The sequence below is a fragment of the Orussus abietinus genome, unplaced genomic scaffold (assembly GCF_000612105.2).
Source record: "Orussus abietinus isolate OABI.00-Male unplaced genomic scaffold, Oabi_2.0 scaffold65, whole genome shotgun sequence".
NCBI classification, from domain to species: Eukaryota; Metazoa; Arthropoda; class Insecta; order Hymenoptera; family Orussidae; genus Orussus; species Orussus abietinus.
The window spans coordinates 718-122,905 of record NW_019394317.1 but is presented as its reverse complement, the minus strand read 5'-3'; the positions used below and the strand labels follow the sequence as shown (position 1 = coordinate 122,905).

The 122,188-nt window shown below is 50.6% G+C and overlaps 10 protein-coding genes across 39 annotated transcripts in view; 5 read left to right on the top strand and 5 right to left on the bottom strand.

Moving 5' to 3' along the window:
- Window positions 1-23,366: 23,366 nt before the first annotated feature.
- On the bottom strand, window positions 23,367-25,418 carry LOC105703077 (mitochondrial fission 1 protein). Its single transcript, XM_012431169.2, has 5 exons — window positions 25,278-25,418; window positions 25,146-25,212; window positions 24,706-24,915; window positions 24,432-24,537; window positions 23,367-24,370 (listed from the first exon to the last, which is right to left on the bottom strand). Exons 2-5 carry the CDS (start codon window positions 25,188-25,190, stop codon window positions 24,276-24,278), a joined length of 456 nt encoding a protein of 151 aa, XP_012286592.1. The 5' UTR covers window positions 25,191-25,212; window positions 25,278-25,418; the 3' UTR covers window positions 23,367-24,275.
- Window positions 25,419-25,876: 458 nt separating this feature from the next.
- LOC105703033 (40S ribosomal protein S15) lies at window positions 25,877-26,835 on the bottom strand. The gene is made up of 3 exons (XM_012431089.1): window positions 26,710-26,835; window positions 26,420-26,505; window positions 25,877-26,260 (listed from the first exon to the last, which is right to left on the bottom strand). The coding sequence occupies exons 1-3, from the start codon at window positions 26,716-26,718 to the stop codon at window positions 25,912-25,914; spliced, it is 444 nt and encodes a 147-aa protein (XP_012286512.1). The 5' UTR covers window positions 26,719-26,835; the 3' UTR covers window positions 25,877-25,911.
- Window positions 26,836-27,071: 236 nt separating this feature from the next.
- On the bottom strand, window positions 27,072-31,358 carry LOC105703040 (peroxisomal multifunctional enzyme type 2). Of its 2 annotated transcripts, XM_012431115.2 has the most exons (17): window positions 31,255-31,358; window positions 30,976-31,165; window positions 30,751-30,888; window positions 30,507-30,659; window positions 30,161-30,433; window positions 29,976-30,092; window positions 29,593-29,723; window positions 29,455-29,514; window positions 29,305-29,362; window positions 29,075-29,238; window positions 28,870-28,993; window positions 28,628-28,803; window positions 28,354-28,530; window positions 28,026-28,143; window positions 27,719-27,913; window positions 27,525-27,622; window positions 27,072-27,428 (listed from the first exon to the last, which is right to left on the bottom strand). In XM_012431115.2, exons 2-17 carry the CDS (start codon window positions 31,031-31,033, stop codon window positions 27,309-27,311), a joined length of 2,160 nt encoding a protein of 719 aa, XP_012286538.1. In that variant the 5' UTR covers window positions 31,034-31,165; window positions 31,255-31,358; the 3' UTR covers window positions 27,072-27,308. The 2 variants fall into 2 exon arrangements, with proteins under 2 accessions (XP_012286538.1, XP_023287535.1); XM_023431767.1 differs by lacking the exon at window positions 31,255-31,358 and having other exon boundaries at window positions 30,976-31,226.
- Window positions 31,359-31,456: 98 nt separating this feature from the next.
- LOC105703041 (BUB3-interacting and GLEBS motif-containing protein ZNF207) lies at window positions 31,457-40,299 on the top strand. Its single transcript, XM_012431116.2, has 6 exons — window positions 31,457-31,757; window positions 32,193-32,319; window positions 32,409-32,773; window positions 32,897-33,233; window positions 33,352-33,769; window positions 34,997-40,299. The coding sequence occupies exons 1-6, from the start codon at window positions 31,717-31,719 to the stop codon at window positions 35,104-35,106; spliced, it is 1,398 nt and encodes a 465-aa protein (XP_012286539.1). The 5' UTR covers window positions 31,457-31,716; the 3' UTR covers window positions 35,107-40,299.
- Window positions 40,300-41,440: 1,141 nt separating this feature from the next.
- LOC105703043 (protein yellow) lies at window positions 41,441-44,461 on the top strand. Its single transcript, XM_012431118.1, has 6 exons — window positions 41,441-41,789; window positions 42,231-42,570; window positions 42,786-43,198; window positions 43,298-43,475; window positions 43,555-43,766; window positions 43,842-44,461. The coding sequence occupies exons 2-6, from the start codon at window positions 42,270-42,272 to the stop codon at window positions 44,130-44,132; spliced, it is 1,395 nt and encodes a 464-aa protein (XP_012286541.1). The 5' UTR covers window positions 41,441-41,789; window positions 42,231-42,269; the 3' UTR covers window positions 44,133-44,461.
- Window positions 44,462-44,955: 494 nt separating this feature from the next.
- Window positions 44,956-47,607, top strand: LOC105703042 (cytochrome b5-related protein). Its single transcript, XM_012431117.2, has 7 exons — window positions 44,956-45,000; window positions 45,088-45,266; window positions 45,362-45,522; window positions 45,617-45,884; window positions 45,955-46,246; window positions 46,333-46,548; window positions 46,604-47,607. Exons 2-7 carry the CDS (start codon window positions 45,182-45,184, stop codon window positions 46,878-46,880), a joined length of 1,299 nt encoding a protein of 432 aa, XP_012286540.1. The 5' UTR covers window positions 44,956-45,000; window positions 45,088-45,181; the 3' UTR covers window positions 46,881-47,607.
- LOC105703038 (myosin heavy chain, muscle) lies at window positions 47,283-79,381 on the bottom strand. Of its 23 annotated transcripts, XM_012431113.2 has the most exons (27): window positions 79,186-79,319; window positions 77,034-77,402; window positions 74,383-74,526; window positions 73,303-73,459; window positions 72,969-73,198; window positions 72,817-72,880; window positions 72,611-72,709; window positions 72,118-72,221; window positions 68,219-68,356; window positions 67,868-68,137; window positions 64,400-64,570; window positions 62,181-62,360; window positions 61,661-62,079; window positions 60,358-60,478; window positions 58,671-58,934; window positions 56,626-56,835; window positions 53,640-54,013; window positions 53,310-53,538; window positions 52,824-53,107; window positions 52,012-52,090; window positions 50,916-51,645; window positions 50,469-50,830; window positions 49,985-50,380; window positions 49,520-49,864; window positions 49,190-49,438; window positions 48,780-48,834; window positions 47,283-48,255 (listed from the first exon to the last, which is right to left on the bottom strand). In XM_012431113.2, the coding sequence occupies exons 2-26, from the start codon at window positions 77,238-77,240 to the stop codon at window positions 48,799-48,801; spliced, it is 5,862 nt and encodes a 1,953-aa protein (XP_012286536.1). In that variant the 5' UTR covers window positions 77,241-77,402; window positions 79,186-79,319; the 3' UTR covers window positions 47,283-48,255; window positions 48,780-48,798. The 23 variants fall into 23 exon arrangements, with proteins under 23 accessions (XP_012286536.1, XP_012286520.1, XP_012286522.1 ...); XM_012431097.2 differs by lacking the exons at window positions 48,780-48,834; window positions 64,400-64,570; window positions 79,186-79,319 and adding exons at window positions 65,064-65,234; window positions 79,328-79,381; XM_012431099.2 differs by lacking the exons at window positions 48,780-48,834; window positions 64,400-64,570 and adding an exon at window positions 67,249-67,419.
- A 1,917-nt stretch (window positions 79,382-81,298) lies between these two features.
- LOC105703045 (ribosome biogenesis protein WDR12 homolog) lies at window positions 81,299-86,383 on the top strand. 2 transcript variants are annotated; one of them, XM_012431122.2, is made up of 10 exons: window positions 81,299-81,445; window positions 82,117-83,817; window positions 84,126-84,396; window positions 84,504-84,589; window positions 84,656-84,866; window positions 84,930-85,070; window positions 85,152-85,327; window positions 85,388-85,458; window positions 85,538-85,784; window positions 85,855-86,383. In XM_012431122.2, the coding sequence occupies exons 3-10, from the start codon at window positions 84,329-84,331 to the stop codon at window positions 86,124-86,126; spliced, it is 1,272 nt and encodes a 423-aa protein (XP_012286545.1). In that variant the 5' UTR covers window positions 81,299-81,445; window positions 82,117-83,817; window positions 84,126-84,328; the 3' UTR covers window positions 86,127-86,383. The 2 variants fall into 2 exon arrangements, with proteins under 2 accessions (XP_012286545.1, XP_012286544.1); XM_012431121.2 differs by lacking the exons at window positions 81,299-81,445; window positions 82,117-83,817 and having other exon boundaries at window positions 84,131-84,396; window positions 85,855-85,987; window positions 86,070-86,383.
- A 925-nt stretch (window positions 86,384-87,308) lies between these two features.
- LOC105703044 (protein alan shepard) lies at window positions 87,309-114,036 on the bottom strand. 5 transcript variants are annotated; one of them, XM_023431752.1, is made up of 11 exons: window positions 113,656-114,036; window positions 103,076-103,513; window positions 102,777-102,991; window positions 102,630-102,688; window positions 102,311-102,435; window positions 97,807-97,964; window positions 97,566-97,719; window positions 97,027-97,242; window positions 96,670-96,759; window positions 96,447-96,592; window positions 87,309-95,917 (listed from the first exon to the last, which is right to left on the bottom strand). In XM_023431752.1, the coding sequence occupies exons 1-11, from the start codon at window positions 113,710-113,712 to the stop codon at window positions 95,884-95,886; spliced, it is 1,692 nt and encodes a 563-aa protein (XP_023287520.1). In that variant the 5' UTR covers window positions 113,713-114,036; the 3' UTR covers window positions 87,309-95,883. The 5 variants fall into 5 exon arrangements, with proteins under 5 accessions (XP_023287520.1, XP_023287519.1, XP_023287521.1 ...); XM_023431751.1 differs by having other exon boundaries at window positions 97,021-97,242; window positions 113,656-114,032; XM_023431753.1 differs by having other exon boundaries at window positions 97,021-97,215; window positions 113,656-114,032.
- A 6,615-nt stretch (window positions 114,037-120,651) lies between these two features.
- LOC105703031 (methyltransferase-like protein) overlaps window positions 120,652-122,188 on the top strand; it is a 1,864-nt gene continuing 327 nt past the window's right edge. The window contains exons 1-5 of one of the 2 annotated variants that reach the window (XM_012431086.2): window positions 120,652-120,935; window positions 121,216-121,368; window positions 121,459-121,764; window positions 121,843-121,956; window positions 122,024-122,188. The exon at window positions 122,024-122,188 is cut by the window's right edge and continues 8 nt beyond it. In XM_012431086.2, coding sequence (XP_012286509.1) covers window positions 120,778-120,935; window positions 121,216-121,368; window positions 121,459-121,764; window positions 121,843-121,956; window positions 122,024-122,188 — 896 coding nt within the window. In that variant the 5' untranslated portion in view covers window positions 120,652-120,777. Of the gene's footprint in view, window positions 121,090-121,215; window positions 121,369-121,458; window positions 121,765-121,842; window positions 121,957-122,023 lie in introns of both variants that reach the window. The other variant, XM_012431085.1, reaches the window with a different exon arrangement.

Genomic DNA, 122,188 nt, shown 5'->3' with positions numbered 1-122,188 from the left:
AAGAGGGAGCGTTATCGCTTCTTAGTCGGAGTGTACGCGTAGGAATTTCTGCGCCATCTTGGCCCCGAAGAGAGAGGTGACTGCACCTTCGATTCAGGGAGAGGAGTTTGCGTCGGGCGCAACGCACGAGTAACGAGTATCGAGTCGAGTCGGGCTTAACGTTTAAATTGGACGCCGTCTTCGAGGTCAGGATCGCCCGCCAATCGAGCCAGAGTCGATCCGAGGAGATGACGGACCCGGGTCGGCCGAACTTTTAACGCGCTACTCGAATAACCGGGCCGGAATGGCCGCGATTCATCAATTACGAATCGCTCGCCCATCGACAGAAGTGCCCGATCGTAATTGAAGGATCGAGGTCCGGATCGATTCCTCGATTCGAGCGGCAGGACCTTGTAGAGCGCCGAGACGCAACCGGCGCCCTGAAAAGTCGGAAAATAAGGCCGAAGAAAATTTCCTAATCTCTTAATTAAGGGGATGTGAAAGTGACATCCGAAGAGTCTATCGTTCATGAGACTTTTCTCCGGACCGAGCGTAACGAATCGTTTCAAGCTTTACAACGTGATCGCGGAGACTATAAGGAAGGTCCTGACCCTCGTGAAATTTCATTTTTTTGTAAGAAATTTCTACAAACTTCTATGAAGAAATTTTTAGAAAATTAGAATCTCATGAGTTTCGGGACCTCCCTTGTACCTTCATTATCCACCAAGGGGTATGAATATTTCGAGTCGAATTTCCGACGTCTGGTTAGAGCGTTTCGAACTCCGCGGGGCGTCATGAATTTTTCAACTCACGCCGGGAAAATCGCGAGGCCGTGTTTTCCAAGAGCCGGAAAATCTCGATACGCCATCGGACACCGATCTTGGGACAGGGAGCCAGGCAAAGGGGAATAGGAAGCGAAGGTGCCGATCTGAATAAACCGAGTCCTTTCTAAGCGAATGTATTCCGGGAAAGTGGCGAAGGACGTCCGGGATTGCGGCGAGGCATTTTCCATCGAGACGCTTCCGGGAGGGAAATCTCCCTTTCGGCGACTCCTGAAAAAGTCGAAACCGCTTCCTCGACGGCCCTCGACCTGGGGAAATCGGCTCGAATGTTTGCACGTCCAGGATAAAAGTTGGGGAAGGTCATGCGCGACCACGATCGGCCTCGAACCGCGGACAGACCCTGTGTTCACCGAAAATCTACGCTTCTTGTACAGCTTACGCCTTTGTTTCCTGTATACTAATATAAGCCTAATTTTAAGGAGCTCGCTGTCAATTTTTTCAGCTTCGGGCGTAATTTGAAGCCGGGAGGCGATTTTTTAAAACCGCTCCTGTACAAATCCGAGGATTCGCTTTTATTTAAGACCAGGACGTCGCGCTTGTAAATATAATTTAGGGCTTGTCCTGCGCCGAGGAAAGTGTTTCCCCGAAATGACAGAAAATGCGTTAAACTTGAAAAATCCATTTCTTCTCAACCACCGAAGGACTTTGCTCGGCGTGGGGACGCGATTTAGCAATAATAGCACGTAATGCGCCGGCGATTACAGAACGTTGTCATTTTTCGAGAGAAGAGTCCGTCGTAAATTCTAACGTTCACCAAGATAAGCCACGATTAGTCGGAAATATTTTTCTCGTATCTGCGAAGCCGTGTCGACGAATTTGCGACGAGCTTTTCGGCTCTTTCCTCAAGCGGATCGATCGTGGTCGGCGAAATAAGTTCTCTCGAAAATATATATAAAAAAAGAGGAGAAAATGCGAGTAGGTGTTCCGGTGGAGGGTCGAACAAAAAAATAGGGGAGGAGGGAAAACTGGAAAAGTATAATCGTATCGTATCATAGCGTATCGTAATGCTAGTCAACCGGAGCCGAAAGGCAGGAAAGGGGTAAATTAATAATTCCGACAACCGAGCGAAAAAAGCGCGAGACACGTTACCGAGGCTTACCCCCGAAATTCGCCATCGTGGAAAAATGAAACGGCATCGGGGAGAAACCGTAATTAGCCATAATTATTTTCTCCCCTACCGTAAACATTGGAATAAATCGGGAAATCAGGATAGCAGCGCCGTGGATGCCCCAGTGCCTGAAATAGGGATTTTCGTTTCGGTCGTTACGTGCCGTCGTAATTTTGATGAAAACGAGACTCTTGAGAAGGAGGAAAGGAATCGCCTAAGTCGCAGTACCTTCGTCTATCTATCGTGCACGATCTAATCTTCTCACTGCCCTCCGGCTCATCGTTCGACGACAAACTCGGCTTCCGGGCCGAGTCTCGTCCAGTCGTCGCAAGCCGGCCTCCATTTCGACTTATCCAATGATAAGCTGGAGCCGTTAATTTTTTACGCTCTCGATTTCCATCTCTCGTGGAAACTCAGACCGAGCTCGTAGAAGACTCGATATCAGTGAACGGAGAAGCTCAGGGGCGATATCGGACTCGTCCCTCTCGACTTTCTCGCGGGGGCCGAGGAGCACTGTAAATTCCTGTAAAGCATAGCAGAGCCTTATCGTGAAAAGCAATATGTACGTCACTAAAAAGCAGCTTGTACTATTTTGAGGGGCGTTAACTTATCCCGCGGGATAATTCGCGATTCGCGCTGTCAAGTAATTCGGCCTTTCGTTGACATTGAACGAGGCGCGCCATCCAAGATGGCCGCCGAAGAGGCCGCTTCGCAGGCCGCGGTAATGTCATCGTTATTAAATCATCGTCAAATCGTCGTTATTAACGTCATCCCGTGTTGCGGTTACTCCCCCAAAATTCCGAGGAAACGAAAGGTCGTCTTCGCCCTCTATGGGGGAGCTTTCCCCCATAGCCGCCGGCCGGGGAGGCGAGGCCTTAATTCGACAAATTCCCCGAAGCGAAGAAGCGACCAAGATGAATCGCCCGTCCCCGCAACTATCCGCGAGCTTCGTCACGGCGGATCCGAAACGAAGTTTCTGGCTCCGGTGCGGCAGCCTTTTTGCGCGAGTCCTCCGGCCGCGACGCCGTCCCTCGAGCCAGGACAAACGATCCTGGAATCGTCCAAGGATCGCTCCTTCTTCTCCCCGGGGACGAGTCCCCCTTCTCGGCGCGCACCTTATTAACACGTAAGAACGAACGGCCGGCGAGACAGCCTTAATAAAATTAATGGCCGGGATATACACCGGCGGTATTTCATCCGTGGACCCCCCTCGCCCGCTTAACTCTCCGGTAACTTTAGAACCCCTTGGACTCTTCCTTTTACCCGGAGATACCGACGCGGAACGGCCGTACGTGCGGCGCCTCGAGGTGGACGAATCGCTCCTACCCCGACTATCGTTCAAGCGGGAATTAACAATTTTCTTTTACCACGGGCATTATTTATGCATCTTTGTTTCCGATCCCTTCATCGGGATTTTCCCGAAAAACGCGACTCCGAAATGATTTTCCATCGCAGTTATGAAAATCATATTTCAGAGAGCATTAACCGAATTTCGGGAAAGTTAACGCCGGGGGATGATTCGCTCTGCATCCCGAAATCTCGTCCGCGAGAGCCGCGAGCGGAGAATATTTTGCAAAAAAAAAAAGAAAGAGGATAAATAAATTATTTCCCATGGCCCGATACTTGGCCGGGAATTAGAGTTCATTTACAGGCGACAGTCATCGGGTATCTTTAATTCCCGACGCGATATTAATAACATTCCCAGCAAATCGCGTAATTGCATTTCCATTAATTTAGCTTTGAAATTACCGCCCGGGACTCTGCAAATAAATTATCCCGCGTTGATTTTGTGCCTCGAGGCCGCGGTACGAATTTGCAAAACGTACTTTTATTGCACTCGTCTATTTTGCCACCGTCCCTGTGTTACGTCCACTTCATGGACGTACATTCTCGATAAATTATATTCCCCATGATAAATTAATACCGCGTTGAACTTGACGTCCTTTTTATCATTATTTCTTTTTAATCTATAGTTATTTCCCCGTTTATTTAATCCCAGAAAATCGTCGTTCGCAAAGCGACCCGTTTTACTTCATGGTACCTTCCCTTCGAGGGAAATAAAACTTAGAGTATTATTTTGTAATAATAAGACGAAAGAGAAATTGCGGCACGCGCGATGACATTACTTTCCGCAGTTGCGGCCCGCGAACGGAGCTGCGTCTCCGCTGTACATACATATTATACATAAGTATATATTAAGTACGAGCTAAACAAAAAGAATCATTCGTCGTCTGTACTCGATTTCTTCTTAACTAATCTATGGACACTGTCGCGTTTCAAAGCGATCGCTATATAAATAGCGGCTTCGATCTCCCGTTAATTTCCAACGGAAATCGATAGCCGGCCCTCTTCGAGGAAACTTCGATGAATCTCAATGTATATATAGGAGCGAGATGGAAGAGGATCTAACTCGTCAAAGTTTCGATCTTGACACACGACGGCTCTGTATTTTGGCGTAAATCTATACGTGACGTCCCTGTCAAACGATCGCGATCAATCAATCGCTCGCGATCGTCTGGTAGAGTCCCCGCGCCTAATGTAGAATACTGAATCTAATAATATTATAGGTATATTTCGGCATTATTTTGTACATAAACAACTTTATCAACGGATATTCAGAAATAATTAATAAATCTATATATAAAAGGTAACGACTCATACGTCTCTTCCTCTTCGTGTACCCCCCGAGTATTTTACTGCGCTAACATTACATGTTCATATTTTGTTCATATTTTAGGAAAATTCGTTTGGGTGAATTTTTAAAATATTTCAAAGTGGAGTTACAAGTAACGAGGAACGGCAAGTACATCGCTCGTACCGAATAAGTTCGAATGCGAGGCTGCGATAAAAAGGGAAAAATAAAAAACAGAATGCCGGCGCGAAGTCGGATCTCCTTTGAGGGGAGAGAGGATAGGGGAAGGGAGGCTAACTTTAGAAGAAAATTTCCCCCGGATGAAATCCGCGTTCCATCGGCACGTCCTAGCGCTTAATTGCATTGGACGTCCAATAAAAATCGATAGATGATCAAAGATCCCGCGTTAATTGGGTACTCGGCGAAAGCGGGATGAAAGATTTAACGCGAATTGACGGCAAATTCGATGCTATCGGATATCCTCGGTCAATGGACCCCTGCTGGAAGAGGTCGTCGGATTCTGACGCAGAGGAAACGTGGCGGGCTTTAAAAGGACTTGCAACATTAATACCGACACCGCGGAGGGTGGGCGAAAAAAAAAATTGTCGACTCGAAATGGAAGCCCCTCAATTTTGCAAACGCCTATCTCGCGAATCCGTCGATCATTTTCGCGAGTTCCTCGGAACGCGAGCGGGGTATCCGAAACCTTCCGAAAATCCTGCAATTAAATTCCCTGACACCTCGGAATTTTCAGCAGCAAAAATTCAGGAGGAATCTTGGATTCGCCGATTAAGGGCCCCTTCAACGGCAAATCCGATAAGGTTCGCTAGAAAAGTGAGAAAAAAATTAAACTAAGCGAAATTCACGGCGTCGACGGAACGATCAGCTATTTCTTCGGATCATTCGAGGCTTTTCAGGTAACCCGCGATACGCGGCGCAGCGGACGGTACGTATAATCGGGGTTAAAAAGGGGGGGGAAAAAATCGGAAAAAATCGGAAAAAGCGTCCTCGCTTCCTGGAAGCGGAGAGGTTTTGGAACGGGATATAACGCGGCATCGGCCCGTAAACCGCGCAATAGCGAGCACTCCGGCGCTACCGAACAAGGACGCCGTTGGCGACAAATATCCCGTCGCGACATCGCGCTGTGTGAAATCACATTTTTGTTTCCCCTCTCTCTCTGTACGCGGGGCCGCAATTTCTCATCCGCAGTCATATTTACCGTAATCCCGGGACGACATGTTTTTATTGCGGCGTTTCTGCGCCCGCGGTGCCGGAAGTTTCGTGCGGGCGAAACGGCGCGGAAGGAAACCCGCGAAAGGGGGAGCGGTCGGAAAAGCGGGCTTTAAGCGCGCAGATTCACAGTTATAGATACGCGGCCGCGTAATGTAGGTTACTCTATAAATCAACGCTTAAGCCGCGGCCGCTCCGCGCCGCTCTTATTCTCCGGCACTCCACTCCGTTATAACGCGTCGAGAGCCTCCTTGGCCCTCCGATCCCTCGGGTCGGACCTCGGGAAAATCGAGAACCTCCCAAAATTCCCTCTCGTTATCCTCCCGACTGCCATCTCGTTGAAGTTGCTAACATAGAAAGTATCAATCGTTTACGGCTTATCACGGGGGGTTACTCCTCATCGATGGAGAGCGCGTATCTTGGGGTTGAGGAATTTAAGGGAGGCTCGAGTCGCATTTATACCTAAATGGAGTGGGGCGTCGGGGTAATTAATGACCGGTCCGCAAAGGTAGCTCGGTTCCCGTGGGCACGCGCGTCCCGAGCCTTATGACGCTCCCGCTCTTTGACTCGGCCCGAGAAATTAATAGCGCGGCTCGGAGCCGGCACTTTACCCTAATTCGCCGCCGCCGGCTCCACCGACGCATCGAGAGGGTGGAAAGGATTTTTTGGGCGCACCCCGAGCCGAAGTTCCCGCCCTGGGTTTACCCTCGGGGCACCCTCGGGCCGGAACTACCCTAAGCGAGCCGCGTTTCAGGGCGAGAAAAAGGACCCGGGTTTCCTGCCCCCGTGGCCAGAGTTAACGATGACCGAAGAAAAGGGTTGGCCGGCGTTTAATCAAAACCCGCGTTTCGGCCGAAAACCGTCGGTACGGCAGGAGCGCGCAGGAGCGCGCAATACCTCGGAAAAGCCCGCAAAGCGCGAGAACTCGACCTCTCCATTCCGACAATTGAAGAGTCCCAGCCGGGGCGTAAGTGCCAAAATTAGAAGAGAAAAATCCTGGAGCCTCAACCGGGCCGTCGGCTCCGTTGAAACGTAACTCGCCGGTGGAGTGTTTTGAGAGCCTCAACCCCCGCGACAATGCGCCCGTCCAGGGTGGCGGCAACAATAATCGCGAAACGCCCCGAAGTGCTCTAGAAAACGCGCGAACGCGCTAACTCTCTCCCATTTCCCCCGATTTCTAAGTGCAGAAAATTCCCCTCGGCCTGCGAGAAAACTCCCGCGGATCTTTCGCCCGCCACGGAGAGGAAAGTCGTGCCTCGCCGATAATCGATCCCTCGTCTAAAGGTTGGCCAAAAAATATTTCTATTAATTTCTAGTCGAGCACGTGGATTTTTCCCGTTCCAGGACAACGCGCCGTTTCATCCCCCTTGGTTTTTGTCATTTAACTACGAAACCTCGAGCATCACGGATGGGTGAGAAGGGGTGAATCGCCCCCCTCGGGGACGTCGTCGCCTCGGCGGCGTAATTCGCCTGCACCGACTGCACCGACCGAAAGAATCTCGAGCCCGAGGACGCGCTCGGGTGGAAAAGATTTTTCAAATGCATCCTCGAGCCGAGCCACCCCTCCACCTTATGCACCACCGTGTTGTCGGGTGCATTCTGCACGGGGAACCCACCCGCCGGGAGTATTTCGCGAGGGAGACGCGTTGCATCCCTCGCTCCTAAGATGGGGTGACAATTGCGCACCCCTTCCGCACCCCTAAGGACGCTCAAAAGGAAAAGGGGTTTTAATTACTAACGCGACGCGTTTTTAAACCGCTTTAACGGGCAGTTTGTCGACTGGCAGAGCTGACTCTTAACGCCGGAAGAACTTTGTCCGAGAGACCAAATTTAAGGATTACCAAAATTCCCGGAGTTTTCAACAATTCCCAGAGGACTTTGAAAATCCTGGGAGGGCACGACTTGATAACGATAGGGGTGTGAAAAATTGAAAAGCCGAGAGGGTCGTTCTCCCCGTCATCGGAGAGCAAACTCCGGGTCTTTGAAACGGGCAGGATAGAATTTTTTTTATAATGGAAGGAGTCCCTTTACAGGGATACCACCCTGGAATTAAGCCTTTGAAAGAGCCCCATAGAGAGATCGGCACCCCACGGGAATCCTTCGCGGGGTGATAATTATCGCAGAAAGCCAAAGGGACGTATCGATCTTCCCATCGATCGATCGGGGGTGAACGGAAATTCTGGAGCCCGTCGTGACATTTTTATCTCGCAATTAAATTCGACGTTTCCCGGGCCGAGTGAAATTGACGCGTCCGCGTTTATTTCCGTCCCTTTTATTTTCGGGGCGGCCGCGGAAGAAACAGCGCAAACGGCGTTTCCGCGGCTTTCGTTTTCGCGGTAATTAGCGGCGCGCCGAAGAGACACGGGGACGAGATTAATAAAAAAGGAGGCGGGAAAGAGGAGGCAGCACTCTAAATTCACGAGGTTTAATTCGTTCACTGTCAGGTGTAATTAATTGAGCTGCCGGGAGTCTCGGTGGCGCTTTACCATTCGTGACACCGCGAGGAGCCATTAAAAGATAGGGCCGAGGTAGCCATATTTCAGGACGAGGGGCGACATTAAAAACGTATTTTTACGTCACGTGCGTATTACGATTCCCGGCAAAAATATTTCCCTCCCCCGAGGAGAGGGGCGAGGCGATCGAGGCCGCAGTCTATGCTCGGTGGCTCCAAAAATGTCGACCGCATTTTCCCGAAATTGTCCCGGCTTTGCGTCATCTAACGTCAATATCACGTGTCGAGCACTGTGTCTCATAGCTGCCTCAAAAATCGGGCAATATTGCGCCCGGCTGCGGAGGGCGCACAAATCGCCCCACACGTCGCTCTCTTTCGACTGAATAGGTACTTTACGTCAAACCGAAGCGCGGATCCGCGGCTCGTTTCGAAAAATCGACAAGAATTTTTTACAAGAGCCCGGCAATATCAAACCAAAGCCACTTTGACTCCGACTTCGCTCTCGTATCTCTACACCAAAAGCTGGGCAGATTTTGGCCACCCGCGAAGGGACGTTTTGAGTTCCCAAAAATCGGAATAAAATAGTAACGATGGAGAGGTCGCGTAGAAACGGAGAAACGTCAACGAGAATGTACTTTTCGATTCCGATAACGATTATTTCCCGACATTTCATGAATAAAATCGCGTCGCTTCTCCATCGGAGATGGGTAAGGGGGCGAGCCAATTCGGGAAACGACGGAAATTAGAGGATCCTTACGCCGGGTAGCCGCACGCCCTCGTAATCTTATTCCCCGGCGCTGGGCGTTACAATTTCCCGGAGTGTTCAGTGAATTTCGACGTAAAAATTCATATCAGGTAACAGGATTCAGGAAACACCGCAATTCTCCCTCTTCCTCCTGGCGGTAATCCTCCGGCCCGGGGAGGCCGGAACAATGTAAATGAGATCGCAAATGATGCGGACTAAAACCGGGCCACAGGTAACTCCGGTCGAATTTCGAAGCAGAGTAAAATGGAGGATAAATAAGCCACTCGCCGTGAAAAAAAAAGAAATCTCCAATTACAGTCGCCTTGTCGAGAGCGCCGGGACGTAATTGCTCGATGCGCAACATTTCTCGCCGCGTTAAAACGTCGATAATCGAATTGACACCCTCGATTCGCGAGGCTCGAGAGAAAAGCGCTAATATGCGGCCGGTCGGATTTCGACACGAAGACCCCCAAGTCTCTAAAGCGGCGTTTAATCGCTTTGGAAAGTTCATTCGGACACTGGGAATATTCCCGGTTTATCCTATCGGCCCGGCCAAACACCGAGGGTAGTGGATAAAAGTAATTGTAAAATCGCGGAGCGCGCCGGGCGCGCTGTCGCGAATCAATGAAAATATTGAAAAATCCATGAGCGGTAACGCCCGCGCGTCGCGGCGCTCAATATTGAACGGCGCGGATTCAATTTGAGGGCATATTTCCGTAAAATACTGGCGGTGCGCCGGCCAATTACGGAATTGCATTAATGAACGAGGCGCGGGCTCTGAAAGGCTCTAAGCTCCGAAAATATATCCGACGAGCACCCCTCCCTCGGAATTCCCCCTCGAGATAGCGCTTACGACGTAACCCGGAAGAATACCCGGACCTCCGAAATTGCCCGCGCAAATTCGAAATCCATATTTCGCCAGTTTGAAGCCCGCCGCGAGGGGGATCGATTTCCGGGGAATTTCGATGGGAATTCCCCGAAGGCCTCGAGAGACGGCCCACGTCCGAGGCGTGTTTGAGATATGAATTCTTTAAGTAAACCCCGGGAATGAATCTTCGCCGGCGTGCCGAGGTCTCGGTCTTCTTCCCGGGTGTTCCTGGGATCGGGAATTCCCGGTGGCAGCCTCCGAGGCGAGTCCGAGGACCGACCTCGAAGAGGCGTGACCCGAACGCGAACGACCGATCGCTTCGAGAACGAAGAACCCGAAGAACTCCGTCCTCTTCGAGATCGTTCGTGCCGTACTCGCGCGAGTAATGTCGTCGACATGCCACCGGACGGCACGTTCGGTATGAGAAATCCCTTTTCTGGTTGTATACGTCGGGTGTATCGTCGGATCCACTCGGGACTTCCGACGTGTCCAGCCGTTGTCACTCTTCGTGGAGTCCCGCAAGGTCGCCGCGCCATGTCGAGGTTCAAAGAGTCGAAGAGTCAGCTACTTTCGAGGCGATGGACTCGAGTCATGTCTTCGATTCAACCCTGGTTCCTCTTCACGGTGGTCCACCAGGTTCCGGGTTGCTCCCAACTCCAGATTTTCTTTTGTCCCTCTTCGTGGAGTCCCCGGGATTCCTGCAGCACCCAGCGATTTAATGACGTCCTGCCCCCGTCACCGAGGCTGCCGCGAGCAGGATTTTTCCGCACGCGGTACAGGATTTTTTTTCGTCGGATTTCTCATCGAGCCTGAGAGAGGTATATCCCGGGCGTACGCGCAGATTGATTTTCACTTTGCGTGACCTAATTCGGACCAACTTCGGCTTTTTCGGTGGGGAAAAAAAAAAAAAAAGGTAGAAATCGCGCGGAAGCGTCGTTGCGCATTTTACTCCTAGCGTCAATTTTCGGGACCGTTCCGGGATTACTTAAACAGCTGAATTACCGAGGTGTCGCCCGTAAACGCGCGTGCGATGCCTCGTGGAAAATACTCTCAGCCTCGGGGTCGTGGACTTCGATGCGAGTAGACCTCGCCGGAGAGTCGAATTTATTCACGGGATTTATTCGGCCGGATGAAATTGAACTTGTCGGACACCGTGTTCTCGCATTGCAGGCAGGTGCATACGCGATGCAACCGGCGCGCCCATTTTGTATAAAGTTCCACCGTACGGGAGCATATTTCCCCGCCAAAGATGGGCAATAAAATTAAATCGAATCGATTCCAGGCGAGAAATCTATGGATTTTCGCGCACCGCGGATCCGAATCGACGACCCTCCTCGAAAAAATATAGAAAGGCCCAAAAATGAACTTCCTTCTCCCTCATACAATAGAGAATCTTTTAAATATTCCCGATTCCTCCCACCGAATTATTTAATCCAAATGCGAATTTGCGATCTTCTCTCTTCCACGAATTATCTAGGCAACGCCAAGGCGGCCCGTAAACTGCAAATCGCGTAGAAACACCGTGAAATTGGAAATGCGCATTTTTCCTTCCGAAAGAACGCTGACATACCTCCGCGTGTAGGTACATTTAATGTCTCGGGCATAACGTTTACTTCCAATAAATCTTTAATGGCGCCATACTAGTAAACCCTCAGAAGGAATACTTATACGAGCCGATAAAGCAACCTTAAATCGAGCCATTCGAGAAACCACGGCTGTGTCGCACAAACCAATAAAGCCCGGCGGGAAAGAAAGGTAGGTACTACGTCGTAGGGAATAAATCTCGAATGGAGTCGAATAAAAATGTTTCATGGGAAATCGCTTCGCCGATTCGGATAAATTACCCCGGGAGGGGAAATAAGATCGAACATTATAACACCTCACAGGTGGCGCATCCGCGAGCCCGGGGGATGTCGCATCTGTTACAGTTTTATTAGCCCCTTACCCCTTTGTTGCCGAGGGGAAGAGGAAGTGCAAAGTTAGGCCAGCCAATATTTCAATGTTTCAAGCGACCTCGGGTTGGAAGATACTTTCGCGTTTTCGAGCACGTAAAGAAAAGTCGCCTCCTGTTAAAAAAAAAAAAAAATCAATTCTTCTGGTGGACCGAAGTTGGACCTATAGAAAAAATCAAATCGATTATTACATAAATTCCACCGTGAGATGCATCTCGTCGACTAATTGCAAGGAAACGTCGTTCTTCCCGTGAAAGAGGGAGAACTGGGAAATAAAGTCCCGCGTAATACTTTTCTTCTCGTCGATAGCGATAAGGGGAATGGGAACAGGAGGCGAGGGGACAAGGAGAAATAATTGTACGCCATGTTACATTCGGAGTCGCACGCGGGAGAGGAAGTGCACGGGGAGCCATTGAATATTTCAAGCGTGGAACTTGGTTCGTAACCAGGAAATGAGTAGAGTCCATAGACTGCGCGTTGATATAGGGAGAGAATCCCCTTGTGTGAAATGCTGCACATTATTCATCCAGTTTTACGAGTTGTGGTGAACTAAGAGGGTCCAAAGAGTGAGAGAGAGGGAGAAACAGGGGGCGAAATAGGGGAGTCGGGAGAGAGAAGCTCCCCAATAATTCCCGGCAAATTATCAGCGATAATCAAAATGATTATTTACGTCGACGTCTATGTGCCAGACCGAGTTTCGTGGGGGGCTGATTGTTGCATCGAAGTAAGTGGCAATAATTCCAGCGTAATCCTCCAAGGATGTATCCAAATTGCCTCGACATTCGCGCGTAATGGCTTCCGGTAAACTTCCCCTGGAACGAATTGGGCTTGGTCGCAAAAGTCTCTCGGTACTCCCATCCGCGAGAGCCTCGTCGGCGGATGAAATTAATGCAACCAGGGTGAGTGGCTCGGATGACGATCGGCGTTCTCCGTAAAAGAGGGGGAAAGTAAAGGTTAGTAAAATAGGGGCGAGCAATAGCCCCGGAATAATCAAATTATCGATGATAGTCCGAATCGCCGGTTATACCCGCGGCTCGGTTTACGAGACAGATAGGAGAGTCCCTCGCGAGAGACGGGCATTTTATCGAGCTCGGTAACTTCCACGTAATCCTTTACGTCCTGCCTTGAGTAGCCGCTATATTCCCCGGTAATGGCGGCAAACCCGCCGATAAAGTTTTTTAAGAGGTCCGAAAGAGGCCGGGAGTAAATAGGAGTAAAGCAAAAATGGAGAAGGGAAGAAAAAACGGCAGAGAGAGGAGCTTGGCGATATAGCCGGGATCGATTAAATTATTATCATCGGTACGTGATACCGTGCAAGTACCGTCGACCTCGAGTTACTCTTATTTTCGTCCCCGGCCTCGTCCCTCAAAAAGCCGATATGCATCTCAATTTGCCGGGCGATAAATCCTCCCGATTTGCATCCGCGCCAGCGGCCACCTTACGCAACTATTAATGGTCCTCGGTCAAATGCCCGTTATTATTAACAATCCCGGTATTAATAAGCAGGCTCGATGATTTACCGCCGCGGTGAAGTATTTACCATCCGACAATTAATCCTCGTAATCTCAATCCGCGCTCCGGTTTATCCACCCTTCCGGAGCGATGCATATGCATCGACTCGTTGCGCGGGTATCGATTGCACCCAGCTGCAAGTGTTCCATCTCGAGCTAAGACCTCTCGAAAAGCCTTTCATCGAATTTTCCCACTTTTCAAGGGACGACAATCGGCTCTAAACGGCCGCAATATTGACCAAGAAAATCCACTCGAGAAGAATCACCTCCTTCGCCTCTACGCCTCTCCGCCACTTTCCCCGGTCGAATTTTCGGAGAATAAAGACCACAAAAAAAAAATTGGAAAAATCGCAAGAATTGTTAAACATTCCGTTGCACCCGTGCTCGGCGAACCGAAGGAAACCCAAACGGATGCCAGCATGCCCCCATGGTCCCGAGCATGTCCACAAATCCGTGTACCGGAACTGCCGACATTCGCTTTCCACCTTTTGAAACCTCTTTCCGATCGAATCCTGCGAGTAAAAAAATAAAATAAAATAAAAGCACAAACAACGATCGGAAGCATTTCATTCCCCCGCGGGTGTTAACAATCGCTCTAGGGAAATTCATTGCGTGCAGAAAAAAAATTTGAGTGGACCCGAGGTCCCCTCAAAATGGCCATTTCCATCCCTGCCTCCTCGAACTCGGCGTTTCCGCGCTCTCGTTATTCTTTCCGGGAGTCTTTCGACGCTTAGTTTTAGACGTCTTGCGGGGGAATACAGGAGGCGGTGCATCCTGGGGAAGTTCCTCGAAGAGTGCACCGCCGGTAGAAACTGATTACCGGAGGACTCTTTCTTCTTGGACGCGTTCCTTCATATTAAGCGAAGATGAGAATCCCGCCTTTCCGTCTCGACTCGCCATTAGCAATTGAGATACCGCCTGTTCCGCCCCTTGCCAAAAAGTACTTTCCGCGCGTTTCCGAGGGAGCACTTCGTCCATCCCCTGCCCGAGGGATGGACGGATATACATACATATCCCCGCGCACCTATATACCTACAGATCCCTACATACAGCAGTACACATCTACACCGCGTCTTCTAAGCGAGGCCGAGAACAAGTCTATTGAATGAACCGTTTGCCCCGAATTCACGGAATACGATAGCCGGGCTCTCGTCGAGCAAGGGAGACAGCCTGCTTCTTTGAGATACACTTTTTACGGCTAAGTGCAAAAGTGCATCGAGCGCATCCCGAGTCTATCTCCGTCGAGGAAGAGCCCGGTGACGGGATTTTATTTCCCGCGAGCTTCGTCGAGAGCTCTAGATAATTCGACCTTAAATGCCTAATCGATTCTCGATACCCTTGGGTGACTCGACGTACATTTTTCGGCCCTCTTCCTCCGATCTCCAGGACTCATCCGCGAGGAGTCGCGAGGTCGCGGTTAGGACGGCCGATAAAAAATGCAACACCAGGAGGGAAGGGGAACGGCGCCTTGTATCGGGCCAAAGCGGATCGGATATACGGCTGGGACAAACAGGGTCGGAAAGATCAAACATCCGGGGCTCCGGGAAATTGGGTCGGACCACAATGGACCCACGCAGAAAATCGGATAAAGTGGCCGAGATTTATCAGACGGGGAGTACTCGGCGAGTCGTCCGCTCGGTACACCGCGTGTACCAGACTGTGATCGAAGCCGTCGCGACGGCGAGCCGACGACGTAAAGCCTCTTAAGTGTTTAACACCGCCATTTTGCAAATACCCGAGCGGTATTTTCCTGCTCTCGGAGCTTCGACCAGCGGAGGCGCCACCGACGAATCGCCGAGGGATCCCTGGCCGGATTTAAATTAATCGTAACTCGGCGATCCGAGGTAGCGCCGGCGAAGGGCTTAATGAGCTTCGAATTAGCCGGGTGGAATTGACAATTGCCGACATCCTGCCCGTTTAAGTAGCCGTTAAAACGCAACGCGCCTACGCTCCTCGCCGCTCTCGGGATCAATCCTCGTTATTGCACCCTCTTAGCGAGCCGACAACGCGCGTCGATGAGTACACCCAACGAGTCTTTAAAGTACCGAGCACTTGATTCTTCCCCGACTTGTACATTAAAAATATACCGGGACGCAAGCGCGTGCGAGAAATCACGGCTGGAATGCAGTTTCACGTGCATCTTCGAGAGGTGCACTTCCGGGCCGTAGATGCGAGTACGGGGTTACAGGGAAGTTAAGAGAAGTTAGGGCTCTATTTAAGAGTTTCCCGAAGATGGGGGCCAAGTTTCCGCGGAGTCGACATTTATGGGCTCGAGAGGGACGCGGCGGCTCATGTTTCGCGATAAAGTCGATATCAATCGTCCCTCTGATTCGGAATCTATATGTATGCAAAATCACGCCCCCGGTCGGCGTAAGAGTCGGGCAAGGGTGGATACCTTATATGAAACGTGCCGCTCCTCCACTACGTCAGCGCGTGACTTCGAGGATCCCCGCAAATCGGGAAACCGCCGAGGGAATCGATCCGCTGGTTCGCGTGAATTAAAAGTCTTATCGGAGGGGTAAACGCGCGAGTTTTCCCCGTTCTACCTTGCCGCGACGGAAACGGTAGAAAGCATCTACGCGACCAATCGCCGAGCGATAAGTCAATTGCTCCGCCATCCTTGTCGCTCGATTAAAATTTATCCAACGACGGAATTGCCGGCTCTAACTACTAAAGAGCTGCACCTCGCGTGTCCACGTGATCGGTGCGCAAGTTTCGCCGTGGTACACGCGATTACGCGACACGACAGAAAACGTCGTCCTATGAAGGTAAATAAAAAAAGGGTACACGGCAGTTATTGTCACGGACCCTTTCCTCGAGGAAAATGTCTTAAGGTGGTTACACACGGAGCGATAAATCGTTGCGATAAAGCTGCGCAAACCGATCCGTGAGGGTTTAACCGCACCGATTAGAAACCTTGAAGATTTATCGTTACACGTGTAGCCCCCTTCGCCGACGAAAACTGGCCAACGCAAACGCGATTCGTCCCTTGGACGATGATCCTAACGAACTCAGGAGCGTTCACGGACTCCGCAAAATAATTTCATAATAAATTAGCCTCTTAGTTTTACTTTAATTTAAGGTGCCCCGGTATATCTCCCAGAATGGGGGTAAAAAGCGGTCGTAGAAAGAGCGGTAAAGTAGACTTGGGGGAAATTCGGGGAGGGAAGGCGATCTCGGTCCCGGGGAGGAGAATTCGCGGTGTACGTCCATCGCGTATCTACCCTTGATACGGCGCGGCAGTTAATTTCATTACATATATACATGCGTATATATACGTATACATGTACGAGCGAGAGAGACCCGGGGTACATTTAAAGTTTTTGTTCTTGGACGTAACTCCGGGTCGGGATGAACAATCTACATAATGAAACATGTACGGGACGTCCCGGGCAACTGGGTCAGCGAATTCGAGGAGTATATATCACTCCGATACATCGGGTCTGGAAGAAGCCCCGAGAGGGGAGAAAAGGCAGCGCCCGAGGGCGTACAAACGATAGCGAGGGTGTCGTAACGCCCGATTAGCAAACTTTCCACCCCCTGTAAAAGGGGTGGCCCTAAAAAGGGAGGCCCTGCGAGCGGCGTTTCCGGCGTTTCCGTAGAACGTCGTAAAGCCGAAGAGTGGCCTCGCGAGCAGGAGGAAGAGAGGCGGAAGAGAGGCGGAAGAGAGGCGGCAGATAGCGCGACAGGCTGGCCGAAATATACGGCCGAAAGACGTCTAACGTGGCCAGCCCCCGTTATCCTGGCTCGCGTATCAGGCCGCGTTTTCTCTCCCCCGGAGATGGGGAGAAACTGCGTGCACGCGTGCGCGAGCGGCACTAAAGTCGCGCGGAACGACCGCGCCGCAACGACGGGCGATATTTCGAAGCCCCGCGGAACAGCTGACACGGGTTTACGACCCGGCGGAGCAAAATGATGAGAGAGAGAGAGGCTACTTGTGACCCCTTCTTCGAGTTCCAACATATTTTGCCCCTGCCGTCCGGTGACCACTCGAGCGACTCTCGACTCTCCGATTCCAAGGGGATCCAGGAAAATTCAGCGGGATGCAGGAAAACCTCCCTGAAAACGGGAATAATTATATTAAAGTGGGTTTCGTCGAGGTAAAAGTGGAGGTGAGAGTGGAAGAGAGCACAGAGGGAGAAAGGGGAGGGCATCTCCTGCAGGGGAGTGGAGGTACCGGATGGAACCGCGAGGGGAACCGCACGGGGACCGGAAGTAAGGTAGATCCATCGCCTCGATAAAGGTAGCGCTACTCTTTGCGGCCGCCCTGCGGAATAGATACGCGGCCGATTAGATTAACTTTTCATTTCGCGTTCGGCCCGGCCGAGCGTAAATGCATCGGGCTCTCTCTCCCCCCGAGGGCCGGGGAAAAGGAAGCAATGATAAATTGAAACCCGCGGCCCTGACTTTGCGGAACGGGCGCGTGCTCCTCCCCGCCCGGGTGGCCGGAAATCCTTGATAATTCGACCGGCCGCCGGACAGGCCGGAAGCCGTCGAGAAGATCTATCCTCGATCGAAAATTACCCCCGCGGATTAACGTGGTTTATGGCTCGGCCGGGGCCGGCTTTTAAGGAGAGTGCACCGATTCGTTAAGCTTTTTACGCCTCTGGCCGTACCCCATGGTAGCGTTCCGCGGCGGATACATCACCCCGTGGTGAACTCCCTCGAGTCTTGAGGAGAAACGAAAGCGGGAACGATATTTTAAGAGGCCTTTTCGTTATCGAATATTTATAACACCGGGTATCTTTTCATTCCGGACTGTCTAAAAATTCCCCAGGGGTGAAGAGATCCCGCAGATCGCGCGGTGCGATCGGTGCCAACTTCGGGAGCTCGACTTTATCCTCGGGGAGGGCCGAGAAGAACGGGCGGAAATAAATTAGCATGTCCCGGTTAGGATCTCCCTTACGTATGTCAAAGTTAATTCCCCACCTTAGGGCCCCTGCCTTCCGGACTTTTGCAGCCCGGGCCATTCAGCGCCCCGGCTGATGGAGCAAAGTTCGCGGGGCCTTAAATCATCCGCAGCTACTACGGCCGAACTGGCGCGGAATACGTGATCGAAGAGAGGGAACAAATCGTAAACGTATGGCCGGGAGAGAGGCCGTCGCCCCGGAGGAGGGTAACTCGACACTCGGGCCGTCTTAACTTTTTAACACACACCCCCGGAATCGACCGGCCCCGAGTGGAACTTAATTCCGCGTACCGGGCGAATCGCAACAGCCCTCCCTGGTTCGTACTTCCAGGGCGAAACTCGTCATTTTATCGTCGAATTTTATCCTTGAGACGCGAAGCCGTCTCGCGGAAAACTCGATGCCTGGCGCAAGCCTAGTGACGGTATCTGCATAACGCTAAAGAAAAGGAACGCAGAAAAAGAAAATGACACCGCGGAAGTGCGCAAGGATCTCGGCCTTTAGAACTCGGGCTCCCCGACAATGGAGGTTTCTCTCGCAGTGTACAAAAGTTGCCGGCTGGAAGTTGCCGGTGGATAATCCGCCGCTTCAATTATTCGGACAATGAGCCGGCCGTCATTGTGCGGCCTTAATCGCGAAGATGGCTCGAAGGCTTCCGCGCAATCTAATCCTCGGTGTTAATAATCTCTCGGGGGGCCAAACGCCGGCCCAGGGCGACACCTCCGAGGTGCGAGGAAGGCAGGGAGAGACGGAGAGAGGCAACGAAGCGCGGGGCAAACTAAGTCAACGTAGAAAACTGAAGGCATACAGTCCCTGTCCGAAGTCGAAACGAGGCACTGAATAGTAAGCAAGGCGAAACAATTAAGAAACTATCCCCCGGGAGTCGAGACTCGGGAGCCGCGTGTTGAAAGTTAGGGATTCGTGTGAACAATACTTCGTATTAAGCTGCATCCGCTTTAAAGTTATGACAATGTCCCAGACATCGATAGAGCCCCCTCTCCCTCTTCTTCCAGGGCGAACGGGACAAAGGTATACAACGTGAAGTCGGTATTCGCCGCCAAACTAGTTCGCGGCTTCATTTGCGAATACGGGACGAATAACGATAACGTGAATTATTTTTAAGCTCGAGCAGAGTGCGAATACGTTTTTAAAAAATATGCCCCGCTAATTACGTGTCCGGTTTTGCAAAAATTCCGTGACTGGGAGGACGGATACAAATCGGGCGGGCTGTGTCTCCATTACCGTGGCACTTGGAAGGGCTGTCAACTATTTTCCACGTGGGGTCAGCCGTGCTCTCCGCGTGTCACCGTAATCAAGACAAAAATCCGGTGATTTCGACCAGAATTTATTCCAAAAATAACGCGTCGTCTCGCCCCCGGATGAATGGGTGTACACCACAAGAGCGAGCCCCTTGAAAGTAATCTATTACACCCTCCCTCTCGATGTCCGTTTAACCACTCGGTAAAAATATTTCTTGGTTTCTGCCTAATTAACCTATCGGCGAGATGGGCAGATTTTTAGATTCTAGATTCCCCCAAGTAAGAGTCGCAAGACTCCGCATTATAAAGCGATTTAACCTCGTACACGGCACGCGCGCACCCAGTGGGTAATTTTAAATCTCCGCTAACGAAGCCTTGATTAAATGAAAATGCTTCCCCAGTAGCGGAGCTTTAAAGGAGGGTATTTGCTTCCCGGGGGCATCGACCCCTTCCCGTTGTACTTTTCGCTTACCCCAGCTTTCCCACACTTTGTCCGCCCTCTGGTATTGGCTTCCCGCCCTTATTTCAAGGATCGAAAGGCGCCTTGTACGTAGTTTTGTTAGCTCGTAAGTCAAACCCGACACATCCTCCGTAGGGTCAGTGGGCTTCGCCCCTCCGAGATTACCTTTCGCTTACTTCCCGAAGTATGGAGTTTCACTTTTCGCCCTCGATGTGTCGAATGTCGGGAGTTAACTAACCCTGTTTCGAACTCTCACCCCTGGCGTTCTCCCCGAGGGGTAGTCGCCGTTCAAATTCCAGCAAAGTGCCTCCGACGAGGAATTTTACCTCGGCGAGGGTTCTCGAAGGAGGTGCGAAAGCGGCACCTCGACCCCCCACGTTCCGAACTTAATCCCCCGAAGACGAATCGATTCCTCCCCTCTCCGAGATCGGGCTCGTTCTCCCAGGTAATTCCTCCAGGTTCTTCCCAGGGTGTGGCCCGACTTCCTAAGGGGTACGAAGGTCGCCGAGTATTACGGCCTGTAATTAACGTATATATTAGGGCTTTTTGCCGAGCGCCAAAACCTCGGTAATCCGACGGCCTCCGTTCCTCGACCGCTCCGTTCCCGGAGTTCCGGGCTTCCGGGCTTCCGGGCTGCGGCTGGCCGAATACGTGTTCGGCTTCTCGCGCCCGCCCCGGCCAGATGCGAGTTTAATAACCCGCGAAGGAGACGCGCCGCCATCGTTTCGGCATTATCTGTTTTGCGGCCCGCCTTCGCCGAGCTTCGTGCTTTAATGGCCCCTTGATGCAGCCGTTTCTTTCCGCTGGTACGATTACGATGCACCGGTGCACCAGGGTCGGCCGTCGATGAGCCCGTCGATGAGCCCGTCGAGGAGCGGGATTCATTCGGCATAAATAAATAAAAAAGTGAGAACTCTAAATTCTTGCCTCGAGGTAGAAGATGCAGGCCATTTTTCTTCCTTCATTGAATGCATCCACGTGTACGTACTCGAATCCTTATACATTCTAGATATAGATATACCGAGTGTCGGTCGAAGGTGGCGCCAGGGCCTAAGGGGTTAATAAAACGAGGAAATTAAGTCTGAACCGGCGGAGGCATTTCCGCGAAAACGGGAGGAAGTATTTCCATCTAATCGCGGCCTCGTTAGCGTCGATCGACCCCCGACCCGCTCGTCGCGACGGTAGGCGAGGCGCGAGCGACTCGATCAACGAAATCGTTATGGAGTCGGCGGGATTCCAGCCGAGCACTGGTTTCGCCCGACGCATATCCGGCGTGGCCCGACACCGCGGCCGCCTAGAGACGCGCTAATATATATGCAAATGAAGCGTTTGATAAATAATTCAGTTTTCAGTCGAGCGTCGAGCTACGAGAGGTTAGGATCCGCAGCTCTAATTTACCCGAATTAACTTTCCCGCCCACCGGCGGGCCAACCGCTCCGCCGGCTCGTCGCGTCTCTCTCTCGCGCGCTCCGCGCGCCTCTAGCCGTCTCGCTCTAATAGCCCCGACGCCGTGGCGCTCACCCTTTTCGCTGCTTCTCCGCGGGTTCCCTCCTTGACCGATGCCAGGACGACTTCGACCCCGATGCGATTTATGGCTGGCACATATTGCCGCGCGGTGCTTCGCTGACCGATCCCACCTTAAACGCCTTCCCGCGACTCGTTCAAAGGTCGCCGAGCGCGCGGTGGCTCACGGGAACGGCGGAGGTGGCGCCCTCTCGCAGCACTCTGCGGAACCTGCGATCGGAAACAAGGATCGACGACGCGACACCGAGGAGATTTTTTATAAAATCGCGTGTCACGATCCGCCGAGAGAGAAACGATTCTGCATGTCGTATCGATACCGATTCCCAATCATCGAAACGTTGAATGACGCGTTTACTCCCTAAACATTTCCCGGAATTTTATAAAGCGCCGAACTTTTCCGTACGCGAGCGAAATGCAACCCGACTAACTTCATTCCGTGCGCGCTTGGTGCCACCCGTGGAGGGGAAATTTGCATTGACCGTGGTTTCGGCATTGTTGGGATATCTCGTTTGAGATGACGAGAAACGTCGGGGAAGTTTCGTCCCTTGGGGCTTTCGCAACCCTTTCGTGCCCTCCCTCCCCGCATTAGCCCGCGACTCTTTCATTTTCCTTTCCGCCCCCCCCCCCCCTCCCTGCCGCACGCGGATGCGTCTCCGGCCCTCTTTCTCCGGGCGCTCCTAATGGTGCATCGTCCCGCATTTCGTTACGTGCTGCATTCACGTGGAGGGTGCACCGAGGACGCCCTCGAGGACGCGCGAGAGTCCTCTCACCCCTCGTTCTTTTCACGGCGAGAAATCGGGATTTCCATCGCCGTGAAAATGCGACTTTTCTTAAGGGCCGGATTTAATTAATCCGCGACGCGTTTCCACGGCGTCGTTAATTCCACTGATATGTTTCTTTTCTATTACAGCTCTCGGGCAAGGAATTCCGGCCGTGCCGCGAAGCTCGATAAGTATGTATCAACAATGATGTACTTCGCCTGCAGCAGAAATCAGCTGAGCTCGGCAAAGAGAACGACGGTACGACTTCCTCTTTGAGGGATGTGATGAAAGAAGCTCTTTGAAAAGTACTTCCGATTTCATCCGTTTATCCGACCACACAGTTTTGTAATCCGCGAATGGCGAAGTAACGAGACAAAAGAAAATCGACCGAGATACTCCGCGCAGTCTCGCGTTTGAGGGCATAATGCTTTGATCTCTTTAAAATTCAAATCAACCCGCGAGGAGAAATTCGCCATCGCGATACTCGAGATTGCATCGCCCCGCTAGACAGGCTGCGAAAGAGAAGTCCACCCGTTCAAGAATGACCGTTACACGAATGGCCGAACTTCGGTAAACACCCTCGTCTTCCCTTGAGATTTTTAAGGGAACTTTCGAGTGACTTCTCCGTGAGAAAAATTCCTATCCGCTCTTACGAGGTGGCCGGGATTTGTTAAAACGGCTTCCGAGTAGTTATCCGGTTCGTGCGGCCCGAGGAATTGCATTTAAGCGCTTCCACTCGAATTCCAACTACCTTCCCAATTTAAAAAAATGACTCTAACCTAGTGCTCGCCCCTGCGTAAACCCGTGAAACGAAATTCCGTTATAATGCTGCACACCGGAAATGTGATTTCGCCCCAACTTTTATGCGAATCTATTTGGCAACTTGCCGGAAATCTCAAGATACATTTTTCTGCTTTCATTAAGTTTCGCTTATTTCACGGAGATTTTCCAAGATTTCGAGATTCCAAGACGGCCTTCGCGTTACTCGTCGCTTAAAAGAATTTCAGAACTACTAAAACTCGACTCTGCATAAAATTGAAGCCATCACTTTATTAAGTGATCCAATTCGTTATCATAATCGTTATTAATTAGTAGAAGGTAGGTTCTCACGGGAGCTGGTAAAGAAGTGAATTAGATCTTCAACATTTTCACCATTCATTATTAGCTGTTAGACGATACAAAATAGAAACGCGTTTCTAAATATAAGACATACATGCTATGTAATCCTGTATTACCCCTTTTAATTTTATACCAAATTCTGTACTTGAACGATAGAAATACACGAATGTTTACAAAAGACAAAGCAGATTCCCATCATCCATAATATGTAATTAATAAGTCCTACAACTAAGATAAATAATAATATATTCCCTACATTACATCGATCATAAATTTATAATTTAACATCCAAAATGTTGACGTCGTATTCAAAAACTTGAATTATAATCGTGTGGATAATTAATTTTCGGTATTCTATCTTTGGACAAAATGTCTTAGGCTTACCGAAACCTTGAATTCATGCACTCGAATAAGAAATTGTAGATAGAGGGCAAATTATGAATGTTTATTGCTTGGCAATCGTAATAACGCGGGGCTAATTATTTTACATAATATCTGCACTCTGTACAAACCTTAATTAACGTATCATTATAGCTTTGGTCTGAAAGGAGTCGTATAAGAAACATTTCTTGGAATGTTCCAAAATAAGTTATCAAATTTATGGAGAACAATTAAAATTTTATGAGTTCTCTCTTGTATAAAATCAAACCACGTAGAATGCAAAACTAATGTCTGAAAACTATCATCTTTGATACTAAGGTAGTCTAAAAAGGTATGCAATAACAAGAAAGGCATTATCTGGTGTTATTACTATTCTTGGATGGAACAAAACCCATTTGGTGCCTTTAACGTATGATCTTCGCTTTTAAAGTCCTGCTCGAATGCTTTTATTTTTCTGTATAGTGTGATAGCGTTTCTCATTTTTTTTAAATATTCAATTTTTGGTAAATCTACGATATCAGAAGAATCCCACGGTTCATACAAAGTTACCCCTTACGCTTAGCCATTGCAATACCAAGTCCAAGAACGGTAGCTACTCCAACTATACCCATGCCAGCAACTGCCATTGCTTTGAAACCCTCTATAAAAAACATAATTTATCGGTTAATAGTCTTTTCAAACATTAAGTTTTTCATTATTACCTTTTTCCATTTTCTTTTTTATTAATGTCTCCAAGTGCTGTACTTGCTGATTAGATGGTTCAACTTGCAAGAACATTCTCACATACCCCAAAGCTTTCTGATACTCCTAAAATTAAATGTACAATCATACTTGAAAGTCATCAAACTACATAGAAACGTGCAACAAAGACGTGCTGTCGGCAAGTGACATTTGCAAGTCATTATGACACATTACAAATCTATAACACATTTTACTTATAATTCCATTCTTTGGACAAAAGAAATCATATATTACCCTTATCCTAGCATTTCCAATTGCTAAATAATATAGACAGTCTCGCCGTTCACTGTCGCAATGATTATTGAAAAGATCCTCCAACAGGATAATTCCTTTTCTGATATCCGCAGGATACTTGCTCCTGACCAAGCACCACGCATACTCGAATTGCACTTTTGGCGTAACATCCCCTGTGCGAAGGTGGTCGTGATATTTACACTCAAATTTCTGGAAAATATATCATTCATATCGCAATCGCTACCAAACTTACATACATACGTTTGTAGATTTCTTATTCTGATGGATAGCTCCCTACATTTTAGGTTATTTTATCCCATTGAGCAATCAACCCGAAAATATGATCTCAATCATTGATCTAACATAACACTATTGCAAGAGGATATTGTGGATAGAAAAATGTTAGCAAAAACGTTACATCAAACTGACTGTTATCTCACCTTTAAATCCTCTGAAGAAACGACCTCGTCCAAAACGTCATCCATGATCGAACGACTAAAAATCCAACTACGAAATACGGTTTTTGGTGGCAAGAATTGTATGAGAATGTTACCTCAAATTAGAAAATTTACCAGAAATGTGATGGTCACTCCATTCAACTGGAATCGAACGCGTTTGTGACTTAATCGTGTGAGGTCATCTCTTTAAATCTTTCAGGAACAGTTTACTTGAGAATCTGCGGGTGAAGTACAGACGAAAGAATTCGATTTCTGATTGGTGCAGCTATTTGCAATCCGGTCGGCTATTTCCGTCAGAGTTCGGCCGTTGGTCGATGGAAGAACCAATCACGGTCACTTTTCTGCAGGTGGATCGAGCAGAGCCAGAGATGAGAGATTAATATAATTCAACAATAATTCTCAATCGACGGCATTCAGAGATCGTAACGAGGTGCAAGGGAGGCTTCGTAGATGACGAGGCGGTATCAAGGAGGATTCCTGAGTTAGCTGCCACTGGGAGTATTAGGTGGCAAGTGCACGAGCCGCTCGCATTCTCTACCGAGGACAGCATAGAACGCAATTGCGTGACCGAGCCCGCGAGCACTTCTAACTGATTTCTGAATGTATGACAAACTTACTGTGAAAATATTTAAAAAATATTGACTTATAAATTAAAAATCATAGTAGTAGTAGTAGGTAGCAGAAATAAAACACCAGTCGCTTTGAAAAGAAAATACAATTCATTCGTTTAATTTGACTTTATTATCAATTACTTCAGAGGAATGAACCGTGATGAATGAGTGGCACCAATACCCGGTCTTCCATGCTTTACAGGCTTGTAAGTGACAGAGAATTCTCCCAGATAATGGCCAATCATTTCAGGTTTAATTTCAACCTGATTGAAAGACTTTCCATTGTATACTCCGACGATAGATCCTACCATCTCTGGAACAATGATCATATTACGCAGCTGTGTCTTGACAATTTCAGGTTTTTCATTGAGCGGCGCTTCCTTCTTCGCCTTTCTGAGCTTCTTAACCAGTGCCATTGGTTTACGCTTTAATCCATGAGAGAATCGTCGCCGAGCCCGAGCATGCATAAGTTCCATTAACTGCTCACTGGAATAAAAATCACGGATCAGATTAATTCTTGTCAACATAAGTAGACTTCTCTTTGTATCGAAGCAATATGGTAAATAACACAGGTACAAAATTGAGACTGCATTTTACGAAAATTAATTAATCACTCTAGATTATGTTGGCAAAGGATATACATACTTCGGCATGTCTAGAAGTTGATCTAGATCCACACCCCGGAAAGTAAATTTCCTGAAGGCCCTCTTCTTTTTCATAGTCTCCTCTGCCTAAAAATTAATTAAAGAACTTTGTTTTGGTAGCATATTAATATTCAAAGCTGTCAAAGGAAAGTAATTCGACCGAGCCTGTAAATAACCTCTCATTCATGCTTTGCGAGGTTGATACATTAACCTTAAAAATCTCATTTTCGCTTTCTAACAGAGATTACTGTAATATTTGCGGATTACAATTTGTCAATGAAAATATTATACCTCGGCCATGTTTGAGCGTGCTTTGGATCAGAGCGAAAGAGCCACAAAAGAACCGGATGGAATCCGCTGGATGCTAAATGACCGAGTTCAACTAACTTATATAGTTGGGCAACTCATCTACCAGATCCTACAATGTAGTTAGAAAATTGGGTGCAGATACCGCCACTTTGTGATTCAGTATGTCAAACTCGTGACGTAAAATACCTAGTAATTGACTGTAAAAGAATACGCAAATTCCCTAGGGTATTTTACTTACCTACCCTTGATTAATGAGTTAAAATATATAACGTAGAAGGATAGATTTTCTAAATTTCTCAAATTCGGTAAAATTATGATTCGAAGGTCATACAAGAAATTGACACTTAATAGAAATAGTTATATTTATTTTCCAATATAAAAACCCATATAAGTATATAACAATCATGAGTAGAAAAAATGTGTCATACTATTAAACTAAATAGAGGAAGAGCGCTGTAACCAGTGTGTATAAAAGGATGACTGCTATAGATTCAGTTCATATTGCACATCTTCCACTTCCATATAAAATTGGAAATCAGCCTAATACAATGAGAACCCTTGAACCATTTTGTTTCGAAGTCTTATAATTTTGATTTATTGGCATCAATAAGTGTTTTCAGTTTCTGCGTCAGCATAATGTTCCCTTTAATTTTTAACTTGCCTTGCATAAATGCCACCTGTGGGTTCAGTTTGCCCAAAGCCTATAAACAAAATTAAAATTATAAATATCTCAATATAATTTTCGCATATAGCTCTTTTTAAGTATTCCCAAATTTATAAATAATTAAAGTACGTACGATTTCAACCATGTGTTTATCATCCACTGTGAGTGTTGTATCGGGTGTCCCAGACTTCGGTTTTCCTTCATAGATCTCTGCTTTTTTCAAATCCAAGGCTAGAGAATACAGAATATTAAAAAAAAATAATTACATGTACGTACGTAATTTCGTGCATTCCAATGCGATTAATCAAGGACTAAAAAAGAACTCACTCCAAGACTTGGGTTCTCCATTACTGGTGATTATATAATGGAAGACTCCATTAATTTTTTTCACCTCATCTTGATTAGACTTAACGTAATCACTCATTACAGCAAATACTGCATCGCTTTCTAAACTTACTTTTGCTGATTGAGGATTTGGCACAATGTGTTGAATTTCTATTGCCTTTAAATCAGCATAACCCCCTAGTAGCAATAATTACATGTGACGATTGTAAGATGTTTAACATTTATAGTAAATATTTTGAAAATAGTTTCAACCTGCTATTTATCACAGGAGCTGAAACATCAATATTACCTGTTATAACAGCACTGTTGTTTTCTGTAACAATTGTTTGGAAATGAATTCTATTTTCATTACGCCACATGTCAGTGCGCAGTGTTTGTCCTGGATATACTGGCTTTGAAAATCTGACCTAAAAATATTCTCAACATGTGCAAAACAGTTTGAACTCAAATTTATATATGGTATAAGTATACCAGATGTCTTTATGCTAATTTATGGTAATTACTCATTGTCATTCTAAATACATTCTTAATATGTTCTTTTGAACATATGGACGTGATTACTTAACATATTTTTATTTCGTTGGCTGCGTACCTTCTGTACCTACTGATAAACGTACCTTGATTGATTTGAATAAATTCGGATTACCATTGGCATATGCTTGGAGTATGTGTCGAACCGCGAAACCAAGTGAACTTAACCCATGTAAAATGGGTTTTTTGAACCCACTTAAGTGAGCAATAATTGGATCTATGTGTAATGGATTAATGTCACCATTCAATCTGAACCATGCTGCCTGAGAAATTAAAACATTAAAAATATTTGCTTCTACAATACAGTACTATGTAAATATATTAATATGTACACCATTTTTTTTATTTTTATTTCAATACCTGATTAACAGACGTTTTTTGAGTAACTGATTTTTCGGGTTTGCTTTTTGGCGGATCGATAGGTGGAATAACATATTTGGACGTTCTTGGGCCTCCAAATCCACCAGCACCATTTACATAAATAGACATCTGGCCAGTAGTAAGCTTATTTCCACTTTTCAGATCATAGGTTTCACCTCAAAAAATAATAAGCATTGATTAGGATTTGTACTAAAGTAGAAAAAGGAGTGACAGTTACATACAGTGTAATAAAATGATGGCGCCTTTTCCTTTATCCATGACATCTTGTACTGTAAAACGAGTTTCCACAGTGGCATCTGTCGGTATTTGATTGTGAACCTCCAAATATTGTTCTCCGTGCACCGCCTGAAATATTAATTATAAATGACCATGATGCTCTACCAAGGGAATTATAATCATATTAATAATTTTTAATCATTAATTTACCATTGTAGGGTCCAATTCAATTTTTGGAATGACATTGTGTAACATATTTGTTGCCATAGCACCTACAGGACCATCAGTTGTATAGAACATTGGATGGACAGCAAAATTTTCATGATTTTCATATAAATAACAAATATCTGATGGTTCATCGAGTGTTGCACCAACTAAAAAATATATTATGTGATATGTTAGTATTAGAAAAAAATTCTACTGTATGATAAACATTATACCTCCAAGTGCATACAGTATGGTATCTCTGAAGGTGTACGAGTGCCGATAGATGTGTTCCTTTTTGCATAAAGTAGAAATAGTATATTAATGTAACATGAATGTTATTATTGTATTTAAACGAACATATCAGCTAATAACCGCATACATACGGGTGTTTGTTGACCATTTCTTAGCCTTTCAGCGACATTAAACAATTCAGCTGTTACTTCCTGAAATACAGGATGTATCGAACTATATCTTATTAACTGTTAATATAATTATATTATCATCTCAGTATAAAGACTTACTTGAATTGAATTATAATGCTTAGCATCAGTCATATCAGTAACAGTTGTCCAATTATTTCTTACATCTTCTGGTGTAACTGAATCTGTTATATTTTGACGGAGAACACACCCTGATGCACGGACCAAATGATCTAATAAAAGTTATATGATTAATTACTATTATATTTTATGGAAGTTCATTCTAATTTTACAGTTCTCTTATCCCCAATCAATTTTTAAGATCTATTTAAGGAAACCTGTACTTGTTCTGCTGACTGTTATCAGAATTGACCTTGAACATTGTAACTGAATACCACTTAGATTAGATAATATTAAAATGCTGGTATGACAATGCAAACTGCATTCATTGTTCACTGTGCTTGAAAGATTTTTGGACAACTTACACTTTCCAGCCCAACCCATAGCTGCTTCGATAATGGAACCACTTTCTTTACAATCATCATGACAAAGCCATAAAACTATAGGAGCAATTAATTCAGGTTTTAACAGAGTATGAAAATCTGAAAAGGACATTTTCTTGATTAATTGATCGTACCAGTTAAATAGAAATGAATTAAAAAAAACTAACCAGGAGGTAAAACATCTTCAGTAAGACGAGATCCTGCAGTAGGCACGATTACATTAGTATTAATATTATATTTTCCGCCTTCAATTGCCAAGGTATTTGCCAAACCAATCAAAGCCATTTTTGCAGCACTATAATTTGCTTGGCCAAAATTACCATATAGACCGCTCAAGCTGGCAGTAACTATTACACGGCCATAATTTTGTTTACGAAAATATGGCCATGCTGCCCTTGTTGTTTTAAATGCTCCTTTTACATGGACATCATGAATAATATCTACAATAAAACATCACATAATCAATATCTGTTATCATGACATTTACAGCTTCGTTAGGATTATAACACACACCCCAATCATCATCGGACATATTAGCAATGGATTTATCTCTTAAAATTCCAGCATTATTAACAATGATATCAATACGTCCAAATGCATCAATAGCTGTCTTTACAATCTTATCACCGTTAAGGACAGAATCATAGTTTGCTACCGCCTTTCCACCTGAAACATTTTATATACAGATAAACACTGAGTCAGATTTACACTTTGATACCATATTTGCAACATTTTTGTATGGAGGAAAAAATCTAACCAGACTGGCGGATCTCGGCAACGACAGTGTCAGCAACATTAGAGCTTGCTCCACCTCCATGACGATTGCTACCAAGATCGTTCACAACAACCTTCGCACCTCTGCTACCAAAGAGAAGTGCATAAGCTCGGCCCAACCCTACGATCAAAGGTCGAATTTAATCATTCCGTTCAAAGTTACGTTACCAATTTAAATAAAATTCATATAAACATGAAAAATAATCACCTGCGCCAGCTCCGGTTACTATGACGACTCGGTCATCAAATCGCAATTTCTCCGGCATTTTAATTTGCTATTAATCTCAAATATGTTTTTTTGTTAGCTTGTCAGTACTACCACTGAACGTGTTAACGCAACCACTTCACATTCAAACTGATTCGACTGACAGGCAAAAGTGCAAATTACACCGGTTTATCTGAGCGGAAAACAAATATACATATTCAATGTCTTTCCCGTCTCTCTCTTGACATGACCTGGACCCCTGGACACACTTTCATGACTTACCTGTGCATGCATGCATACATGCATGTGAATTTAAATACCCATTATCAGTTCATCCGTATCAACGTCGTTCTGCTTTATAGATTGTTGTTCTCATCTATAAAAACGTTCCATCGAAACTAGTTCTTAAGTAGTGGTGCTGCTATTTACCTATCCATTTGACATTCAACAGTTAATATACTTATTTTTATGTTTCGAAAAGCAGATGTCACCTCACTCTGCCATTAGTAGTAGACTTCTAGTGGTTACCTACTTCGTGCTTATGTCGTCATTGCCGCATAAGAGACGTCGAGACCTGCGACGCCATTTTCGACAGTCGGGAGAAGTGTCGGGGCCATTTTGTATACTCGATTTGTACTCGAATGTATGTGCAAGCGCTGTGCGTCGTTAAAAGTGGATTAATCTCTATCGCGTCGCGATAAATCGGTATTTGTGAGGTTTACGTTAATCGAGAAACTAGAAAACATGGGGCGGAAAAAGAAGAAGCAGTCCAGGCCATGGTGCTGGTATCCTTTCCTAACGAATACCCAGAAAAGGACATTTTTACGTAACTGATTCCCCCGACTTTTCCAGTGGTTTCTTCGAGCTTTTCTGTCGCTTTAGGCGAGCCCAGTCAGCTGGGCATAAATCGTCAACGGGTTCTTTTATTGCAGCATAACTTATATCATTAATTGCGTTGCTCTCAAGTAGTAGAGGACGCTCGTTGGGTAAGCGGATTGACCGGATACACGGAGTAATCGATAGTTGATGCGGTCAACTGCGCTTAACGGTGGTAGAATTTAAAATAACCAAGTTGTTTGTGTTGTTCATATTTGTCAGAGGATATGGCTGTGGCACGATTTTTTTTATTCGGTGTTTCATAATCGAGGAAGACCAAGAAGTGTTCTAGAATGTATAGTATATGCAATAGGGATATAGTATTCCTTAACCAAGTTTTAAAGGTATTGTAATCGAGAGTTTGACGACGAAAAGATTTTAATTCAGCACCAGAAGGCAAAGCACTTCAAGTGCCATATTTGTCATAAGAAATTATACACGGGGCCGGGACTTAGTATACACTGTATGCAGGTAAAGCCATTACAATTTTTAAAACGATTCAATCGTCTTAAAGTATTTTTAAGATGGATCCATTGTTTAATCGTACGATATCGTTACAGGTACATAAGGAAGCGATAGACAAAGTACCTAATTCGTTGCCAAATCGTAGCAATATCGAAATAGAAATTTATGGTATGGAAGGTATCCCGCCGAACGATGCCAAAGAGCACGAGAGGCAAAGGAATGGCGGTAGGCCAGGAACACCCAGCTCAGGAGAGGATGAACCTACTCCGAAAAAATCTAAACCGGAAGGTCTTCTGGGTTCTGCACCAGGTGCCATGTCGGGTTCGTCGAACATGCTGCCTGGAGTAATGTCTGGAATGCAGGGGCATCCAGGCATGCCACCGATGGGTCAATATCCTCCACCCATGCATCCGATGATGGGACCGATGAGTCACGTGGGACCGCCTTTCATGGGACCTGGGTAAGATATTTCCAAATCGACAAATGTCTCGTTATAAGATGCTTGACGTATAGATAATAACCTCTGCGTACTTTTGCAGTGGTAATGCTCATACTAAACAGTCGACCTAATTTTATTTCATAGCATGATGTCTGGCATGCCAGGTATGCCCCCTGGAATGCAGCCACCGGTGAGCGCGGCCAATATGCCACCATCTAGGCCGCTATTCCCTAGTGCTGCTGCTGTTTCAACGGCAGCAACTTCAACTTCTGTATCGACACCTCTCGGAGCTGACTTCAAACCTATCACGTCGGTAGCAGGTGGTTCGATCGGTCCTATCAAGCCCACTTTTCCAGCATATGGAGGCGGGGAAGGTAATTCCGGGTCAAACAACGAACCATCCTCTGACCAAAAAATCAACTTCATCGCGACCACGGGTGCTGCCAGTAAAATCATTCACCCACCCGAAGATCTCAGTCTGGTAAGTTTCGAACCACCTTTTCAGCATTTGGACAGCTCGTGGATCACCCGAGACAGGGTCCTAGAGGCTGATATAGAAAAGACCGAAACTATAATTAGCTCCATTCCGTCGTTTGCAGGAAGAGATTCGGGCGAGATTACCGAAATACCAGCGTAGACAAAACGAGGACTCGCGGTCGAGTCAGCAGGAGGCTGCCCAGCAAGCGGCGGCCCTGCAGCAGCACCAGCACCAGCAGCAGCAGCAACAACAGCAGCAGCAGCAGCAACAACAGCAGCAACAGCAGGCTGCCGCGGCAACAGTGGCCGCGTTCCAAGATCAGCAGCAGCGACAGCAGGCCGCGTTGAGCGCTCTTCAGCAGCAACAGCAGCGATTTCAAAGGCCCCCTCAAGCAATGATGGTGCCGGCTTCGGCAGCGATACCAGTCAGTTCCGTAGCGCTTATGGCACCGCTTATGCGGCCAACTATGACCCTGGCTACACCTGCGCTCATTCACGGAGGTAACATGATGCGACCGCCCCCCATGGGCCTGCCACCAGGTAAGTTTCCGCCATGAGTACCGCCCTCCTGCCCTTCCGTCACGTTGAGTCCGTCCTTCCCTCGTTTCCCATCGTGGTCGTCCTCGTCCTCGTCCTCGTGATCCACACGTTTGTTGGAAACATTTTTCACGCCACTCGTGATTACTCTGCGGCCAAACCCCTGCCATCCAAACGAATAAATTCTATATCTGGCGGACAGTGATACGATTTAACGTAGTCGTTCAAAACGTTACTTGTCTCCGATAATTCGGAGCATTGTCCTATGCGGAGAGGATCGATTCGTTCGGTTTAAAAGGACCCGATTCCGACATAATCCGCTTTAATTCTCTCCCGTCCCACCACTCTCGTATCCTGTGCGTTCCGTAAGTTCCTGTTAACGCGTAGCACGCGTATACCTCGGACACATAAGGTACATGTAACCGTCCCAATTTCTGCACGATCTTAACGTTAGGTCGCAACTACGATAACCGCACGTTAAGTGGCTTTGGTTAATCCTCGTTTCGGCGTAATCTAGCGGAAAGATAAATCTGGTTATCGCGGTCGGGGTGTACCGACCCCCGTATTCGTTGAAGCATTGAGCGCGTAGGCGTTAATTATTGTAAACGAACGCATTCCCATCAGGTAAGTACGTGTACATCTTGATTGTGTTAACTCGGTTGACTCCGTGGGTCCCACGTGGAGAAGGTAATTTTGCAAAAAGGTAATTCTTTAGTAATATCTATCCGCGCGCAAGGCGAACGCTCTCGAGTTTTGCTCCTTCACCGGGCGAGTTACTTTCCCATCCGGAAACTTCACGATAATTGAGTACCGTGTATTCAGTCGAAGAGAATCCGGCGTTCCTCGTTAATGCAGAACACCTACGTTTTTTTGAACCCAGAGAAAGAGTTATTTAATCCGGGGCCCCGTCGAACATACGAGCATGGTGTGGCTGTAGAACGTCAGCATGTAACTCTACTTAGATAAGTGTATAGTACGTGGTACGTAACACTCTCGATATGTATTCTCACTCTCTCCGTTTCTCTAGAGCCACCAAAAGTCACAGCGTGCTCGTACGGGAGCCGACGACGCGGTCTCCGCTCGGCGTTGCAGGGTCCCGGTTGCACCTGCACCACGACCGAGCGGAGGATCCTTGCTCGTAGCCCGGAGGGTATCCCCTAAGACCACCCCCACCCGACCCCGAAGAAGGCGCGAACTCCATTGACCTACCCGTGGTTTCGTATTTTCCAGGGATGATAGGAGCTCTGCCGCCGGGCGCGATGCACCCGGCCTTCGCCACTCCCATGGGGTTCCCGGGCGCCCCGATGCTGGCACCCATGATGCACCCTCGCTTCAGATGATCGCCTCCGACGGACGGGCCCGAACCGCCGTTGCACTTCGTGCTTTGGGCCCGCCCTTAACCAGGTGTACTCAGGGAGTCCCCAGGGTGGCCCCGGGGTATGACCCGGGGGGTCCTCGGGGTGTCCTAAGGGTGTCCTCGGGGTTGCCCGCAGCCGCAGCCGCCGCCGCGACGAGACAACGCCGGCCACGCCCGAAGATCCTCTCCCACGTTAAGACGAAGTTAGCAAAATCTTTATGTTTTTCTTATTAAAATACGAGCAAAGACACGCCAGTTCTACGGGTAGAGGCGCCGCGGCCAAGGGAGCCCTAGGGGCCTCGTGGCGCTTGCCTCCTGGAGAGGGGCAAGATCGCGGATGGGTGGCGAACCCGCGCTGCCGGCACCCCGAAGGGGACGACCCTCCCTCCCTTCTGCCGGCAGCGTCGTGGCCTGCCGCCCCAGGTTAGTTTCTGCCACATTTTATTTAGTATCACACCCCTCGGGTCGAGGCGATCCCTACGCTGCCTGCCGTCTTCGGCGAGCGACCGACCCGCGTTGACGATTTTATTCGACGGAACGTCCCCAGGAGTTTGGGTACACTCCGAGGACGGGACCTCGCGCCTCGCCTCCTGCGGTTTTAGTATGTGAAAGTCTCCTTTCGCGTTTCGGTTTTCCCAGGTCGATGGGGATTGAGGCTCTGCCCTAGGAGGCGGACTCCTAGATTCCAATGCCGGTGGTACTTAATAGACTCGTGAGAAAGGACGGAGGCGAGGCGCCGGGTTCGTTCTGCATTTGAGAGTCTTCAGAAATTTCTGCCCATTTCTTTTTCTCTTTTTTTTTTTTTTTTTATTACGGGGTATCGCGAATTTTAGTCACGCGGTTGGTCGCTCGCGTGGCTTCCGATCAAGAGTCTTATGGGAGGAAACTTCGGAAGCCGGACTCGAGATGGCGGCGACGACGACCTGGAAAACGGAAGTGGGATCGACTCGACCCGAATGTACTGCCTTTCCTCGGAAGAAACGTGTTGGCGACGCATGAGTGAGTGGTAAGTACGGAGAAGGGTGCTCGCAAGATGGGTCACCGACTCTCTAAGCTCGACTCGACTCACGCCGTTCACCCACCGCCTCTCTCGCCTCGGTTTATTATTATTTTTTTCTCTCTCTCTCTTCCTTTGTTTCTCTCTTTCTCTCTTCTGTCTCGTCATCTCTTCTCATCTCTTCTTTTCTACAGCTTCCCTCTGCTTGTACCGTCAGGCCTCCCCGCCCTGGCTGGACCACGCCTAGTGACTCCTCTATCCCTCGTCGTCGGAGAGTGTCTCGTATGAACATTACGTGGACTCAAGGGGCACCCGGCGAGGAGGCACGAAGACGAGAATCGGTCGATTACTAGACCGGCTAGAAATGGACACATCCGTTTTTGGGTTTCTCCGGAAGCTGAGGAGAAGCGAGAGCTCCCTCCCCTTGAAGCGACGCAATGCTCATCCGAGACATCGTCCGCTCCTCGTGGACGATGAGATGGGGTCACTGGTATACGCGGCTCGTCCTCCTTCGTACCCTGAGCTCATACCTAGTATCCGTCCCGCCCTCTCCAGTGCTGCTCTCAGAATGCTCATGATATTACGCAGACGTAACCGCGCGCTACTGTAAATGGGTCGTAAAAGGTAGTTGCAAGTTTCGGAGGATCAACGATGGGCTGCATCCGTTGACGCGATTTTAGGGGAAATTTGAGAGACCGCCGAGGCGACTCGTAGGGGGTTCACGGGATTGCCCGGATCTCGCGATCAGTGGTGGCCGGAAATCGGCGAGTTTTACGATCCATTTCTCATATTGCGTCGAGTCCATTTACTCTCCTCCATTTTCCGCCAGAGATGGGCGAACGACTGCGACGAGTTATCGGGTTGTCCTCTTCGACCGCTTCGGTCCTGGTCCCGATCTCGGAATTTTATCGTTGTCGCGAAACCTCTTCCGGTCTTCTCCAAGGTGGAGAACGGCTTCGTTCGATCCGTTCTCCGGGTCGAGTCTCTTATCCAGACAACCTGCCTAGAGTAGAACTGGCCGACAAGGACGAAATTGATTCTCGAAGTGCTGATAAAGAGACGGTAGATTCGCGTTCGGCTGCGCCCGTCCCTGGTCAACTAACCTCACCTGCAGATATCCGCCTGTTCGCTTTACTTTTGACTGTCTACCGGACTGCCTTTCGGTCCGTCTGTCTGTTAGTCCGTGCATCTAACTGTCCAACTCTGTCCGGTAACGGTCCTCCTATTTCCCCCTTGGAAACGCCCTAAACGCCTCCGAAATCGACACTCTCCGATAACACCGAACGCCGCGTAACACGCGTACGTATTTGCCTACGCATCGTTGTTATAAAGTTTTCTTTGCAACGGTTGTCTTTCCGAATCGCCGCTATTGACGAAGGAACGACGGATCGATCGTTTCGTAGCTTCCGGGTTATTCTAGCCCTCGGCGAGCCGGAAGCGACGCTCGTCCTCCCCGCGACCTCCTTCCGGAATTATTACATAAATTGATGCACCCGTCCCTTGACAAGATGGTCGTCAATAGTGTTCGCGAGATCGATGAATTAGCTGGATAAAAATCCTTACTCATATATATATTTTTTTTTTTTTCCAATGAAACGTGCCCATATAATCCAGGAAACCGTTGAGCTAAAAATTCAGGATCCCCGTTCGGATTTTTGGGAGAAATTTGAAAAACTAGGGGAAAAAAGTTAAAGAAATAAAGGGGGAGGACACGGAGAGAGGAGGTCGACCGAGCGCGCAGATTCGGCAGGACAATCCCACGACAGAATTGGTCATGTAGAGATTCTGTTATTTATTATTGAGTGTCACACTATCGACTGTTCCGAATAAAGACGTTCTGTGGAAAGCTCGAACGATTGGGCATAGCCTGCCGTCCTGGGAAGCGGCGCGGAAATTTCTTTTCCTCTCCTCGCTCGGGAATTCCGCTCCGAAACGTCCGCTCGACGGATAGGACTTATCCGAGCCGACTTTGGGAACGATTTGTGCGCGCAGGGATCCGCGGCACCGATGTCGAGTTTTCCCAAGACGGCGGGCGACAGCCACATATTGTTTCAACCAATCACAGCTGTCACCGCTGTTGGACCTCACCGGTCCCTTGCCTCGAGGCAGGCGATTGTTTGGACCTACCGTCGTGGAGTTGAGACGGCTCGTTTCCTCCTAGGATGGGCCCAGGGATGGCAACTACCCCGCCGAGAAGGGACGCAAAACGGCGCTCGTCCCTCGCTTTCCGCAAACCCCGGGCGCGCGACGGAAACTCCCAGTGGCGGAGCGACTCCGCTAGCGAGGCCGCTTCCGATGCGCGATGCGCATCCCTAGCGCGGAGGCGGTTACATTATTCTTTCGCTTTCACTCTCTACCTCCTCCGCGTGCACATTTCCTATGTAACGCGTAACGACGATTTTGCATACGTAAAGTGGATCCGCACGTGCGAGGTATCGCGCGCAGGTTGCCATGCGTAGGTGCCATCCCTGGTTGCTCCCTTTTGCGAGCGTTTATGGCCGAGAGAAGACCCGGCCACGACTCCGGACTGTTTGGGATGACATCGAGGATGCCGATCTCGGCTCGACGTACGCGTGGCTGGACCGAGAAACAATATTAATGGAAGTAGCGAGTCGCGTCCTCGGCGACCGGATTGCCGGCTCCGCCCGAGCGCCTCGGCCGACTCGAGCCCTCCGAGGGTGGTCGGCTCGAGAGCACCAAAAGCGGCCTCGAGAGGTCCTAGATTTTTCTCGGCGCTTCCCTTGCATCCCCCGGACTCCGGGGTCGATGATCCTCCGCAGTCCTTCCCGCGGAAGGGCCGGGGAAAAATATTAAATATGGACATCCCGGTGCGACGCTTCTTCGTGCCCCGCGGAGACGCCGCAATTTTCTATCCGAAATAGCGAGGTTACGATTGCGATATCGTACGCACATAGGTGCAACGTCTCCGCGTAGCATGGAACGAAAATCAAGCTTTCCGGATTCCTGGTCAGATCCGAGAAGGTACAGAGCCCAAGATCGGCCTTTTCCCAGGCGGGAGATCCGTGCCCCGATCGATGGTGATCCTCGCCGATCTTAGCCGATCCCCCCGACGATCCTTGCCGATCCCTGATCCGATACATCGGGGACGAGAAGATCCGCCTCGAGCGTTCGTCGAGACTCCGTGAATTCCTCCTGTCGCCGACGTAAAAAGGTAATCGGGTGGAGCGGCGAAGCCTCGCCTTGGCTTCGCCTTGCATCAGGTACGTACCGGCTAAGACTACCATTTCCTATCTTTGTTTGGTCCCCAGACCTCGGTGCCTACTCCCAATGGGCTTACGCGAAACCTGCGGTTTATTTTCAATCGGCAGGTATTCCGGTCGGCGATTGGTTAAAAATGCCCGATCAAGCCAGCTGGGAAATTAAATTTCATCTCGGCGAGAGGGACACCTCGAGCGAACTCGGATTAATTAATCGGCTCGTGGAAGTGAAGGCGAATCGGAAATATTTCTTCTGGGGAATTTATGCCGCGTAAAGCCATTTCGAGTAGACCTCTTGGTTTGCCCTTGTCGATCCTAACCGGCGATCGCCTTTGACGGAAAGGCAAAGGCCATTTGACCGGCTGCTTGAGACTTGACTTAACGCTTCGGCCTTGCGGAATGCACTTGTCGCCGAATTGCGCAACGGATCCCTCGGAAAAGTCCTCGTAAAAAGTCTTCAAAGTGAATTTACGATTTCACCGCGGATAATATTTATTTCACGCGACGCCCGAGTGATTTATATGTATTTTTTTTCTTCGAGTTGCGTAAACTCCGCCACGCGATAACGCGCGCATCCTCTACTCTTTCCGACTGCACTCGGCGTGGATAATTGATAAGAAGATACGATTCGCTTCCTATCGGCGTTTTACGCGACTCGCATTCGCGAAAACTATCGCAAAAGTTCGATAAGCTCCCATTAAAGGTCTCCGATTAGACCGTCGGTCGGCTTGCGCATGGAGTACACCTCTGTTACGTCTTTTTCCTCTGTTTCTATCTATAATTCTCTGTCCTAGACTTTTGTGGCTTTTTATTTTCTGCCGAGTCTTGACTCGTCTCCTTTAAGTGTTCGTTAACGCAACGGGAGGTCTAGACCACTCGGCGGTTGCTTAATTAATTTGCAGGATGCTAGATCGGCGGGCGACTGATCACGCCCACAAGAATAAACGCATTTAACTGGAAATACCGAGAGACTGTTATTTCTCCCAGCCATTCTTGCTTAGATGCGTTACACTTCCGCCTTGAGCATCGACGGCCTTCGGCGATGGGAACGATCGCCACTTTCGATTTTACCGGGGGACTCCGAAAGGCCGTCGAAACGAGAAATCTGACAAAAATAAGGAACACGAGAATACTGCGGGGAAAAAAACTTGGGGACATTGTTTATTTTTATTTTTATTTTTACTCGTGGAGAATATGCCATTCACGTCTCAAGTTGCGGTTTGTGCGTTTCTACGTATGTCGCCGTTTGCACTTCCGAGAGGCCAGAATTAGAAACTCTTATGCGTCTCGGCGACACCCAAGGTGAACCAGAAACCGTGTATGTGTTCTCGTTAAATGTATACGAGTCGATTACGTCAACCCGAACGGGTAATGGATCAATTGCCGGAGACGTTTTTCAAACGTCGGAGGTACCGTTACCGCGAAGTAAATGCAGTTTACCTGGGAGGAGGTCTCGGGGGGTCTCGGAATGAATCCCCACGTCTGTGCGGTAAAGGTATAATGTCCCTTGGGTTGAAAGCAGAGGAGAAGCGCTCGGTATTCCACGCACCGCATTCCTGGAGTACCGAGTAAAGGTGCAGATAGGTGCAGTACAATGTAATGTCAAAGGTGTGCCTCGTCCGATAATCTACCGTACCCTGCGCAGCGAGAAACAAATAACCATCCGCGGTAAATGGAAATTAAATGAAGTGTCGCGAGACGGGAAAATGCGGGAAAAAATGGTATACGAGGATAAGGCGACAGTTTCACAGGTAACACCCGTGCCCTTCTCCGAGCGGCCTCCAGGTGAGTCCCGCGGCGCATGTATCCAGGAATGTATCGATACGCGGGCATGCTCGCGATATTTTTCCAAGGGGAAAAATCGACGGGGAGAAAAATAAGCGGAGCCGAGTAAACGCTTGTCACGGGCGCGATCTACGCCGGCCGCTCGCTCGATAGTCCCCGGGAGAGCGAGTCGAAGGCGGCACCTTCCACCTTCCACCTTCCACCTTCGAGCGGTATACCTGTCGGCACTGGGCACGGAACCTCGGGCAAACCCGTGCCAGCCGGCCAGCCAACTTTCTACCGTCCGACTTGCTCGTTGTCAGTCAGTGAACCGCCGATCGAGCGCGAGCCGACTCTTTCGCCCCCGGCTCCCGAGATAAGGACCCGCGATATTTCGAGCCCTTTTGCGCCGGAAGGTGCGAAAAGCGGAGAAAAGACGGACCAGGAGTCGCCGCAGGGGGCCTCGTCCTTTGCAGGAGTCCCGGACGCGGCCGACGAAGGGAACGCCGCTGGGTTGGGCTCGGCCCGCCAAGGCCGCTGCGAGTGCGAGAGAGACTCCTTGCGCCCGCGGTACGCGAGCGCGAGAGAGAGGCAGAGGCTCGGCTAACGGAGGTTCTCGCCGGTCCGCGCCGAACGGCGCACCCGACTGCGACAGTCAACCAAATATCTTCGAGAGCGATAATAAGGGTACGTTATAGAATCCTAGAGAAAATTCAATTATGCCCGAGAATGAGACTCGAACCTGGGACCTTGCAGAATTTCTTTAAGAAATGGACGGGTTGGCACCGGGAAGGCGCGAGAGATCGCGCGAAGAACGTAATAAAGAACTTTGACGGGGTCCTTTGATCGTCGACGGGATTTATGTCGAGGGGAAAAAATTCAATGGGAGAGTCTCGCTGAAATGACTGGAAATATCGGCGAATGGAGGGATATTGCGTATTCGCCGAGCGTCGCGACGCCCGTTGAATAGGGAACTTTCGATGCAGGTCGACGTGCCGGCTTTCCGGGTGCACGAGATGTATATTCAGGGGACGTTCAACTCGAAAGGTCGCAGGTTCCGCTGAAATACTACGCGCTTTATTTATGCTCTTGTTTCATTTCGATACATTGGTCTCTTCCGGTATAGAGGTGAAGGAGAACGAGGAAGGCGTTCCTCGCCAGCCGAAGATGGCTACCCCGAGGAGGTCGGGGCCATCGGGGAATTTTTTCCTGCCCCTGGTTTGGCTCCTCCTGGTCGGGGTCGCTAATCGGCGCACCCTCGCCATCGACAATCTGAGGGTCGCCTTCCAGTGGAAGGAGCTCGACTTCGAGGACCCCCCTTCGGGGAAGATCCTCGATCTTGTCCCTGGCTACAAGAGGGAGGAGAACCTGCCTCTCGGCATCGAAGTCACCGAGGACAGACTCTTCGTCACGGTGCCGAGATTCAAGCGCGGCGTCGCCGCCAGTCTCAATTACTTCAGACTGAACGGTGAGAGTCGCTGACGAAATCCTCGACAATGGACAGAAACGCCGGGATCGTTCCTCGAGAGATCGGTTACGGTCCTATCGAGGTCAATTTCTGCTAGCCAATCTAGAAGCGGCGCGATAACGGCGTCTACGGGGCGAATCGAATATTAGAGCGTCCAGGATGCTGCTGTCAATGCTCCGTCATTTTTATCAAAGCCGGTGCGTTTTTCTTTTTAGACTCCAGGACGTCACCGCCCATGATTCCCTATCCCTCCTGGGAGGCTCACAAGCAGACCTCGGGGTCGGTACCGGAAGTCGTATCCACCTTCCGCGTCCGAGCCGATCGCTGCTCCAGACTGTGGGTCCTGGATACCGGTCTCTCGGATATCCTGGGTAGTCCCGAACAGGTGGTTCCTCCGGCTGTTCTGATCTACGACCTGAAGACCGACCGACTGCTCCGGAAATACGCCATTCCGGCCGACCAGCGAACCCAGGACTCCTTTTTCGCGAATATCGCCGTCGAGGATCAGTCCTGTGAGGATGCCTATGCCTATCTAGGCGATCTGGGAGGTCCTGGGCTGGTGGTGTATTCCTGGAAGAGTAACAGCTCCTGGCTGGTTCGACATCACTTCTTCCATCCGGACCCCCAGGTTTCCGTTTCCTTTTTAACTGAATTCGATGGTCCATCGGTTGATGGAAGTAGAACAGGCTTGGAACTTGCAGGTCACTTTGAGAATTTTATTCCTCAGGGTGGAGAATTCAACGTATCCGGCGTCACCTTCCAATGGACGGACGGGATCTTTGGCCTGGCTCTTGCTCCTGCGAAAGATGGCTTCAGCACCCTTTACTTCCACCCCCTCTCCAGCACGATGGAATTCTCCGTCGACACGAAATTGCTGCGAAATTCTGAGCTGGTTAATTCCCCAGGTTGGTGCACCAGAAGCATTCGACTTCCCGTTCCTACCTATCGGTAGACCGGATAAAAATTCCTTGTTGCCGTTTGCAGAGAGCTTTCACGAGTTCCGGATTCTGGGCTCGAGAGGACCCAACGGCCAAAGCGGAGTCAGCTTCCTCGACCCTGAAACTGGGATTCTGTTTTACTCCCTCGCTAATTTGAACGCCATCGCCTGCTGGAAAAGCGGGACGAAGTACGAGATAAGACAGCAAGGCCGGGTGTACATGGACAACGTCACCATGGTCTTCCCCAACGACCTCAAGGTATCCTTAACTTGCACACCAGGATTTCTCTCGAGGAACACTTTTAACCCTTTTTTTATTCCTCGCGATTTTCAGGTCGATCGGAAAGGAAACGTCTGGGTGTTGTCCGACCGCCTGCCGATCTTCATGTATGGACAGTTGGACCCGGAAGACTACAACTTCCGAATCCTGACGGGATCTGCCTTGGAAGCCGTTCGAGGCACCGTTTGCTTCTCGGAAAGCTTAGCTATCACCACCGACAGGTCGCTGATGACTTCCACTAGAAGAAACCCATCTGTAAAAATTGGTTCCGGGGGAAACGAGCCGAAGACCTCCACCCTCAGCTTGCTGATGACCCTCTTTGCTGCGTCCTTACTTTATTCCTAGTTGTCGCATGCTAGCCGGTTGAAAAGTGCAAAAACTCTCTTCTTGCGGCTCCTTTGCTCCTCCAGAGACGACGGAGCTCGAGTTCTTGGTGCTTTCTGTGGCCGGCGCGGTAATGACTAAGGGTTCAATTGTAAATTGTGCATACAGTCTTGTAAATGTTTATTCCGTCTTATTTATGTTCCTTCTTCTCTGTGCTGTAATTATGCCTCGCCGTTCTCAAATTAACCGTTCCGAAGCCTACTTATCGAAGTGCACCTACGTAAGTAGCGGCCAGTCGTGAAAGGTAATTGTAACTAGTGTGAAATAAATGCGGTATTATAATTACCAGAGATATTTGGTTACCGATTAAATTCGCTTGGTCGGGTCACAGAAGGCACGGATTTCTTCTTCGAGCTTAACCCCGAAAAATTCATGTAGGAAATATTCAGCATTCCGTGGTCATTTTTTTTTTTTCACGCTGATGATACTTCGTGAATTTATTCCATTCGCAGCGGGATATTGCCAGGAATTGCCTAAGAGTTCGAAGGGCAGCGATTGCAGTATTTCCTTGTTGTGGTGACCGAGACGATTAGGCAAACCACGTTGACCTGCATCTCAATTGTAATTTCGTGAAGGTGCATTTTCGCAATAATCGCCCTTATTATTTATTACGCTGCGCTTTACGTCTGTTAATTACGAGATGACTCGTAAGTGCAGCGGGTAAATGTGCGAGTTCATTATTTGTGACCGATACGGATGCCCCTCCTTCATGTTGCGTCGAGCTTGAACTCGATATCACTTCCCGAGGTTATCAAAAAAGAGTTACATACACGTGAAGAACTCCTACTGTGAATCACGCAGTGTGATTCGTGCTCGCATTCGGTGAACGGTGACAAAATATCCGCAAAGCCTCCACTCAATGTTGAGATTTCTCGTTTGACGATAATTTATTTAAAACTTGTTTTTTTTTTTCTAGTTCCTGCATAAATAGCGACGAGAGGGGGAAGTACATAAATGCTGCGCAAGTGATAGAAGAGTATACGCGCGGTTAATCCAGTTTCCAGCGAAATATGGTGTATTCAAAATTCGAAAAGTCATTAATTAGAGTACCGGGCCTCGCTTATCTGCCGGCTCGCGATGATGGGTTTGCAACAGGCGAGTGAAAATTTTCAAAAATACCAATTTTTGTTTATCCCTACAAAAAGTGCTCGAGTCCTTGAATAGTTATATTTGCTCATCGCACTTTTCAGGGGCAGGATTTATGAAGAGCAGAAGAGAAACCGACGGGGCGGAGGACCTTTGGCGAGTTCAAGACAAATTGTACGATTTAAACGGATTCGCCAGTTTTCATCCAGGAGGTGCCGAATGGATTCGCCTCACCAAAGGGACGGACATAACCGAAGCCTTCGAGGTGACTCGTCAACGTCTCCGGGAACGTTTCGATACCGGAATATCCCGATTTTTTAATTATCGGTCGATGCCTCTATTGATATTTTTAATTAAAGGTACACCACCTGACGGACAAGGCCGAGAGGATGCTGCCGAAATTTTACATTCGCGACGCCAAGACCCCCAGATCCGTTCCCTTGACATTCGAGACGAACGGATTCTACAAAAGTTTCAAAAGGCGAGCGGTGGAAGCGTTAAAAGACGTGAACATCCACCGTCCATCGACGAGGTCTAACGTCGTCACCGATAGTATCGTCGCATCGACGGTGACATTCTGCGTCATGGCAGCATTTTTCCAGTCGTGGATCCTGGCTGCCATTGCCGGTGAGTCCTTGTCGACATAAAAGTCTGTAGGATTTAAAAAATACCCTGACGTTGAGCCTCCTCTTCTCAGGACTCTTCCTCGCGTGGACGGCATCAGCAGGACACAATTATATGCACATGAGGGACAACTTCAGGATGTACTACATGGACCTCTGCTTGCTATCCTCCAAGCTGTGGAGAATTACCCATGTGTTGAGCCACCATATGTATCCAAACACTCATTGGGACTATGAGATATACGCCTACGAGCCCTTCATTCAATGGCTGCCCGCCAAAGACAAGTCTTTGATTGCGAAGTTCCTCCCCAAGTTGGGCAGTCCCTTGATTTGGTCGATGACGTTCTTCCAGCAAGGAGTCCAGAGGTATAAAACCATTTAATTAAATTTAAGCGATTAATCTCTTCATCAAGGAGGCTCGTTCACGTATGAACTGCTTCCCCGTTCTCCAGGATCGTCTGCGCGATTTTCGCATACGGGGTGGTGGAGTTTCGCGACGTCGTCCCTTTGATCCTTCCCTTATCCATGTACCTGGTGACGTCGAGTCTGCTGATAACGCTCAAAACCTGGTTCCTGGTGATCCTCTTCGGCGGCTTCTTCTTTGGCTTCATCGGAGTGAACGCGGCCCACCATCACCCCGACATCTTCCACGAGGGAGATATCTTCAGGTACGTCCTTCGAGATAAAAAAAGTATATGACTAGTTCCTAAGTCCTATCTTCAGGTCCGACTTCGACTGGGGCCTCTTCGAGATGGACGCCGTGAGAGACCGAAACGTGATCGACGACTCGCTCGTCCTGACCCTGATGAGCTTCGGCTCCCACGGGCTGCATCATCTTCTGCCCACGGTCGACCACGACTATCTCCCGCTCTGCTACCCGGCCTTCCAGGAGACGTGCAAGGAGTTCGGAATCGACTGTACCAAGTGGAACTACTGGACCCTGGTCGGGGGGCAATTCGAGCAGCTCGGCAGGGTGGAGCCGAAGAAGAACTGGCGGTAGATCCGGGGGCCTAAAACCGAACAAAGTCCAGGAATAGCGTCTTCTCGGGTCACTTCCAAAAGCCCAAAGGCATCGGAACCTACGTACGTTCATTGACTCCCTTTTCCGGAATTCCGACCAGAGGGTCGAGGGGTCGAATCCAAGCAACGTCCAAGTGTGTGTCTACTCTCAAAATGCATTTATTCAACACCTTCGGGATGCTCAATGGACATCCAAGAGTATCGAGTGCACGCCCCGTCGTCCGGAGAGCGTTCGCCGGACGTCCACGGGGGATCGAACGTTTCCTAGAGGCTCTCAATCCGCAGATCGATGTTTCCAGCCGTGGGAGTTCCCGGTGGGACCATCCCCCGCGTACCTAACACCCTCCGGTTTTCGCGCTTCATACGTTACCAGCAGGATGAAAACGGGTGCACGCACGTTTATTGGGTTTTACAGTCGCTTGCGAGGGTACATGTAAACATACAGAACATTGCCACGGCATCTCGATACTACATATGTACATACACGTCGGTGGGCGACCGAGGGATCCCCTGGGAAGGGTCCCCGGGACCCCTGGGGTCCTCGGGGACTCTTCCGGGCCCTCGCGGGACCGACCGGGACACTTTCGGTTCTATTCCGCGTCCAGCTTGCACCGCGCACCTTCCGTACATATTACGGGATTGAGTTCTTACCTTTACCTTTTTATTGCTTAGTTACTTTAATAAATACATATTGCGTAGTTTATAAATTAAATTACTTCATATAGGATAGGACAGTGTATCCGCGCGGTGACGACAATAGCGTTCGCTCGTGCCTGTTTTCAATAGTGGATTCGCGTTTCCGTGCGTGTCCCGCCTGTTTATAAGTATATATGTCTCCCTCTTCGTTCGACTTCCTGTAACTCCTCTTCCGACGTGTCCCTCTTCTCTCATTCTCGTTCTCTCTCATTCTCTCTCTCTCTCTTTCTTTCTCTCTTTCTGACGCTGTCCATGTCCTCGTCCTTCCGGGGAGCTGCTCGCCGTCCGTCCGTTTCGTCGCCCTCGTTCGGCGAGTCCTTCGTCGTCGTTTCGTCGTTCTCTAACGACCTTTGTCTCGATTTAGGTAGGTCGAGGTCCGATCCGGCCGCTGTTTCTCCTCGAGGTCCTCTTCAAGGATCCTCGAGGTCGGCGGCGCTGCTTCCAGAACGAAACGGACGCACGTGCTTCGGCTCCTCCTTCATTTCTCCCTTTGTTTTGTCGGTCAATCGGTGATCGCTCGGGCGCGGTGGAAGAAGGACGAGGCTTCTCGATGAGGATGTCGATCTGTCGCCGGCTTAGAAATCACCATCGGGCTGTAGGTCGAAGCGTGGCGGGAATGCGGAACCGTCGAGCTGGGGTTTGAACGCAGGTCGGTGTGGCTGTAAAGAGGAAGAGAAATTCATTTAGACCACCTCGTGACAATCTTTTTTTTTTTTTCTAGGAACTTCCAACTCGGCTGGACCGCTCGAGTGCAAGACGGTTAGACGTCTCTCCCTGGAAACTGCACACAGAGACAGGGCAAAGGGGGTCTTCGACACGCTCGCTGTGTCTTTTCCCGTCGCCTCCGCCGTTCGGGGCAAGGGAGGGGGGAGAAAAATTGACAAAAATCCGCAAAAGTTGAGAAATCTCCCCGAGGACCTCTATCGCGACCCACGGGCTAGTGATGGTTCGGACGGTGTGAGAACGATCGCTCGATTTCCCCAGAAAATCGATGGAACGATGGACCAGGGAGATGCGAGCTCTATCGTGCGCAGTGTGCGTATGTGCGTGTGTGCGTACTTGCGTCGACGGGGATATACATGTATATGCATGTATAGGGGGAGGTGCAATGTACGCCAGCGATGAGACACGATGAGACACACAACCACACACGCACGCACCCCGTCTACGTAAACGCACTTACATGGACCGGCGTTAGCGGGCTACTCCAGGGTGGGCGCCTTGCGACCCTTCTGGTTCTACATGGGACATACAAGGAAATCATTCGTCAGTCCCGCGTTACTTAGCCTGCAGCTAATCGTAACAGGTGTCTCTTTTCCATTTTCCCCGGTTTCCTTCATCCCTGCGCTACTATTGGGGCAATTAATGTTAACCCGACCTAACCGGGACCAGGCGAGTTTCGGTTCTCCAAGGTACCCCTCGAAACGAGGTCGTTATGGGCAGAGCGATAAACCGAAAATGTGAGCGTCGTGCTCAAGATACCGTTTGTCGCTTTGCACGTAACAGGGTGTCTTTGGAGAACGTGGGGCGTCGCATGAGAACGGTGCCTTAGGTCGCCTTAGGTTCTACCTCTTCAGGGGTAAACCTGCTTACCGCTGGGCTGAGGCCACGGGTTGCGCTTCCTCCGCGCCCTTTGGTGCGGAACTTGGTGATCGCCTGTTCCGCGAGGTCCGCCCTCTCTTCGGCTTCTTCCAGCTCCTGTTGCGCCTTGCGGAATTTCGCAAGGTTCAGCGCGGCGATTTCCTCCGCCTCCTCGATCTGCCTCTTGTACGTCTTGATCTTCTGCTGCAGCTTGTCAACCAGGTCTTGCATGCGCTCGTGGTTCTTGCGGTCCTCGTCAGCCTGAAACGTGAGAGGTGACGGTGACTTTCTTCAAGGTATACCCCGGATGGGCCATGTTATAGTCGACGTCGATCTCCGTACCTGGAAGCTGAGCTCCTTGATGCGGCGCTCCGATTTGCGGAGGTTCTTCTGGGCGTCGGCATGCCTCCTCTGTTCTCCGTCGAGTTCGTTCTCCAGCTCGCGGACGCGCTGTTCGAGTTTCTGGATGGCCTTCTTGCCTCCCTTCAGGGCGTTGGCCTCGGCCTCGTCGAGGCGGACCTGGAGCTCCTTGATTTGCGTCTCGAGGGCCTTGCGCAGCTTCTCCTGGGTCTGTGCGTGATCTTGTTCCGCCCGGAGTTCGTCGGCCAATCGGGCTGCGTCCACCATGGCCTTCTTCGCCTTCTCCTCGGAGTTCTTCGCCTCGTTAAGCAGCTCGTCGAGATCGGACTGCGAAAAGATACCGATTAAACTCATCTCCCTCTTCCCCGGGTACCAAAAATCGCTCCGTAAGTTTGCTTAAAAATTTTCTTTTCAAACTTACGGAACGAGACGTGAGAGTCGACTTACGTGCAGCGTCTGGAGTTCGGCCTCCAATTTCCTCTTGGCTGCCGAGATGGACGCGTTTTGGGCGCTCAGCTCGTTGAGTTGCTCGTGGGCGTCGCCGAGTTCCTGTTCGGCCTGTCGGCGACCGCGGTCAGCCTGTTCCAGAAGAGTGCGGCTCTCCTCGAGTTCGTTCTGCAGGGCGTTGGCGCGACGCTCGGAGATGCCGAGGAGTTCGCGAGCCTCGTCCCTTGCGCGTTGCTCCTCTTCCAGGGCGGTCTGCACGTCCTTCAGCTGCTGTTGGTACCGCTTGATGTTCTTCTGCGCCTCGGCGTTAGCCTTGTTGGCGTGGTCCAGGGCGATCTCCAGCTCGTTGATGTCGGCCTCGAGCTTCTTCTTCATGCGCAGAGCCTCTGCCTTGCCCTGAAGAGATGGTTCACGGACGACCGTTAAGTGATTTCGAAGAAGGTCGAGATCTCGACGACGAAAGCCCAATTTGAGAGTTCCTTACCTTAGCCTCCGCCTCGAGGGAAGCTTGCATCGAGTCGAGAGCTCGTTGGTGGTTCTTCCTCGTGTTCTCGAACTCCTCCTCCTTCTCCTGAATGCGTCGATCGATCTCTTGTCTGACCTGGCTGAGCTCGAGCTGACTGCGGAGGACCTTGTTCTCCTCCTGCTCGAGAGCGGCCTCGGCCTCCTCGAGAGCCGCCTGGAGCTCGTCCTTCTCAGCCTCCAGGCGCTTCCTGGCCTTCTCGATCTCGTGGATGTTGCGTCCACCCTCTCCGATCTGGTCCAGCAGGTCCTTGACCTCGTCGGCGAGGTTCTTGTTCTCCCGGCGAACGGCTTCCAGCTGTTCCTGGCTCTCCTCGTAGGCACCTGAAAAGGGCAAATGTCTCGTCATGGACCTCCCACCTCGACTAAGTATCTCAATAAAAAAAAATATATATAAAGAGGAACCTACCCTTGAGCCTGAAGAGCTCCGTGCTGTAGTTGCGGCACTCCTTCTGGCTGGCGTCGAGCTCGGCGGCGAGGTCGTCGACCTTGAGCTTCCATTCGCCGATGATCTTGTCGAAGGCCTTCTGCTTCTTCTCGGCGGCGTTGGCGATCGCCGTGGCGCGGTCGACCTCGAGTTGAAGATCCTCGACCTCGGTGGCGAGGCGCTGCTTCGTTTTCTCGAGGGCGATCACCTTCTGGTTGAGCGACTCGATGGTCTCCTCGGCCTCGGCCAGGCGAGCCTGGAGTTTGCGCTTGGCTTCTTCGAGTTCCTCGGCGCGTGCCACACCCTCGGACTCGTACTTCGTTCTCCAGAGCTGGGCCTCGGCGTTTGCCTTGCTCAGCTGCCTCTGGAGGTCGGCCTTGCCCTCGGCCTCCTCCTCCAGCTGCTCGCGGATGTTGTCCAAGTCGTGCTCGAGGTTGCGGAACTTGCCGAGGAGAGTGGCGCGTTCGCGACCCTCTTCGTCGGCCAGTCTCTTCGTGTCCTCGAGCTGGGTGGTCAGCGAGATCTTGATCTTCGAGAGCTGGCTCACCTGGGACTCGGCCTCCTCCAGCTGGCGGAGCAAGTCGCTGTTCTCGATCGACAGCTTCTTCTTGGCCGCGTCGAAGTCGTTCACCGTGCGGTTCACCTCCTCGAGCTTGACCTGGGCCTCGTTCAGCTGGTGCTGCATCTGCTTGGCGATCTTCTCCTGGGCGGCCTGGGAAAACATTTTCGTTAGTTCCCTTTGTCGACTTCGAAGGGAGATTCTCTTCGGAATCTGCGAGAAAGGATTAATTCTGCACGCTGCAAGCTTCGGGGTTACTCGAAATATTTTTGGACTGCACAAGGGAGGGTGGAAGGACTCTTCGGGGTTCCGGCTACGTGCGACAGGGGGTAGGGGTTAGACTCTCGCCCAGGGTCGAAGATTCTTCGGCTAAGCGACGTTAATTGCGGCTTTGATTTTTTTTTTCTGGAGCTTGTAGCCTTCCGTGGCTCTCTCTTCAGCTTCCGAAAGCTCTGCGAAGCCTTTTGCTAAGCTCTTCGGCGCACTTCCGGTGCCAACCGGGATTTACTTCGGCTTTACCTTCTCGTTGGTGAGATGGTCGACGGTCGCACGGAGGTCGTTCAACTCGCTGAAGTACTGAACCTTCTCCTTCTCGACCCTGTATCGAACATGGAAAGATACGAGACGAGGGGTTGATTAGACGCATTCTCGGTTTTTAGTCTTCAAGGTCTTCCCCCCGGAGAGTTCGTCTCGGTGCTTGAATGGGATGCACTATTAATGAGGTACTGGGGTGAAAAAAAAAAAATACACCGAACAATGTCAGGTGGGGCCACGAGGGCAAACTGATGCAACGTGTCGAACGAATACGAACAAGTGGAGTAACGCGTTCCAGAAAATATGAACGTTCACGGATCAGCCTTGTCGAGCCGAGATCTCTCGGTCCCGAATTTTGGGAAGCCGGAAGACCATCGGTTCGACATGGCGATCCTTCCGCTCGAGGTACATCGAACAAATCGGACGATCAAGGTAAATAAGAAACGGTGCAAGGGAACATCGTAAACGTTGCAAGAAAATCTCTGGGTCGTCGTTCTCTACCTTCTCCCTCGCGATCTGGTCGACTGCTGCGCGAGCATTGTTCAGCTCGTTGTGCATTTCGGCGCGGTTCTTTTCAGCCCTATTGAAAAGACGCGATTTTTTAAGAAAATTCGAATTCCCGCGAGGGTGGGTCAGCCCGACCAATGTCCCAGCTGATGCACATGCGTGATAGATCTCTTCATGAAATCGTGAAATCATGAAATGGCCTAATGCACGAGGCATGGCATAGCGTCCAGTCTTCCCGCGATTTGTCCTTTCGTCCGCCACCCCAAAGACCCCCTCGAAGAGATACTTGCCTAGCCTTGAGCTTGTTGAGCTGATCGATCTGCTCTCCCATCTCGGCGACGGCATCGTTGTGCTTCTTGCGGAGGTTGGCGAGCGAGGCTTCGTGCTGGATGTTGGCCTCTTCGAGGTCCCTGCGGAGCTTGCTGAGCTCGGCCTCCCTCTTCTTGTTGAGCTCGATCTGGGCAGAGGTGGCACCTCCGGCCTCCTCGAGTCTCTCACCCAGCTCCTCGAGTTCGCGGGCGAGCTCGCTGCGCTGCTTCTCCGCCTTGGAGCGAGCCTGGCGCTCGGCCTCGACCTTGAAGAAGCGATCAATCCGTCAGGATAAATCGCGCCAGGTGCCAGAGGTGTCGGCTTACGTCCGCGTTAATATCGGAAGATTATGCAACGATTTAAGACGCCAGGTTTCGGCTGGACGGGGCCGGTGCCAGCGCGGGCCGATTTAAATGGCCGATGTTTCACGGATAATATTAATAACCGCGGGTGACTAATCCTCTCACCTCTTCCTCGAGCTCCTCGATGCGCGACTGGAGTTCCTTGATCTGCTTCTGGCCCTTGCCCACGACCGACTGCTCGTCCTCGAGCTTGGCGGTCAAGGAGGCGAGCTCCTTGTCCTTGCGCTGGATGGTCTGCTCCAGCTCCTTCTTGTTCCTCTCGAGGTCGGCCACGGCCTCCTGGGTCAGCTTCAGGTCACCCTCGACCTTTCTCTTGGTCTTCTCTACGTCGCCGCTGGAAATTGAGGTCTCGTCAGGTTAGCAAGATCTTTTTCCACCGAGATATCGTTTGATTGTACTTTTAATACGTTTGTAATTAATTCTATTGCTCCTTACCGAAGTTTCTTCTCGCGCTCGAGGGAGTCTTCGAGCTCGTCAAGGGTGTGCTCCAGCTTGGTCTTGACTTTGTTGAGGTGGTTGATCTTGTCCTCGGCCGCCTGGAGCTCCTCGGCGGTCTTCTGGTTGACCTCGCCCTGGTTCTTCTTCTCCTTGTTCAGCTTGTTGATCAGCTCGTCCTGGTGGGCGATCTCGTCGTTCAGGTTACGGATCTGGTGGTCCTTCGTGGCCTTGTCCTGCTCGGACTTTTGGATGTTGAGCTCGAGGTCCTCGACGTCCTTCTTCAGTCCGGCGACCTCTTGCTCCAGCTTCTTCTTAGCCTGGAACAGCTGGTTCCTGGCGTCCTCTTCCTGCTGGAGTCTGTCTTGGGCATCCTGAAAAGGCGTACAAAAAATTCTTAAACATCCTTAAAACCCCTTCCGAGTCGGTCCCCGACCTCCGTGGACCGTTGCGACACCCCGGGAAGACCCTAACCTCCCATTCGCATTCCCTCGAAATTCATCGAACTCGACTGCCATTAGAGCTTCCGAAGTCATCCTGACTCTCTCATCTGGAAGATCCGATCCGGTACCAAAAAATGTAGGCGTTCCATCCCTCACCGATGGTCCGAAACTTGGAACGACCCAAGAAGATGCGTACACAGTTGCTTGCCGATTACCCTCGGCTAATTAATTCCCAAAGTATGCGACGAGTGCCAAGTGCTCCGAGGGAATCATCGTCGAGGAAGACTCGAGCCAAGAGGTCGCCGGGGACCTACTCGAGCGGATGACGCAGAGGGTCATCCCTCATCGGTACCTCCCCCGTCCTGGATCTGGTCACAGCCTATCGGGTTCATCTGGCCCCTTCCGAGTATCTTAACTCTCGAACTCTCCTTCCTGTCAGTATAAATACGCGCTACACCTGTTCCCTCTTTCGTTCTCGCCTCCTCCAGGGCCACGCCTACTTTTAATAACCTGGAATCCGCCGGCCGCCCGATATATTTAGCCCCGCCGTGCGGTCATATCCCCTTCTTCAGCTATACGCGAGCCGTCGAGCTCTCCGTAAATGGAGACCTTTAGTAGCCGATACCTCGAGTCGGCCCTAGATCCGACTTTAACGACTCGGGAGAAATCCGCCACCAGGGGTTGCAACTTCCGGAAATGGCGAGGTCGATTGAACGCTGCCAGGAAATTGAGGATACCCTGCACCGAGGTTCCAAAACCGGTACCGTTTCCTGGTGCGCGACGATCCAGGGACTCTGGAGAACCTGGTCGACCTGGTCCGAGAAGAGCAACAGCTGACGGAACGAGTAGATGGAACGATCGTCCAACGAGCGCTCGAATTTCAATTCTCGGCTACTGAGGACTTTCCTCGGGTTCTCGATATCCTTCCTTCGAGGAATTCCAAACAGCCGGTGATACGTGACTAAAGTCAGGAACGTGCAACAAATCCGGAAGCCGTAAATCCGTCTATGGGTCGTTTAAAAATGGACCCTCCCCCTCCGCCGAGCGTCGCGGGGGCGGACATTCAATGAATCTTCTTTCGGAGAGAGAGAAAAATATAATCCTCCCTTTCCAGCGGGCAGAAAAAAAAATCCCGCTGACAAAGATACGGCGCAGTCGGCGAAAAGCTATTTCCATGACGGTTCGCCGACGGAGGGGGTCCGGAATCCGCGACTCCAGACCGTCGACGGCGTGCCCCTTGATCTCGCTCTGGAATTCCTGGCGAATACACCCGCGCCGATGATATCTTTACTCGAGGTGGTCCCTCCGTGGATCTTTCGCACTTAGAGCGAGAAAGACCTGCCGAGAGAGAGAGGGGTCCCGCTCCAGCGTGAAACTCGACTCGGGTAATTTTAGACGGCGTTACGAGTCGCAGCAAAAATAACCGAATAAATTCCAAAATAACCGCGGATGATTCGCCCGAAAGAAATAGCCGGCATCCGAGACGTAACCTCGCTCCCACGGGAATCGCGACTCTGGAGAAATCCCTATTCGGTCCGCCCGGTCGTTCCTCGTGCCACTTGGAGAGCGCCCGCCCTGTCGTCGACCGTAACCACTTCTCCAGCCAATCGCTCTCGGATTTCAACCACCTCGACCTGAAATCCCTCTCGAATTTCTACCACCTCGACCTGACTGCGAAATAACTTTAACAATGTCTACCTCTACATGGCGAATCGTACAAAACTTGAGGAAAACTTGAAAATCGATGCCGCAATTTGGCGGAAAGGGAGGAACACTATTTTGACTACTTTGGCGGATCAGAAAATTCTTGCTCTACTTGCGAACAGCCGAACTTCGCGGTGGCTGTTTCTACTTCTACTATGAGTTGTTCGTGAATTTTTGGAATTTCACAATGCGCTCGATTTTTTTTTTTTTTTACTAGTCCAGACCTAACCCGGGATAGCGAATTAGCGCTCGACTATGAAGCAATGTCTTAGAGCGAGTCGCTAAAGATTCGGTCGTTGCTCTTGAATTTTATACCCGACGAAATCTCCAGCACGTGCCAAAAATCTTTGGAATTTAATGACTCCTCTCCGGATTTAACTACTCTTACCGTTCCTGCCATTTCCTCGACTATTATTACCGAGATCGCCACTATTGCGAGCTAAAAAGAAACGTCCAGCTCATTCAAGAAAGCCTGTACTCCGCGACCGAAATACCCATTCTTAAGTTTGCGACCCCCGATGGTCCACTCAAGAAAAGAATCCCACGTCGAAAAAAAAAGAATTCATTGAACCAAAGAAATATTTCGTCGACTCGAAGAACAATTATTTCACTCGAATAACCTCAAACAAATCGTCGTAATTCCAAAGAAACGTTGCATTTAATTTATTAGAGTCAAATAATTATTCCTTGAATTAACAAATTTTTTCTCTTGCCCAGTGACATTTTTTTTCTCGGTGCGAGAACGGAGTCGAGCGATCACTCATCGATTCACGCTATTGGCAGGACGTCGATAATTCCAGGATATCGATCGCGAAGGGGAAACTCGAAAATCTACTCACCATGACTTGGGACTCCAGGTCGGACTTCTGAGCAGCCAGTTTGGAGGCCTTCTCCTGGAACTCGGAGAGAGAGCCCTTCTCGCCATCGAGCTGCTTGAGGAGGTCGGTCTTCTCGGCGAGGAGCTTGGTGTTGAGGGCCTCGAGTTCTTTGCGGGCCTTTTCCTCCCTCTCGAAGGCTTCCTGGGCGACGCGGGCCTTTTCCTCCCATTTCTGCAAAGAGGCATCGTCGGTACCGTTGGTCAGTCGTTCGGCCGAGTTTTCCGTGGGGACCGGATCGTCCATTTTGCCGACTGGCTCGGCGGTCTCGGGTTTCTCCTCGACCGATTCCACGGTGGCGGTTGACCGGTCCTCCGGAGGTGAAATCCGGGGGTCCCGACGCGGAAAACTGCTCGTCGAGGTCGATTCGACCTGCCCGAATTTCTGTTGCGGTCAAGCAAGGGGGAGGACCCCCTTGGGGCAAGGGATGGGATCGCGAGTCGTCTCTTCGGTAGCGATCGATTTCGCAGGGGGGTTTTATTTATTTTTTTTTTCTTCGAGGCGTCTCGAGATTCGCAGCGATTCGTGTTGCTTCCCCGATAGTCGATGTCGGAGGTGATGTCGGAGGTGACGGAGGAGGTGGTGTCGGAGGTGCGCGTTCGGTCGGCGGACTGGCCTATGCTTTCCACTCAACTCAACTTTTCTACCCAAAACCGAGCGGCGAGGCGCGTGGGTCGTGAACCAACCCCGACTGCACATCCCCACCCGGGGTGGGGCAGAAGCCTCCAAGCCGCCTTCGTAAAAATATTTATAACCGGTGTCGCTCTAGAGGTGGCGGCTCGCGGTTCGCGGCCCGCGACTCTTCCCTCCTCCGCTTTGGCGAAGGAGCCGGGCTAAAAATACGATTGCTCCTTCCAGAACGAAGGAGCTCGCTAAGAAAGGCATCGGCGCCTCGGCTTGGGTTCCAGGCCATCTTCCGCCTCCGATCTAGACCGGGACGCCCCGGTCCCGATTCCGTCCAGGTCTCCGACACCGCAATTGCCGCTTTATCTGATTACGGGGCCGCGTTTTAGGAGACAAGGAACCCGGTGTTCGCTCCTCGGGTCCGCCACGATGGCCGATGCGCGGCCACCGTCGCGCTCGCGATCCACGCGACGTCCCCGATATAAATCCGATTTCCCGGCTCGGAATCGCGAAATATCGAAAAGTGCCCCCTACGAAATTTGCGGAGGACGAGAAGAGGAGTGGAAAGTAATTCGACGAGATTTCGATATTCCGCCCCGATGAGGGGGGAAATCCGGGTGGAAGCGCGGGGGCCGCGGCGATCCCTTTGAAGTAACGAAAGAGGGGCCAGCCTCGATGGCCGCGGAAGATCGGCGGGTTAATATCGATAAGTCTTGCCGAGGCTTTAACAGGATCCGCCGGGGCTATTTGCGGTGGATATACGTCTTGCTCGAGATATTAGCAAGACCTGCAGCTGCTCGCGGCAGCCACGCGTCTTGGATGAAATAACACCCCTTCCACGCCTAGCGAAAGTAACCGAGTTTTCCGTTAATAATTTAACGAGGCTTCCCGCTAGAGGCGGCTTACTTTCGGAAGTCGCGGATAAACCGTCGAAGAAGCGACCCGTTTGCGTAACGCGGATCCGCAGACCGAAGCCTATACGTCTTACTCGAGATATCGTGCGGACCTGCCGGAGATATTAGTAAAATCTGCTACAGCTGTCCGAGTTCGGATGGCTTTTGGCAAGGCGAGGATTTCTGCGGAACGCGAGATTTGGACCGCCCTCCCGCGGAAGAAAAATCCCCTCGCCTTTACGTAACTTCCCGACGTCGGTTCCGTGGCGTTCCTCGAGCCGAATCCGAATTCCGATTTCGTTTATTTATCCGGCTCCGACTTTCGGCATCTGGCCCGAAGTACTTTGATTTTATTCCGGCCTTGTCGAGCTTGAAAGTGAATTTTAGGCGCCTCCGGTGACGCGTCGAGGCCTTCCGATCGGTCGACGCCGGAGTTCCTCGCTTTGCCAGAAATCCGGGCAAAAGTCTCGGCCCTTTTTCGGCCATACTTACGGCGAGCTCGTCTTCGATGCGAGTGACGTTGAGCAGAGGCTTGACCTTCTGCCAGAGCTTCCACCAGGGCCAAGTGCGGAGTTGGAGGTACTTGCGGAGGTTCCGCTGTACCACCTGGAGGGCAAGGCGCTGTTCCTGGAGCTTCTTGTACTCCTTGCGGGACAGGTAACCCCTGACGAAGGCTTGCATCCAGGAGACGATCTTGCTGAGTCGCTCGTCTCGCAACTCCTCCATCTGACCCAGGACTCCGGCACGGAAGAACACCTAGAGGAGTCGCGCGAAAGAGGGAAACGGTCGTTAGAGTCCTGGACGAGTCCATCCCGGGGTCCTTCGGTACCAAAATGGCACCCCATAGCGCGGGCCAACCCCCCTAGCCTCATGCAAAGGCGTTGCCCGGCAAAGCCTCCGACGAGTGCTCTTTGGCCAGCTTCTGGTAGGCTTATTAAAAGGTGTCGCGTTACCAACAGCTTTTGACGCTGTACGGAGACTCGACACACTTCGGACGGCATACCGAAGCCTCGCCAAAAAATTCCTGCGGCGCAACGACGACCGTCGACGGAGCTCTCGATGTCGGTCAAGACCGGTCTGTTGACCGCTCTTTTTGCGGGTCACTCGGTGACAATAGTCTCGAATGACGAGCCGTCGTCTATATCGAACGGCTCGCAATCGATCACGCGTAAACCCTTTAGTCAAGGCTTAATTTTAGTGGGTCATTTTTAATACGAGTGACTCGGCGAGGCGTCATCCCTTTAATTGGACCGAAGACCTCTTAAAAATAAGAATCGATCGATTTCGATCGTCCCGACTAGCCGATCGAGCCCTCCGTCGACGAGACCGTCTTTGAAGCCGATAAACAAGAATTGAAAATCCAAAGTTTCGAATAATTCGTCGATTCGCTCGGATTTTCTCGGAATTATTAATCGCTGTTAATCTCGGGTTAAGACGGTAACAGGCGTTAATGGCTGCTGTGAGAGGCCCGATTCGATTCGCGATCGTCGGTGGTCTTTTCTCGCCCTGGTCGATTGGGCCGGATCGAATCGAGGCCTCTGGTTAGGACATTAGATCGTTACTGTACATGTTAGGTGAACCAAAGGTACTGGATACCTTGGTGCGACCCAAACGGTATTGGTCGGGTTCCAAGTTGATGGCTTCGAGGACCTTCTCCGTTGCCTTTTGTGGATCGCACGGGTCTTTGATAAGATGTGCGCACAGAATTTTGTATCTGCGTTCGTTCGACAAAACAAAATAAAGCACAGGCCGTTACGAGGGCTGGGTGACAAAAACGGGGTGGCGGGTCTGTCGGAGAGTCGTTAACACGTTGGGGGAATTTCCTTAAACGATAAAACCGCGCCGACGTCCACGATCGTCCGGACGCGATCTATTCTTAAAAATCGTCCCGAAATTGTATCATTCGCAGCTTTCGGGGGCTGCTCGAAACCCGACTCAGGGAAAAAAATGTCACTTTAGATCCTTTCGACGTGGACGTCGTTCGACGGGCTGCCTCGGTTCTCTAGAGTCCGAGGTGAGGACTTCCAAGCACATGTACTCGATCCGGCGCCATGGCCGCTCCGGATATTCGGTTTCATTCTAAGGGCTGGTTAAGTTACGACACATGGGCAAACTGATCCAGACGATAAATCGCCTGGCGCGATCGGCGCATCCTCTCGATCGGCATAAAAAGACGTGCCTTGGTGTGTCCTAGACGGTACTGATCCGGCTCTAGCCCTCCGGCAACCAGAACGGCTTCGGCAGCTTTCTTCGGGTCGCTCGCTAATTTGTCGACCGCTTGAGGCGCCAGGATCTTGTATCTAAATGTCGGGTTCACGCGCAAAAAGGTAGTACGTGCATTAGTCGGGCAAACTATCCGCTAATCGGGGTGCTCATGAGTAGGCTACTACACGGGCGGACGACTCTACGTGGTCGGCGTCGAAGGTCCAAAACCGCTGCTGACGCTGCTTCCGATCGTTTGACCTGGCCGATACTTCCGGGGGCTCTGTACTTCCAATAATTACGGGGCGACATGTCCGGGTCAAGGAGTCACAGCAAAGAGGTAAACGAATCTACGGGGGCTACTTGGGGCTACTCTCGATTACCGGCCACTTAAAAATCAGGGTTCAAATGACTACTTTGGGCTCCTTGCATCGTGTGTGAGGGCGAAATTTGACGGCAATGACGTACAAACCCCAGTCTTATCCTGAATAATTAGAGAATGAACTAGGAAAAATTCCTCGTAATTTTTGGAGGGTTCTTTTCTCTCTGTAAGGGTTACACCGGGGAAGCGTACGCTCGGTCCGTCAAATTTCTAGTGTGGGGCAACGTTAAGGGGTCGTTTCATTCAGGTTCCAAATTGGGGGGCTCCAAATCAACGGGGGGTTCGAGACACTGGGGCACGGGGGCTAACATCTATGTACTTCAAGACTCCAGTAAAACCATTCCCCGAGGGCAGTATCTCATTGAAAGGTTCAACTAGCCTTCGTGTGACCGATCCTGTAGCTTTCCGGGTCGAGATTTACGGATTCGAGACATTTAGCCGCCGCTATCTTGGGTTCCTTTTCTGCCGTCATTATAGCCGGGGCTAAGATCATGTAACTGTTCGCCAAGAAATATCACCGTTAAAAGGATCGATAAAGTGCGCCTGCCTCTGTATATTGATTAGACGCGAAAAAGATACCGAAATCAGGCGAAATGATCATCTCCTGGGCAATGATCTTCGAACTTTCCAATTCCCTATAATATTCTAATTCAAAACGTGTTTCATACGACCCGATTGAGAATGGCGACTTCATACAAGTCGCCATTCTCCTCTTCGGGTCGCACTTCAGGGACTCTCTCGAAATCTGCATCGGTGGCAAGGTACTTGGTTACTTCCAAAATGAATGAACGATTTTTCTACAAGTTCTACTCCTTGATGTAAATTTCGAGAGTGGATTCGTGTCGCGTCTTCAGGGTCTGGGTAAAGTGTCCATGGTAAAAACGGGTCGATTCCTCACCGGAGCTTGAAGTCAGGGTAGACCATCCTGTTGGGGAACCCTTTACGGCAGATACGGATGCCTTCAAGTACACCGTTACAGGTGAGCTGGTGCATCACCAGGTGGGAATCGATCACGCCCGGTTGCTTCAACTCGTTGGGGATGATACAACGGACGAAGTGAGGCTGGGTCGCCCTCAGGGTGGTCATCAGGTTGTTCAGCTGTTCCTTGTAGGACGAGGACACCGTGGAGAAGCCACCTCCCTTCTTTCCACGACCTCCCTTTCCGCCGCCGCCACCGCCGGTGTCACCGGACTGTCCAGGATGATCAGCGAAGATCTCAACCAGCAACTTGTTGGTGGATTTCTTGAACTGGTCGACTACCGTGTCGTTCAACGGGTCCTTGTTCTTCTCCAGCCAGCCGGTGATGTTGTATGGTACCTGTAGTCAGCCAAGTAATTATTTTTCACCGTCCCTCGTCAAAGGACCTCAGGTCCCTCTTCAGGGTCTTCAAGGTTCATTTTTCAATTTCTCCAACTTACGTTGCCGGCATAATGGCCGATGGCGAAGTGAGCCGCCTGTTGACCGGGCTTCGGCGGTTTCGGCTTCAAGAAGTTAGGACTCTTGCCCAGATGGTTGTTGTTCAACTTCTCCTCGAAGGTCTTGTCGGTGGCTTTCGGGAACATAGACTCTTCTTCAAGGATCGACAGGATACCCATGGGCTAGTTCGAAGGAGAAAAAAAATCCCAGGATGAGTCTGGGTCCTGATATCACCAATTTGGACTTTGCAGCTCTGGAGCTAACGTCGGCGGCAATATTTTGCCTTCTTTTTTCTTTTTTATAAAGATCCAAAAAATTTAATTCTTCCAACATGACATCAAAATTGAATTTTTGCCCTCGTTTGCTCTCATCGCGGACGTAATCGCGACGAGCGGCAAAAGAGAAAAGATCCTAATACAAATCGTCCAGATTTTATCGTAATTTTGTTAATCGAGGAGTGAACAACTGGGAAATTGGACGGATTAAATTTTCCTTGAAGACCTTTGATTAATCGACAAGTCTAAAATTGGTCTCCTCCAAAATGGCAGTTGTCCACTCCCAAGTTAGTCGAGTAAACGTACCACGAAGCAAGCTTTCGACACAAACGACACAGACGAGCGTTTGCAAGCAAACGGAGAAGATTCGTGCTGATCGGCCACTAGCTGCAACGTGGAATTAGTCCTAGGCTTATTTTTAAACAAGCGTTTACCTTCTCGATGGGATCGACGTTCCGTCTCAATTCTACAAAATTCAAAGCGATACCCTCCCCATCGCGCTCCTCTGCTCTTTTTACGCTGCTGCATCTTCTCGTCCATAAAGTTGAGACAGGATCGCTCAAAATCGTTGAACCAAAGTTCGCCACAGTGATCGAGGAGAGAGATGCAACGCACACAAAAAGCCTCAAGGATGAGAAAGGAAGTTGACGAGCTCGTGTCTCGTAACGCGTTTTGCTGGATCAGGTGTAGGGCCGGAAGTCGGTTCCTCTCGACCGATGATGACCCGATGATCTTCCACGTCTCTCAAGTTGTCCGTCTGCCGTGTTTTCAGAGTCCTGGTCCAGTCCACCCCTGAGAACCTTCCTCGACCCTCGCCAGAATTTTTTCCAATATTTTTTCTTAAGGAAGAAAATTCTAAAATATGAATAAAAATTCGAAATGGGTTAGGATTCTAAGTCGAGAGTCGGAGGAAGGTTTCAGAATCTGGATATTCCAGGAATCATCACACGAGGAGGGATGACCAAGGTTCCCTCCAGGGAGGGGACGAAAGCGTTAGGTTTGACGATGTCCGGAGCAATCCTCGAGACTCCGGGCACCAAAGACGTTACCTGGGGTTAGTCGTGCACTGTAATGTCATAACAATCGCATGTTCAGTTACGATGAAAAAAAAAAAAAAGAGTCATGCTCGAGCAGGATGCGGTACGCGGAGCGACCGGGCCGCTGTAAATGGTCTTTTCCGGCGGTCGGCTCCCTTCGGAGTACCTTCTCGATAAGGTCAATGGTTTGTTGGAGGTCCATGCCGAAGTCAATGAAGGTCCACTCAATGCCCTCGCGCTTGTACTCTTCTTGCTCGAGGATGAACATGTGATGGTTGAAGAACTGCTGCAACTTCTCGTTGGTGAAGTTGATGCAGAGCTGCTCAAAGCTGTTGAACTGTTCGTGCGGGACAGAGAAATGGGCAAGACAGTGGTCAAAAAACTGCTTGTGCCGTTTCCTGGAGGGGTGAGTCGGCTCTGGAGCCGATTGGGGGTCCGAGGGCCGAGGAACTTCCTCGGCCTCCACCCTGTGCGTTTTGGGGCACTTTGGGTCGTCCTCGGTGCGAGGTCAGGGTTGGCGGGGAGGCGTCAGGGTGCTCGATCTCGAGGTCGGCTCGATTCGACGGTCACGACAGGTGCCGTTTTGCTGGTCAGGGGACTGGCGGGACTGACAAGACGAAGCCAAAAACCAGGGCGGGGGTCCTCTCCGAGGGGGGTCCTGTCCAGGGATCGGGGACGACGAGACAACAGGGGGCACGAGAGAAGATCTTGCGACGAGGCGGGTGGTCCACGATCAGGGATTTGCGCAACAAACAACCAGGGTACTCGTATCTGTACCTTTGACCCCACCTAGGGCAACAAACCGCACATTCCCTCCACTTTTGCAACAACTCTCCACCCTCTAACGTTCTTCGGTAGATCCTTGACCGAGGGCTTTCGCGTTCGGCTCTCTCCGCTGATCTTATATACCTTTTCGATAAGTTCGATACAAGCGGCCAAGTCCATGCCGAAGTCAATGAACTCCCAATCAATGCCCTCCTTTTTGTACTCCTCTTGTTCGAGTACGAACATGTGGTGATTGAAGAACTGCTGCAACTTCTCGTTGGTGAAGTTGATGCAGAGCTGCTCAAAGCCGTTGTACTGTTCGAGCAAAGGCAAACCGGGTTTTAGGGACTCGGGGAATTCGCATGCCAGCAGCGAGGCTATGTGCTAGGGTTGTTCACGAAAGACGAATCGGAGGTGTGTTGAATGTTCCGGGGTGAAGAGGAGATTGAAAAAAATTCGTCGCGAGCGTGAACGAGGTGTCGCGGGTTTCGAGGTGGAAGAGACGTGTGGGATGAATGTTCATTTTGTGTCGAGATATCGATGAACCTAGGGAGGAACTGAAATCGGGGGAAGTAGAGAAAAATGCGGAATTACGTAACGATGCGTGCGCAAGGAATACCAGTGGCTCGGCTGCTTCGGAGAGCGCAAGAAGTCAGGACAAAGACGTTACAGAGAACGTAGAAAAACAGTGGACGATCACTATATAGAGTGCGATAGATAGGGTTTAGAAGCGTTATCAGTGGCTTATCGAGAGGCTCCCGATGGGCGCTTCCGGTCTCTCGGGAGACCAGAAGTAGGCCTGCTGTACCTTCTCGATGAGTTCGATACATGCTAGCAGGTCCATGCCAAAGTCTATGAACGCCCATTCAATGCCCTCTTTCGTGTACTCTTCCTGTTCGAGGACGAACATGTGGTGGTTGAAGAACTGTTGAAGCTTCTCATTGGTGAAGTTGATGCAGAGCTGCTCGAAGCTGTTGAACTGTCCGAGCAAAGGCAAGACAGCGGTCAAAATGACTGTTTCGTCGCCGCTCAAGGTTCATCCTTAATCTCCTTAACGTCTCCTTTCTTTCGTTCTGTCTCGCGGAAACGTTTACGGGGATGCTCCTCGACGTGCCAACGTCCCATACAATATTTCCTTTTCCATTCTCCTCTATTTCTTTGGGGGGGCGGGAAATTTGAACCGCACAGAAACGAGGAACAAATATGATGACCTCGTCAATTTCTGCTTTGATTTTTGCTTTTAACCCGGCAACAAATTTTTTTTTTTTTTATCAATTGGGATTTCGATCGAACTGGAAATTCATTCCGTTTTGTTGGCACTCGAGGACGCATATTTAGAAAACTGATCCATGCACGTGTCGGGACGTGGCTGTTCATGGAGGTTTCTTTCCGTTTCGTCGACACACCATTTTAGAAGGTGTTCGATTGCTGGTACCACCCATATCAGCTGGTATCACTGACATAAATGACAATCTCCCTCGGGGTCATGAACTTTTTGGTAACCCTTGACCGTATTTGGTGGAGAGGCAACAAACGTGAACATTCCAAGAGGGTTCAAAACGGGGGACATGACCCACACAGCGTTTAACGATCCAAACTCTGGATGGAATTGCTGATAATTTATCTTTAACGTTATATTATTTAATTATAAAAACACTTCGTATCATCCGTGACTACAAAGCAAAGGTGAAAAATAGCTTTAAACGTTTCTTGCTGTGTGGGTCTGCGCTGGTCAGCAGCCTCGCATGTTCAAAAAGAATTGGCAGAATTTCGTCCAGGGTGGAAGAAACGCGTTCTCTTGGATCGAGCGATCACTCCTTTGGGTTTCTCCTATGAACTGGACGAAATGTGAAAAGCGGATTTCATGCCAATCCTGGGTTGGGAGACACAAAGTTCTACTCTAACGATAATACCATTCATCACTTTTGGGGACAATACGCCGAAATCGAGCCAATCAGAAGCCGATTTGTGGGGAGTAACTATGATTTCATATACGGCGATGAGTCCACTGTTTTACCATTTTCCGACATTTTTTTTTGGTTGGGCAGAAGAGGTGAAAAAAAAATGCCAACTCTGACATTCGATGGGCGTTGCTGGAAATAACTCGACAAGGGGTATGACACTCCTACTCGGAGTACGAAAATCGCCGATAATTGGGAAATTCTCACTGGGGAAAATTCTTCGGAGACATCGTCATCCGTAATTAAAATTCGCTGTAAAAAAATTGGTCTGGGCAGAGGGTACAACAGCGAGGGGGTAATGCGCCGAAAAACTCACCGAGTGGTTCTTGGACCCTGTTGCTACCTTAGCGAGTTCCGAGACTTGTCTTGAATGAAATTATGAAATAAACCGAAACGTTGGAAAACTCATTAACGAGGGAATTACACCTAAAATTAGGTAAGTACAGCTAGTGGGGGAAAGTCGTACGGGGGCCAACCCAATCCGTGCGGAATTACTTTAGGGAATGTACGGGTAAAACCAGAATTCCAACTCCAATTTGTTTTTTTTTTTTTCTACGGGGGAAATTCAATAATCTCAAAGAAAACGAAACGGGGAAACGAGGGGAAAAAACGAACAACTCTTTAGAAGTCACCCTAAGACCTTGCAAATTGCTGGAATACCTTTATGAAAGCGCATTCATGTATGTTGCATTCATAAAGGTATTTCGTCGGGTCATCGTTGCAAAAATATTGCGGCAATATTTTTTTAGACGATGCAATATACCGCCAGAATATTTCTGCAACATTTCCGTACATGGCCAGGTGACATTCGAAGCTTTGAGTTTTCCTGAGTGCAGGGGTAGAAATTTTCATTCCTTGGGGGAGATGCAGGGGGCATCGTTAATCCATTATCCGGGAAGGGTCAGATGTGAATGTAGAACCAAGGGGTCGTGCAACTAGAAGGGGGTGCTATCTTCGGAGCGATAAAACGTTGTCAATTGACAAATGTTGCACAGTTCCTTGGAGGAATCCTGGATGCCGAGCTTGCGCTACCTTTTCGATAAGCTCGATACAAGCTAACAAGTCCATCCCGAAATCAATGAACTGCCAAACGATGCCCTCTTTCTTGTACTCCTCTTGCTCGAGGACAAACATGTGATGGTTGAAGAATTGTTGGAGTTTCTCATTGGTGAAGTTGATACAGAGTTGCTCGAACCCGTTATACTGTCAGGCAATGGAACATTGTGTCAACCGTTAAAGGGTAATGAGAGATTCTGTGTCAATATTCGATGTCTCGGTGACTCCTTGCCGCTGCGAGTTTTCTATCCTTCCGGGTGTCTGCTTCCTGTGTTTTGTGCTGTCAAGTGGTTGCAAACCGACAGATAAACCGAGACTCGTCTACGTGTCGTCCCAGAGGGTGCCGCATTTTTTTTTTTTAAATTTCCTGCAGTACTCATTTTTCAAAATCTAGCTCGACGACTCTCGGTTTATCTTCCGGTGCATTTCCAATGTTAACTTTGATGTCCTCGAAGTTGAAAATTCCCGAAGCACCGTTACTATTTTTTTACACGTAATCTCGTAAGGACCATCCTTTGACAGGCATCGATCGGTGATTTCAGCCTTCGAGAACACATAGTCCGTGTGAAACGAAAAGAACTGTCGGCATGCTTACGTCGAAGATTTCGAAACCAGCGATATCCAGGACACCGATGAAATGTTGGCGCTTCTGTTTGGTGTCTAGGGTCTCGTTACACTTCTTCACCAGCCACTTGAAGACCCTGTCGAACATGGCCTTCGACATGGCACCGACGGAGTAGGCGACCTGGTCCTTGTTACGACCCTGGGTGACGAACTCGTTACCGACTTTGATCCTGGGCTTCAACAAGTTCTTGTACAAGTCCTGGCAGTCGCAGCCCAATAGCTTGGCGACGCGTTCACCTTCCTACGAGGTAAAATCGAGATGGATTAAAAAAGAGAAATATCAAGAAAAAAAAAATCTCGAAAGAAAAAACAGGAAACGTACCTCGGTACCGTCGGCTTCGGCTTGTTCTTCGCGACCTCTCTGCTTGAACTTCATGCCACCCATGTGCATGACGGCAGCGGTGATCTTGTAAATGTTGTCCTTCTCCTCTTGAGTGAAACCAAGTACGTCGAAGGCTTGCTGTAGGGCAGTAATCGAATTCGATTAGCGAGGAATTTCTGATTCTCGAGTCCGTGGGTTTCGATTCCGTCGCTTCGACGGAGCGAAACCGTCGGAGGTCGACGGGCACTCGGGCTTGCAGCTGGATGTTACGTTAGTCCAGTCGTGAATAATAGATGATCGGGTTAGTGAAGCACACTTAGGTCACAGTTGACACAGAGAGACGTTAACGAGAGCGTGAGTACAGGCAGAGAGAGCTGCGGCTAAAGCAGACTTTGCGTAGAGTTGGAGTCCCTCGATTTTCCGGGACTTCCATAAAATGAGCCGATTGAGAAATGTTAAAAAAGAAAAAAAAAAGAAAAAAAAGAGACTCAGAGCGAAGCGAAGCGCAGCTTAGCGTAAGTAAGTAGCCGCTTCGTTTCTTAGCTTCTCGCGGACTCCGTCCTTGTAAATTGACGCTTCACTCGAGGATCTCATCCGATAAGGACACTCTCTCTGATCAGCGATCGGCGCTCAAGGGGCAATTCCGGTCGTGGACGATCGACGATCGATAGTCGGGGCTAATCGAACGCAATGCGGCGGTCGATCGACGATCGAACGGTGCAAGGGTCAAACAGTGATCGGGGGGGGGGGACAAAGATCGATCGATGCGTCTATCCGCGATCTCGTGCCCTCCCTCTCGATCCCTCGAAAACCCGGGCAAACCAATTTTCGGGAGATCGAGAGCGATCGAGGCGATCGGAAGGCATCGACGATCGACCGGGAGAAATCGACTCCAGGCTAGCGGTCGATCGACGATTGGACGATTCACAGGTCAAACGTGTCGGGGTCAGGGTTCGGCGATCCATGATCGATCTCCTTCGATCAACGGTCCGGGGGGCATTGCTGTATCGTGCAAGGGTTGACATCTCTCATTTAACCCTGTAAAATCGGGCATACGTTTTCTCAGGGGGGTCAAAGGGTAACAGGGCAATCCCGACATCCGGGGTCTAGGGACTTACGTCCGTGAGTAGACACTCCTCGCCATCGTCCACGTTGGGGATAGTGATTTTCCCCTGGGACACGTTGTAATAGTCGTATATGTTGTTCGACAAGAAACACAAGTCTGCGAATCATTGGTATTATCAGTTGGGGCATTCCGTCGTGCACATCCGATAAAAGGGGATCGTCAATTCGAAACGCGGTTCGCTCGTCAAATGTCAAATCTCTATACGATCACCGCTCGAATAAAATAAAGAGTCTCGTTTCGTGACGTCTCGCGCAAGTCGAAATTATACGTATCGGGATCCGAGCTCGGTCTAAAGGGTTTCAACCGAACCGCTGAGCGCTCGTCGGACAGCGAAGGGACGAACGGAGGGAAATCGTCGACACGGACACGTGCTCGGGGAGCGGGCTAAAATTGGGGGGACGCCTTGGATTTTCGTGAAAATTCCCCTTTTTGCCCCCAACTAGCCCAGCCCCCCGACAATGGCGGCCGGAAGCTGCGCAGCGCTGGGGGGCAGGGTCTGCTACGCAAGTCGGACTTTCCTCGCCGATTTCCGTCGATTTCTTCCCCGGTTCTTCTTTTTTTTTTCCGGCCATTTCGCCGACCGTCCGAGCTCTCCCCCGGGGAGGAAATCCCCGGAAAACTCGCGGCGAGAAGTCCTTCGGCGTTAGTTGGGGACTTACGTCCGTCTCTTCCATGCTGGCGGTGTCGTTGACTCCCGGAATTCTGGTCTTACCCTGACTAATGTACCAGTAGTCGCCGATCCTGTTGCTCAGCAGGCAGATCTCTGCTTTGGCATAGCACTCAATCGGATATGCGAAAGGGGACCGAGGCCCGAAAAAAGAATAGAAAAAAATCCTTCCCCTCGATCCGTTCCCGGAGAACATCTTCGATCCCGGTTTCACGAGGGTCGCAAAGTGCACTTTTGTCAACATCGATATGCACACCTCGGTGCATCCTGCAAACCTCGAGGAACGTGGGCTCTATTTCTGGAGTCGCAACGGAGAGAATATTTATTCGGATAAAAATATCCGGACAAGATATTCCCTCCTTGGTTTAAATAGAGGAAATTCCCCTTCGACCTAACGAGAGTCTCTTAAGAATAGAGCTGAAAATTGCGAGAGCCGGAGCGGCTACCGGCGCGATTATTAAAAGCTATGCTAATACGAGATGAATGATCCAAACGAATTATTCACAATCGAAGGGGCGTCAACCATTAGAACTACGTGTTGCTAGACTTGCAGAGAGAAATTACAGAGAAAGAGAAGAAGAATAAGAAGAGTAAGAAGAAGTGGAAGAGTAAGAATGTGAAGAGACAGAAGTGAGAAAAAAAAAAAGTAGAGAGTAGAAGAGATAGACGGAACATTCCTATTAAGAGTATCAGAAAAAGAGAGACGGAAAGAGACGCAGAGGCAAGAAAGATCCAACTCTACGAGAGAACTACAAGAATGAAAAACGAGATGTACGAGCGCGGTTAGAAGATGATGTCAAAAGAGAGCTGCTCTAGGCCGAGGTCCACACGGTCGCGCAAAGCTGTAGTTTAGACTCATACTTTGCGAATGCTGCGATTGTTGAGACAGGACGAAAACACAGCGAAACAAAGGAAAGAACGAAGGGCTTCAACAAAACGTCACGACAGCGACCTTAGCGAGATCGTTGGAGGTAGAAATTGGTACGGTCACCTCGCGGTAATGCTCGAATATCCAGAACCGGCGAAATAAAATGGCAATTGCGCTCCGATGAATAATTCTCACGTTAAATAATAAGGATAAAAAGAAATTCGTCAGAGACCAGATTTGGATGTTCGAGTACCGGACATAGGATGATCTCACAGGAGATACAGTCTCGTTCTCCAAGGCATGCACTTACGTCTGTAACAAGCAGTTCCTCGCCGTCATCGAGGCCTGGGATTGTGGTCTTGCCTTGCGACACAAAGTAGTAGTCGTTGATGTTGTTGGACAGCAGCAACATGTCTGCAGGGGACACCAAACATGCGGGATGAACCAGGAACGAAAGCTCACCATATTTCCTCATGGTTTTCGGCGGGGTTCAAGGGGGGGTTCGGCTCTAGAGATGTCTAGAGTGGGCGTGGGACGCTGGTCGAGATAGAGACAAATTGCGACAGGCACAGGGTGAGGGTCTACTTCACAAAAACGTCGAAAAGGGGTAAAACCGGAGAACCAGCACCAGGAGGTCCGGAAGCGTCAGACGTATCTCGTCTGACCGGTGCTGCTCCAGAAAGGTGGATCGATGGATCCGTTCTCAGGATCGTTCGTTCCAAAGCGATGTCTCTTCTCTCCTTCGATAGACTCGACCAAAGCTACCGGAAGGTGAAGCGAGAGGTGGCGGTCGATGCCGAAGAAACGAATTTAAATCCCGAATTTAAAATCAACGTAATTCGAAGTTGAGAACAATCCCATAATTTTGAGGGGTTTAAACGGCATCGGCACCCCTCTCTCCACCGTATCCGCTGGCACCGTGTCCGGTCCCGAGGGTCCGTCCAGTCCTCGGGGACCCGGCGAACCGAAAAAGTGACCAGAAGACGAGTTTCACACTGGGGGTCACACGAGGGCATCACACGTACACGTGCACCTGGCCTACGAGCCCAGGAAACCCGTCCGTCACGACGGAGGTCCCAGGGTACGGGTTTCCCTTGAGTCCTCTCATACTTCTAGGCGGCGACGTCGCTCCCGAACCGGTCAAAGAGGTGGAGGGGACGTATCGACGGATGCGCGTTTCAAGATACGCTAATTGGAAATAGCTGGCGAGACAACCGAGTACGCGTTGTAATCCTTACGTCGGTCAAAGTGCATTCCTCGCCGTCATCGACGTTGGGAATCGTCGTCTTTCCCTGAGAGACGAAGTAGTAGTCGGTGATGTTGTCCGAGAGACAGCACATCTCTACGGGAGGAGGACGTCAAGAGTAAAGTGAGGAGTCTTTCCCAAGACCTAGACATTTTGAGGGGTCCTGCCCCGTAACGTGCACCTGCTGCCTACTTAATGCCTATTGCCTGCTCTGTACCTGTCCTCTATCTACCCTACACCTTGTACCCGGGAGACATCGCCAGACCCCTGGCACGATCGAGGTCCCACCGTGTTCGACGTTCCCCCTCCTGATCTCACAGTTGGGGAGAACGGGCCGACCACCTGGATTCGGGCTAATTCGGGCAGTTTCGGGCTACTTTGGACTATCTCGAGGGGAGTTCCGATAAATGGGGAAGACGCGACGCGATTCCAGACCCGTGGGGTCCGAATCGCGGGATCTGTACTTGGACACGGCAAGACCTTACCCTTCAAACCCTTAACGGAACCCGACATCATCTGGTAGAAAATATGGTACGACCGCTCCAGAGATTGTTGGGAGATGACACGAGCTTTCTCCAACAGGTCTGCAAACGAAGAAGAGTTCTCGGGTTAATGGACGTTTCCGGTGTAAGTGGAAACCTGACGAAGATAGGTAGCGGTGAGATATAATTATAGGAAGAGTAGTACTTACAGGTCTCGATGTCAGCACCGGCCAGTTTTCCGGAAGGACCGAAGTGAATACGGATGAATTTACCCTGGGGGGGACAAACGATGAGATCGGTATTATCGATAGGAGAATAACCACCTTTTTTTTCGAGTACAGGACCAAGTGAGGACACTTACGAAACGAGAAGAGTTGTCGTTACGGACGGTCTTGGCATTACCGAACGCCTCAAGTACGGGATTAGTTTGGACGACCTGGTCTTCTAGGGAGCCCTTCTTGGTGTCGCTGGCCTCCTCCGACTTCTTGGTGGAGGCACCAACGGTGGCGAAGTACGCGATTACCTTCTTCGTGTTCTCAGTCTTACCGGCACCAGACTCACCGGTGATCAACATACTCTGGTTTTCGCTGTCTGGAAGGCAAAAAGAGATCAACGTCGACGCGAGTCCCATGAATTCCATCACCACGAGGAAATTGTCCCCAGTAATAATTTCCACATTACGGGGAGATACTCACTGGTCAGCATGTTGACGTAAGCTCCGTCGGAGATGGCGAAGATATGAGGTGGGACTTCGCTACGTCTCTTACCACGGTACAGCTTGGCGCACCTCGAGGTGTACACGGGGTACCTCTTGTAAGGGTTGATGGCCACGCAGAAAAGGCCAGAGTAGGTCTGGAAAATGGTAAGCCGTGATAAAAGCGGGAAAGAGACTCAGGTCGGGCACATCTACGAGAAAACATGGTGAAGGCGAGTAAAACAAGATAAAACGTAACAAAGAGGCGGGTGGGACAGCTTTCTCGTCTCGTAGATCAGCTGTAAAAAAAAGGATCGACCAGTATTGGGAAGATCGCGACGGAACGACCTCCCAGATTCGACCTGGCGGTAATCGCTTTTCGGAGTCGAGCCTCGAAGAGTCGTCCGCCGCGTGCGCAAACGGAACACGTAAAACCCGGCAAAAAAATCATACAACCGATGAGACCAAAATTGTAGGAGAAGAAAAAATTAAACAATCGGGACAAATGGAAAACGCTCGGTACGGGCACCCGTGCTCTTTGGTGCTTTCGACCTCATGCTGACGTTTCTCCCAAAGTGGTCTTCCGAATACCATAATTAAAAAGGGGCTCATGCTGGATTCGACGCGGTGGAACCCTCCAGTCCTGCTCGGAGGTTTCGTCGCTCATGATGATTTTTTTTTCCCCTTCTCCAAAAACATGGCTAAAGACACGATATAAAAAAGCACGGCCATGGTCAGTCTGTCCACCATCGGCCAGCTCTTCCAGGTCGTGGAAAGGCAGCGGGGTGGTCGTCCTGTGCACTTTTCTGCCGTCTCCAGGTAGCCGGGCAAAGTTTCCAAGGTGTAGACCCAAAGTGCCCACCAAGATGTATCGATTTAGGATCGAATTCGAGCCAACTCTCTTTGCCTTCCACTTTGCCCGACCTGGTGGAGATTCCACGACCCTCTGCGACACTCGACATCGGGGATGCAGCGGACATGAATGTGTACAGTGGATATTTCTTTTTTATGCGCATAGTTGGAGGTGAACACGAACAACACTCCTCGATAGCAGCCTCTGTTGTCTTCTCGTCTATCTTACATAAATCAGCTTGTGGTAGTAACGCTGCTTCAAGTTGTGAAGAACGGAAGCGTCGTTCAGGTAGGTCAAGTTGGACATGTCCTCGCATTTCTCGTACTTGGGCGGGTTCACCTGCTGCAGCTGGTCCTTCTTGAAGTCTTTGGTCTAGGTGAAGAAACGGCAAGGTTAGTGGAATCTCGGAAGTGACACTTACGTAGATAAGCTTCGAGTAGTAACGCTGCTTCAGGTTGTGCAAAACGGAGGCTTCGTTGAGGAACGTCAAGTCGGCCATGTTCTCGGTCTTCTCGAATTTCGGCGGATTCACTTGGGACAGCTGGTCCTTGCGGAACTGTTTAGTCTGCGTATTTTGCAACAGGACAATTTTACATCTCGTCTAAACTCGGCATCGAGACTTTACCTCTCCTCGAGAAATTCCGTAACGACCGATTATCCACGAGGAGCGATTCCCCGTTCCAAACTCAACTCGAATTTAATTCGTAACTAAACGTAAACATCGTAACGAATTAATTGGCTTTAGAACCCGCTCGAAAATCAAAAGTAGCGATGCCATTTTCCGAAAAGGACCTTACAAATTTCGGAAAGGAAAAAAAAAATAATCCGAAGACGATTTCTCACGATAGCCATTTTCGCGGATCCGTCGATAATTCCATGAACGTCAACCGGCTTGCGAGGAAGGTGGTAATTAAGACATAAACTGAAAGTCAACCTTCGGGCATCCATTCCGGATGTCAACGTACGTTTTATCACGATGGGCACGGGCGTTTTGCTTCCCACGATTCAAGAGATCCGACCCGGTGCACATTTCCGGACGTACGCGAGAGCAAGCCGTTGCCCAAGGCTCGTGTCCACGTAAATCACGTCTGGCTTGGCATAAATCACCGGATGAACAAGACGGATGTTCAACGTGTTCATTCGCATTAACGAAAGACAAGCCGCGAGAGGAACTCGGATGCAAAATGAAGTGGAAGAAGACTAAGAAAGTCCATTGCGTAACGACGCGTCTTGCCGTATTCTTGGCAGAGCCTTCATCCGGTTCCCGAAACCAAAGGGACGAAAATATAATAAATATAAAAAAAAGGTACAATAAAAACATTAAATACTATAATCACCGAGATGCATGAGCCTTGCAAAAGTTCAGAATTAAAAGTTCCGGAATTTCAATCACCCCCCTTAAATTTAAATCCCCCTCGAAAAGAGCGAAAACCGAGACGACGCCTCGTCATGGCCGAGGAGCAGAAAAGAAGGAGAAAAGTCGAAGAGAAACGCCTCTTCGGGAGGTTATCATCGGGAAGCATGAATGCGGAGAGAAAGCTCGTTGCGTAAGCCCTACGGCGAGACGACATCGGCGCTCTGGCCAGGGTGGTATCCGGTGTCTCTCGGGCTACCGGCGAGATGGCTAAAAATACGATGACCCGCGTTTCGAGAAGTGGCGTTTCGATTTATTATTACACCCGATGGTGGAACGGGCTGGCTAACTGTCCCGTCCTATCGCCGGCCCGGCTAACAATAGAGTTTAGGCACAAGCCTAAGCGGCACCAGAGTTTGCCGAACCATTACGTAACCCCGGGGTCCCGGGCTCGCGTGCTGGCGAACGGGAAAGTGGGTGCCACCCCGGCCGCCATTTTGGTCCCGCGGGTCCCGCTCCGGGAAGCCTGGATCCGGTACCATTTTGACCTCACGAACCGACGAAATGTCACCGGGATCGATTTTTCGAAAAATGCCGATTTCACCGGAAGAATATTTTTCATGCCTTTCCATGGTTTTTCATGATTTTTCATGAGTTTTCATGGTATCTCATGGTTTTCAGAATTTATAACAACGCAATGGGAAAAAATCTTTTTCTTTATATTTACGGAGGAATTTTAAAATCCCACTAATTAGCGATCAAAGAAATCATGAAAAAAATTGTCAATATTTCGAATTGGGCGAAAAATAAAATGTCGGTATCCAGGCCTCGCGGTGGTCTCCCGGCGGTCCCTCGATGGTCCCCAATGGTCCCCGATGGTCCCCGATGGTCCCGGGTTCCCAGCGCGCCCCGACAGCTTCGCGCGCTCGGCTTTGAGCGGGCCGAAAGCTCCGAAACGTTATTCCGTTCTCGAAATAGAGTCGGGGACGCCCGATACGGTGACGTCGATGCCGACGCCGCGACGCCCTGCCCTGTGCTTTTTCTACACCTATATATAGCGTCTAGTCATAACCCGCGGGCGTGTGTGCCCCGTACGCGCCCAGCCATGTAGAGTTACGCGTAACCAACCACTCGGCCTTACATCGCGGAATATTTCCGCCGAGCGGGAACGCTGCATTCCACCGCAGGATTATACAAGCCGACATTACGCCCCGATTTAGCCCGCCAGCGGGAAAACTGCTGGCGGCGAACGCCCGGCAAAATAACAACCCCCTGTGCCTCTTAAATTTCCCGAAAGAAATATATAAAATAATTTTCCCCTAAACATGAATTTTCGCGTCAACTGGAAAAACAAGTCGGACTCTCCATAGATACGCGAGACTTGATTTTCCGGACTTTATCCCGGAAAAACCCTATAAGTGAAGCACACAGGCAGGTCGTCCCTACTTCCCTGTCGATGGATACAGGGGATAAACAAATGTCGCGTTAAGGAGACCGGAAGTCAGTTTCTTCCAGGTTGACGTACCTCGCCGCCAGGCAGGCCAACGGAGACGACGTCCCCCTTGGTCGCCTTGATCTCCCCAAGGAGGTATCCATCCTTCTCGTCGGGTACCCAGCAAGCCTTTTTCGCATCGTAGGGCTTCGACTGGTCGATTCTCTTCTGCTCGAGGGAGACGAAGAGGTACGGGGTTGGGTCGGGATCCTCCCCCTCCTGAGGCTTCGGCTTCGGCATCCTGGATCACCGGATCTGGGTCGTCCGGAGGTGTCCCTGGTGATGACTCTCGGGGCTCGAGAGTTTGCTAGAGCAGGGTCGTCGTCGGTTTTTCGTGGGTTCTCGGTGGCAACCAAAGTCGGCGGCGGACGGACTACTTCTGGCGGCACGATCTGGGCGGCCCTGTCCACCAACACACAAGACCAATCCTTAGCCGTCTTTTTATACGTGTACCTGCTTAAATATATAACTCATTATGTGTACGGCGCACACCCGCCGGCGCCTTCTCTCGGCGTCCACAAATACCCGCACACGGACACGCGGATCCACGCACACCCGCACCCGGGGGAGGAGCGTTATTTATAAGCGTCCGATCCTCCCGCGCCTTCCCCGACCGAGAGAATTGTTCCCCGAGTTCCGGCCTTCGAGCTCCGAATTCGATCCGGGCCTTGCATGGTATCGTCGCCCGATCGCCAGGAATCTCGACCGGAAGCCGATGACGAGCCGCTCCGAGACCGAAGACCAGATCTCCCCCGTTAAACGACTCCAAGGGAGGAAGAACGAAACCTCTTCCGAAATGTCAAGCATTTTGTGAAAAAAATAATTAAACGAGATAAATCAATCCTAAGCTCGAGGATAATTTCGGATCTCTAAAGACGAAATTTCTAAAATTATTATTCTTTATCAAATAGAGGGTCGCGCAAAGCCTATATCGTATGGGATGTCGAAGACGAATATTAATTTTGTGATGGGGTGTAAAGCTACGTTACACTCGAGAACTTGGAATTGATTTCGGAAAAGGGACGGTAAAGTCACTTTCGACGTACAAGTGAATAATTTGGATTTTATGGAGAATGTCCAAGTGGGGAAGCGATGTGGCATCGGACGCGGCTCGACCCCTGGTCGGCTCCGATTCGACATTTCGGGAGCGATACGTTCCGGTTGGAAAATAATTTAAGCCCGTAACATGAACCGGATCGGGTTTCCGAGAGATAAAAAAAGACCCGGGAACTCGCCGGACGACTCGGCGGGGTTGTTACGACGTTTAACCCTTTCGAGCGCCGCGTCTCTCGTGGCGATTCGCTCTTCTCGTGGGACAGGGAATTTTCTCAATAACCAGAGCGACGTAACGAACGAAAAATGAGTTTCCGACCTTTCGAACGAGTTTTAACGGAACACCCGCTCATATTTTCGCAGGACTTTCCAAACTTAAAATTTAAGTATCTAGGTAAATAGGTAAAAAAAAATGTACTTTATATGCAACTATTTCGACGGAGGAAAAAATCGAATGAGCATTTTTGGTATTATCTGACAGACAAGTTAACATAACAAAAACTTAACCCCGTCCTTTACCTCTAATTTCATAACATTGAGAATATTAGCACGCGCGCGAGATCTCGGGACTTATTCGTTGGAAAAAATGAGCGAGCGATCCGACCACAGGAAAGAATGATTCACCGCCCGGAGGAATCGCGCGGCGTCCCGCGGCCATTTCGTGGCGGTCTACTTGGCCGTTCTCGCAGGTCTCTAGAGCGTCCTGGTCTATCAACTGATTCACTGTCACTGTCGACATCGAGAGAAATACGGAAACCACGTTCTACGGGGGTCCAGGGTCCTGGGCAGGTCCTCCACGTGGCGGCTCCCGTCTCCCGCAAGAGAACCGCGAAAGCGTCACTCGGTCACGAAGCAAAATGGCGGCGGTCGGCTCGGTCCACCCGCTTAGCGATACGATAAGGGGTGGCGGGAGCGTAGATCCTCTGGAGAGCACTCCCGGGACCGAGGGATCGCGAAAACTCGCACTTGGGTCGGCGCACTTACGCGGCGGAGGCTCCCTATCTCGCCGGGGAGATTCAAAGGTGGAGACCCGAGTTACCCTCGGGTCAAGGCCAAAGGGGCCGATCGCTCACCGCCCAGCTCCTCTCTTTCTCTCTCTCTTTCGCCCTTGCAATCGCTCGCTCGCACTCACGCTCTCTCCCGAGTTCCCGGTCCCTTCGCTCCCTAGAGGGTGGTCGGAATGCCCGGGTGCAAGATGGCGCCGACTCGCGTCGACGGGGTCGCTCGGCGAGGTGCGCAGGGTACCGAGAATACGACCGACGTGGTGCACTTACGTTAGAGAGCCGTTCTGTCAGGGAAGGAACCCGAGGCTCCCAATATAAGCGCGTGCAACGTGATCCTGGGCTGTGGCGCGCGCCCCCATTGGCCGGGCTCTCGGCCAATCGGCGCCTACGTTAGTTCCTGGCCCAATCTACCTTTTTAGGTGGAGATGATACCAAAAGTGTGACAGGGGTGGCCGCGGAAACCTCCGAGCGCCGCGCCTTTGAAGTGAGATGAAAATAGAAGGCAGAGAGAGACGGACCCATCGACCGAGCCGGGCCGAGCGGCGAGGTAGCGCGATAGCTGCCGCTAGCGGGATAGCGGTTAAAACGAGCGGGACGCAGCTCGCGCCGACGATGACGCTGGACCGGGAACCGCCACGCTGGACGAATTCTGCCGCTCCTTGCGCGTGGGTTAGGTTAGGTCCCGCGCCATCTTTCTTCGCCGGGGACGCCGGCGGCCCGAGCCGCTCTCGTCGTTTTCAAAAATCCTTCCGGAAAGACGTACGAACCCCGATCGTTATTTCCATATTTTGAAGGGGAGATCTTCGGAACTTTGGGAATGGGCTGGAGACCCGGATATCAGGAAACGGGGTATCTGCAAAAGGCAAGATTTTCGCTGCAAAGATATTGTCCCGCTTATTTTAATTGAATTTCTTTTCGGGACGCGTCGTTAATTCTGGTTCTTATAGGAGCTGCTAGAAGGACCCGATCTCTCGCGCGGTAACGAGGAGGACGAAGTAGTAAGAGACGCGTCGTGGCAGCCGCAGCGTTTGTCATATGTCAGCTGTTCCGCTTGAGCCACGTGGCAAGTGCACGTGGTCCTCTTATGCGAACGAGACGGAGTTGCGTTCTCATCTCTCCTCTCTGACCCTCTCTGTCTCGTTTTCCCGAAATTGATGTCGGCTCCCCTTGCATCTCTATCGTTTTAAAATCTAATTCTCACCAGAATTCGCGTCGCGCCACCGCGTGCTTACCTCGCCGTCCCAGAAATCATTTCTCGAGAGAGTCAGGTGACACCGGAACACCTCGCGGTATCTTTCGAGTAGTATTGACCGATAAATTGGCACAGCTGGCAGATCGCTGCATTCCACATTCGTTACCGGTGAGTTCGGCACCGATTCAATTGTTCCCGAATATTCGTGAATGACAACAGGTATCGGGTTCGCTCGAGAACTCGGACGTTGCACCGACGATGACACCTGAAATTAAAATAGGCAAGTAATTTTACCCAAACGAGTGGAATTAATTATTTAAACTTCAATGTATGAAAAAAAAAAATTCTGGCGCGTCACGCGAAGGTAAGGATCGCCTCTGTGAAACATTGCAGTGAAACATCGCTGAGAGATTTCTATCGGATTCGTCATCCAGATAATCATCCGCGGACTTGGTCCACGGAAGGACGAATTCTAAAACCTTCCTATAAATATTCGAACGCGTGTGCAGCCGTAGATGCAACTCGCAGCCCGTGTGGAGGTGAGTGCGTAGGAGAACCCGGGAAAGAAGTGGGGAGCCGACGAATATACCGAACGGAGGTGCATACCCAGCGCGAGTGGCGAATAGATGAGCGATTGGTAAGAGTGCTGCACGGATTAGCAGCCTTGGCCATTCAAACGAAGCCTCTAAACCGCTAATAATATTTACCTAGACCTTCAATTTTGCCGGGATGTCCATGCCTTTCGATCGGCCGAAATCGTGATCGCGGTAATATCGAATCGCAAAGAGAACTGGCAGGCAAGTGGACCTCCTTTGTCCGATCCAGCAGGGAATGCGATACTGGAGCAAGGAATATTTCTGAAAAATCGTGTACTCTTTACAGGAGGAAAAGTCGGATCATGAGATGGAACCGCATATCGAGTGTCCGTTCCTCGGGTAGTCCCCTTAAAATCGGAGAGCGGAGAGCATAAACAAGCTTTAGCTTCTGGCAACGGCGAACCGTCGAGACAACCGAGCGGAGGTTCTCGCTCGCTCCTCGTAGGAAGGAACAGAGGTGGCGACTCTTCTTTTAGTCCTCGCCGTCGATCGGACCTGAGGCACGCTAAGTATTCGCGTCATCGAGGGACGTGATACGCCGGTGCCTGAGCCTCGGCGAGATCGAAATGCACGGAAATAGATCGGTTGCGCAATATACCGGTAAATTAAGATTCCTAAGTACGCAAGCGCGTACACCGCTATGTACCGATGTTCATTGCTAGGCCGATTAAAATGGCATAGCCCCGCCGACTCCGGCCGTCCACCCGGCCCTCTTCTTGCCGCTTCCTTCCGCAAACCATTAATCTCCGATCCATCAAACGACTCGAATTAGAGCCAACTCGGTCCTCGATCTAATTCCCGCTCTGCGGAAGTCGACCGATATAAACCGATAAGTGCTCCAAAATACCCCGATTTCTGACCGACGAGGTCTCGAGCGAGATGAGAAAATTGGCACATGGAGCGACTCGAAGAAAAGTCATGAGAAATTAATTTGCTAGGACTCGTCGATACAGAATTACTGGGAAATCGGTTTAAAGAGCGATCAAGAGCGAGTCGGCGGGGCCTTTTAGCGCGGCGACGGCGACGATTTGCGCATTCGGACGCACGGATACAGCTCTTACTCATGCTAGAACTAAACGAGCCTTTGACCCGAATACCGATCGTCTCTGTCTTCTCGTCCCGGGCGGCCAGTTGTTCCGTCTTAAGGTGCGTTCACCGTCGTCTTGCAAAAACCGAATCGAAACCGTCCTGTTTTGTCGCTCCTCCCGTACTTTCTTCTGATTTTTTTCCCTTGGGCATTCTATGTGAAAAACGATATTCGTTTGTTTTAGGTATCTCTCGATGAGCAACATCTTGTAGCGTCCTGCGACGCCATCTTGAAATGTTACCTCGTGCGAACACCCTCGTGGTTTTTCGTAACGTTCCTCGGGAATGTTAATTGAGCGAGCATTTCGACAGAAAGCACTTTTGTCTTGGTAACTCGGAATTGGCATAATCAAAGTTGGCAGGGTCAGGCCGACTCTCCAAATCCGACCAGCCGTTTCAAAATCGACTCCGAGTGGCCCTCTACTTCCGTGGTGCCGCCATTATGTACCTGTAAGAGCGACAAATGGCGAACATTTTTCACCGTGGAAAGGGATCCGCAGTCAAGGTCGACGTCGAACCAGAAACCCCTTCACCCAACCGGAGCGCTCATTAGAATGCATCTTGTTAAATTCCGCGACGTATATCCGACATTCTTGCGAAAGATCGTGCCAACAAATGGGTCATGCGTCGCTTCGTCGCCATTAAGAGAAAAGTTTTATCGAGTAAATTACGACGTGAAATATATAGGTATAAAATGTCGCATTTGCTCGCTTCTCGGCGCGACCTGTTCGCAGGAGGAATTCCACGATTCCAGAGGAAGGGTCGCAAAACCTCGCGGACTCTTGACGGCCAGAGACGGGAGTAAGAGAAGAAGCGACCGAATCCGCGATTATTTCGGGATCGGGCGAAGATAAACCGGGCCAACGTCGACCGCGAACGAAGCGGGATGAACGGAGCCTTGAAGCTGACTCATCCTTTTAGACTTTCGCATCGAATGTAGCTTCCTCGCGTGACGATCGAGCTTCCAACGTGTCTTGCAACTTGCGTCGCATCATCTTGTCGGGTGTAACATCTTCATCGCCAACGATCCTGTCTCCTAGGGCCAGCAAACCCCAACCTTGCACCTCTTCCGCACCGATCCAAGATGGCGGCTCCCACTGCAGCATTCAACATTTCGCGTTACACCTGAAAAACATAACGCATATATCTCGACGTTCCCGGAAGCTAGATAGAGAAGTCGAAAGGGAGGTGCGATCGAGGGCGAGGTCCAAGTGCAAGTTCAAATATAGATCGGATAACGGACTTCTTGGCAGGCCCATCGCGCGAGAAAGAAACGCCCAGAAAAACTCCGTTCGTCGGGAAAGCTACCGCATCGCAATCGCTGCCGTAATGTTTCGTTCCTTCCAGATAATTCCCCGCAATTTGAGAAAAATCTAGTTAGGTTTCGTCGAATTGCAAGTAGCTATAAATCAGTTGAATTTTTAGACCAGCGGTTTAAAGAATGAGAAATTTTACAGGCAAAGCTTTCGAGTTATTGCGTAAGTCCAGAAACGCCTCGCTCCAGATCGTTCCAGACTCCGAGTTGGTCCTCTTTTTCTCTGAGCTTCCCATGTTTCCGTTCTTTTTCCGCTCAAAGTCGCTCCTCTTTCCGAACGTTGGTGGCGCTCTTCGCGGCTGCTGCGGCGGCAGCGGGAACTAACTCTTTTTCCGCTACTTCTGGGCTGACCGCGGCCACCCATGCTATTTCGGTACCTGAGCCGACCAAGAGCCGACTCGGTGCCGGCATGCCCTGCACGACTCTACACCTCGCCTCGGCTTATTTCTCTCTCTTCCTCTTTCTCCCTCCGATGGAATTGCCGAGCTTCGAGTACTCGCGTTGGAAAAATCACTCGCCTCAAATCCGAATGCGATATTAGTTTCCAAAGAGAAAAATCGACTTTTCAAAGGTTCGTCTACTGGTACTCCGATTGCCGACCCATAACATTGATATCTGTTAAAAAAGGAGGACTTGTAATAACAAAAACTACGTAACAAATCCCCTACGATTATATGTAGAGGAAAGCGTCCCTGATGTGGACAGATAACGCAAGTATTATATTTCGTTTTGTAATCGTTGCTATATAAGGCAACGACTATTTTTAATCGCAAGGTCGATAACAGAAAAATATAAATATAATGTGGTGTATCATTCGATCCAGGATTTTTTTTTTGCAAATCTGGTTTATCTCTGTGGCGCCAGAGAATATGTACTTAGTTCCAGATATTTCGTCAGAGAGCAGTATATACACGATCGCGTGGAGAGAATTTCCAAGTGCACCTAATTTATCCCTGGATGGTAACATCGTGATCACGTGTTCACAACATTTAATATAACCTCACATGGTAGAAAATGCGGCCGGAGAAAATCCGGTACTTTGTTAATTAAATATTAAGTAGGAAAGTATACATAATTTGAGTATGGCAAACACGAGTGCAAACAGCGATACTCCCCAGATTCAAATACGGCTTTTAACGAAACAGGAACAGTAAGCAAATTAATCTTAACATTTATTATAAGAAACGTACATTCCTCGTCACCACGTGGTTGTTTTGAAAACCGCTATAATTTCAAATTTAACCTTTCTGTATCTAGGTATGCAGTTCCAGACTATCCTTTGTCGGTACCGTCCACCATAGTGACCAGTGATCTTAGTGGCCTAGTAAATGAACTTCTCAAAGGTACTGACGACCGTTGATGCAGATCTCCCTTTGGTGATTTTTTACTCGTTGATTTTATTTTTGCAGAATCAGCATCGTCGAGTAAGGAGACCGATTTTGATTTTCTTGTGTGTAACGAATTTTTACGAGTCTCGTTATCTGAACATATCAATGAAAGAGGAGTATCTACCGAGAATGTTATTGACGTCGAGTATCTGGAAAGGCATCCACCGCCAGAACCTCACGATTGTCTTATACATGACGATTGGGTATCGGCAGTAGCCGCGTGCAATCGATGGTTGGTATTCAATTCATAGTTCAAAAAAATATGAGAGCCATAATTAGGAAATCGTTTTCCTAGGATATTAACGGGTTGCTATGATAATACGATACACATTTGGACGTCGAAGGGAAAACACCGTCTTACCATCCCTGGACACTCATCTCCTGTAAAAGATGTAGCTTGGATCTCGTTGACCGAAAGTACTGCTACATTTGTCAGGTAATCGGTGGTTCATTTAAAAGTAATTATATTATTTAAAAAATTTGTATTGGTTTAAACTCCTGAATTTTCTGACTGCAGTGCATCTCAAGATCAAACAGCTATAATATGGGATTGGAATATTGAACAAAATTCAGTGGAATGTGTTCATGTCTGCAAAGGGCACGAGCGGGGCTTAGAAGCAGTCGGTGTTAACTACAATGGCTCCTTCATGGCAACCGGTGCTTGGGATACGATGCTGAAAATATGGTCGACTTGTAGGTAATATTAAAATCGTTATTATAAATTCCTTACAACAATTTTTTTCCTTATCTTAGCAACGAAGGATGAAAATGAAGATGGAGTATCCGCTTCAAAAAGGCTTAAAACCGAACATGGTAAAACTCGAGTAAGTACAGATTTTTTTTATTCATTTGCTATAGATTCAGCATTAAATATTTTTTATTGCTATTTTTTTTTACATTTAGACACCAATATTAACTTTGCAAGGACATAAAGAGGCAGTTAGTGGAATCTCCTGGTCGGGCAAAACAGATGTAGTGACTTCTTCCTGGGATCACACTCTGAAATTATGGGACACCGAGTTGGGTGGAATTAAGCATGAAATTGCAGGAAATAAGAGCTTCTTCGACGTAGACTGCTCACCGATATCAAGACTCCTCGTAACAGCTTCAGCGGATAGGCACATTAGGCTTTACGATCCCAGATCCACTGGTTAGTGCTTCGTGCTCCTTTAATTTATGTTGATTTAAATAATTACAGCATCTCAAAATTATTATTGCAGAAGGAACAATGGTTAAGGCGACATTCTCTTCGCACACACAATGGGTGCAGTCCGTTCGATGGTCAAAAACTGATGAATATCTCTTTGTCTCGGGTGCATACGATAACAACGTTAAATTGTGGGATACACGCAGGTTAGTCGATTTTAAAATCATATACAAAGTTATCATTTTAAGACGATTACTTGAACCAATTAAATATATAAACGATGTGCAGCCCGAAGGCATCGCTGTACGATCTCATCGGACACGAAGACAAAGTACTCGGTTGTGACTGGTCGAACCCAAAATTCTTGGTATCCGGAAGTGCAGACAATACCGTGAGAATTTTCAAATCAAAACTCGCCATGCATTAGATTAAAATACGAACGAGGCTGGTTTTTAAGTTAATAATAAGGATTAAGTTCCCTAACACGTTCCACGTCTCCATTTTACCATCACGGATAACATTGTGTAGTCCAACATGCCACTTCTTCCATAACGTCTCCTTCGTTATTTAATCGTTTAATAAAAATATGAATTATACCCTAACTCGAGGGAACCTTTGAAATCGTCCCCGAACGAGTCAACTCCAAAGTCCTCCGAAAGCGAAGAAAGACCACGAATTGTCCACGTAGAAGAGATAGCAGAAGCAATGGATGAAAGCGGCCACTCAAACAAGAACTCTCGGTAAGTCCCCAAAACAGATCTTTTTATTGATCAAAAATAAGGGACGATGGTAATAATTAGGAATTCGATCCTCTCTTTCTCGCATCACGAGTGTACCAAACCATATTTCGTAAGTAACTCTAAAGATCGGTCGGGTGCATGCTCTTAAAAAGGGTCTTAATACGTGTCCCAAGAGCGTGCACCTGCGGCGTGCAGTAGTTTTACAGTTAACAGTGTATGCGTGTGTATCTACTCGTCTACGCGAATTCGCACAAAATGCGTGCCTATGTATGTCGCGGAAAGGTCAGCGAACACGCGGGACATACTCGCTCTTTCGCTCCGTCCCTCCCCTGCTCGCGTATTCCCCAGTATCTCCGTCTCCTTCTACCCGCCGATTTAGAGTACCCTACCTAAGAGCCCACGTTTGACATTTCTCACACAAGGACTAGCTTTTTTTCTCTTCCCTCTCGCTTTCCCTCGTTTCCCTCCAAACGATCCAAAATAAACTAAGGGCACTTTTAGTGGCGTATGCCCTGTCCTTACCTCGAGTTTTTATTCACTTTTTTTTTTTGTTTGTCTCATGAAAAATCTAATTCTGACCTTGTTGTTAAACTTTGTTTTATTACAGCACCTATCTCGACTGCTAAAGAGTCCCTAGTGTTTTTTTGTTCCTTAGCTAACTATGACACACTTGCCTTAACGTCTACGGGTTCATTTTCCTCGCTACGCGCTACGCCTCGCCATCTTAAGAGTAACCCTAGAAAAAGAAAAGCTCTTAAATCGACCTCTTTTTTTTTTTCTTCTTCTATTAACGACTAAGAGGAGCATCCCTCTCTCTTTAATCTACCTTTCCGCGTTTCTCGCACCGAACGGGAGGGAAGAGACGCCATCTTCCCTCCGGTGCGCGGGGAAAGGACCGCTCGAAAACTCGAAATTCACCTCTTGGGAACTTCGGGCAACCCCCGACGCACCCCGTGATAAACGCTCGCGGAACATCCGCCGCGATTCCCAAGGAGTTGCCCTCGCCGACGGAAAGGAAGGGAAAATAAGTGGAACCGAAGCGTCGACTCCTCCACCGCGCGAGGACGCGGAGAAGAGGACCGGTTCCAGGATAGAAGTGGAAAGCAAACGAACGCGGTCGACGATTTTTTTTTTTTTTTCATCTCCGCCATTTCCCCCGCGAAAGCCGTTCTCTCTGTCTCTCTCATTCACCTTCGGTCTCTCCGCCTATCCCATTCATGCCCGGAAACGACGCAGGAAGTACCTACAACGATACGAAACAAGACGTACAGCGGGTAGGGGGTGGACCTCGGGGAAGGAGCAGGGTATATCTCGATATAAACCAAGAACGTTACAATTAAATCTCTCCTCTTTTAACAATGTAAAACAATGACTTAAAACTTCGCCAACTAAGGACTGTACAACGTCGAAGTACAACGAACGTTTCTCGTCGCAGCTCTCTCTCTCTATCTCTCTATCTCTCTTCCCGTCTTTCTCTCGGTCCCTTTCACGCGAATCTAAACTCTTTCTCCCTCTCGGTCGCCTCGCTTAAGCCGATTATCACTTAAACGTGTAGTTACTTAAAAACACTTTCTACGTTTCGCTACGCCTAATCCTAAGAGACTACTGGGCCTAAACTCTAACGGAGGCTAATCCCTAGAAACTCTGGCGTCTCGCGCGCGCGGGATGATCGTTTACGAGTTACGATAATAATTACTCAGCCCTAAGAAAAGCTTACGGGAAAGCAGGTTTAATTCGGCCGGCTGGGAGCGCGCGGGCTCCCGCGGCCGAGAAAGAGTCGTCAACGCGCCCGGCCAGCCCGTTGCACCCGACCCGTGGTGCGCAGCAAGCAGTCCTTACTATTATATTATAGTAGATATAATATAATATAATGTTGTAGAATAATAATATATTTATATCATTAATATGAATAGCCAGTCAGTCTTGACGGGTGCGAGGTGCATAGGCTGAACGGTGTCCCTCCCAAGCGCGACAACGTGGAGAGAGACAGAGTTGTCCTTATTCGGAGCCTAACTAACCGCTAACTAACTAGCCTAGTCGGTAGTCCTTTAAGCCTAGCTTACGGTCTAGCTTATCACCTAGCCTATCGTAGCCTAAGTTTTAGCCTAGACCTTATAGTTAACGAGCCTAGATTAGATCGAAATCCGAGAATAGTTCCTAGCCTATTCATAGTCAACGCTAGCTACGCGTCTCTCTCTTCCTCCTTCCTTCACGGCGTCCCTCCGTTCCTTCGTCTCTCTCGTCCCCTTCCCTCTCTGTACAATAATTATACTCCCCCTCTCTCGCTTCCCGCTCTTCCTCTCGTCTCCTCTCGTCTCCTCTCGTCTCCTCTCGCTCTCTCGAGGCGCTTCCCTCCCTCTTTCGTCGCGAAGCTGTACACGTCGGCCGAAGCTTCTTTTCGTTACTTTTTTTCATACACTGAGGAGGTCTTGAGCAGAATTAGATCGAGCACGGTTCTCGGTGAAAATTATCCCTAAACTCAACCGGATAAATAAGGTGGTCGACGAGGTATTTGCATTTCTCCTTCTTCCTCTTTCTCGAGGGAGGACGCTTCCTCCAGCTGGACAAAAACGGTTTGTCAGAGACTCGGGATGTCTGGTTCCTCCGTTTCTCTCTTTCTCCCTTTGAATCCCACCTTCGGGCAAGGTACTCCCGTTTTTCGATACCCTCTCGATTTCCTTCGTTACGATCCCACTTTTTCTTCGTTATAATCCGATTTCGCTCGACTCCTCCTCAATTGTATCTTTGTTTATTTAATTATTATTCCCGCTAGGGTAGGGCGATGCACTAGTGCCCGGCCCGTTCTTCGTGTTTTGGTCGTCACGATAATAATTAATTATTTAGTACAAGTCTATCAGTAAAATTCTCAAAATTCACTATTTTTAATCACATGTGATTTTTGTTGTCAGTCGGGGTGACAATCGCCTTGTGCAACGACACACGTTCTCTCTCTCTCTCTTTCTCTCTCTCTCTCGCTCGTTCTCGCTCTCTTTCTCGCAAATAGGTATTATTATTTTCTCCTTACACAAGTCATTCTTTCTTCTTTTTTTTTTTTTTCCTAATGCATTTTGTCAACTCTCTCTCTCTCTCTCGCATGGACTCAAATCGAGCTTAATAATGGGCTTCTTAAAAAATAGTTCATACGCCGCTTTCATCTTATTTATCTTTTTTTGTCTTATCTCGTTTATCTTCTTGTCATCAAATTGTGATGTACCAAAATAAACTAAATATATTATTTACTTCAAGTTTCAACAGTGTAAAAATCTTTCATACTTTAGATGACACGTCAATAATAGTAATCGTTTAATTATAATAATACAGCATATTATTGTAATATTATAATAATAGCTACGATCGCCTCTACTCTATTTAACTACCTGACACCCGCCACTCGTCGCGCGATCGCGAGGCTCGCAATATTTGGTAGAAAGCTTTTCTTCGTTCCTTTGCTTCTTCCTCTGTCTCCGTCACCTCGTACGCCTTTCCCCGAAAGAGCAGCAGGTCACGGGGAACTCGTATCTCGTCGGTTTTCCCTATCCCTTTCCTTCTTTCTCCACTTACGTGTCCAGGGGGTATCGCGGGAGAGGAGGGTGATGGTACTCGTCATTGTCCTTGTCGTACCGAGAGAACGACTCTTACAAGATAACCAAATTACCGTGCCGTTATCGCGCAGTTGCCTCGTCGGCTCGGATTGACATTTCACGTGATCGGTCTAATTAAATTCTCATCTCGCCTTTCGGCGGTAAACCGAGACCGCGTGCCGCGCCTTTCGCTCTTGCTCTTCGATCCGATCAGCTGTTTACTGCCCGGAGAAAATTTCTACCATCGTACCTCTGGACGGTACTCGGCCAGGTGGAAATTAAATTAATGGACATAGAGCTACTCCTTATCGGCGTATCCCGATATTCCAAGCGGATCGTTCCGTGGTGGTGATATCCAATCGATACAAGTTTGACCGTTCAATGTACGTAAGAAAATGCGGCTCGAGGGTTGTACCTCTAATCTCAGGATAAATCTGTATCAAATCCCTTTCTCGGTAGGTATTTCATTATGTAATCACTTCTCGTCCCGATAACGGCTCTGTCTCGTAACGATCGTTGTAATCTCGGTAAGAGGGTAGAAGGTTGTTGAGCGTAACCGGTAGGTTAACGTGAGACAAAGTAATCGTAAAACCTGCTCGCAGACCTCCTTTGTAAGAAATCGCAATTACTTCCTATTGTAATTGTCATAGTCCTGATTTTTTTTCCCTGCCTCGTGGGCGGCCGTTTCGTTTGCTCGCAAGCCGTCGGCGTAGCTGAATCCCTGTTCAAATTAATCCAAACGCGATTTGACTTTTAAGACCCCCCCCCAGGTTGTCGATTACGAGCTCACGCGTAACGGGCATCGGTATGTACAAAACGTCGGGACAATTTCGCGGAAAATATTGCAAACGATCCCCCTTTCGGACGAGGCAATTATACAACTGAGGCGGCCGTCAAACCCAAACGAGGTGCGAATTTCATTTCGTTGCGAATCCCCTGTAAAACTATTTTAATTAGGTACTCGGCTCCGATCATTAAGTCTCCGGGTCTCCTCGAGAATTTGGCCAAATTTCCGAGGCGCTCGACAACGGACATCGAGAATGGCTTTTCAATCCAAGTACACGCCTAGCATACCCGCTTATCCCCGCAACGCGTAATTAAGAAAGGAATAATCCCGCTGGTTACGCAGTATAAAACTACACAGTAAGGTATAAAACGTGTAAAATTCGAAAACTCAAGAACCTGATTACGAGTGTCTTATCAAATGAAGGCGTTCAGCTGACGTTTCGTCGGATTTCCTCTAATCTCAGGTTATTCTTCTACCGTCTCTCTCTTTTCTCTTAGTCCCAGCCTGAACTCCGGTAGCGACTATCTAAACAATTTGTTACAAATAAGTGTGGTCACTCTAGGTCGTGATTCCTTCAAGAAGTCTTCGGCATAATCCCTTACGGCCATAACTGCGACTTCGCAAATGGCGTTCCTCTTTCGTTTCATTTTTTTCTCATTTTTCTAACTTCGACGCTCTCTCTCTCTCTGAGACTCAGATTGCACGCGCTGCTTCTCCGGCCAGCTGTCAAACTGGCAGTCCCTTTACAGTGGCAACTATACAATACAAAATCTATATCAAATCGACAACCAAAAACGAGAACGTAGTGGCTTTCATATAAAGTGGCTACAACGCGGAAACAATTAATATCTCCTTTCGTATCAACTAGAAGATTAAAAAATTTGGCTCGAGTGTTACTTCCTCTTCGTTTTTACGTTTTTCCTATTTTTTTTTTCTCCCTTTTTCTCCCTCACCGACTTACGTGTGTGGTGTGTACCGACGTTAAAAATATATTATAATTACGTTTTCTTTCAGCACATCCCTGTCTCCCAGCGGACCTGTCTGAAAAGGCACAATCCTAAAAAAAATATTCTGTATTCGCTGTACAATTAAAACTGACACATCGATTCGCAGTAACCGTACTCATAAATATAATGCTCTAAAAAGTACTATTTTTTTTTACTCTCTCTCTCTCTTTCTCCCTCTCTGTCTCTCTTTCTCCCCTTTCTGTCGTTACATCCTCTTGGTATATTACTTCCACTTTCGGGCTCGCGCAATAGACGCGAGTACCATAGTCCCGAAGGCTCTTTAGATATAAAGCTTTTTCCCCTTTCGCGACGTCCGGTATATATATATATATCCCTTCAACGCGATTTCCTCTCGCAAAATACACGTATGCCGTCCGCGGACTGAAAGCGAAACCGAAGCGAATCGAAACGAAGATGGAAACAAGGAGAAACGATCGGGGAAACGCGCTAGTCCGCGCCAAGTGCCTCCTGTTTGGAATGTCTTAACCAAGGATAAAAAGCAAGCATGTCCTATTATAAAAGGGATGAAAATATTTTTATTTTCGGATTTCGATTCGATTGCAACCCCGTGAAAGGCACGCCTCGCTTGCACCTGCGCGGACCTTCAAATGAAAGACCATTTTGGGGACTTTACATATCCGACAACGCTAAAAACTCATCCGAGGACGCCCAAATCGTCCTTTCGACGCGCTAAACGGGGCAACCGTGAACAATAATTAATTTCGTTTGGCATCGATAGAATGTGTACTTTACGGAATTGCAATCAAACTTGCAAACGAAAGTCCCATTCGAAGCGAAGGAAAAAAAAAAAGAATAGAATAGAAGAAGAGAACTAAACGAAAAACGCGATGAGAGAGAGCGCAACGCGTGGGTGTTCGGGCGGTATGCGCAGCGGTGCAAGGAACCGCGAGGTAATACTCGAGCAATGCATCGGCGTACGCTACGAATTAATTTCCTAGTCTCGTTAAAGCCTAACATACGAATTAAGAGAGTGATTGCAGCAATTGAACTAAAGCTTCGTAGCAAAAGTTACGAGGCTAGAAGAGGAGGCAATACCTCGCGGCTTCTCCAGAAGGCGGCGCGATTGGCGGCCAATCAACCAGCCAGCTGGCGCAAATCCGACTGTAATGCTGACACTATACATTAATCATGTCTTATCTCATTAAAGTCTAATTACAAATTACTCGAATAATTTGTCGCTAAGCCAGTTCTCGCGGGCTTATTTAGAAATTACGGGGCGCAATTGGCGGCCAATCGGCCAGCCCGCTGGCACAATTCCGGCTGTAGTTCGGGAGATACGCGACATTACTCGACTAATCCGATTAATATCTAATTACAAATGACGCGAGCAATTTGTAATCGAACGAAATTACAAACTTATTACAAATTACGGGCCGCAAAAGGCGGCACAATTGGCGGCCAATCAGCCAGCCAGCTGGCACGAGTCCGTCAGCGGTGTCAGCCGATGCGAATTAATTTCCTAGTCTCGTTACGATCTAACGACGGACCGATCGAGTGATTTCGGATTGAATCGTGGCTTATTCTCTTTTTCCCTTTTTTTTTCTCTCAAATTACAAAAACAAACGACACCTCCTTTTTTCTATCCGAAAAAGAAAGAAAACTAACGCGGCACGATTGGCGGTCAGTTAGCCAGCCAGCTGGCGCGAATCCGGTTGTATAGTGTTGGGCATTGTGGCATCCTTGTTTACAGTATTCTTAACAAATCGTTTGCACAACTTATAACCGAACCAAGCTCTTTACAGATCGTGTACTGCAGCTATGGCGCGACAACGCGAATCAACAGAGAAAAGTAGTCACGTTTGCGGCATCCTATGCGACGCTTCAAATCGGTGCACGTATTCGAAGCTATTTCTCAATAAATATTATTCACAGGCTTTGAAAACAAGTAAATTCAACTATTTTCGCGTAATCAAAAATATAGTTAATTCGAGGAGCGGCAGGTCACCCCGAAAAAAACGAACTCGCTATCCATGGGCAAAGTCTACCCTTCCCGTCTCTACTAACACAGGGAGCCGATCAAAACGCTACATTAGTCTTTCACTCGACTCTGGAAGAAATGACATCCCTGAATGTGGCATGCGATCGTTCGAGTACTAAACATTACCTCGTACTTATATTCATTAAGGGGTCCGTAATAAAATAGAATATTAGTCCATATTGCAATAATAACTGCAATTCCTAAAGCATTATTCAGAATCCCAAATGGACATTTCTGTCGGTAATTAGGGATGCGGATAGCGTTTGCATCATTAACCCTACGAGTTGTTTTCAATTGCCCATTACTTTTGAAAAATATATTCAATCCATGCCTCGACTCCGACTAACCAGCCATAGCTCTTGCAATTAATAATTAAACTACAATTGCAACACATCGTTTAAATTGCCTTTGCGACTAAAACGACCCGACCGATCGCTTATCTCGAGTCGAAATTTTGACAATCTCCAAATAGCTTGCAGTAATGACAACGCATCGACCGAATAAGTAACGCGTTCAGCTAAGCACAACTATCACACGATGGCCTTAACCAATTAACTACAAACGAAATTGATTTTTAATCTAACTTTAATTGACAAACATACATTAATTACAAATAAAAACAAATCACAAATGTAATCAAGCTTCCGCGTAGTGTTCAATCGTAAGTCTATTACAAATACGCTTGTAATTAAATTACGTCTCTAAATTGAGTCCTCGTTAGCGATGCAACGAGCAACCGGTAGAATGTCCAACGACGTGGCGAAAATCGCCGTAGGGTCTAACCACGATCCCGTACTCGATTGTGCTGATCAAAAAATTCAACGGGCAATTTGTCATCGATTCGGCTACAATGTCCGCATCCCCGGCACTAAGTAACGCAAAGTGGCACGTAATATGCAAGAACCAATGGGGAGGAAAAACCGTCAGCCCAACACTATCCGGATAGTCCATTGGTCCGGTATCCGTCCGCGGTCTTCGCGATTTCTCCACCACCTCGAGATCTCGAGTCTTTCCCTCCGAACGAATCCGTGTCTCTAGTCGCTCTCGTCCCACTTGCTCTCCACACGTCATCGGGTTTCCTTCCCCTGGAAGCCTCCCTCTCTCCCTCTCTTCCCTGCCAGTCCTTCTCCTCGCCGTTGCGCCGTTTACCGTTTACCGTTTACTTTTTACTTATTAATCCCGTGAAGGATTCGCCCCCTCGCATTACCCTTAGCAGTACTATTCTCGTGTGTATCGTCCTTTTTCGCCCTCGATTAAAGAGTTTACGCTTTGTTAAAATATTTATTCACACGCATTCGTTCCATCTCTCTCGCTCTCGCTTTCTCTCCCTCTCTCACTCTCTCTCTATTACTCGCGATTAGCGCTTTCTTCAGAGCGACTCGTGACTCCTAGCTTTTCGCCTTAGTAAACGTAATACCTAAAGTTATCCTGGAAGCCTATCTCAGCTCGACGCCCTAAAAAACATCTCCATCGGCTCTCTACTTTTCAGTAGTCGATCATATTTTTTATTTTATCGGTTTTCATTACTTTTACCTAGCGATACTCGTCTTATATCGACGTCGACCTCGGTGGGCGGCGACGTCTCCTCCTCTCCATGAATCACGCCCTATAGGGTCGAATCCATAAAAGGAATATAAAAGACGCCCTCTTATTATTGAGCGACGTCAATCTCTCCCCCTCTGTCTCTCTCGGCCCTAGAGCCCTGACTCTTGACGACGCACTCTCTCTTCTAATCGTTGCAAAATATCAACTACTTTCACCTATTTTTATTTTGGTGGATAAAATGTATAAAAGATGGCTGGCAAGTCAATTTTATCATGAGGAAAAATCTTATCTGACTTTTGCGTAAACGTATATTCACTCTCTATCTTGCTCTTTCGTTCTGTATCTCGCTCTCCCCCTATCTTTCTCCCTCTCTCTCTCATTATCGGTCTATTTTCTTCGTTAATGTTTATTCCCTCTCATGTGTCAACAGGTTACCTCGTTTTCTAACTTACATATCCACCCTCGGCATACTCGTATCTGAAACAGACCAAATTTATGGCTTTTTCGATAAACCGACGTCCGCTCGTCGCTTCCACTATTTCGTGTCTCTCTTCCGAGGAAACGCTCTCACTGGGGGGAAAACATCGTAATCGGCGTCGAGTTAAAAAAAAAGAAAAGAAAATATCGCAAAATCATCATCATTGTATTCTTAATAATTAAATAATATTTGGCATTCGAAGCCAAGAAATGGCCCCAGCGATCTCGAAAGAAGCGAGGTGAAAAATTAATTGCTGCCTCATGAAACTCTCGATTGCGAATCGACTACATCGTCGGATAAGATTCTCCGAGTAAATGGAATTATTCCGTTGGGTGATTTGACGGTGAATTTTTTTTATTTTTTTTTCAATCTCCCGGTATCCTCCACGGCAATGAACGTTCACCCGCGAGTCATGGGTTTAAAGGGCCGCATCAAAAGTCGCCTCTTAGAAGGGTCGCAGCAAGTGTGCAACGAATCGCTCTAGTAGGACAAAAGGTACTTTTGTCTAACCTATAAACTGTGGCCTACTTGGGCTGCTGAGCCTGGTACTGTTGATAGGAGTCATCGGGAGATGCCGCGTTGCTGGTCTGCTCGGAGTCACCCAGCGGCATGGTGTGGACGATGCTAGGTGCCGGATAAGTCGTGTACGGATATGGGTGCGGGCTAGCGATGTACTGCAATTAGAAGATAAAAATCCAGTAAACTAAAAGCGTACTCGAGAACCCCTAGATCAAAATCATATACCACTTACGGAACCAGTGCCGAGATGAAGAGTAGACATTTGGGTGGTAAGCTGAGGAATCATGCTGTACTGCGGGTTGGGATCAGCTGACGGCATCAACTGCGGATCAAAAACAAAAAAGGTTATTCGTTTAATCCCTAAGAAAAAAATACTAGAGACTTATCCGGTCGGCATGCCTCGACGAGAACGAAAAAGGAACGTATTTCCAATTTGTCCTAGGTGGAAAGATAGCAAATCGGAGGTGTGCACCGGTAGTGCGGGAGGATCCACTGGTTGACAAACGATTTCTGCCCGAGACACGGGGCACACCTCCGCCGCTGGCCCGGGTCGCAAATAAAAGTTCTCTAGAGACAAACTCACGTCGACCTGTTGCATGTGCGGCGGACCGGTCTGCACGAGGTAAGGAGTGACCCAGGGTGTTCCTGGCACGCTGTATCCAGGCACGGCTTGGCTATAGTGACGACTATACTGGGCCAGAGTCGCCGCCGGTAACATGTGAGCCGTCGCTACGCCGTTCTGACCCACACCACTCGCATCGTAATTCAGAGTCATGTTCTGCGCGAAAACACCAGGATTTCTTCTCTATTCACAAATCGAACCGCCAAAAGTTCAAAGACCGACCAAGTGACAACAGGTGCTAAGCGACTACAGAGTTACTACGTGTCTAAGGTGTTAGGGGGGTCAGCCCTCCGTAAAAACCATTTGTCTTCCCGCGATAGGAACCAAAGCTTCCACGAGGTGCCGCGTATCCTGCCTGGGAGGAGTCTCGTGAAAACACCGAGCCATTGTGCCACGTTCGACCCTGACGCGTCAATTTCGAGGGTTTTCACGGAGAGCCGACTATCGTCGAAGTCAGTGCGACACTTAAACAGAGAACGAAGCGAGCAAGTCACGCCGACACTTACGTCTCCGGCCTCTCTCCATATTGTACTCTTGTAGAGGGCCTTCTTCTTGTTCCCTCCATCGGCAAACTTCACCAGGAGAGGATCCTTGGCACCTTGCAGGGCCTTTCCGTTAAACATTTGGATTATCTGCTCGCACTTCTCCTTTGATTCCATTCTGGAAAAGATACGCAGGCTTGAAGCACGGGCTTATTTCGGCTCTCGGAAAAATCAAAGGGCTTTTGGGGAAATTCGATGACCTCACCTTGCGAATCCGACGCCTTTACTCTGTCCTGCCGTGTCGCGGAGGATTCGGGTTGAGATAACTTGGCCGTATTGTACAAGCAACGTTTCCACGTCGTTCTCCTTGTAGTTGAGCGGCAGATTGGCAATGTACAAATTGGTGGGGTCCTGCTCCTGTTGCTGAGGAACGAATAAGGGACTATGCAACTAATTATGCTTAATTACCCCACGATCGTTTTTACATAAATCGCGAGAAGAAACGATCGAGTCGCCTTAAATTCCCAAGCAACCGTTCGACGAGGTATTTCTCCAAATAAATCTCGACCTTACGAAGGTTTGAAGGATGCAATTTAATCGAGAAAAAAAAAATCCGCACCGGCCCCGCAAGGAGTCTTTGCTGGGAACTTAAACCGGTGCTCGATCCTCCTGCTCGTTACGCTATAATAAAATAAATAATATAAACCATAATAACGAATTCGCAGAACGACCGACCGGCGGTCGTTCTGGCGTCTTGCTCGACGAAATCATATTAAAGGTCGAACATTTTCCGAGATCTTCGTACGCTTGCGGAAACTCTTTTCGACGTTCGTCAATTCTCGCGCTTCTTCACTTAAGAGTCTTCGTCGTTACTTTCTATTCCTTTTCTTTAGATGAAACGTTAAGAGAACGACGTCTATCTACGACAGTAATAAGCTACAGAGGAGACCATTAAGCTATGGTAATAATTATGTTTCTGTCTAATCTCAGGAATGCAAATTAAGAAACGTTAAGAGGTAGATAGTGAAAGAGAAATAAAAACACGATTTATAATAACGTGGGTCGAGATATGTAGTCGTCCTCGGAGTGTCGGTAGACGTTCATGCTTCAGGGGCATAACACGGTTACCACATTCTGGTGGCTCTCCAAATGTGCTTTCTAGGATGACTTCGAGAAGCCCGAATGTAACGTGGCGCCACGGAAATGCGAATTGCTCCAAATTTCTTCTTTTTTTTTTTCCCGCCGTCAGTTTTCCACCGAAAAGTCGCAAAGAAATCTCGCATCCCGAGCGAACCTATCATCTCGGTATCGACACCGATCGATTGAAAGTGTATCTCCAATTTTGTCACAGCGATCGCGAGGACACACACACACATTGAAACAGTCGAACTGACAGTACAACGAAGGGAGGTCGATCGAAAAGGAAAAAAAGCCGTACGCCTCGAAAGGGAGGAACAACCAAGGGGTCGAAGATGAAAAGTTACGATCCAGAAAATCGAATGATCGATCCATCCTGTTCTCCAGGAAGAGGTGAACAAAAATCGGCGAGAACGATAAGAAGAAAAAAAAAATGCAGATCGTCTCAGCACCGGAACCCTTAGCTCGGGTGACAACTGACCTACCCAACGATCAAAGGGTTAAAACGTAACGCAGAATCTCGGTCGTTAAGGGACGATCGAATCGACAATTTCTTCCTCTTTAGGGTGGATTAAAAAAGGCTCGCACAGAGAATGGCCATACTCGGTGCCACAGAGTGGAAGCGCCCGAGTACATACACACAGGAATTACGATGCAAATTCCGGAGGATCGTTCCACGATGCTGGACATACGACGTCACGTAATCAGGAGACAGGACGTACCATCGAAAGCAATTACGAATAGTCGTTCAATAGGACGCACTTTGACATTCCAGTAAATCGAGAATGAAATCAAAGGAACGGCAAAGGAGAAAACTCGTATCAAAACGAAAACTATATATATATAAATATATATATATATATATATACGCATGAATATATAAAACACAAGGAGAGAGAGAGAGAAAGAAAGAGAGAGATAGAGAGAGAAGTATAGGAAGAAGAAGAAGAAGAAGTAGTAGTAGTAAACAAGCAAAAGTACAAAGCACAGGTGCATCATCACGCGTACATTTACACCGGTGAATAGACAAGACGGCGAAGGAAGGCTCCGACGATGGAAAACTCGACAATTATGCACAATGCGCATTACACATTCGCGGAATAAATGTGCTTTGGAACAAGGGGGGTGGCGGGGGCGGGCAGGGGGCAGGGGGAGGGGACGAGTACTTCGCAGGCAAGTACGTGGTTGTCGGTAATCGGGCTTGAGTAAATTAATATAAATATATGTAAACGGATAGACAGATAGGTAGATATATATATAAATATATATACATGTGTGTGTACGTATGTGAGGTACGTCAGGCCGCGCGAGTCGATCGCCACATACGTTACGCACCCTCGAGCATATTTTGAGATCCACCATTAGTCAAGAGAGAGAGAGAGAAAAAAAAGAAGAACGAGTCGAAAGTCTCAAGATAAAATCAAAGGATCTACTATTACTTTGAATATACTTATACTTTACGACAATTTACTTCAATCTTGCGAATGCATTAAAAGAAAAAAGAATAAATAATGAAAATATATTATGGTATGTAAGCCAAGCTGATGGCATTATCATGGTATATATATATGGACACGTATTTACGTATATCGTGTTCGTATCCCACGTATATATGTATATGCGTGTGCAGATGTATCATAGTATATATAAATATACGACGAGGTAGTATACATTTAACGGATATCTTTACGGGTGGAGGGCTGCCTGCGATATAGTCGAGCGGTAATTACGGCGAGGACACCGCGCGTGGAGGCGCTTCGCATAAAAATCCTTACAAATTGGACAAACCGCCCCTCGGAGCGTTTACTAGTCCCGTTCGTCCTTACCTGGAACAGGGTAAAATTTAAAACCGCCGACAAAGGGGAGATTCGGGGCCCAGTGTCGATTTCGTCCAGCTGTCGAGCGTCGCTCTGGCTCGGGGAAGGGTGCATTAATTTCTCGGGGAAAAAAAAAAAAAAATAAAAAAGAGTGATTTTAGGTGAACCTTAGCCTCGGCCCCCAACGCGGTGTCCTCACCTCACCTACTCCTTTCTCGTTTCCGCCGATAACGCGCACCTAGGGACGTTCTTCCTTATTTGTCTTTGCGATGCGATAAAAAAAAAAAAGCCAACGAGTCTGCGTCGATCGGAGCTAACCAACACCCCAGGGGCAAAGACAGCGCCCGATTTCGACGTGGCATCACCTAATGCTCGCTACCGGATACGGTACACCGTGTTATCGGATTCATTTAAACTGCGCCACCGTCTCGGATCCCTTTTCTTTAGTCTCGGTTTATCCTCGACGCCACGTGTCGGTACATATATATATATGCATATATCGCATGCGATCGGCATTTCGACACAGCCGGCCAATGGCACCCCCGTGCGTTTAAACGCGCCAGGTTAGAGGAACCGTTCCAAGCTAGTTTTCGAGCAAGAGTCCGTGATCGACTCGTTTTCATCCTCGCTTCCCGTTTGCCGAGCCTCTTGTTCCGCGCGGTATTTTCGGAACAACGCGAATCGACGCTTTAGAGAAACCGCAACTCTTGAGCTTCTTCGAAAAGAGTGTCGTAAGAATAAAAAGGATCGAAAGCGCGACGCAGGGATTGTCGAGACGCGTCCCGCGTGTAACATAAATGAGCGGTTAAACGTGATATATGTATATATATGTAAATATATATATATATGTCTATGCTGCCATACTTCAAAGCGAATCCGTGACTTCGAGCTGTCTCAAGTGGCGGTAGGAAATCGCGCCTAAAATTGCCGATCAACGCTTCTAAGTTTTTTTTTTTTTTTTTTTTTTTCCGCGTGTCGTGAGATATAGTGAATCCGCGCGAGTATGGCACAGGTCTCGTTAGCTTCCCTCCCGTCGCGTTCATGGAGACGCTCGCGAACGATTAATATAACTCGCTAAGGGCTTAAATTAGTGCTGAAACGAATGCAATTCTCAGACATGACTTGGAACGTGTTTGACATAGCAGTATCAGCAATTTGTGGCCGAGGTATAGCAGCAAGCATCGACAGGTTGATAGGTTTTATAGACAGAGATTCAGAGAGTAGAGACCGTAACTTTAGAGAGACTCTAAAAGAGCGAGACACGTGGCGAGAACAGAGACAGAGAGAGAGGTTGGAAGGGAAGGACAGAGAAGTCCAGGAGAGGATTTTTGGCAAGGGTCGAGACGAGAGGAATCGACGGAACGAATTTTCAACCGGGTAAAAAAAAAAAGTAACGATAGGCGTAAACGATCCTCTTTCGAAGGAGGCCAGAATCGTCCGTTGAAAACCGCTCAAAGCGGGTGAAGATATATATTTTTTTTTTTCCGCCGTAAAAAGAGGCTTGAAATTTGGAGAGGGCAGGCCCTCGAGACCTCGACAAGTGGCATCGGCTACCGTGGACCCGAGTGCCAGTCGGAGAGGCGTCGAGGGCGGAACGCGATGGAAAGGGTATTTAAACGGGGAAATCGGGGAGAAAGAGAGAGAGAGAGAAAGAGAGAAGGGGACTCAGGCCGGAGGGAAAGGAAATAGCGGGAGGCACAGAGGGATCGACAGATCGGTAAGAGGGAGAGACTCAGAGAATCAGGAAGAATGAAAGTGAGAAAGAGGTTTACTGTTACTCTGGTATTACTGTACTTGCATGCACAACCAACGTACACTGTCCAGTCTAGGGAGCAACCAGATACCCACTTTCGCCATCTGCGCTTGGATGCCCTTGGCGACCAGTGCTTTCACAGCACCCTCTGCCGCCACCGGTGATTCAAAGTCTACAAAGCCATAACCTGCAACACAAGGAACGGAAATTAAAGATGCCAAAAGGATCGAGTCTCGCGACCGGTCCTCAACATCCCGAACGGCGCGACAAATCGATCGCGAGAGAGCGCGACGCCATCGACTGGGCGATGCGCTCTCCGAGAAACCCCTCCTCGCCCCCGCGATTAAGCCGCAAGGCGTACGATAAAACGGAGCCAAGTACCTTTACACTTATTCGTATTTTTGTCCAGAATAGCCTTTGTAGAGGTTATATTTCCGTATCTGTAATCAAAGAAGCAGAGGCGTCGTGGCATTAGCGTCGGTCGATGCGACTCCGAACGACCGGGACTCGACTCGGCGGTTCACTTACTGAGAACACATGCTAACGAGGTCCTTGTCGGTAGTGTTTTGGTTGAGGCCTCGGATGTACAGGTTCGTCTTGGAGAGCTGCTCCATCTGCTGGCCCTGCATCGCGTTATTGCTAAGACTGGTGCTCATAGTCCCGCTTTGGCTGCCCGTCGCGCTACTCGAGCTGCTGTTGGTGTTCGCCGGGGACGAGGCAGTGGGTACCCGCTGTCCGCCGTACTGAAACGCACATTCGTGAGCGACCTCGGGCCCTCCACCTAGGGAGGCAGCTCGGGGGGCTGCCCTCCGTTCCGGGATACCAACCGACGCGTGCTGGGCGTAGGTGTTGGCCGCGTAGGGGTTGGCCGCCGGCGGGATCTGCTGGGCGCCGACGGGCATCTGGGCCGCGGCCGCGGCGTTGGGGTACCTCGTGTAGGGAGGGTAGGCTGCGGCCGCCGCGGCGGCCGCCGCCGCATGGGAGGGCGCGGCGCCCCAGGCGGCCGTGCCGCTCGCGCGGTACTGGACGGGGTTACCGCCCCGGGGCCCGCCGCCGCCGCCGCCCCCGCCGCCGCCGCCTCCGCCGCCCGCGCCGCCGCTGCCGGTGCCGCCCTTCAGGCCGTGGCCCCCGGCCTGGGGGCCCAGGCCGACGCCGCCGGCCCCGCCGCCGCCTCCGCCGCCGCCCGCGCCGGCTCCGGCCCCCGCGCCCACGCCGGCGCTCCCGTTGTTGGCCCCCGCGTACGTCGGCCGCGGTCCGTTGGTGCCCTGGAAATCACGAAAAAGAACCGTTAGTCTCCTTCGAGGGAAAATCGGGCATGGTTAAAGGAGACGGAAAGATACGAGGCGCTCCTCGGCGAGGCGGAGGGATCCGCGACTCCCTGCGTTCCGCTTTAATTCCCAGCCTGCCGCCCGCGGAGGACTCGAACGCAAACGAAAAGTCGGACGGGAGACGAGATGCGGCGTCGGCGGAAGCGTGAACGGAAGGGAAGGGGGGGGACCAGACATTAAGCAAACATCAAACGGGAGGGCGAGCGGACGAGTCAACGATGGCCTGTAAATTCTCATCCGCCGTTTCGTAAGCGGTCGCCGCGAGGTTGAACCGTCCCGATGGCGCGAGTTTTCGCACACCTTGCCGTGCCCGCGTAGGGAGAAGAGAAGAAAAAGAGGCCGGGACGCCATGCGTCGGGAGTGACGCATCCCGGGTGGGGGGCCGAGCGAGCAAAGCGGACTGCGCGTACCTTCCGCGTGATACGTCCAGCGGGCGATACGCGCCGGGGAGGAAGAGAAGAGCCAAGCGGATGAGTCAATTGTCGTGTGCATTCTCGTCCGCTTTTTCCTCTCCTCGTTAATTAACGCAGCGGGCCGATTCGAGCGCGCATGCGCCTGATCCGCGGCGTCCTTCCCGCTCGTCGGGGCGGAAGAAAAAAAAAAATCGAGGCCGCTCGCGGAAGAGCCGGAAGTTCTGTATTTCTTCCTCGAGCGACCCCGGCGACGCCCGCTTCCGGTCCAGGGGATCGGCGCGAGTGTTCGAATCGACGCGAATCGACGCTCCGGCAAAAGTAATCCCTGACGAGATTCCCCGCCGGAAATGCGAACGCATTCGACCACTCGACGTCCCTCGAAGAAAGGATTCGCTCCCTCCGGTCGGCGGGGGAAAAAAAAAAAAAAGGAAGAACGGTAACGTCCTCCGCGGGGCGACCGCGCGGGTGCGACCCACTTCTCCGCTTTCTAACCGGCCTAACCGACTCGTTTTCGTTCGCCTAACTTCTCCATTTTTTTTTTGCGTTACCCCGCCTTCCGGGGCAAAACCGACGTACTCGTGCGAGATATCCGCGCGGGATCTCGAGCGCGCCGCGCGGAACCGCTTCGACCCATTCCCCGCGAACAGTCGCCAGTTGGCAAAGTCGTTCTCCTCTCTGGGACTGTGTTTCATTTCCGAAAATCTCGACGAAGGCATTAATTTCACGTATCGCGCCATTCCCGTCGAGGGGTCGCCCTTTTTCCGCCGGACGTCTCCCCTAGGTCGTATAGCGACGCCGTCCACGAAGCCGGCGTCGTCGACGCCGACCGCACGTCGCTTCCTGCTTGCCGCGGCGTAACCGCGCATTCGCCGCATCCTCGTCTCCCGACTCGACCGATTGCCTAGGAAGGCGGAGGAAAAGGGAAACCGAGAAGTCCCGGGTGGAAAACGTTTATAATAATAAATTCGGCCGGTAAAAGTAGGCGCGGCGCATTCGTCCGAAGGAGAGACAAGGAGCGGTCGCCGAAGGGTTGCCGAAGGGTCGGCAAGGAGGTCGATAAGGAGAGACCCTAGAGCCCATCGGGGGAACAGGGCGGACCGAGAGCGGCCTTTCCGGTGCCCTATCGCGGAGGCGGGACGACGCGAGGTCGGCCGATAACCAGCGGGTTCCTTCTCTCTTTCTCTTCCTCTCTCTCCTCCGCGCGCATCGCCTTATCTTCCGCGCCCTATCGCAACGTAATTGGGCGACGACCGGGACCCTCTCGCGAGTGCTTCCCGAAATAGCGCGGCGATATCGCGTCGTCGTGGCCGAGCGACGCCTTCTCCGCGGACGAGACGCGGAGGAGGAAGGGAACCGAGAGAAAGAGAAAAAAAAAACCCTCCGCGACGAAGATCGCGATTCCGCCCAAGAGGATCCGTCCCAGGGACGCGACGACGCTACCCGCTCTCCCTCGACCCGGTAACCTCCAAACGAGAGGAAACTCTCCGAAGGAAGGCAGACGCTCGATCGCGCCTCGAGGTGGAGAGGGCCGGACTCGGCGCTCCGGATGTTCCGCGTCCCGCCGCGATTCGCGTCGCGTGATTGGCTCTTCGCTTCCGGCGGAACTTTCGACCACTTTTACCGGGATGGGAATTCAAAGGCCGATCCAAGTACGGAGCCCCTCGAAAGGACGGATAAGGACCCTGCGAACCCGATCGTTTCTTCATTTTTCCTCCGTTTTCGCGATCCCGTCCATCCTTTCCGCGTCCGTGGACGCGAGCCGGAAGCTAGGAGAGCCCGGAGGTCGGGGCGACCTCGCGAGGTCGCGTTCCGTTCCCGCGACGCCGCTTCCGGCGCGGCCGCTCGATCCCGTTCGCCGGTCCGGCGATCCGGTTTGCCGAGGAGTAGCGCGGCCGCGTTTCCTGCCTCCCCTTTCCGCGCGGGATTTTGTCGACCCTCCTCCCTGCCCCTTCCTCTTCCTCCGCAATGCCCGCGACCGCGGGCGGCGCATTCCGGGCGTTCCGTTTCCTCGTCTTGAGAAACGCATGCGTGCGCCCGTCGTCGCGTGGCTGACTTTCCTTCGGAGCTCGCGCGCGCCGCGGCCTCGCCGCGGCCTTGCGGAATTCGATGACCCGACCGCCGGACGAGCCGGACCCGAGGAACGCGACGAATGCGGACGAGGACGCCCTCGCAGCCCCAATCGACGCGAGCTTCGACATTTCCTCGGGTCGTCCCCAAAGACTCGAATTTTTTTCCCGGCGGAATTTCGCCCAAAACGACCCCCGCAAGAAAAATGGGGCAGAAACGAGTTATTAATTATCCGGCCGTGGAACAAAGTCCCGCCGTTTTAATTACGCCACGATTACGTTGAAAACGGCGGGAACTTGATCCCTCGACCTGATAATTTCCTGTCTCGCCTCGATGACTTACCGAACTCGTCGCGTCTCCAGGCCACAGGTACGATGGACTTCGACACATGAGAATCGAATTTATACCCTCGCGACGAGCTACGAGGAACTCCCTCGTTTGCGAGTTCATCTCGCGAGACCACCAGGGATAGGGACTAAATGAGCCTTCTCGCTGAGGACCTTCCCCGAGGTGGGAGCCCAACGAGAGACGAGGAGCGCCGTAAACTCGACTAAACCCGAGCCGTGACCGTCCTACGAGATGGACGCGGCTCGCGACGTCCGTGACGCGGCGACGCCCATTAGGGGGGCGCTCCGCTATCTTTCGCGTTCGCTCTTAAGGAATTTATTGCACCCCGGCAATCGAGACCGTTAAGTGAGTTTCCCCCAAACCGTCTTTCGCGAGTCGATGCGAGGTTAGGGCACGAGATTCGTACCTCGGATTCCGGTTCCATCGTGGAGGACGCTTAACGCGTTGATCCCGATCGGAAGTATCGGGCCCCAGGTCGGGCGAACGGGTAAGGAGGTCCCGGGACAAGATGGCGGCAAGGAAAGAGAATGACGCATGGCGCGGTCGGGGATTCTCGAGTCGGCTCCGATTTTCGGAACGGGAACCAGGGGCGGGTAGATGAGTCGACCGGGGCGAGCGGTGACGTGGCGAAAAGCGATATCCGAGGGGCTATTCCCTTGGGAATCGGTGGGAACGATTCCCTTCTTCGAGAGCCGATAGTCTTCGATTTCATACGACGATGCGATAAGGTATAACGAGGGACGTTCGGCCCTAAAACCGTGACAGGATTTTGGTCATTTCCAAGGATTTCCCCTTGGGTTCTTCCGCGTGATCTCGACCGTTATAATCCACGGTTTGGAAAATCGGACCTCGAGAATTTTTCTCAAAACGAAGATCCGACGATTCCGCCCATCTCTCCCCGGCGTCTACGAGAAAAGGCGTACCCGATTCGCGCGGCGATCCGGGCCACTCGAGGTCGGCGTCCTCGAGCGGCGCCATTGGCGGTCGAGCGCGCACGGGCGTCGCCTCCTCTCTCTCCGTCCCTCTCGCGTCGCGGGCATCGGCCCCTCTGCGTCGCGCCGCGTCGCACCTGTGCGACCTCTCTTATCCACTCTAACGCGCCGGACCCGTTTGGCCGTTCCCGCGGCGCTCTTACCTCGAATTTCCTCGCCGCCGCGTAACGCGTCGGCCGATCGATCGAACCGGGAGCATTCCTCTAAAATGAAACGTGGCAAAATTCGAAAGGGTTCTCCAACGACCCGAAACAAGGAGTCGTACCCCTCCCGCTTCCAGGGCGCCCGGGCGACAAGAATTCAAGGTCGGTCGCCATAACCTCAAAGCGATCCTCCGTCCTCTGGGTTATCACGGTCGATCATCGGAGCCGCGATTAGGGGCGTCGTTAAGACCGACCCAGCCCTTAAGAGGGTCCTGGCGGGTCGAGGGAAATTATCCAGGGAAACCTCGAGATTTCCCGGAAGAAAACTCGAAATTCGTCCGAATCGCCTCGTGCCGACCCGTCGCGGCCGCCGTTAACCCTAATCCGTTTACTCTTTACGGCCAATCGATAGCCCCGACCCGCGCATAATCGAGCGGCTAATTACCGTTGCGAATCTCCGGTACTCTCCCCCCCCGGGTTCCGGCGAGTTTCCGAAGGGTCCTCCTCCTCGCTCTAAGGACGATCAATTTCCGAGCAACGGCCGGGGGCAATTATCAGGGCCGACTCGTTTCGTCTCCATTACGGTTAGCGGCGTTACGGCGGTCGTTAGCGCTAACTCGACGGTCTCTCGTTCCCTGCCCACGGTTGTCCGTTTTCTCGACCGACGGTCCCGTCCCTCCACCCCTCTCGATCGTTATCCCGTACAAATTTGTCGAATAAAAATGAATACGTGATCTTAAAGCTGGGAAAAATCGACGGAATTCCCTGCTTCGAGGAGGCCTCGGTCTCGGCGCGAGGAAGAAGGCGGAATGGACGCGCGGCGTGCGCGAGATACGCGCGAGCGGTGTCCGGAACGCGCGGCACGTCACCGCGTGAACTTGACTCCCATCTAGCGCAGCCTTGAACCGCCGCGGTAGGTTACATTGGCCTCGCGAGGGAGCGAGCGCGAGAGCGAGCGCGAAAAGCGAGCGAGCGAGAGAGACGGCGCGTGTCGCAGCCCGCCGGAAAAACCTGCCGGACGCGCGGAAGCCGCGGATCGATACGCCGCACGGGGCCGAGACCGCGCGGAAGAGTAGGCAAGGCCGATCGGCCTTAGGCGGCGACCTTGCCGAAAGTCAGGATTACTCGTTGCGAATCGTATCGCGCCAAGGGGGAAGGGGAAAGAAAGAGAGAGAGAAATTCGAAGAAACATCCAATCAAGGAATTATGGGTAATTCAGGGATCTCGGACGAAGGGGTTAGTGCTCCCAGAGGGGACGACGAAAGGATCTTCACCCTGGAACTACCTAAGCCAGTCGATACGACTGGTTTCTTGTACACGAAAAAAATCCACCGGTCGACTGAAAAGTACGCGGTTTTAGGAAGGGATTTTCCCGGGGGGTGTATCGGTATAAATTAAATCTCGGATGGAAACACCATCGGGGTGAAAAAAGAGAAAACTCGTGCTTATCCCAAGCGTCTTTCGATAGGAGGAAGAGAGAGCGGGACGGGGGTCCTCGGGGGCAAAGTGCTCCCGTAATTCGCCTAGGCTAAAAGTTCAGGACGAAGGGGACTGACGGGGACGGCGCGGTCGACGCAAGGGGGGGGGGGGGGGGACGCGGGTTACGGAACGAAGTTCGCCAGGATGATTCATCTCCGTTGGGAGAGGGCGCCCCCAAGGTCGGCGACGAATGCCGTTGGGTCGTTCTCGTTGCGGGACGATCGGGATTCCTCCGCGCAGGAAGGGGATAACGGTTCGCCGCTGCCGTACTCGCGGCCGGTAAGGCAGGCCACCGCGGCCGGTCCCGTCGCGCTTGGCAACGTCGCCGCGCCGACCTAACCTCCCTCCGAACATCCTTTCGATAAGAACGCACGGCGGCTACCGGCTCTTTGCGAGGCTGCTCGTCCGCCGATAACGCGCGTTACGTGGAAAATCGCGGGCGGGCAAGAGACGCGACATTCGCAAAAGCGACGTTGCGAGCAGAGATTTTGTCCTTGCGCGAGCCGACCGAGAGGGCGAAGGAAAAAAATATGGCGACCGACTAGCACCCTCGTATATCTTGACTTTTTCGAAAGCGAAGAGAGAAGCGAATTTTCGCTCGAACGGGGGGCGCGAGGCAGGAGCGAAAGAGGAAGAAACCTCCCCGGACGGGAAATTCGGAGTGGCCGCTAGACGAGCGGCCTCGCGGGCGCAAATAATCGATGTTCCTGCAACTCCGCCGCCGCCCTCCGCCGGGCGCGGCGCCCCGACTTCGGACCTAACCTAACCTACCTCTCGCGCCCACGCGCGGCAAAGAGCATCGCCCCTCTCTCCGGCCCCGCGCGATCTAGGCGAATCCGAGGCCGCGCTCGGTGCATCGTTCGAGGGACCTTTCAAAACTTCAAAATGGCGGATACGGGGGGTTTCCGTCGACTGGACTTTTAAATACCGCGCCTCTCGGGGGGCCGATGGCGGATGCCCCCCGCGGACTCTCCTCTGCGACCTCGGGGCCAGCGAAGGGGAGAATCGCGCGTAAGATCGTAGAAACCAGACGGGAGGGTCGTCGCCGACGCCATTAGCATTGGTCCCGGACGACCGGTTTACGCGCGCGTTTCCACGTGACGTAATCCCTCGGGGCCGTTTCGAGACTCGCGGCGCCGACCTTTCTTTCCGCCGGAGCGAATCGAGACCGAGGGGAAGACGGACCCCGGGGAGGATGTGCCGGAAATTCCAAGGTAGGGGATTGAAAAAAAAAAATACCCACTTTCTAGGCCGGCATGGACGACGACGACCAACGACAAAATTTCAATGGAGGAACGCCATTTTTTTTTTACGCATCCTCGAGCGCTCCTCGTCGAATACCGACAAGTCCAACGTCAAAAAAAAAATTATGGGTCGATTCCAAGAGGAGCTCGACGATCGATATTCCGCGGTCCAGGAGTACCCGGAGCCTGCACGTAGTCCCAGGGTCCCCAATCGCCCGTAAAGATATTTTATCACGAATCGATCCTACGCGATATCCAGCCCAAAGGCTCTGAAATCATCCGCCATCCATCCTAGCAGGGGATGGCTCAAGAAACAAAAAAAAAAAATATCCCGGAAGCAAATCCATCGCTCGGCGGAGCTCGAGAGGGAAAAGTGGAACGCGCGTATCCGCCGATAGCCTCGCCGGAATTTCTCCCATTTCTCCCGTTTCTCTCTCCTTCTTTCTCCTATTTTGCAACAGGTCTCGACGGCTCCGTCTACTCCTCTCCTCGGGGTGCCGGAAAATCGGAAGAGTCTCTCGAACGTGCGAGAAGAAGCCCCTCGTCCGGGCTAATTTTCGGAGGCGCTAATCTTATATTCGGGGTGCATGCCAGAGACAGTGGCCTCGTTCGAGGAGACAATTCAACGAGGACGCGTCCACTTTGCGAGAATAATGGACCGAATGGACTCGCGCTTCCCAGGGAGCCGATAATCCTGGGCCTCCCCACCTCGCCCGACGTCTTCGCGAATAACCGACGGACGGATAATCGTCCTCGCTCGGTGCCAACTCTCGGGAAATCGGCATTAATTGCCCAAGAGTAGAAATTCTTCTCTTGACTAAAGAAAAAAAAAAAAAAAAATCAACTCAAGCGACATCTGCCCTGAGAACAAATCACCGAACCAAAGAAATATTTCTTTGATCAGTCCCCAAAAAATATTCCGTTCAAATTTAAACAATAATTACCTGATTCGAATGAATGCGAATAAAAATTGGATGCCACGATTATTCGGAATTACGACAAGTTTATTCCGAGTCCAATGATTATTCTTCGAACTTTCCTCCCTATCTGAGACGGGAGGTTAAAAGTGCATTTAATTCCCAGCCGAACACCTCGATTACCGGCTGATGATTCAGGACTGCGTTCCGCGCGATTCGCTCCCTAATTATCGCTAATCGACTCGCCTCGGTTTCTGGCCGATTAAACCCCTAAACGCCCTTAAATGGATTTTTCTCAAAGAAAGGACAAGCCGTTCCCGTCCGTTCGAGCCACCTCGAGGGTCTCGCTCGAGGTGAAACATCGAAACGGGTTATCGCGAAGTCCCGTGGGTATCGATCCGCGCCACGCTGCATCGAGGGTCGAATGCGGTTATTTCGGCGAGGGCGCGGGTTTTCCGGTTCCCGACCCAGGACGTGCCGGCGTCGGTCTCCATATTGTAGGCTCGTATTTCGAGAGCGACCTCGGGGTGGGGCGGTCCGCGGTTCCTATCTCGGATGGCCCCGGCCGATAAAGAGGAGATTCGCGCACTCGTTCGCTCGGCCGCGCCGTGCACGGGCCGCGAGGTGTCGCGAGGTATCCGCAAGCCGCGAATCGCCAGGGAATAACCCGTATACCGGGCCAAAAATAACCAGGGATCTCCAGGTGTCGCTGGAAGTCGGGAAGATTTGCCAAGAAAAAAAAAAGAAAAAGAAACACCATCGAGGACGACCAGAATTCGGAACGCGTCGCGGCGGGAAGCTGCGCAAGGAAATCTCGAGAATGCAAAGAGAATTTTAGAAATGCAAAAAAAAGTGCGAAAAATGCAAAGAAAAAATATGGAAAAAATGGGAAAATCAGAAGTCCCGACGCGTCGCCGGGAAACGTCGAGAAACTGGAAGGAAATCGGGAAAGATCAACGTAGGATTTTGAAAATCGCCAGGAACGACGAGGAGACTCGACGTGTCGCATTCCGGGCCGACGAGGGAGACCGGGGGGAGGAAGGGGAGACGGAGAAAGAGAAGAGGGGTCGGGAGGGGCGTCGCCGGCAGTCGGACGCCCCGCGGCAAGCTGTCAAACTACGCCGGCCAGGAAGGCGCACGGCAGGCGGACCGGCATTTTCCGGCGATCAGGATCGATAGGAACCATCGACCCTCGAAAAACACCCTCCGACCGGTGCTGCTCCCTTTTAGGTTAGGTCTCGCCGGCCGAGCCGGCCGAGCCGGCGGAAGAGAACTGCGGCAGACGCGACGCGGATGACGCAGAGGCCTCCTTCCGATCGGGAAGGTCGGACCGATCGATCGCCTCGATGCTCTCCGTTATCAATCCATGGAAATGGATTTTCCTCCGGGGCGATTTCGTCCAGCCGCGTCGCGAGTCCCACCGAGAGAAGCGTCCACCGTTAATATTCCGAATCCACGTCGCCGATAGCACGGAATAATAAAAACGGGGATATAGCGAAACGGAACGAGCGACGAGCGATTTAGCCAGGCCACGATCTCGGCCACGGAATATGAAATAAAAAAAGGAGGGCTTCGAAAGTCCCCGTTATCGTGCCTCGGCGTAGAGGTCGTTTTCCCGGCCACGTTGCTCCGGAATAATCGGCCTTATCGCGGCGCGGCCCACCCCGCGCTTCCTCGTCTCGGAAACGCTCTCGCGTCCGCCTAATCGCGGAAGGGAATTCTTCGCGAATCGAACGGTCGAACCTCGAGACCGTTACGAACCGACCGGAGACGAAACGACTGGAGGGCCCTCAAAATTCGAAAAACTCCGATAACGCGCCGAAGCACCTCCTTTGAAATGCCCCCCTAAATATACAATGAAATAACTACCACCAGATGTTATTCCCAAGTTATATCAACATCGCGGGTAGTCTCCGATAACCGGTGACGTATTCTCCAGGTGACCCATGCCACGCAAGTCCCGACGCGTCGGGATGGGTTCCCGGATTTCCGGACCTTTATCTCGGGGAAAATGAATTTTCCCCCACTAGGGGCACCGGCCACCCCGACTCCCGGTTTTCATCCGAGGGCCCCCATCGCCCGCCCGGATGTTCCAATTTTAAAAGTGGAAAAAAAAGAAAGGAGAAAAAAATCTGCCCAAGAGCCCACCGTACTCACCGAGACGCCGGAGAAACGGCTCGGCGCCTTAACCTCTCCGGGTCGGCGCGATTGGCGGACACCCCTCGGGCCCGACCAATCGGCGAGCCGCCCTTCCCCTGATTCTCGAAATCCCGATCGGCGAATCGACCGTCGCGGGACCGGGGTGACCGGAGGAAAACTCGCCGTAACCCAGCGCCCGGGGCGAGGAGTCGGGCACGCCTCGCTCGGTCTCGTGTCGGGCCGTTCCGGCGGCGCGGCGGCGCGGCGGGTCGGTCGGCCCTCGGGCCAATGGCGGCGCGCGGGCGGCCTCGAGGAATCTCGGCCGAGTCGTACTCACCATCATCTTGTAGTTGAGTTTCCTCGGTGCGGCCACGTTCTCCATTCTCACGGACATGCTAGCGGCCCGGCTCGCACAGGGAGGGCGGCAGCAGCGGAGAGAGAGAGAGAGGCGGTCCCGTTCCGTCGATCCGCGCGCTCGCTCGCCTCGGCCTGGGCAGGTCCGTCTCCGCGCGTCGTCGGGCGGCGGCGCTCAGGGCTCCGCCTCGACGCCGCTCTCCAGGCTCGACGCCGCCGTCGATGCCGTCGATCCCCTCGGCGACGACGATGGCGTGGCGGCGCGCTCCTCGATCTCCGTCGCGGCGAGTGTGCCTCTCCTCCGGGGACAAGGACGCTCCGCGAATCCGCGGCGGCGGATCTCGGCGCTTCGCGCGGCGGCCGCGCGAGGCGCGGCGCTCGCGCGGCGGGAGCGAGAGGGCGCTACCCGCCGGCCGGGCGCGCGAGAGCGAGGGAAGGAGGGAGCGCGGCCCTTTCCGCCGCCCCGTGGAACTCTCGGGCCGCGGCACACGCGACCTGCGTGCACGTTGGCTCCCTCGGCCGGGCTAAGGTCCGCGACGAGGCCCGAGCGTGCGCGCGACCGAGCCGACCGAACCGACCGAACCGAGGAAGGGTGTGTCGCCGACTGCTCTCTCTCCCTCTCTCGGGCTCTCGCTCTTGCTTCGCCGACGTGTACGCGCGTACGCGTCCCGAGACGCGGTACGTGTATGCGGGTAGGAGGCGAACGTCGGCACGGCCGCGGATCGCACCACCACTACGACGAGCGCGCACCACCGCGCACACCCGGGACGAGCGCCGAAATACCGGAGCGGGCCGAGCCGAGAGAAAACCGAGCGATCCGAAGCCGACTTTTCTCTCCCTCTCCCCGAATCCCCTCCGTTCTCTCTTTTTACAGCCGAAGAGACCCTTGTACCCGCTACGCGCACTACTCCGATATGTACACGAGCCTGAAGATATATATATATATGTATATATAGATAACCGTACACCACCGACACAGCACTATTGGTAGAGCATCGTTAGAAAAATATAGTGGATCTTAATAAATAATGTACTATTACGAAGTCGTTAGGAAACATTAGGTATGTGTTCTCTTGAAGGTAGAGTCTAAGCTACTGCCCGGCGAAGTTCGCCCATCTTGCCCGAAACTGAGCGGAGCCGCCGCCAGGGGCGCTCGTGGCGCCGGCGAGGGGCTCCGGCGGCCGCACCTGTCCACGACGCCACTCAACACACTCTCGACCGCGACGGAGAGCCCGGGGTGCGAGCGCGACGGAAAATGCGGAAGACCGCGAGTCCGACCGAGACGGAGTCGGAGAAAGAACTCCGTCGGCGCGCGCACGATGCGGGGAGAGAGCCGCGCCGCGCACCGACGAGGGAGGGACGAGGACGGAGCGAGGCCCGAGTCGGCCGAGTCGGAGAGAGAGCGACAACCTCGCCGGCGCAAGCGCGCCCGCATGGAAGGGGCGAAAGAGGCCGACGCCGGTTCGCGTGCGAAAGCGAGAGAGAGGGGAATACCGCCCGGAGGACCGTGGCACAGGGGCGACGCGGGTGCGCGCGCACCCGGCGAGTCGAACGAGGAGGGGGCCGAGTGCCACCGAGAACGCCGAGGCGAGGAGGAGGGGAGCGGTCGAGAGACGGAGAGATGGCAAAGGCCGTCGGCAAGACGGAGACGGAGACATCCAGGGATGTAACGAGGTAGGGGAGAGAGAAAGAGAGAGGACGGTCACCCCCGCGCGAGGCGGCGGGCCCTCGCCCTTCTCGTCCGCGGCATTGCGACTCGAGGAATCGTTGAAATTTTCAGGAAGCCAGGAGGAAATGCGGAATGCGGGGAGATGCCGATTTTTCGAGCGGAACCCAGCGGGCGCCGAGATCCCGACACGGCGGTCCAGGGAGAGGCTGGACACGGGATGCGCCGAACGACGAGCGGATCGATCATTCGCCGACCCGCGGTGAAACGGTCGATCCGAAGTCGCCGAAGTCCACGGCGTCGCGGCGCCGCTCTCGTTTCCCCAGGACCCGGAGCGACTCGGGGATGCCAAGCCGGGAGCGCTCGTCGTCGACGGCGCGCGTTTCGCGTGCCTCCTCCCTCCGCCCTTCGACCGTAGACGAGGTCACCTGCCGACGGCTTCGACCTTGTCCATGGTCGGCGTTCGGCGGCGGTCGTCGCCGTGGTACGCGGCCAGACGCGTCTTAGACGGACCGGAAAGCGGGCCGCTTTGTTTTGACCGACGCGTATTTTCTCACGTGTCTCCTCTGCCTCTCTCTTTAGCCATAGACAAGGTCAAGGCCGCCGGCCCTCTCGACTTCGCTCCTTCCCGGGCGGATTTATCCCCTCCTGGCCGACCGACTCCTAGACCCGAGAGACGTCCCCCGCCGAGGGACCCTCGCGGGAACGAAGACGCCCATCGTCGACGTCCCTGCCGCGGAATTAATCGCGACCTCCCGCGATACGTCCAAAGATGCGGAGCCAAACGCACCCGCGGAATTCTGCGTCCCGGCCGGGGGGCCGCGGGGGCGGCGGGCCGATAACGGTTCTCCCACCTCGAGAACGCATCCGCGAGCGCCGTCCGAGCCGTCGCGACGTCTCGATAGCGGATACCGAACAACGCGTCTTGCAACGATCCTCTCGACCTCCCCATCCGTGGTCCTTGGAACGAACCTCCGTCTCCTTTGGCCACCGATGGGAGCGCGATAAGGGAGAGACGATTTTAGCCCCGTCAGCGGGGTAAGAATTGGCGAGGAACGTTATCGGCGAGCCCGGACGCCCGAGTCCGAAATGGCCCGGCAGCTCTCTCGATCCCCGGTGTCGGTCGGGTCAGTCGGAAATCAAGGCCGCGCGGTCAATTCCCTGACGACCCTGCGTATAAATAGGCACGCGCGTCCGTATATCCACTTGCTTACATGCGTGCACGCCGTAAAATTGTCCGGGAGACGTACCGAGCCCGTTATTTCGCGGCTCTCCCTAAATCGGCCGAGTCCGAGTTTCGTCGCTGCGTCTCCGTGCGTCTACCGCGTCTCCGCGAAATCGTCCCCTGCTCGAGAGGGACCGATCGCTCCCGGCCTGTATCGGAGTTAGAAAGTGATTTCGTCCCGCGAGCCGAGCCTTCGATCGATCGCCTGGCCGTCGAACCCGCTCGCGGAAATTTCATTCGCAAACGCTCCGCTTAAAAATCCCGCAGATTTATTCGAGCGACCGTTTACTAAAAAAAATTCCCCGGGGGAAAAAATTTCGTCGACGGTGCAAGGGCGAGATCGAGATCGATTTTATATCGTCGTCGTCGTTACCTGTACGCCCGACGTGTAGCCAACGATTGCCGGTGTAGCGTCGACACGCGCCCGCTAAATTGCGCAACTATTTGTCCACGGTCTTAATCTGCCAAGTGCGGTGTTCCTCTAGGCTTCCGTTTCGCTTTTCGAGCTCGTGCACGCGTTTACGTAAGCCCGCGACTTTCGACCTCGGCGAGGCGTCGCGTGCTTTTCACCGATTCGAGCGGCATTTCCCGTCTCCTAGCGATCCTCTCGATGCCTCCTTCGACGATAACCCGACGGACTGCGTCCGTTCGCCGTGATAATGGCGCTAATAATTCCCGCACGCTCTCCCAAGGACCGACGAATTCGACCTCCTTGGCCGAGGAACGTCTCGCGGGACTCTGCGAGAGGTCGCCGAAAAACTCGACCGGGACGTCCCTCGTTCGATTGCTGCGTTAGAAAATGACAGAGAGCAACTGGAGCGATCGACATCCTCCTGAAAAGTCGCTGGAGGATATCCTCGAGGGTGCATCGATCCAGCGAGTTTCGGAGCGGCGAGGGCGGAAGCCCCTCGGCTTCCAGCTGACAATGGCAGGCGATAATTAGGCTTTAACGTAATTACGCGAGTTTAAGAACGGGTACGATAACCACGTGGGGGCTTTGTATCGTGGTCCTAAGACCCGGTATCGAGCGAAAGGTCGCGCTTTTCGGAGATCGCGAGGAGATCGATCGTCTAATATGGCGGACCCGGGGAAGAGGTCGTTCCTTTTTCGAGCACCGCGGCGAAATTCCTCGACGGGACGTCGGATCTCCGCGAAGCGGTAATGGTCGTCGAGGGACTTCTGGCTGGTACTCGGTGCAACGTCAATTGCGCTTAATCGACGATCAATGGCAATCGACGAGTCGACGCAGTGGCGTCAACTATGAACTCGTGGTCCTCGTTTGAGGAGAGTTTTCCCAATGTCGCGTCGCGGCGGCATCGTCGTCCTTTCGAAGTCGTAAAATTCTATTCGTCCCTTTCCTCCGGGTCCAGGGGTCGAATTCGATCGATAGGCCAGATACTTCCGATCAGGGGCCGGACTTAACCCGTTCACGGATGCGGAGCCCTCGCAGGGGGAGCCTCGGCTTCGAGGTACGACTGATCGATCGAAAGGTGGAGGGACTAGGAAGCGGTCCGGTGACTTCCGGTCCGACCTTGGGGCGTCTCTTCGGGTTCGCGGTACACTTTCTACGAGACAAGGGAGAAGAGCGCTTATTGATCCGTCGCGTGTTTAAATAGCCGAACCGCGGCGACGGAGGAACGAGACGTCGGCCGGGAAGCGAGGATTCCTCCTCTCGCTCGCTCCCACGGGAAGCGGCCTCGCTCCCTCTCGCTTCCACCGAGAGAAGCCACGACCGATCTCGGCGGAGCGACACGAATTTTTTTTTTTTTCACAAATTCCAATTCCTTCCGGAAACGCTGGGGAGCCAGATAAAGCCCCTACGAATTCGGCGGAATCCCTCGGAATTTCGGATTCCGCGGAATTTTTATCAGCGAGAGGACGCCCCCTTCCCCGGGATGTATCCTTATATATCCTCGTACACTCGTCCCTTGATTTACGCGGAGTATCCGTTCCACGTGGATTCGCTTGACGCGAATGAAAATCGCGTCGCGTAAAGTGTGTCGGTACAAAGGACCAGATATTGAAAATAAAAACCGCGTAAGTCAAGGGAAGAGGGTACATCCTTGGAAAATCGTCTCGTTTTCGGGCAAATCGGACATTTGAAGCTGGAAAATTGAAGGTTCGCCACCGAGATCGGAGCGAGGAAGAGGGGGGACCGAGAAGCCTCGACGAACGCGATAATCCCCGGATGGCGAGTCGTCGAAAAAAGCTCCGCGCGCCTCTTCCGTCTGGTTCGGAGGGAAAGCCGCCGTCATCGCCCTTTAACGAGAGGCGGAAGGAGGTTTAAGCATTCCCATTGTTCGCCCGTTCGCCCACTCGGCTGCGGGCGATCCCCTCGCGCCGGGATGTATCCTGAAACGCGGCTCGAGGTCATTGCCCGGACGATCTTTGGGGTTGCCATCCCCCGGATGATAAAATACAACCCGGAGCGCCCTGCGCCGTCGGAAGGGCGCGGAGACTGCGCGCGCACCCCACGCCCCGCCGCGAATTGACCTTCGCGCCTTTCCACGCCATTTTGCCTTCGGATTTTTTTCGAGACTCCTCCTTTCATCACCACTCGACGGTGTTTCCGCCGGGCCCGGAGACCGCGTCGGCTTCGAGGCTGTCCTCGAAAATCGATGCCGCGCTCCCGACGAATTCGAGTTCTCTCTCGGGAAGGCGACCGTCTCGGCGGAAACGTCGATAAGGGCAACCCTTTTCCCGGAGAAACCACGCCGTTTGGGAAGGGCTCTTCGACCCTCGCTCCTATCGATTACCTTCCGCGGAAACTGGAGCTACTTCCGGCCTCCTTCGAGGGTCCTTCCCCGCGGGCGTGGAGGACTAACGTCGGGGCTTCTCTCCTCCGAGTCGAACAAAGATGGCGGCGATCGGGGCGCAACTCGGCTAGGCTCGTCCTGTGGAAAGGGGGAGAGGGTCGTCTCCCTCGTCCTGGAGTCCTTTTTCATATTCCTGGCCAGACGGAACGGTCTCGAGGGACGAGAGATTAGGACCTCGCCTCCTTCGCCAGGAGGGGAGGAGGATGGTCTTCTCTAAGGGCAGTGATCGACCTTTCGCCGAGTTCGCTCCGGGCGACGCCGGCTGGAATGGAGTAAGGTCGCTATACGCCTTTCGGGGCGGCAGGACGAAGAGGGAGGGAGCCGGAGCGAGACCGAGAAAGAGGGAGAAGAGAGGAGCTACGCGTTATCGAGCGGCCATTTCCCACAAAGCACAGACGAGGGCAACCACCCCTTAGGTTAGCGCCGCGGCGCTAGACGCTCCGCAACGCGGACGCCGATGCGGTCATCCTCGTGTTTCGGGGGAATCGGGGAATCGAAGTCGCTCCTTTTGCGATTCCTCCGAATTTTCGGAAAGAGACTCCGTATGCGTTTCCTTTGAGTCGTCGATGCCGCAGAGGTCTCTTTTCGGGAGATCGGATCCAAAGGAAACGGAGATCGCTGAGGGGCTCCATTTGAGTCGCGATCCAGGCCAATACTAACCCGCATAAAAACATCGAGAAAGGGCGAAGCGAGCCATCGATCGTTCCCCTAGGGACCCGGCGGGATCGAGACGTCGGGGCGTCGCCGGTGCTCGGACGGAACCGGACTCCCGACTGCTCCTTCGAGTCGAGTTTCCGTTATCGAACGTGTCTCTTTATCCTCTTCTATGGGCTTCGGTTTTCCGTCACCGGAGACGCGATCCTCCGATTAGGATGGACCGACTAGATTTCGGAATCCTTTGGTCAAGTCCTTCGAGGAAAGAATGCATCGCGGATAGAGCGGGGCCACGTGGTCGACCCTTTAAAGATGGCGGACCCGGTGCCCGTCTTCTCCGACACGTGTCGGTTGAACCCTCTTTGTAGCGCTCGATAAATCTAGAAATAGCGTGGACGGATATTTAAGGGCTTCACAGGAATCTAGAGCCGTCGAGGCGTATTTTTCACCGTTCATGTAGTTAATGCAAGATTACCATATCACGGAGGAGCAGGACCACGTGATGCGGTTTCTTTAAAGATGGCGGATCCAGCATTCGATTTAATCGATCATGGAGGGAACGGAAATTCTGGAGCGGATTTCGTGACATCGGAGGCAAGGGGTGTTTCGGCGCGGAGAGAAATTTGGGCTACCGAGGTAGTCTCTGCGAAAAGAGTTCGATTCGTATCGAGTTAGTAGCACGATGGAGGGCACGATGAGTATATCTACGATTACGTGCTACAGGGTGCGTGAATTTCATTGCGCATGACGGTCGAGGATGACGTCCCTGACGAGGCATTTTTAAAGATGGCGACTCCCATGCCGGACGCAGATGTGATGAAAAGTGAATCTTCTACGAAAAGATTACAATTTGGAAACCGAACCCTGGAGGAAGGAGACAACGTGTTTCGACACAATGCTTGGTACGAATCGATTTGGATTTTTCAAGCCTTTCAATGCGAAACGAGTTTGGCGACTTATAACCTATAAGATGCAGTCCACGCAGTATCGGAAAAAACCGCCAGGAGGATCACGCTTTTTGACGAATAGGAATGATATTTATGAATACAATGCATGGTACGAGATTTAGGATGACGTTTGAAATTCGTAGAAGCACTTAGACTGCCATTATTTGACCATATAAAAAATGTTGATTCATAAAATCACTTGTATTTGGGCGTAATAGGTATTGTTAATTTGTAGGGATAACGTAACCTGGGACGAAGACCAGGAAGCACATGCTTTTCGTGCCGTTGCTGATAATTCTTCCATTAAAGCATCTTCTGACCTTGTACAGAAATATGAGGTCGAAGCACACACGAATTGGGATAAGTTTTATGGAATTCATCAAAATAGGTAATTAGTAATTATTCTTTTTTACAAAAGGGACATCTTACTTTTGATTAAAATACCTTTTATGATTAATTCGTTGACACTTCTTATTAGATTTTTTAAAGACAGACATTGGCTATTTACCGAGTTCCCTGAATTAGCTCCAAGAACGGCTGAATCTAATCTAGAGAATCCAGTACGAGTCGTACAAATTAGCGATGGTACATCGGAATTCGTTAAATCCGTTGATGTACCGTCAACTGGAACAACAAATATCTTTGAAATTGGGTGTGGCGTAGGAAATACAGTATTTCCTGTTCTCATGTACAACAAAGATCCTAATTTGTTTGTATATTGCTGTGATTTCTCAAAGATAGCTATCGACATATTAAAGCAAAATCCTGATTACGACACATCCAGGTAAAATACTAATTATATTCCTTTGCATTGTGAACCGAAAACTAAAAATAGTGACATTCCTTTTTCTAATTTTTAAAGGTGTAAAGCATTTGTTTTCGATGCGACGCAAGATGATTGGGCACCACCTTTTGAGCCCGGAAGTCTGGATATAGTAGTACTTATATTTGTGTTGTCCAGTATTATGCCTGATAAGTGAGTAACTATTGTTATGACTTTGAGATAATATTTTCTCAGTGATTAATAAATGAAAATATTCTAGAATGGAACATGTAATTAAACAGATTCATTACTATCTAAAGCCGAATGGATTGGTGTTGTTCCGAGATTATGGAAGGTACGATATGTCACAGCTGAGGTTCAAGAAGGGTCGGTGTTTAGGAGACAATTTTTATGCCAGAGGAGATGGAACCAGAGTGTATTTCTT

Bases quoted from the DNA above. Each gene is read 5' to 3' on its own strand.
- LOC105703077 (XM_012431169.2), bottom strand. From the start codon at position 25,190: ATGGATGACGTTTTGGACGAGGTCGTTTCTTCAGAGGATTTAAAG. The intron at 24,916-25,145 runs GTGAGATAACAG...TATATTTTCCAG, and splicing joins TTTCTTCAGAGGATTTAAAG to AAATTTGAGTGTAAATATCA. The intron at 24,538-24,705 runs GTAATATATGAT...ATTTAATTTTAG, and splicing joins TTGGAAATGCTAGGATAAGG to GAGTATCAGAAAGCTTTGGG.
- LOC105703033 (XM_012431089.1), bottom strand. The intron at 26,261-26,419 runs GTATGTATATCC...TTTTTATTCCAG, and splicing joins CAACTTCTAGACATGCCGAA to TGAGCAGTTAATGGAACTTA.
- LOC105703040 (XM_012431115.2), bottom strand. From the start codon at position 31,033: ATGCCGGAGAAATTGCGATTTGATGACCGAGTCGTCATAGTAACCGGA. The intron at 30,434-30,506 runs GTGTGTGTTATA...GTTTTATTGTAG, and splicing joins TATGTCCGATGATGATTGGG to ATATTATTCATGATGTCCAT. The intron at 30,093-30,160 runs GTTAGTTTTTTT...TGTCCTTTTCAG, and splicing joins TGAAGATGTTTTACCTCCTG to ATTTTCATACTCTGTTAAAA.
- LOC105703041 (XM_012431116.2), top strand. From the start codon at position 31,717: ATGGGGCGGAAAAAGAAGAAGCAGTCCAGGCCATGGTGCTG. The intron at 32,320-32,408 runs GTAAAGCCATTA...ATATCGTTACAG, and splicing joins TTAGTATACACTGTATGCAG to GTACATAAGGAAGCGATAGA. The intron at 33,770-34,996 runs GTAAGTTTCCGC...CGTATTTTCCAG, and splicing joins CCCCATGGGCCTGCCACCAG to GGATGATAGGAGCTCTGCCG.
- LOC105703043 (XM_012431118.1), top strand. From the start codon at position 42,270: ATGGCTACCCCGAGGAGGTCGGGGCCATCGGGGAATTTTTTCCTGCCC. The intron at 43,199-43,297 runs GTTTCCGTTTCC...TTTATTCCTCAG, and splicing joins TCTTCCATCCGGACCCCCAG to GGTGGAGAATTCAACGTATC. The intron at 43,476-43,554 runs GTTGGTGCACCA...TGCCGTTTGCAG, and splicing joins TGAGCTGGTTAATTCCCCAG to AGAGCTTTCACGAGTTCCGG.
- LOC105703042 (XM_012431117.2), top strand. From the start codon at position 45,182: ATGGTGTATTCAAAATTCGAAAAGTCATTAATTAGAGTACCGGGCCTC. The intron at 45,885-45,954 runs GTGAGTCCTTGT...TCCTCTTCTCAG, and splicing joins GATCCTGGCTGCCATTGCCG to GACTCTTCCTCGCGTGGACG. The intron at 46,247-46,332 runs GTATAAAACCAT...CCCGTTCTCCAG, and splicing joins TTCCAGCAAGGAGTCCAGAG to GATCGTCTGCGCGATTTTCG.
- LOC105703038 (XM_012431097.2), bottom strand. From the start codon at position 77,240: ATGCCGAAGCCGAAGCCTCAGGAGGGGGAGGATCCCGACCCAACCCCG. The intron at 62,080-62,180 runs GTAAGTTGGAGA...GGCTGACTACAG, and splicing joins TCGGCCATTATGCCGGCAAC to GTACCATACAACATCACCGG. The intron at 49,865-49,984 runs GTAAGTCGACTC...ATCTTTTCGCAG, and splicing joins CCGAACTCCAGACGCTGCAC to TCCGATCTCGACGAGCTGCT.
- LOC105703045 (XM_012431122.2), top strand. From the start codon at position 84,329: ATGGCAAACACGAGTGCAAACAGCGATACTCCCCAGATTCAAATACGG. The intron at 84,590-84,655 runs GTACTGACGACC...TTATTTTTGCAG, and splicing joins AGTAAATGAACTTCTCAAAG to AATCAGCATCGTCGAGTAAG. The intron at 85,785-85,854 runs GTTAGTGCTTCG...TTATTATTGCAG, and splicing joins TTACGATCCCAGATCCACTG to AAGGAACAATGGTTAAGGCG.
- LOC105703044 (XM_023431751.1), bottom strand. From the start codon at position 113,712: ATGTCCGTGAGAATGGAGAACGTGGCCGCACCGAGGAAACTCAACTAC. The intron at 103,514-113,655 runs GTGAGTACGACT...CGTGATTTCCAG, and splicing joins AACTCAACTACAAGATGATG to GGCACCAACGGACCGCGGCC. The intron at 97,720-97,806 runs GTGAGGTCATCG...TATCTTTTCCAG, and splicing joins AAAGGCGTCGGATTCGCAAG to AATGGAATCAAAGGAGAAGT.